This window comes from Ursus americanus, chromosome X (assembly GCF_024610735.1).
Source record: "Ursus americanus isolate L20-20 chromosome X, mUrsAme1.1.p, whole genome shotgun sequence".
Lineage (NCBI taxonomy): Eukaryota > Metazoa > Chordata > Mammalia > Carnivora > Ursidae > Ursus > Ursus americanus.
The window spans coordinates 15,021,037-15,164,543 of record NC_142164.1 but is presented as its reverse complement, the minus strand read 5'-3'; the positions used below and the strand labels follow the sequence as shown (position 1 = coordinate 15,164,543).

The window sequence follows — 143,507 nt, the reverse complement described above, 5'->3', positions numbered from 1 at the left end:
GAACTCCTCACTGAGTAATTTTTAGTTAGGGGGAACTTACTCAGACACTTAATCAGCAAATGCTTGTTGAACGCCGACCAAGTTCAAGGCATTGTGCTAAAAGGGTTCTTAGCTGCAATCAACAGAAACCCACTCTGGTTTAACCAAAGGAGAGAAGGAATTCACTGGCAGGGGATCAGGAAGCAAACAGAACTGACGGGAAAACCGGGGAACCAGGTCTGGAAACAGTCTGAGACTGAGGGAAGCTCAGGGGTCGGAGTCCCAGCCGAGCTGACACCACGCCAACAGACTGGTTCGGTGCCTCTGCCGTCCGCCCTGGACACCGAACGCTGCCACCGCCACCACCAGCCAGTGCCGGTGACCACTTTGATGCCACAGCTGATGCCATCAGAACAGATTCAAAACTGTCCCTTGCTCCTTTGCAACACTCGCCCCAGATTCAAAGTCCTGGACAGGAGTCCTAGGTCACATGTCCGTGACCTGGCAGCCAGGGGTCAGGGAAAGTGAGCGTCTGGCATTTTCTGTTTCCCCATGGGAAGGCCAGCTCTGCCTCCCATCACGACTCATGCAACGGGGATTCCCCAACTCGCTCGCTCCCCAAATGATCTCATCCTGCCCCTTGGCCTTAAATGCTACAACACACCGATGGCCCCAAATTTCTTTCTTTCTCTTTTTCTTTCTTTTTCTTTCTTTCTTTCTTTCTTTCTTTCTTTCTTTCTTTCTTTCTTTCTTTCTTTCTTTCTTTCTTTCTTTCTTTCTTTCTCTCTCTCTCTCTCTCTCTCTCTCTCTCTCTTTCTTTCTTTCTTTCTTTCTTTCTTTCTTTCTTTCTTTCTTTCTTTCTTTCTTCCTTTCTTAAATCTCCGGCCAACATCTGTACTGAGCTCCAGATTCGTTTGTCTGCATGCCTATGTGACATTTCCGTTCGAATGTCTAATCAACAATTCAAATTAATCGTGGCAAACAAGAAATTCTTGCTTCTCCCTACAAGCCTGCATCTGCTTCAGACAATCCTGCCCTCAGTAAAGAGCAACACCAATCACTCAAGCCCAAATCTTAGGACCGTCCCTCCATCCCTCTTTTTCTCAGCCTCCACATCCAACACGTAAGGACGCCCTGTGGTTTCCACCTCCAAAATACGTCTCAAATCAGCCTTCTTGTCCCCACCTCCAACACTACAAACTGCGGTCCGCGCCGGCGTCTTTCTTCTGCAATGCCCACTTGTGCCGTTCAGAGCACGGGCAGGAAAGAGATGGCACACGCAAAAGACATTACCATGGGACACCTGGGTGGCTCAGAGGGTTAAGTGTCTACCTTCGGCTCAGGTCATGATCTCCAGGTCCTGAGATCAAGCCCCATGTCGGGCTCTCTGCTTAGCAGGGAGTGTGCTTCTCCCTCTCCCTCTGCAGCTCCCCCTGCTTGTGCTCTCTCTGTCTCTCTCTCTCACATGAATACAAAAGTCTTTAAAAAAAAAGATATTACGGAAGTCTTTAATTAATTAACTATTAACTGTAAACCGTTATATATATGTATTATTATTACCATATATATTCTATATGCTTACTTAAGCGGTATATAGAAACCATTAACTATTGACCATTAACCAAGGTGTGGGCAGGTTTCAGAAAACAACCAAAAGGTCATGGGGGTGCCCGGGGGCGGGGCTCAGTTGGTTGAGCGTCTGACTCTGGATTTCGGCTCAGATCATGGTCTCAGGGACCTGGGATCGAGCCCCGCTTCCAGCTCTGCACTTCACGTGGAGTCTGCTTGGGGTTCTCTCTCTCCCTCTCCTTCTGCCCCTCTCCCCACTCGTGCTCTCTCACTATCTCTCTCTAAAATAAATAAATAAAAATCTTAAAAAAAGAAAAGAATCGAAAGGTCATGAAGCACCAGGAACAAGCACCAGGAGCTTCAGGAAGAACCACAGCCAGGACCTGGTTGAGAAAGAAAGGAAATGGGGCGGAGAGAGTGGGAGGGAGGACCCTGATCTCTCTTCTCCCTCTTTCTGACCTTCTGCTGGCACCTGCCATTGGCCAAACTCAACAAGAAACCAGCCAGCAGAGGAGCCCTAAAGATTCTCTCTACAGGGTTTAGCCTTCAGGGCAGGGTCAGGGGAGGCAGAGAATGTAATGGGGTGAGAGGTAAAGAGGTTAAAGAGAAGAGCCAACATGGCTTCTGACTTGTCACTTTGCTTCCACTCTTTCCAATCTTCCAAATCTATTCTCCACAGAGCAGCCAGACTGATCCTTTACCATGCAAGTCACACCATGGGCCTGTCTAAACCCCTCCAATGGCTTCTCATCCCACACAAAAGAAAATCCAAGCTCCCCACCATGGCCTATATGGCCCTACATGTTCAAGCCCTACCTCTTTGATGTCGCCCCCCACCACCACTTTTCCCTTGCTCAGGAAGTTCAGGCATGTGCCAAGCTCATTCCTGTCTTAGAGTCCTTGCATTTGCTTTCCCTCTGTCCGGAACATTCTTCCCTCAGCTCACTGCATGGCTTCCTAATTACCCAAACTAAAATAGTCACTTGTCCAGTCACTATCACATCACCTAATTTTATTTTCTTCATGGTGTCAAAGGATTTTGAGACTACCAATTAATATCCGAGTTCCATTTGAGATGTCTACGCAATCATTCAAGTAGCGATGTCAATTAAGTACTTGGATATATGAGGTCTTTTTGTGGCTGTTTCAGGCTTTGTCTTTAATTTTAATTGAATTTTAATTTAGACTTTTAAATTTTAATTATAAACTTGTAACAATTCATTCATCTGAAGTTCAGCACGTTTAGACAATTATATACCCCAATCAAGCCATAAAACCTCTCAAACATGAGCACTGAGTCATGTATAAAAGTGTTGAATCATGATATTGTACACCTGAAACTAATATAACACTATATGTTAACTCTACTGGAATTAAGATTTAAAACTTCATAAAGAAATAGATAAAATAGGGGGCGCCTGGGTAGCGCAGTCGTTAAAGCGTCTGCCTTCCGCTCAGGGCGTGATCCTGGCGTTCCGGGATCGAGTCCCACATCGGGCTCCTCTGCTGGGAGCCTGCTTCTTCCTCTCTCACTCGCCTGCTCTGTTCCCTCTCTCGCTGGCTGTCTCTCTGTCACATAAATAAATAAAATCTTAAAAAAAAAAAAAAAGAAATAGATAAAATAGGGGCGCCTGGGTGGCACAGCGGTTAAGCGTCTGCCTTCGGCTCAGGGCGTGATCCCGGCGTTATGGGATCGAGCCCCACATCAGGCTCCTCTGCTATGAGCCTCCTTCTTCCTCTCCCACTCCCCCTACTTGTGTTCCCTCTCTCACTGGCTGTCTCTATCTCTGTCGAATAAATAAATAAAATCTTTAAAAAAAAAAAAAAGAAATAGATAAAATAAAACCTGTCCATCACTCCAGAAAGCTCTTTCATGCTCCTCCTTCCCCTCCCCCACCATAGATTAGTTTTGTCTGTTCCTGAACGTCACAGAAATGAACTCACATGGTCTATACTCTCATGTCCGGTTTCTGTTGTTCAACATTGTATTTTTGAGATTCATCCATGCTCTTGCATGTATTATAGTTTGTTCCTTTTACCCAGACTAATATTCCAGTATATTCCACAGTTTGCCCTTTCTCCTGTTGCTGTATGTATGTTTTGGTCCTCTCCCCCTAGTTTTTGACTCTATGAATAAGGCTGCTATGAGTATTCTTATAGGAGTCTTTTTATGGACATAAGCTTACATTTGTTTTGGATAAATACTCAGGAGTGGAAGTGTTAGGTCATAGGCAAGATCTGTGTTTAACTTTATAAGGATCTGCTAAACCGGTTTCCAAATAATTTACCATTTTATGTTCCCAGCAGCAACGTGTAAGGTTTCCTCTTGCTCCGTATCTTTGCTGACATTTTATGCTGTCAGCCTTTCATTGTAGCCGTTCTCAAGAGTGGGAAGTGGTATTTCACTGCAGTTGTAGTGTGCATTGCCCTGATGACTAAGTGTTGAGAACCTTTTCGTGTGTCTGTTGTGTTTATTTTCATGTAATTCATCTGTCTTCTTTTGTAACATGTCTATTCAAGTCTTTTGCCCGTTTTTCTTTTGGGTTTTTTGCCTTTTGTCCTTTGTCAGTGATATGTATTGTGAATATTTTTTCCCACTCTGTGACTTGTTTGTTCATTTTCTTACTGGTGCCTTTTGATGAGGAGAAATTTTTAATTTTGATAACATTTTGTTTATCTTTGTTTTTCTTTCACGTCTATCCTTTCTTTTTTTTTGAACTTTTTTGGTAACTTTTTTCTTCTTGTTTCTTTTTTTCTTTTTAAAGTAATCTCTTTACTAACCTAACGTGGGGCTCGAACTCACAACCCTGAATTCAAGAGCTGCACACTCCACCAGCTGAGCCAGCCAGGTGCCCCATGTCAGTGCTTTCTTTATCTTGTCTATTGCCTTTCTCCAGTTCGTGAAAATATTCTCCTACATATTCTTCTAGAAGCTTTATAATTTTAACTATACCTAACTACACTTAGGTACATGATGCATCTCAGATTAATTTTTTAATAATTAATTTATTTTAGAGAAAGAGAGACAGCACGAGTGGAGAGAGGGCAGAGGGAGAGAGAGAGAAACTCAAGCAGACTCCCTGCTGAGTGCAGAGCCCAACACAGGGCTCGATCTCACAACCCTGAGATCATGACCTGTGTCGAAATCAAGAGTCAGACTTAACTGACTGAGCCACCCAAGCAGCCCTCAGATTAATTTTTAAGTAAGCAGTGAGGTAGGGGGGCAATGTTCATGTTTTTCCCCATAAGAATATCTAGCTGTTCCCAGTACCATTTGTTGAAAAGACTGTCCTTTCCCCATTTAATAGCTGTTACACCTGTGTTGAAAATCAATTGAATATATAGATATAGATACATATTAGGGTTAGGGTTAGGGTTCTCTACCTTGTTCCACTGACACATTGGTCTATTTTTATGCCAGTACCACACATTAGCTTTAGAATTAAGTATTAATGAAGACACTGCAACATCTGAAGTTTTTCTTTTTTAAGATTGTTTTGGCCAGATCTTTTATATATAAACTTTATAATTAGTGGAGGTGTCTGTGTGGCTCAGTTGGTTAAGTGTCCAACTTTTGGTTTCGGCTCAGGTCATGATCTCCAGGTTGGGAGATCAAACCCCAAGTCCGACTCCATGCTAAGCGAGGAGTCTGCTTCCCCTCTCCCTTTCCTTCTGCCCCTCCTCCCACTCGCTCATGCTCTCTCTCTCGCTTTCTGTCTCACTCACTTTCTCTGAAATAAATATTTAAAAAATAAAATAAAAATAAATTTTTATAATCAGCTTATTAATTGCTACAACAGAAATTTGCTGGGATTACAAATGGGACTGCATTAAATTCATAGATCCATCTGGGAAAAACTGACATCCCAACCATATTGATTCTTCCAACCCATCAGCATGATTTATCTCTCCATTTATTTAGGTCTTCTTTAATTTCTTTTGGCAATGTGTTTTATTTTTCTCTCCAGAGATCTTGAACGTCTTTTATTAGACTTTTTCTGGGTGTTTGAAAGGTTTTTTGATGCTAGCATAAATAATAATGTGTTTTAATTTTTTATTTCTGAATTTCTCATTGCTAGTATATAGAAATACAATGAATTTGTGTATTGCTCCTGTACCTGTGACCTTGCTTAATATGCTTATTACCTCTGGTAGTTTTTTTGTAGATTCCTTAATTTTTTTCTTTATCCAATTATAGTATCTGAATAAAAAGTTTAATTTTTCCTCCTCAATTTGTATGCCTTTTATTTCTTTTTCTTGACTTATTGCACTGGCTAGAACCTCCAGGATGATGCTGAATAAAAGTGACAAGAGTAGATATCCTTGGGGCGCCTGGCCGGCTCAGTAGAGCATTCAACTCTTGACCTCAGCGTCATGAGTTCAAGCCCCACATTGGACGTAGAGTTTATGTAAAAAAAAAAAAAGAGTAGCTCTCCTTGCCTTGTTACTGATCTTAGTACTCAATATATCACCAGTAAATATGATGATATATAAGTCTCAAAAAGAATACTCTCGCTGCTGTGTGAAAAAAGGGCTCAGTGGATAAGAAAGGCTTGAGTTGGAAGTTTGTGATTCATAACTAGATGGAGGGTATTTAAAGCATGAGTCCTAAGGAATAACAAAATTCAGAGGTTGGATAATAACTTAAAATAAGAATAAATCGATAACAGAACTGGAAAAATGAAGATGCCACAGGAACACTAGAAATAATATGTACCATTTATTGAGTGCTTACTATTTATCATGAGCTATTCTAAGCACTTTTCATGCATTACTTTATTCACTTTTTGCAAGAATAGAGGAAGAGGGGGGTCTAGCGAAAGGCACTGAAGGAGAAGCTTGAAGAAAGCCAAGATGTGGGATGGTACCAAAACCAAGAAAAGAGATTGTCCTATAAAAGAAGGACTGACTTCTGGTTATTGATGAGAGGCTAAATAATAGGATAGAAGAATGTTCCTTTGCTTTGCCAGCATGGAAGCCGGCTGCCTTGGCGAGAGTAGTTTCAGTCAAGTAGAAAGAGAGGAAGACAGATTGGAGTGGGTTGAGGAGTGGATGGAGGCTGAGGAGGAAAAGGCTGGGTAAGGAGGTGATTCTTTGGAGAACTTGCGCTGTGAGGGAGGCGGGAAAGAAGAGTATCAGACGGAGAGGGCTGTGGGGTCAACGGAGAAATTTTTTTGCTCCCTTTGTTCCTGCCACACTGTCCCTCCCATAGTTCTCCCAAACTTGGCTCTGTCCATACTGTTCTTTTCACATGCCAAATTCTGTCTGCACCTCTCTCCACCCAAGAAGCTCTTACCCTTTAAGATCCATCTCAAATGTCCCCTCCTCTCTGAGGACTTCAGTAAGTCAAGGTAAAGTGAGCCCCTTTCTCCCCCGCATCTCTAGGTACCATGGGCACACTTCTCTTGGAGCACTCAGCACATGGATGGTAATGGCACCATTTTTGCACATTTCTTATTAAAAATCCTCTATTGGAAATGGGTTAAGTGGTCACAGGTGTGATCAGCTTGTGAAAATTCACCAAGCTCTACACTCCTACTCAACAAAAAAGTTGGGTTTTAATGCACAAAAAGATATAAAATGAAAAAGAAACCCCCACCTCAGTGTCTTCAGGATAAAATCCAGTTATTGAGCACCTACTGTGTTCTCAGCACTGTGCTAGGTTCTTAGATGATCCCAGCAAGCACTTCTTGGCCTCTCTCTTCCTCTCCAGCTCTTAATTTATGCTGGCTAGAGTCTGGAGAGATTACAAACATGTCCCGTTCGAGAACTGTGGACTCCAGAATGGCCAAATCCTTGCTTGGCTCTGTAGAACACTTTATGAGGAGTTAAAAAATGCTAGATAAACAAAGAGGATGAATTTACAAATGTTTGGGACTGCATGTTATACTTCTGTGAATATATTCTGGAAAATAGCAAGGTCTTTTGCAATAATATGTTCATATTTCACATTGTGCTTGTGAGTGATTATCTATACGTTCCTGTTGGGCCACATGTCCTTAACCAAGAGCAAAGTTCCAAGAAACTAATTTCTGGACCCATGTGATGGAATTTTCTACCTACTTTTTTTAAAGTTCAAAATACAATTTTCATAAGTCTCTCCAAAAATAAAGAAGCAAACATCTTCTTTCTTCATTTACAGCATTGGACTGGATTACTCACAGTTAATCTGTGTTTAGCAATCTGAAATGGGGCCTTAAGGGGGTTTAAATTCCTGGATCCCTTTCACATTTCCGGACTTCAATTGAGTGAGATGTACACACTACAAGAGTAGCCATCTGTAAACAGGGAAAATCAACCCATATTAAGCAATTAGAATCGGAATATGGCTTGTGTAACAGTGCAGTTTTGAAATCTAGCCCTAACTGAATGTCTGACTTCAGCTAAATTGTTCAATTTCCTTGCTCCTTGGGCTCTCCATCTTATAAAACAGAATGAATACTGTAATTCTTAAGATTAGTAATTAGAAGGCATATGCTAACAATTATAGAGCTGTTTGCTAAGACAAAGTATGATGACTCACACGAATCACTTTATCTGAAGGAAAGATAATTCTGTGCCCCGATTTTAAAACCTCCTTCAGTGCCATATGTAGAAGGCTTTCGGAAGCTGTAGGGACACTGGGAATCGTACACTTAAAACAGGTGAATTTGGGGGGGCGCCTGGGTGGCACAGTTAAGTGTCCAACTCTTTGTTTCGGCTCAGGTCATGATCTCAGGGCCCTGAGATTGAGCCCTGCATGGGCTCCACGCTCAACAAAGAGTCTGCTTGAGATTCTTTCCCCTTCCTCTCCCTTCCCTTTTGTTCCTCCCCACCCCCCCAAATAAATAAATAAACAAATAAAACCTTAAAAAGGAAACAGGTGAATTTCAGGACACCTGGCTGGCTCAGTTGGTAGAGTGAGTTTAAGCTCCATGTTGGGTGCAGAGATTACTTTAAAAAAACAAAATATTTTAAAAAAACAGGTGACTTTCTACTGGGTGTTTACCCCAAAGATACAGACGTAGTAAAGAGAAGGCCCATATGCACCCCAATGTTCATAGCAGCAATGTCCACAATAGCTAAATCGTGGAAGGAGCCGAGATGCCCTTCAACAGATGACTGGATTAAGAAGTTGTGGTCCATATATACAATGGAATATTACTCAGCTATCAAAAAGAACGAGTTCTCAACATTTGCTGCAACATGGACGGCACTGGAGGAGATAATGCTAAGTGAAATAAGTCAAGCAGAGAAAGACAACTATCATATGATTTCTCTCATCTATGGAACATAAGAACTAGGAAGATCGGTAGGGGAAGAAAGGGATAAAGAAAGGGGGGGTAATCAGAAGGGGGAATGAAGCATGAGAGACTATGGACTATGAGAAACAAACTGAGGGCTACAGAGGGGAGGGGGGTGGGGGATGGGCTAGCCCGGTGATGGGTATGAAGGAGGGCACATATTGCATGGTGCACTGGGTGTTATACGCAACTAAGGAATCATGGAACATTACATCAAAAACTAAGGATATACTGTATGGTGACTAACATAATATAATAAAAAATCATTATTAAAAAAAAAAACAGGTGACTTTGTGGTATGTAAATGATACCGCCATAAAGCTGCTTATAAAAAAACAAAAAATACATAGGTCCACTGGAGCACAATGTCCCCAATCTAGAAGGACCCATGAGAGAAATTTCTCTCAAGCTTCCAAACCAGGAAAAGCTGCAGTTATCTTGAGCAAAACTAGGGTTTATCTTATAGACATTATGAATTTGGTCTTGCTTCCTTCTTTTCTTTGTCTACCAGACAGTCCGTATCTAGGTTTGTGAGCCACTTGCAGAATTTCAGCGTACTATTTTCGCTTTCCAGTGTCATGTTTTTTCCTACCCATTGGTTCCCTTGGTCATGAACTTTATCTGCTGATTATTATTGATTCTGCGATAGCACATGGATTTAAGCGACCCACTTCACATCCCCTTATGTTACTGACCAAAGTACTAACTTAGCTGCCTATTAACCGAGGAAAACAGTATGAACAGGACAAATATTACACCGTGTTGAAAACCCCATCCTTGCTAGTCATTTCAAAGAAAATGAAGGGGGAACGGACTCAAGCTCCACTTGGCTTACCAGGCTGCTTGGCCGTAATGATCTACAAGGACAGGTCTGTGTGTAACCACTGTCTTCAAATATTCAGTTGGATATCTATGAAATGTTGAAGGCCAAGGCTAACTTGTTTTCTCGCTGACAACCTGTACCCATGTGCCCCATGGAAGTTTCCAGAGAAAGAGCCAGTCTGGAACAGAAGGCCAAGGAACAGTAGCCTGTAAGCAGCAGTTACATTTTCTCAGTGCGCTTAGGTAGAAGAAGAACCCCACTCCTCACCACGGGCTGTAGCTGGTCCTTGTCTAACCCTTCAGCCTGTTTCCTTCCAATCTGCCTTTTGTTCACTAGGCCACGCTGGTCTCCTTTCTGGAAATGACCAGCTTCTCCCCGTCTTGGAAACTTTCAATTTTCTGTTCCCACTGCTTGGAATGTTCTTTGTCCAGAACTGGACTCATGGATTCTTCTCCCCCATGAGGCCTCTGCCGAATTAGCACCCCCCTCCCCCCCCCCAGAGAGAACTCTGACCACCCTTTGTTGCTTTGTTTGTTTCTTTTATCATAACCCACAATTAGGTTCATTTTTTTGTCTGCTTGTTTTTAGTCTGTCTCCCTCACTAGACTGAAAAGTTCTCAGGGCAAGGCTGTTACATTCAGATGAAAAATGTTGAACCTCCATAGTAGTTCGCCCCTCACCGCGTGACTCTTACCATGCCTCCCTGTTTCTGTCCGCCATAGCTCTGCTCACAACCTGAAATGCTCTTCCTTGTTTTCCTGTTTATGGTCTGGCTCTCCTGATTAGACGGTGAGCATCATGAGGGTCAAGAACGGGTCTATCTTGTTGGCTTCCATACACCCAGTACCCAGCACAGGCCCCAACACTGGACAAAGGACAGAGCCTTAGCATTTATGTGTAGGACAAAACACCATGCTCACCTCTTGCTGAGTTAACACTCTCTGGTTTGAACCGCCTAGTCTAGAATCACGATGGTGTTGGCTCCAGATTCCCAAGATGCTTTGGCCCATTTGGGCTGCTAGAACAAAAGACCACAGACTGGGTGGCTCTGTGGACAGTAGAAATGTATTACTCACAGTTCTGGAGGCTGGAAGTCCAAGATCAAGGTGCCAAAAGATTCGGTGTCCAGGGGGAGCCCACTTCCTGGTTCACAGCCAGCCATCTTCTCGCTGTGTCCTCCCATGGCGGAAGGGGTGAGGGAGCTCTCTGTGGTCTCTTTTATAAGGACATGAAACCCATCATGGGGGCTCCACCTCATGACCTCCTCACCTCCCAAAGACCTACCTCATAATACATCACATTGGGGGTTAGGCTTAAACATATGAACACAGGTGGTGGGAGGGGAGCCACAAATACTGTCTATAGGGCTCCTGGGGGCTCAGTTGGTTAAGTGTCTGCCTTCGGCTCAGGTCATGATCCCAGGGTCCTGGGATCAAGCCCCGCATCAGGCTCCCTGCTCATCAGGGTGTCTGCTTCTCCCTCTGCCTCTCCCCTGGCTTGTGTTCGCTCTCTCTCTCTCTCTCTCTCTGTCAAATAAATAAATAAATAAATAAAATATTTTAAAAATATTCAGTTTGAAGGGTATCGTAGGAATGCAGAAGTGCATAAGCAAATGTTTAGGAGACTGGAAAACTGTGTTACTTAGCAGCTGCAGTGTTGAGAAACATTTTATGCCTTGTCGCACTGTGGAAACACAAACAGTCTCTCATTCTTGAGCATTCTCCCAACTCTTAATTTAAAAAATATTTTTCATATTATAAAAGTAGCAGTGAAACCAAACCATATAATACAAGCTACATTGTCTAGCTTAGAAGTTCCAGAGGTTAACGGGAATTAGCAGGGTTAACTGCTACAAGTTGGAGCAAGCTGGGAGGATCCCAAGTTTCAAGGGAGGTATTCTTTGGGGTGGAGCAGCCACTCAGAGCTGTGTCAGAGAGGACCTGGCTGGGATATTGAGAAATCCATGAGGGCAAGTGGGGAGGGACGGATGGAAACCAAGCCCGGTCCCTCTCCCGCACCCCTTTGCCACTGCCATGTTTCTTGACTTTTTCCCCTGCAGCTGGCTGCTTGCTTTGGTAACTTGTCTTCTTGCAGTTAACAGGTATTTTTTAGTTTGTAGATACAATATCATGTCGCACTCAAATAACCGGACCCTAGGGATGCCTGGGTGGCTCAGTGGGTTAAGCGTCTGCCTTCAGCTCAGGTCATGATTCCAGGGTCCTGAGATCGAGACCCACATCGGGGCTCCTTGCTCAGCGGGGAGTCTGCTTCTCCCTCTGCCTGCCGCTCCCCTGCTTATGGGCTCGCTTGCACGTGTGCTCTCTCTCTCTGACGGATAAAAACATAAAATCTTTATTTAAAAAAATCAGACCCTAAACTTCACTGTCTAGGGATTTGCAGCCATTACACATGGATGAGTTCATGGAGCCTGTAGCCCGGCCGGCAGCCGTTCAGATGGTGTGGTTTATGCACAAGCTCGTGTGCTTGTGTTCTTTACCTCGGACGCCTCTGCTGACAAGTTAAATCCTCAGGGGCACCTGGGTGGCTCAGTAGGTCAAGCGTCCAGCCCTTGGTTTCAGCTCAGGTCGTGATCCCAGCACTGCGTGGGGCTCTGTGCCGGGTGTGGAGTCTGCTTGAGATTCTCTCTCTCCCTCTCCCTCTGCCCCTCCCCCTGCTCTCTCTCTTTCTAAAATAAACACATAATTTTTTTTAAAAAGAAGTTAAATCTTTGGAGTTCCAAGGGGATTCAGGAGGTGGGCTTGTGGACCAAATAGACACTCAGTTGTTTTCAACCCATTGGGTAACCAACATCTCTCTTCCTTATTTTACAATACTTTGACGCAGAACTCCTTTGGCACTGCTTATAGACAGCTGTATAACTTGACATCATACTTCTCAGGCACCCAGCCTCTTGAACTACCGCTTTCTCAAATTCCAGTTAAACCTGTGGGGATTCTCTACACGATTCTATGAAAACACCTTGTTTGGAAATATCTGGATCTTAGTTTTTCAACTCTGCATTTGATCAGGGTCTATTTGCTAAAGATAAAAAGAATGGGATCTTGGGAAGCCTCAAGCTCTTAGGGGCAAATAGAACAAGCCCCCCACGCTCCCTCCGCTCTACCCCCCTACCTGGGAATACACACGTCAGCGCCACAGATCCCGTCTGTGCTCCTGAAGCCAGCTAAGGTCCTGCTTTCCATCAGATTCAGTGGTTGCACACCAGGCCATCTTTTCTGGGGAGACGAGAGACAAGGGCAAGGCGCTATCGTTCTGTTGCCATCTAAGGAAGCATTTGTCTTATAAAATAAGCATCACCCGAGGAATCAGAAAGAATGCAATGTGGGCTTGCAAAAGCGTGTCGAGATTTATTCATTCCTTCACTCAACAAACATGTATCAAGCTTCTACAGGTGCCAGGCCCTGAGCTAGTTGCTGGGGAGACAGCAGAGAGCAAAATAGACAAGGTCGCTACTCTGAAGGAGTTAGCATTGTAATGAGACTCCTAACAGAGAAAGGGCTTCCCGAATATGGGTTTTACAGATCTGGCTGAACACCTGTTTGTGTAGCCAGCCTAGTTCAGACCCTTACCATCTCTTGTCAGGACTGTCACATAATCCTTCTAATGAGGTTGCGACCCTCTCCAGGTCCACTGTCACGGAACATCCAGAGTTCGATTTTTTTTATCATCGCATAATTTAAAAGATGTGTTAATATCTGACTATTATAAAAAAAACCAAATACTTCAGAATCAAATATCACATAGTGAAAAGCCGCAGTGCTCCCCTACTCACCGTTTATCACACCCTCGTTGTACCGCACAGAAGCAACTACTGAATACTTTTGGCTCTTTCTGCTAGTAATTACGATCACATTTCTTTACGGTATGATTTTATTGGTATTTCTGGATTCATCAGTTTCAGACATTATTTATCGACTTCTTGCTATGCTAGAAGAGCACTAAATAAATGAAATCTAACCATCTTACACTACATAGTCGTAAGCAATTATATTTTAAAATAAAACAGGTGTTTACACCATTACAACTATGTTAATATCATTTACTGTGGAGTCCAGTAATAAAGTATGATTTTTTTCTTTCTTGTAATATATTTTTTTTCCTGGAACTTCTACTTAATCTTTTGCTTTGTTTTCTTTGACCTTATGTATCATCCACATACCTGAAATGCTTTGTAACTTCTCCATATTACTAGATATTGCCTCAAGTTCTCCTCTTGCATACCCTCTGGTAGCTTCAGAGACGGATGCACGAGAGGCAGACATTGTCCTGACAGTTCAGCTTCCTCGGTGCCGTGCCTGCTGTTGGGTCACAAGCCTCTTCAGCTCACTGGCTCGGATCTCTCGCCAAAGGACAAGATGTGTATTTGGCACTGCGTGATTCAGGGTGAGGGTGAGGGTTGGGGTGGAGGTGGGGTGGGGGAGAGGGTATCTGTCTAAAGCACAGTTCTGATCATGTCACACCCCCCCGCTCAAAAGCCTTCGTGTTTCCCTCTTGCCCAGTAAGACAAGTCCAGACCCTTTAGCATGACATTCAGTGCTCCCCAAGATATGACTTAACCTGCCTGTCCTGCCTTAGGGGATCACTGCATCCCAGTTCCCACCTCCAGGTCAACTAGCGTACTTGACATTTCCTAAACACATGGTGCTTCTCCCTTCCACTGTTCCTGCTGAGCATGGCTACCCCCATTCCCCCTTACCTCCCCCCACCACACACACAGCTGGAATGCCTTTCTCACTGAACTACACCTGTTAAAATCCCACTAACCTTCATTACCCCAGGCTGTATCTTCTCCCTGAAAAATATATCTTACCCTCTTTGGGTTTGGTCTCCACTTTCTTCCATGCATTAGAGTCACTGATGCTCATGTCCCGCACTGAAAGTCCTTTGAGACAGTACCGATGTCAAATTTAGCCTTTTGGCTTGCCGGGCAGCCAGCACAATGCGTGGCCTATAGTAGGGACCCCATCAATGCTTAGGAAATCAATAAAATCTGTGATTTCTGTAAATGTGGAAGAATATTATCACAGTTTAATAGCTTTATGGAGATATCATTCACATACCAAGCAATTCAGCCACTGAAAGCACACAATTCAGTGGCTTGTAGTATATCTGGAGAATCGTGCGATCATCACCACGATCCGTATTAGAACATTTTCATCACTCCAAAAAGGGAACCCTGTAGCCATTGGTAGATGCTCCCTATTTCCCCCCCCAAAGCCCCCACCCTAGGCAAACAGTTATCTACTGTCTGTCTCTACAGATCAACCTACTCTGGACCTTTCATATGAACGGAACCATATATAGGCGTGGGGGAGGGGTTGCGAATAGTTTTCAAGACCCATCCATATTCGTAGCACGTATCAATACTTCGTTAGTTTTTATTGACAAATAACATGCCATTGCATGAAAATACCACATTTTATTTACCCATTCAGCAGCGGAATAACATTTAGTTGTTTCCGCTTCTATTATGAATAATGTTGTTCTGATCGTTTTTTGAGAAACATCTGTTTTCGTTTCTCTTGCCTAGGTACCTAGGGCTGAAATCGCTGGGACACATGATTACTCTACGTTTAATCTTTTGAGGAGCCACCAAACTGTTTTCCAAAGTGGCTGCACCCTTTTTCATTCCATCAGTAATATAGGAAGGTTCCCATTTCTCCACATCCTCGTGAACACTAGCTATTGTCTGTCTTTTTTGTTATAGCCACCGTGGTAGGTGTGATTTGGCATGTCGTTACGGTTTTCCTTTTCTAAGTAAGCGAGCCCTACGCCCGGTGTGGGGCCTGAACTCACAACTCCGAGATCAAGAGTCACGGGCTCTACCGACAGGTGCCTCCATGTCATTATGGCTTTGATCCCCATTTCCTTAGCGGCCAATGATGTTGAGCATCTTTTCACGTGCTTATTGGCCATTTGTAAATCTTCCTTGGGGAAATATCTATTCAGATCCTTTGCCAATTCTTTTTTAAATTATTTATTTATTTATTTATTTAAAAGAGAGGGATAGAGCGATCATGAGCAGAGGGGCGGGGTAGAGGGAGAAGCCGACTACCCACTGAGCAGGGAGTCCGATGCCAGACTTGATCCCAGGACCCTGAGATCATGACCTGAGCTGAAGGCAGACACTTAACCAACTGAGTCCCCCAGGCACCTCATCTGAGAATTTTTAAAATATTATTCCAAAAAAAAAATGATTTCTAATTGTGTAAAATACACGTAACAGAAAATTGACCACCTTAACCATTTGTCAGCGCAGAGCTCGGGGGCATTAAGCACTCACACTGTTGTGCAACCACCACCACCATCCACCTCCAGATCTTTTTCATTTTGCAAAACTAAACTCTGTCCCCATTAAACAACTCCCCATTCTCCCTTCCCCCCAGCCCCTGGAAGCCACCACTCTACCTTCTGTCTCTATGAATTCAACTACTCTTAGTACCTCATATAAGTGGAATCAAACTGGCTTGTATCACTTAGCATAATTCCTCAAGGTTCATCCGGGTTGTACATGCATCACAATTTTCTTTTTAAGGCTGAATAATATTCCATTGTATGTCTACACTGCATTTCGTTTACCCATTCATCCATCAACAGACCCTTGGCTATTGTGACTAGTGCTGCTATGAACAGACATGTACAAATATCTCTTCGACAACCTGCTTTAAATTCTTCTGGGTATATATCCAGAAGTGGAAATGCTGGATCATATGGTAATTTTATATTTAATTTTTTGAGAAACTGTCATACTGTTTTCCATACTGGTTACATCATTTCTACATTCCCACCAACAGTGTGCAAGGGTTCTAATGTCTCCACATCCTTTTTTGAAAATGCTTTTTCGCTCCATTTTTTCTAGTGATATTGAGATGTAATTGACATATAACATTATATTAGTTTAAGGTAAAGGACATAATGACTTGATATATGTACACATTGCAAGATGACTAGCATAATAAGTTTGGTTGACACCCATTACCTCACATAGTTACAATTTGTTTTTCCTTGTGAGAGGAATTTTTTAAAGTTCATTTGTTTAAGCAATGTCTGCACCCAATGTGGGGCTTGAATTCACGGCGCTGAGATCAAGAGTAGCATGCTCTACCGACTGAGTCAGCCAGGCGCCCCGGAGATGGAAATTTTTAAGGTCTACTCTCTCCTTGTGGTTTTGGTTTGCATTTCCCTAATAATTAGTGATTTTGAGCATCTTTTCATGTGCTTATTGGCCATTTGTAGGCCTTATTTGGAGAAATGTCTATTCCAGTTCTTTGTGCATTTTTTATTGGGGTTGTCTTTTTATTATTGAGTCGTAAGTGTTCTTTATATGTTCTGTATACAAGTACCTTCCAAGGTATACAATTTACAAATGAGTTCTCACATTTTGTTGGCTGTTTTTCACTTCTTCGATGGTGCCCTTTTGAAGCACAAAAGTTGTTAGTTTTAGTGAAGTCCAATTTATCTTTTTTTTTTTTTGGTCACTTGTGCCTTTGGTGTCACATTTAAGAAGGTATTGCCTAACCCAAAGTCACCAAGATTTACTCTTATATTTTCTTTCAAAAGTTTTATAGTTTAGCTCTTATGTTTAGGTCTTTAATCCATTCTGAGTTAATATTTGTATATGGTGTGAGGTAGGGGTCCAACTTCATCTTTTGCATGTGTATATTCAGTTGTCCCACCACCATTTGATGAAGAGACTACTCTTTCACCACTGAATAATCTTGGCACCCTTGTTGAAAATAAGTTGATCATAGGGGCACCTGGGTGGCTCAGTCGGTTAAGCATCTGACTCTTGATTTCGGCTCAGGTCATGACCTCAGGATCGTGAGATTGAGCCTCCAGTGTGGAACCTGTTTAAGATTCTCTCTCTCCAGGGGCGCCTGGGTGGCACAGTTGTTAAGCATCTGCCTTCGGCTCAGGGCGTGATCCCGGCATTCTGGGATCGAGCCCCACATCAGGCTTCTCCGCTAGGAGCCTGCTTCTTCCTCTCCCACTCCCCCTGCTTGTGTTCCCTCTCTTGCTGGCTGTCTCTCTCTGTCAAATAAATAAATAAAATCTTAAAAAAAAAAAAAGATTCTCTTTCTCCAGGGCACCTGGGTGGTGCAGTCAGTTAAGTGTCCAACTCTTGGTTTCAGTACAGGTCCTGATCTCAGGGTCAGGAGATTGAGCCGAGCGTCGGGCTCCATGCTGAGCACAGAGTCTACTAAAGTTTCTCTCTCCCTCTGCCTCTGCCCCTCCTCACCTTGCTCTCTCTTTCTCTAAGAAAAATGAAAATAAATTAAAAAAGAAAACAATTGATCATAGATGTATGGGTTAATTTCTTAACTCTTGATTTCATTCCATTGTTCTATACGTCTACCCTTATGCCAATACCACACTGTATCCATTGCTATAGCTTTGTAGTAGATTTTGATACTGGGAAGTGTTAGTATTCCAACTGTATTCTTTCTCAGTATTGTTTTGACTATTCAGGGCCCCTTGTGATTACATATGGATTTGAGAACGGGCTTTGCCATTTCTGCAAAAGAAAAAAAAAAGACTGTTGGAATTTTGATAAGGGTTGCATCGAATTTGTAGATCAGTTGGGCAGTATTGCCATCTCAACGATATGAAGTCTTTAGCTTCCATGAATGTGGAATGTCTTTCACTTATTTAGGTCTTCTTTAATTTGTACAGTGTTTTGTACTTTTCAGAGTTCAAGTTTTATACCTCTTTTGTTAAATTTATTCCTTAGTAGTTTATTCTCTTTGATGCTATCATAAATGGAATTTTTCTTAATTTTATTTTCAAATTGTTACTGTAACTTTTTTAAAGTTTCTTTTTAATTTTAATTCTGGTATAGTTAACATATGTGTAATATTAGTTTCAGGTGTACAATATCATGATTCAACACTTCCATACATCATTCAGTGCTCATCGCAGCGAGTGCCATTCTTAATCCCCAACCCCTATTTCACCCATCCACCCACCCCCCTCCCCTCGGGTAACCATCAGAGTGTTCTCTAGAGTTAAGAGTCTGTTTCTTGGTTTGTCTCTCTCTCTTTTTTTCCCTTTGCCCATTTGTTTTGTTTCTTAAATTCCACATAAGAGTGGGAAATCATATGGTATCGGTTTTTTCTCTGACTGACTTATTTCATTTAGCATTATACTCTTTACCTCAATCCATGTTGTTGCAAATGGCAATATGTCATTCTTTTTATGGCTGAGTAATATTCCATCAGATAGATAGATACACACATATACATACCACCTCTTCTTTATCCATTCAGCAATCGATGGACACTTCGGCTGCTTCCATGTCTTGGCCATTGTAAATAATGCTGCCATAAACATAGGGGTGCACATACCCCTTTGAATTAGTAGGGGTTTTGGGGGGGCTAAATACCCAGTAGTATGATTACTGGATCATAGGGTATTTCCATTTTTAACTTTTTGAGGAAACTCCATACTGTTTTCCACAGTGGCTGAACCAGTTTGCATTCCCACCAACAGTGCAAGAGGAATGGTTCCTTTATCTCCACACCCTCGCCAACACTTGTTTCTGTTACTGTAACATTTTGAGTAAGAGGTTTAAAAAAATCACCACAGTCAACCTCTAAGTTTGCAATCAAAGGTTGGTAATACTTTTAGGTTGCTGTCTTCAGGGGTCCCAATGTTTTGCAATGGTCTGCACAGTAATAAAATAGAAAAAATTGGGGCTCCTGGGTGGCACAGCGGTTGAGCGTCTGCCTTCGGCTCGGGGTGTGATCCCGGCGTTATGGGATCGAGCCCCACATCAGGCTCTTCCACTATGAGCCTGCTTCTTCCTCTCCCACTCCCCCTGCTTGTGTTCCCTCTCTCGCTGGCTGTCTCTATCTCTGTCAAATAAATAAATAAATAAAATCTTTTAAAAAAATAAATAAATAAAAAATAAAATAGAAAAAATTATCCTATTAGTATGTTTTGGTAATATGGAAACAATTGACTTCACTAATGGAGTTAATATTATCATAAAAATTCCGAGCCAACCCCATCCTATCAGAGAAAAGTTAATGTGAAACTGCTTACTTTGGTTCTTCCAGAAAGTTGTATGGTAATTGTAACAGTTAAAGTATTCAAGATGCTTCCTGGATGAGTGGGTATTTCTGTATTATTCTTCTAGAGGGCGCGGAAAATTCCTGGGTGCTGCTATCAATCTCCTCCTTTCTTTAATGAACTGACAGTCTGAGCACCTGTGTGGCTCAGTCGGTTAAGTGCCTGCCTTGGGGTCAGGTCATAATCCCGGAGTCCTAGGACTGAGTCCTGCATCGGACTCCATGCTCAGCGGGGAGCCTGCTTCTCCCTCACCCTCTGCCCCTCCCCCCACCTCGTGCTCTTTCTCTCTCTCTAATAAATAAATAAAATCTTTTTAAAAAATGAACCGAGAGTCTATTCCAATGTGATTAAAATTTTCTCAAAGACCAAGATGAGAACTCTCCTGTTAAAGTTTTGGATGAATTTTGTTTTTTTGCACAAAACACATTCACACCAACCCTTCACCTAGAGAGGCTGGTCTCTCCATTTCTTCCTCATCTTGGCTTGAAGACATCCCAACTAACATACTCTTTCTCTCTTTAGATTGCTGGCACCCCCTGCTCTACGCTTAATTAAATAGCAAACAACTTTATCAAAACATCTAGTATATTGGTCAGAACTCAAGTACACGGTGAATATTAATTTGTATGACTTGAAACAATGTCTTCTTTCGATCTTTAAAAAAAAGAAAGGTTTCTCTGCTACTCAGAGTTTTAAAATGTTTACCCAGATTATGTGTCAACTTTAAAAAAGAAATTTCATGGACTGGAGGCATTTGAGAAGTTGGAAGGGACTTTAGAAAGCTAGGGCAGGAGACTGTGAGCCAAGTTCAGCCTGCAGACATGTTTTATTTGGCCCCTGTGGTATTTTAAAAGTATTTAGATTAGTTGCCAACATCGAAAAATCAAGCAGTTTCACATAAAAATCTGGATTTCTGGCCTCTCTTGGAAAAAAAAGGGGTAAACCTGGCCATGTTAGGCCCACACGGCCACATGGCACATATGGGGGCATGCACGCCCTCCCTTCAGGAGCCCCCTGCCCCCCCCCAAGCCCCCACCAGGCCTCTGAGCCTGGGACTCCTGAGCACATTCAGTCCTCACCTGAGATTTGGAGAAATCATTACTGCTCAAAATTCGTCAACAACTGACTAGGTATCAATTTCTCAATTTGTTTTGACTCCAACGCTGAAAGTATTATTTATCAAACAGGGCTAATTATTCTAAAATTTCAGAAGCTTTTCTTGTTTGATGGCAACCTCACGATGCACTTAGGCTTTTTGAATACGATTCACTGACAGAACCTAGAGGGGCCACAGCGAAACAAAGAGCAGTCACATCTAAAAACTAGAAAATGTGCTCTGAATCATCATTTTCTATTTTTTAAAATTTTTTAAAGATTAATTTATTTATTTTTAGAGGGAGAGAGAACAAGCAGGGAGGGGCAGAGGGAGAGGGTGAGAGAGAATCTCAGGCAGGCTCCACACCCAGCACCGAGCCCAGTGCAGGGTTCCGTCTCAGGATCCTGAGCTGAAACTAAGAGTCAGACACTCAACAGACTGCACGACCCAGGCGCCCCCGAATCATCAGTTTTTAAAACCTATCTCCCAGTTGAAGGGGCCTCTGGGTGGCTCAGTCAGTTAAGCAGCCGACTCTTGGTTTCGACTCAGGTCATGATCTCAGGGTCCTGGGATCCAACCCTGCGTCAGGCTCCCCACTCAGCTGGGAGGCTCCTTGAGGATTCTCTCTCCCCCTCTCCTTCCACCCCTCCCCCAGCTTGCACATGCTCGGTCTCTCTCTCAAATAAATAAATAGACCTTTTAAAAAAAAACCTATCTCCCAGTTGAACTCTGGCCTCCTCTTCAAAATTTTCTTTCATTTCTCTCCTTTTCTTTGGAACGCCTGTGATTTACTCACATATCTGGATAACAAGTAAGTTAGCACTTATTCATTCATTCAATCAATATTTATTTGAGCACATGCTAGATGCTAGGTGCTGTTCTAGGCACTTGGGATAGAGCAGAGAACAAAAGAGACAAAAATCCCTTGTGCAGTTCACAGCCTTGTGGGAGAAAGAGACAATAAGCAAATGAACAAAATGAGGTCCAATAGTTACAGGCACTAGGAAGATATAAAAGGAAGATCTGTGACAGTGCCCTGAGGCTGGATACTATTGAGATAGGGTGCTTAGAGTAGACCTGATGGCAAGGAGCCAGCCATATGAGGTTGTAGAGGAAGATTGTTCTGGGCAGAGAGAAAGGCAAGTGCAAAGGCCCTGAGGTAGAACTAAGCTTAGTGTGTTTGGCGAAGGAAAGGCCAGTATAGCTGAAGCACAGGGAGAGGGGGAGGCTGGTAGGAGCTGTGATGGGGAAGGGAGGCAAGGGTCAGACATGCAAGGCCTTGTAGGTCATGGCAAGAGGTTCAGATTTTATTCGGCTTTAGGAGCCATTGGAGGGCTTTCCATTACACGGGTCAGGCCTTAAATTTTTTTGGAGTCTTCTGCAGCAGATTGTACAGTGCTAGGCATATAGTACTAGTAAGTGAATAAATACTTACTGATTGATTGACTAATTATAATAATATCATGATAACATTGTATGGCGACTACACTTATCGTGGTAAGCACTGAGTAATGCACAGAATTGTCATATCGCTCTGTTGTACTCCTGAAACCTTGTATGTCAACTATACTTCAGTACGAAATAAAATAAATAAATAAAATGTGAAATGAACAAAAAACAAAAAAACAAACTGAAGTGGTTCCATTGAGAACTCCTGGCTGCCCTCGCAGAGTTCTGAACTTCCCATTCACTGGTTTATTAAAAGTGACGGGGAGAAGGAAATCGTGCCAATTTTTGATCAAACATTCCCCCAAACGATGACGTAAATCAATGGTAAATCATGATCCACCAGCTCTAAAAAAACATTATATGAGGGGCGCCTGGGTGGCTCAGTTGGTGGAACATTCAACTTTCCGTTTCGGCTCAGGTCATGACCAAAGGGTGGTAAGATCGAGCCCCGAGTCAGTCTCTGCACTCAGTACTGAGTCTGCTTGTCCCTCTCCCTGCCCCTGCTTGTTCTCTCCCTCCCTCTCTCTATCTATCTCCCTCTCTATCTCAAATAAATAAATAAATAAATAACAAATAAATAAAATCTTTAAAAAAATATTCTATGCAATGATGAGGAACACATAAACGAAAAGAAGTCTATCTATGTCAGCTTAGTGGGGTCAGAGTGCCCGGGGCTTGAATACCCACAACCACTCTTAACAATTGTGTGACCTTTTTTTAAGATTTTATTTATTTGACAGAGAGAGAGAGACAGCCAGTGAGAGAGGGAACACGAGCAGGGGGAGTGGGAGAGGGAAGAAGCAGGCTTCCCAGTGGAGCAGGGAGCCCGATGCTGGGCTTGATCCCAGGACACTGGGATCATGACCTGAGCCGAAGGCAGACGCTTCACCAACTGAGCCACCCAGGCGCCCCGACAACTGTGTGACCTTTGGCAAGTTGCTTAACTTCTCTGAGCCTTCAGTTTCATCATCTACGAAACAGGATAATACAGCAGCTCCTTCATAAGGTTACTGTAAGGTTTCAATGAGACTATACACGTAAAGTTCTTAAAACAATGCCAGGCACAGAGTAGTCAACAAACATGAACTAGTTTTATTTCTTTATTCCTGCCTCACTTACCAAAAAAAACCCCATAGAATTAAGGCAACGTACATTTGTACTGAATTCACAGCCATTCATGCCATGCCATCTGAGCTGAGATATAGGGGACCCTGAAAAGAAAAAATGACTCAAACTAACATTACCTTCAGTCACTGCTCCCTCCCTTCGTGGCTGTCTGCATGGTGAGCTTTACAGAGAATCACTTCATACCCAGTTCCCAAATATAGGCCTGATATCCACCGACACTGGCTCTCACTCCTAAATTATTCCAGTCTACAAAACAAGTCAAGATTTTATGTGCCTCCATTTTTGTTCAATAACGCCAAACCCATTCATCGCCACACAACAGAAATTACCCAGCACTTCAGAGTTCAACTGACTCCACGCCTGGGGCGCCCAAGCCCAGAGGAGCTGTACCTATTTGTACCAAAAGCGTACATGGTAGAGTCTGGACTAGAAAACAATTACACCGACATGATCTAAGTCCAGACCGAGCAACCCTCCTGAGCTTAAGCTGGCTCTTCCTCGGTGGGTCTGGCTTCCCTTAGCCCTCAGAATTCTAAAACGGGAACATTAGCCTCTGATGGGTGGGAAAAATGTTTTGCAGTTATCAGAGGCTTCCGGTTCCAAAGTAGCCGAAAAATGGTTGAATTGCTTTTTCTACAACGTTATCGTTTGTGCTTCAACCGTGAACCACTGAAATATTAATGGCTGAAGGGTAATGTTTAATTAACTTGCTTTTATCAGACACCATACCCACTGCTATATTTAGCGACTGAACTAATACAGAAAGCTGCTGCAGAATTAGTCAGCACATCAGCCCGCTAAATACCCAAGAGCAGAGGAGGCCTTTTGTCTCAGCGTTGAACCAGAGACTGAAAAGGCATCCAATTTTAGCATTTCCAGAGAAGGATAAGAAGACATAAAACACAATAATCAGGAAAAATGTCACGCATGGCCTAAGTACACATCCGTCAGAGGAGAAATGTTGGGAGGGTGGCCACCTAAGTAAGATGTCTGCCCGGAAGCCAGAAGTCACCATCACGAGTGGATTCCTTAAGATAATTTACCATTAAAAAAAGCCAAGCCTCCATCTACATAAGAAGTCTCAGGCGGAAATACAGAGTACTGAGTAGGTGGCAGGGTTGTTATTTATTTTATTTTATTTATTTTTACCAGAAGCAGTCTCCTGTGGTCTACTTTAGCATTTAAGGGCTCCTGGGCATCCAATGGAAGGATGAAAGGAATAAAGGAAAAGCTTTTTTTCTCAGGGTGAGTTTTTATTTTCTATAGGAAAGCTTTTTTTAAAAAAAAATTTTGAGAGTGTATATTCAGGTAGAGGTGAGGGAGGAGGACATGGGTGAGGTGAGCACTCCCTCAAGAGAGCCTAGCAATCCCGATGTATTTGAAAGGTTTTATTGATTATGAAGGCAAAGTGCACATTTTTAAGAAGCAAAGCATAAAGCGAAAGAAACATGAGCTTTGACTACCTATGATCCTATGATCATTTCTTGAATTTATTTTGGTGTCCCAAGACCCTGGACCAGTGCTTGGCACATAGTCGGTCTCAATAAATATTCACTGAACAAATGAATGTATAGTTTCATGTCAAGATGATGAAACACACACACACATGCAAAATTCTCCCCCACGTTATTTCCAACACATAGGAATGATCCATAAGGTCTTTAAAGATATATTTAAAAGTACATTAACAATCCAATGTGAAAGGAAAATTGGCATGGACCAAAACAGAGAGGGGAACTATGGTGGGAAGCCATGAGCAGTTGGGACCCAGGCTTCAAGTCCATGCGGCAATGGAGCCAAACTCGCTCAGTACGTGGTACAGGATTGGAACCCGGATCCCAGTGTGAAGTCAAGGCCTAGAACCATGCTTTCTCCCTGAGAGCAATGGCAGAAAGAGCTCTGTCTACCCACCAGGATTGGGCCAGGATCTTCCCTCTGCTTTAGGCAACAGCTGAATCAGAAAACTCTAACCAACATGGCACCTATGTCTGGGTTTGTGCCATGTGGATATGGGGGTTAGAACTGTTAAATCTTATAGAAAGAATCCTTGAGCTGAGCTGCTGCTAACTCAAGGGGCCAGACCTGAGGCAACTGAGAAACCCCCCTCACAGGGATGGGCATGCAAGAAAATCCTCATAGACAATTAGCTCCAAAACCAAATCTGTGAAATTTGTGGGAAGTTGGGCACCATGACAAGCGGTCAACAGACCCAGTATCTGAAAAATGGAGACAACAGAACAGTCGAAAAAGGACTTTCAAGTAACCTTGTATGACATCTTCATAGACTGTATTGTTTGCAAGATGCGAAATACTATATACAGTATGCTACTTTTCGTGTAAAAAGGTACCTTTTTATGTATCTGCTAATATCTGCAGAATATATTTTGCAGGAAGGATAAACTAGAAATTAAGAAAATTGATTACCTAAAAGAAGGAGATACAAATAGAATGCAAGAAAGGGCAATGGGACTCTTCTGAGTATATTTTTGTATATTTTGTCCATTAATTATATTTATATTTTATATATTCAAAAAACTGAATTGAATTAATGTGATAAAAAACCCTAAAATTCAATGTAAACAAATAAATTAACCTAACTGCACAACACATTAAAGATAGAACTACACAGCAGAATAAAAAGATTTAGTCCAATAACTTTTGATACAGTACTCTCACTGTATGCCTTCAGTGGGATACATGATACAGATTTTTAAAATAGCTGTAAAGCTATCTTGAAGATTTTTAGTAGATTTATTATTGGTAATATAGTGCTGGAACAATTCTGAAGCTATTTTGTGTGTATCATTAGACTGAGCAAATAATTCAATACATTGCAAATGAGTATATACATTGGGAGTCAGGGTTCTCACCGTGGGTAAAGGGAAATACAAACTATATAATGGGGAAAGGAGAGGAAGAACCATGTGATGTTGGATCAAACACAGCTATTAGTGTGAACTCATGATTTAAAAATGTGTATCTGTCTACTGGAAGGGCCTAGAAGCAATGACATCCCAGTTGCAATGAGCACACAGCACCTAAATCTGGTATACCAAATACCACATGCCTCAAGTTGGGTTCTCTGGAAACAATGCTAGGATGGAGTGTGAAGTACAAGATATTTACTAGGGATCTACAGATGTATAAAGATGGAGGAGGGGGGGCACCTGGGTGGCACAGCGGTTAAGCGTCTGCCTTCGGCTCAGGGCGTGATCCTGGCGTTATGGGATCGAGCCCCACATCAGGCTCCTCTGCTGGGAGCCTGCTTCTTCCTCTCCCACTCCCCCTGCTTGTGTTCCCTCTCTCGCTGGCTGTTTCTCTCTCTGTCAAATAAATAAATAAAATCTTTAAAAAAAAAAAAGATGGAGGAGGAAGCAGGATTGAGAAGAGAAACAAGACTCAGGCCTGACAAAGCTTCATTCAACCCAGCAGGGAGCTCTGGGGCTGCCTTTTGCCCTAACACAGCATCCTGCATCAAGCTGAAAAGCTGGGCCTTTATACCGCTGGCTCACTCAGTCACTGGATGTGCGTTGCCCTGGGAGGGGCATGCGCTTAGGTGGAGTGGTTCTGCATCTGAGGCAGGCCCTGGAGGAGCGGACAGCTGGAGACACCCCACTGACCACACTCCCCACAGCTGGACAGCAAGTCCTTTCCTTTCCTTTTTTTTTTAAGTAGGCTCCATGCCCAGCGCGGAGCCTAACGTGGGGCTCGAACTCACGACCATGAGATCAACACCTGAGCCGAGATCAAGAGTTGGATGCTTAACCAACTGAGCCATCCAGGTGCCCCAACAAGTCCTTTCCTGAAGGGTGATCTGTACATCTCTGTGTCCACCACACTATGCCCCACTAAACGGTGCTAGATCTCCTTGGAGAACTGATTCATTCATGTCCAGGGCAAGGAAAGAATGAACTGAGCCTGGAATCTCTTATTATGTCGGAAAGCAAGGTAATGCTCAAAAATGGATAGAGGGATGTAAGAAGGACACAGCAGCCGGCTGGAAGGGGCCCCCACTAGACGCATTTAGGATAATTTGAGCATCAAAATGAATAAGGACATGCATGGATGTAACACACTGAATGATAATAAGCAGCCCATGAGTCCATACAGACACTGCAAAAAAAGTTCAAAAAAAGGTGGGAGGAGAAGAGAGAGCTCTTATCAATAGAAGAATTCCAGCTAAGAAATGTGGAAGAGATGGCTGAAATAGAAAATCATCATTTTGGAACCACCACAGTAATAATGGACTCAAAGGAAATTCATCAGTGGAGGTTAAAACTATCAAATGAAAGCAGGTCGAGGAATAGGGGTTCACACAGTCTCAAAATGTCACTTTGCGGATTCCTCACTAATTACGAGGGGGAAAGGAACCCTTACGACGGAGAAGTCTGCTGGAAACCACCCGAACCACGTGATCAAACCCCACATTATAATAATGGGACAAGCTGACATCATGTGCCTTCTGATACGATGCACTAAGAACACATATGTTGTATACTTGTCAATATGTAAACAAACAAATCTGAACTGAGGGACTTTCTAGAAGGTAACTGATCTGGACTCTTCAAAATGTCAATATCATGAAAGCAAAGAAAGGCTGGGAAATTATTCCAGATCAAAGCGGACTAAAGAGACACAACACGCAATGATTAATTCTCGACTGGATTCAGATTTAAAAACAGCTCTAGGGGCACCCAGCTGGCTCAGTAGAGCACGGACTCTTGATCTCAGGGTTGTAAATTCAAGCGCGATGTTGGGTATAGAGATTACTTAAAAATAAAATCTTTATTTTTTATTATTTTTTATTTTATTATTTTTTAAATGTTTTATTATGTTATGTTCGTCACCATACAGTACATCATTAGTTTTTGATGTAATGTTCCATGATTCATTGTTTGCGTATAACACCCAGTGCTCCATGCAATACGTGCCCTCCTTAAATAAAATCTTAAAAAAAAAGTCTTTAACAAAATAAATAAATATAAACAGCTCTAAAGGATATTATTGGGACAACTGGGGAAATTTGATTGTGGATGATATCAGTGACATTATATCAATATTAAATTTCCCAAGTGTGATCATTGTATTCTGGTTATGCGAGCATATGCCTTAGTTTTGAGGAAATGTTTGTTTGAAGTATTTAGGGGTGAAGCATCATATCATCTGCAATTATAACTATCAAATGGTTCAGATAGATAGAGAGATAGGGGGGCGCCTGGGTGGCACAGCGGTTAAGCGTCTGCCTTCGGCTCAGGGCGTGATCCCGGCGTTCTGGGATCGAGCCCCACGTCAGGCTCCTCTGCTATGATCCTGCTTCTTCCTCTCCCACTCCCCCTGCTTGTGTTCCCTCTCTCGCTGGCTGTCTCTATCTCTGTCAAATAAACAATAAAATAAATCTTTAAAAAAAAAAGATAGAGAGATAGGAAGGTATAGACATAGACATCCATACACAGGTAAAGCAAATGTGGAAAAATATTAACAACAGATGAATCTAGGTGAAGGGTATATGGATTTTCATGATATTGTTTTTGCAATTTTTCTAGAGGTTCGAAATATTTCAAAATAAAAAGTTGAGGAAAACAAAAATATTAACCAAAAACAAATACAATTTCCAAAGATAAAAAAGGAACATGAGCACATAAAATTTTAATAGATTATGAGGTAGGAACATACAATAAGAAATCAACTGAAAAAAAAAAAGAAGAATCCAATTGAATAAAGAACAGAGAAACAATACAACCAAGCAAAAAGTCGTTTCTTTGAAACAAAAATATCAATACAATTCACAAGACTTTTGTGAGACTGACCAAGGGAAAAAGAGAGAAGACTCAAGATTACTAAAATCAGAAATGAAAGAAGGTACATTACTACTGATTTTATAGAAATCACAAGGATTAAAAAAAAGAAATAACAAGGATCATAAATAGATTCCTATAAAGACACAAACTACTGAAACTGACTCAAGAAAAATAGGAAATCTGAGTAGAGCTATAATAAGTAAAGAGATTGATTTAGTAATTTTTAAATTCCACACAAAGAAAAGCCCGGGACCAGCTGGCTTCACTGGCGAATGTTATCAAACGTTTAAAGAGGAATTTGGGGCGCCTGGGTGGCTCAGTCATTAAGTGTTTGCCTTCGGCTCAGGGCGTGATCCTGGCGTTCTGGGATCGAGCCCCACATCGGGCTCCTCCGCTATGAGCCTGCTTCTTCCTCTCCCACTCCCCCTGCTTGTGTTCCCTCTCTCGTTGGCTGTCTCTCTCTCTGTCGAATAAATAAATAAAATCTTTTTTAAAAACAAATAAATAAAGAGGAATTAATATCAATTTTTCACAAGCTCTTCCAAAAAAAGAAGAGGAGGAAACTCTTCCTAACTCATTCAATCAAGCCAGTATACTGATACCGATACCAAAGCCAAAGACACCACAAGAAAACTATAATCAATATCTCCTATGAATGTAGCTGCAAAAATCCTCAACATAATACTAGCAAACTGAACCTGGCCACATATACACATATAAGAAGTATTATACATCTGATCAAGTGAGATTTATTCCAGGAATGCAAGGATAATTTAACGTCAAACAATATCCTAACATATCAATAGGATTGATGGAGAGTATCCATATCAATAGAATAAAGGACACGTGATCATCTCAATACACTCAGGAAAAGCATTTGACAAAACCCAACATCTCTGCATGAGAAAAACACTCAACAAACTCGTAACAGAGAGGACCTTCCTCTACAAAAATCTACAGCTAATTTTATACTTAATGGTGAAAACCTGGAAGCTTTCCCTCCAAGCTTAGATATAGGACAAAGATGTCCGTCCTTACCACTTTTTAAAAAAAATTTTATTTATTTATTTGACAGAGAGAGACAGCCAGCAAGAGAGGGAGCACAGGCAGAGGGAGTGGGAGAGGAAGAACCAGGCTCCCAGCGGAGGAGCCTGATGTGGGGCTCGATCCCAGAACACCGGGATCACGCCCTGAGCCGAAGGCAGACGCTTAACGACTGCGCCACCCAGGCGCCCCCGTCCTTACCACTTTGACTCAACATTGTTCTGGAGGTTCTAGCCAGTGTATCAGGGAAGAAAAAGAAATAAAAGGCACCCAGATTGGAAAGAAAGAAGTAAAACTATCTCTCCTTGCAGGTGACATGATTTTGTATATGAAAGATCCTACAGAACCCACAAATAGACCTATCGGAACTAATAAATGAGGGCAACGAAGCTGAGGGGTATAAGATCAATATGTAAGAATCAATTGTAATTCTACACACTAACAATGAACAATCCACTAGTGAAATTAAGAAAACAATTCCATTTATAACAGCATCAAAAAAAAAAAAACACATGAAATACTTGGGAATAAATTTAACCCCCCCAAAAATATAAAACCTATATACTCTGGAAACCATAAAACATTGTTTAAAGAAGGCCTAAAGAAATTGAAGACATCCCACGTTTATGCATTAGAAGACTTAATTTGTGAAGATGACAATACTCCCCAAATTGATCTACAAATGCAGCGCAATCCCTGTCAAAATCCCAGCTGGCTTTTTTGCAGAAATTGACAAACATTAGTCATCAGGGGGCAAATGCAAAATCTACAATGAAATACCACTTCACACACACCAGCATGGCTATACTAAAAGAGACAGACAAGTGTTGATGAGGGTATGGAGAAATCCGAATGCATTTCCAACGGAAGTGTAAAACAGCGCAGCCACTTTGGAAAACAGTTTGGCAGTTCCCCCAAAGCTTAAAGATATAGTTACCATTTGACCCAGCAACTCCACTCTTAGGTATGTATTTGTTAACCTTAAAAACAGAACTGCCAGTTATTTTCCAGCTAACATGGGTTTCTTCAGGAATAGCAGAGTTGCAATCTGGGACAGGCAAGTTAAGACAAAAACCATAGGCAAGTCCAGAGAACAAAGGAGAGGAAGGCTCTTTAAAAGAGGAAAGGGGGCAGTTGGGAGGGCTGTTATAAACAGGAAGCCCATTGGAGTAAACTGGGAGTTCTGAGTATAGTGGCTTCTCATTGGCTGAGCTGTAACAGCCTCTCATTGGCTGGGCTGTTGCCAGGGTGGGAAGGAAGCCTTCCTTCCTCCCCCTGGGATAGTGGAGTAGTACCCTTATGCAAGGTCTCTCTCTTCCTGTTGGGTCTACACCTGACAATGACAAATGACTCCATTCTAAAGGAGCTTTCCCTTATTAATTTTCACTTATCCAAGAGAGCTGAAACATACATCCATACAAAAACTTGTACACAAATATTCATAGCAGCATTATGCACAATAGCCAAAAGGAGGAAGCAACTCAAATGCCCTTCAACCAATGAATGGATAAACAAAATGGAATGGAAGAACAAAATACCCATAGAATGGCCTATTATTCAGCAATATAAAGGATGAAACTTGAAAAGATTAAGCTAAGTGAAAGAAGCCAGACACAAAAGACCACATATTGTATAGTCTCATTTGTATGAAACATCCAGAATAAGCAAATACATGGGGAAAGGAAGTAGATTGGTTGCTGGAGCAGGGGATGGGAAAATGATGGAGAGACTGACTGTTATCGGGGTTTTCTTTTGGACGATAAATGTCCTGGAATTAGATGGTGGTGATGGTTGCACAACTCGATAAATACATGCTGAAAACCAGTGAATTATACACTTAAGGGTGAATTTTATGGTGGGTGAATTATATCTCTATTCAAAAACAAACAGGTGTTAGCTAAGGCTACAATGGCAATCATGCTGCAATATGTAAATGTATCAAATCAACACGGTGTACAAAAAACAGAACAAAAAACTGGAACTACAGTCACAAACAACAAAAACACCAGAGTTGGGGGTGGAGTGGGAGAAACTGGGAGAAGGATAGAGCTACACATTACGTTGGACTGCATGATATAAATAGAATGTATAACTTCTAAAAATGATAAGGGCAGGGAAGAAGGAGAGGAATATATAAAGCCATGATATTGAGTCAAATAGATAAAAATAAGTTGCAGAGGGGCGCCTGGGTGGCTCAGTCGTTAAGCATCTGCCTTGGGTTAAGGGCGTGATCCCGGCGTTCTGGGATTGAGCCCCACATCAGGCTCCTATGCTGGAAGCCTGCTTCTTCCTCTCCCACTCCCCCCTGCTTGTGTTCCCTCTCTCACTGGCTCGCTCTCTCTCTGTCAAATAAATAAATAAAATAAAATAAAAAGTTGCAGAATGGTATGTACTAATGATACCACTAATGTACATTAAACATAAAATCATAAAGCAAAGCCAACTCATAATAGTGGTTGACGCAGGGGAGCGAAAGGGGGGAAGGACTGACGTCAGTGGCCCATGTTAAATATTTATCTATAATATTTAATTCCTTTGTTTTTTTCAAAAGAGAGACTGAAAGTAAATATAAACTGTTATCAGCTGTTAATTCTGAGTAATGGAAGCATGAGTGTGTGTTCTATTCTTCTTCTCCCTATTTTTCTTTTTAAAAATGTCTGAAAGTGAAAAATAACGCACAAGGAAATGTCCTGAATTGGATTTTCAGCCCACTTTTATTGATTTCATGTGTCATCTTGGCCACATAACAGTTTTTAAATATGTTTTTTAGGCTGTAAAAAAAATGATTATCAACGGTACTTGTGTAAAAATGGGCAAGTCAAGGTGGAAAGGTGGGGAAGGAAGCTAATATTTGCTGAGTATCTACAGCTGATACTGTGCTAAGGGCTTTACATGCGGTGTGTAATTTAATTCCATCCTCATATTAATCCTGTGAGTCAGGTAACGCCAGTCCCAAATTGCAGCTGTGGAAACGGGGACGAGGTAAATTAAGTCCGAGGAGGTCGCGAAAATCAATGGGCATACGTGACGGATCGCCAGGAGTCCCTGGGCACATTCAGTTGTAAAGAAATCAATTTCTGGACTAAAATTGATCTCCTGAGAAGACAGGGTGTCTGCCAGGTAGATTCTCTTTCTCACCTCCTCTAGCTCAACAGCCTTTCTCCCATTTTACAAAAGAAAGACAATCCTTCCCCCCACCCCCTCGCCCCTCCGTCACTAATCTGACTTTGGTGCACAGCCTGGGGGTGGGGGTGGGGGGCAGAAACCTTCAAAAATCAGGGCGTCGGTGTGGAAAAATGAATGACCCTAATCACCGCCTAACAAGCCCTTTTGCAAAACAGGTGGTTTCTAATTCTTTGCTTTCAACACAGCTGCTGAAGGCGCTAATGGAATTGTCAGCTAATAAATCATTAAAATTAATTTTTGATGATAGATCGCGATGGGATTTTTGGTACATAACTCAGAAGAAATACAAATAACTGTGTGACCATGCTGTGAGAAAAAAAATTTCATTTCATCCTATTTCTGTGAACAAAGCTTCTTAGCATTTACATTTTTAAAAAGTGGAAAGAAGATCAAAGTAAAATCAACCCTGAATTCTCTCATTCTAGCAGTAAGTAGTATTTATTCACAAACGCACGAACTAATTGAAAAACACCTCATCCATCCTTAGAGATACATTTTCAAAACATTCTTTACATTGTATATTTAAATTATTTTTCAAATTTGATAAAATATTTGTTCTTTTGATCAGTTGTATACTAAGGCTAACTCTACTCAGAAAACTTTCTTTTTTTTTAACACAGAGCTTTATGGTGATAAGACATTTTAAAAATGAATTTTAACTACCCTGGCTTTATTGGTGGGAATGTAAATCAGTGCAGCCATTATAGAAAACAGTATGGAGGCTCCTCAAAAAAATTAATAGTAGAACTACCATATGATTCAGTAATTCCACCTCTGGGTATTTAATTGAAAACACTAACTTGAAAAGGTGTCTTCACCCCCATGTTCATTGCAACATTATTTATACTAGTCAAGATACGGAAACAACTTAAATGTCCATCAGCAGAGGAATGGATAAAGAAATCGTGGTATCGAATGGAATAAAATGAAGTATTACTCGGCCATTAAAAAAAAGGATGAAATCTTGCCATTTGTAACAATCTAGATGGACCTTGAGGGCGTTATGCTAAGTGAAATAAGACAGAGAAAGGCATAATCTAAACCAACAAAAAACACCCCAAGCCCATAGATACAGAGAACTGATTGGTTGTTGCCAGAGGCGGGGGGGGGGGGGTAAGTGGTGGAGATTTTATTTTATGTTCATATTTTTGTTGCAGAGAAGTACAGAGTGATCAAAAATAGATTTATAAGCATAAAATACATTACATTAGGACAACATTCTGTGGGAGAGGTGGAAAGGGGAAAAGGGGAACGATGTAAACTTTCTAACTGTTAAAGATCTTAATCATGTATTTTTAAAATAGCGAATGGTGGGTATGAAATGGCCATTGTATTCAGATTCAGTTGGACAGACTGAAAAAAGTGACGTAACCATTTTATTTTAGAATGTCGATATTTACTATATACTAAAAATAACTTCCTTTGTAACTAAACATGGATGAAAACCTTTTAGATATCTTAGGGAGCATGAGAGCAAAAAACGGTTTTTGGGTTTTGGGTTTGGGGTTAAGTTGTTTTTTTTTCCTTCTTGATATAGTCACCAGCCAAAAACTTTGAAGACACCTGACGTTATAACGTGCCCCAGGCCACAACAACCATCAGGTGGCCAAGCTCGAACTTGAACCCATGTCTGCAAGATTCCAGACCGTGTGGTCCTTTCACAGTACCTGAGGGAAACCAAGGAGTCTATGAATGTTGGTCTTAATTAAGCTCCATTCAGTTTAGAAATAACTTATTTGGTTGTTTAATATGAGCAAGGCTCTGTGCTTGTTAACCTAGATACACAACAGTGATGAAAGTATATTACTTACTTCATGGAGCTGAAAACCTGACAGGAGAGAGAAGCTGTCTTCACAAAATCGTTGATAAGAGCAACAGATATTTTGAAAAATGTTACAAGGCAAGGGAGAGATTGCTTTCAGCTGGGGTCTCAGAGGGGACCTTGAACATATTCTGGGATCAGATAGCTGGGTCTTTGTCAAAAGGGTAGAATTTGAACTAGTGAAGATGTGTTAGTGAGAGACGGTAGGGAGCATTCATTCATCCATTCATTCATTCATTTATCCATGCATCCATTCATCCAAGAACCATTAACTATAGATATCAACCAAATATAACAAATGAGGCTTTAACAATGTCCTGGTTGGAATAAATAAACTGTAAAAAAACATTTGGGAGACATTTGGGGAATTCTGAGCCTTGACTGGGTGTTTGTTGATATTACGGAATTTGAGTTGATTGCTTTGAGGTGGGATAATTATGTTGCACTTCTGTTAAAACAAAAGAAGAAAGTTGGAGAGGCCTGGCTGGCTCAGTCAGTGGAGCATGTGACTCTTGATCTCGGGGTTGTAGGTTCAAGCCCCACTTTGGATGTAGAGAATACTTAAAAATAAAATCTTAAAAAAAAAAGAAAAGGCTCTATCTTTTAGCAACGTATACTCAATTATTTCTGGATGGAATATGGTGTGTTGCATTTGCTTTGAAATAGTTCAGTGTGAGTGTGCGTTGGAGGGAATGGGTGGGGAATATAAATGAAACAAAATCGGTCATGTGTTGATAATTGTTAAAGCTTGTCAGGTACATGTAAGTTCATTAGACTATTTTCTCTATTTTGTATGTCTATATTTTATCACCATGAAATAATTTTTAAGATTAATATTAATTTAATGCCTGCTGTGTTCCAAGAAACTGGAAGCATAAACAGGAAAGACACATTGCCTGCCCTCAAGAAGCCTATGATCTGTTGGGGGAAACAGACCTCTGAAATCGTCAGGATTGTTAATGATTCCCTCACAGTGTTAACGGTATAAACCGACTGCCATGGAAGCAACGAATTCTGCCAGAGTTTGTCAGGGTTGACTCGGAAAGGAGGGGAGGTTTGACTATTTCACAAGCAGAATTTATTTATTTTTTCAAGTAGTTTCCATGCCCATCGTGGGGCTCAAACTCATGACCTGAGATCAAGAGTCACGTGCTCTCCTGACTGAGCCAGCCAGGTGCCCCCACAAGCAGATTTTACAGGATTTGGCAACTTCATGATGTGAAGAAGGAGTGAAAGGTAGTGTGAAGGGGCACCTGGGTGACTCAGTCAGTTGAGCGGTTGAGCGTCTGCCTTCAGCTCGGGTCATGATCTCGGGGTCCTGGGATCAAGTCCCGCATTGGGTTCCCTGCTCAGTGGAAGTCTGCTTCTCCCTCTCCCTTTACCCCCTCCCTGCTCGTCACTCTCTCTCTCTCTCTCTCAAATAAATAAATAAAATCTTTAAGGGAAAAAAAGCTCATGGAAGCTTTTACTCTGGCTTCCCCAGGTGGGTGGCATGCCATTAATGAGGACGGGGAATGCGAGGAGAAACACAGGTCAGGGTTCATGCAGGCAGTGGGGGGAGATGTCCAGGAAGTTTCTGAACCGGTCTTGTCACCAAAGGAACTACAGGAACAAAATTTTCCAGAGGGGAGTGTATAGGATGTATTTCAAGATCCTCCTAGACCCCGGGCTGCTGACCGACTGAGTCTGAGAAGGAAGAAGTAGGAGGTAAGGCTGACCAGAGAGGCAGATGTGCTCACTGGGACATGCACCAGGTTCCACCGTGTGAGATGATCACGAAATGGAGTGATCGTCTGTAGGCTTAAGGCCCTTGTGGAAGAAGACGCTTGAACCCCATGGGTTTCATTGATTGGGCAAAGTCATTGAGATGAAGGACTTGGCATCACTTTGGAAAAAAGAATCACCGACCGGAAAGAATCAGCCACTTTGGATGACCAATAGTAAAAGGGATGAACTCTCCTCTTTCATGGTTTTGGAAACACATTATACTGTTTTGGATTATGGGCTCTGGAGCCATGCTGCTTGGTTTTAAGTCCTGGCTCTAAAGTTGCTGAACCTTTTTGAGCGTCAGTCTTCTCATCTGTACAATGGGGATAAGTATGTAATGTGAAGAGTAAATAAAATGAGGAGGAAATAAAAGGATGCATATAAACTGGTATAATAATACACTGGTATAGCAATACGCTCGCAAGAACTTAGACTCTTTAGTCGTGATGGTACTTTTTGAAGGCAAAGGACGTGATTATTTCATGTGCCGATAAATGCTTCCTAGTTCCTTCCAAAGGGGTTTTAAGTTCTGTTGAAATCTAAGACCACCCCCCCTCCTGCCTATTTCTTTCCTAAAACAGAAATGAAAAAGATCAGATCTGAGATCACACCATCTGATTTTAGTCTGTGTAATTTATTTTTGCTGCTTAATGCTGAAAACATTACCAGAATGTAGCACATGGGTTCACTGGTTGGGCAGCCTTTTTCCTTTTATTCATTTCCCTTATTCTGCAACACAGTCCCCTACATATTTTAAGTGGAACAATGTGTTTCCATGACCCACAAAAGTTGAGTTCAAATCCAAGGAGATGAAGTGTTAAGAGGCAGACAGGACTGGCCTCAGCGGGGGGCAATGTGGGAGATCCATGCCTTGTACCTACAAGTCACACACCATAAATATCTGTGGAAGGGAGGAAGGGGGAGGGAAGTGGGGGGAGGCAGGAAGGAAAATGGAGGGCAGGAAGGAAGGGGAAGGAAAGAAGAAAAGATGGAGAAAGAAAAGGGGTGGAGAAAGGAGTCTGGTGAGAAATGAACCACAAATAACACTGATGGAGTGCCCGAGGATGGCCGGGAGGTTCCCAGGAGAGGGCCCCCCATCCAGAGCCCTCCATCTTTGGGTGCCTTTTGGCTACTTTTGGGCTGGACGCTGGGCTGGTATTCCATTCGGGGAGTTGCCTGCTTATTCAGAGCCTTTTGGGAATCAGAATGGGGCAGATCAGCTTCTTTTCCTAGCAAGTGTGAAGCTGGAGCCTCTTTTGCCATCCAGAAAGACCAAACTTCAGTGCTTCTGAGGCCTTGGAATGGAAAAAGGAAAGGCTCAGGCCATTGGCGCCAGGGAGAGAGAAGGGAGCTTTGCAAGGGCTTATGGTCTCCCCTAAGGGAGGTCAGCACCCAGCCTGTGCACCACAGGAGAAACCAGAAGTCATCAGCCTGGATTTGCGTGATCTATACGTACAGCCAGCGCCTCCCCCCCCCCCCCCCGCCCGCATCAGCATATACTTCCATGGTCTTACAGTGGGGAAGGCATTTGAGCAGGGGGAGGGCCCATCCTCCGCAAAGAATCCAGCTCTTATTTCATCTTGCCTGGGCAGGGACTTTAGGGAGCCCTCTCTCATCAGCAATGCCTCCCTTCTGCTCATTCCTAAACATGCTCTCATCTCACAAAATTCAAAAGAGGAAAGGGAAACTTCTCTGCTCCCTACTTGTCCCTCTTGTTCCCCTCGACTTCTGTTTCCCTTTACAGTGAAAGGTCTCAAAACAATTGTCCACACTATGCTGTCTCTACTTGAATTCCAATTTCTTCTTCAAATCTGTTCCACCAAGTCCAAAACCAAGGCGATCTTTTGAAATTATAAGTCAGACTGGGAGTACTAGTCAGCAGTAAAAAAGAAAGAACTATGGGTACCCACAATTTGGATGAAGCTCAAGAGACTTAAGCTGAGGGGGACAAAAGCCAATCCCCAAAGGTGACCTACTGTATGATTTACATTTTACATTTACATTTACATAACATTCTAGAAATAACAAAATTATAGAAATGGAAGGCAGATTAATGGTGGCCAGCAGCGAAGGCCTTGGGGGCCTAGGGCAGTGGGTGTGGCTATAAAAGAGCAACTGGATGGATCCTTGTAATTAACGATGGAACTATTTTGCATTTTGATGGTGGTGGTGGATACATGCGTTTACTTGAGTGATAAAATTGTATAGAATTAAACGCACACACCCACGAGTACAAGAAAAGCCAGGGAAATCTGAGTAAGATTAGATTGTACTAATGTCAATATTGTGGCTGTGATCTTGTAGGATAGTTCGGCAGCGGGGTAAGCTGTACATAGCATCTCTCCGTGTAAGTGCTTACAAATGTTTGTGAATTTACAATTATTCCAAAAGAAAAAGAAATGTAAAAGAAATACAAAGAAGATCATGTCATGCCCTGGGATAAAGCCATTCATTCAATGGCCTCCCATTGTTTTTAGAATAAAAGGGGTCTGCCTAGGACGCAGTACGAGATTTGGTCCCTGCCAACCTGTCCTGTCCAGCTTTATATTGTTCTCTCCCGGGCCCTGCTGGTGCCAGTCACAATCACCACCTCTTAACTCCCAGGCATCAAGATTTGCTCCCTCCTTCTGGCCTTCATACATCTGCTCCCTCTTTCTGGAAGGCTTTTCCTTGGTTCTTTCTATGGTTGCTTCTGTCATAACTTTCAGGGCTCGGCTTAAATGTCACCTCCTCCTTTCCTAACCACACCATTTGCAACCTCTTCCTTTTCCTGCACAGGCCTTAGCCCAAATTTGATTATTTTCTCCCTTCTTTATCATCTGTCTCCCCCACTAGACTGCAAGCTCCCAGGGCAGGGTGGATGGTGCTTCGCATGACTCTGCGCTGTACCCCCAGCACCTGGCACAGTGCTTGGCACGTGGTGGAGGGCTCAGAAAACCAAATGTCGAGTGAATGAATGAGTAGCCACGTGCTGCTTTGCCATCAGTGCTTTTCTGAGTGATGTAAAGCCCTCTGGATGGTGGCATTAGGCTTATGGATGGAACTCCCTTCGCTCCCACCCGCTTGTTACTAAGCGGAAGGGTGCCGGGTGGGTCCTTCGGCGGCGTTGCGGCCCACGGGGTCCCGCAGTCGGGGGCCGAAACCGGGCGCCCCCCGACCCAGGCCGCTTTGCAGGGAGTGAGCAGGTTACCGGAGGCCCCTGGTGAAGCCACCTTCGCTCGACTCTCTTTGTTGCTCCCACCTTCCCTGCCCTGGCCGCGGCTGCCTGCAGTGACTCGTGACTCCCCGCCAGCCTCGAGGGCTGCAGCGCGAGGGAGGGGGGGCCCCGAGCGCCCCCGGCCCCCCCCTCGGTCTCCAGACCAGAGCCGCCCCTCGGAGGAGGTGGGGGAGGGAGCGCTCGCCCCCGCCTCCCCGCAGCCACCTTCCCCGCGCGCCCGCGCCGCGCCAGCAGCCCGGCTGCTCCCGAGGCGGGGGCACGTGGCCGCGCGGGGTGCGTGGCGCCCCCGCCCCCCGCCGGGCCGGCTCCCGCGCGCGCGCCGCGCCCCGCAGCCCCCGCGGGCAGAGCCCGGCCGGCGCGCGCCGCGCCCCGCCCCCGCGCGCGCGCCCGCCCCCTCCCCGCCTCCCCCGCGCGCCCCTCCCCTCGCGCCCCTCCCGCGCCCTACATCCAGCGCCCAGCCCAGGGGGCTCAGTCCGCAGCCGCCGCCGACGCCGCCGCCGCCGCGCCTCGGCCTCGGTGCAGGCAGCGGCCGCTGCCGAGACAGCTGCGCCGGCGAGCATCGCCAGGCAGTAAGCTCGCTTTCTCTCCGCGTGTGCGTGCGTGTGCGCCTCCCGCCCGCCGGCCCCGCGGCCCGGGGGAGCGGCCGCCCTCCTGCCCCGCCGCCGCCCCGGCCGCCCGGCCTGCCGTGGCGGGTACCTGCGGTCTCGGGCCTCGGCCGCCCGGCCGGGGTGGGGGCCGTGGGGTCCCCTCGGGTGTGTGCCTCGGCTACCCCGGGCTTGCGCCACCGGGGTAGCGGGCGTGGGGATGGGGAGCGACCAAGGAGGGAGTGGCGTGGGGGCGGGGGGAGCGGGCGTACCAGGGGGGCTCCCGGTGCTTTCTCCGCGGAACGGTGGGGAGCGGGGCGAGGGGAAGGAGCCCCTTGGTTTCCTCCGGAGACTGGAGGGCGGTGGGGGCGGTGGGGGCGGTGTGAGGTGTGGGCACCCCTTGGTGTTCTCAGCCGGGATGGCTGCGGGGCGGGGGCGAGGCGGCCCCCCCCCCAGGCGTGCTCCTCCGGGGTGGCGGGGATGGGGAGGGAGGGGGGGGACCTGCCCGGCTTCGCACAACGAAGAGGGCGGGGGGTGGGGACGAGCGGGCGTGGAGGTGAGCGGGCTCGCCGGGGGGTTTTCTCGACGGGGATGCTAGGGGGGCGGTTGGAGGAGTTGGGGGTGGGGTGCAGAGAGAGTGAGGGGGGCGGGGAGCGTCCGCAGCGGTTCTTCCTACTGAGGGGATGGCGGGGAGGTGGGCGAATGGGGGTGGGGAGAGTGGGGGATTTCAGCTCCAGTGTGGAACCTAGAGAAGCCAGAGGAAGGTTCTGTCACGTGGGTTGAGCCTTAGAAGGTGGATTTTCAAAACTGCAGGGTGTGACCTTTCCGTCTCGCAAAGCGTGAAATCCCTACAAGGTGCTGTCTGTTCTAGGTTTTGGGAGAGAGGTTTGTGCTTTCGAAGTTTCTCGTTCTCTTCCATTCCTAGTGGCCTCTTCTCAGCAGTCCAGGACTAGGTAGAGGTTTGCAAATGAGCAAGGGAAGACTGTGTGTGTGGTTCGTGTTCAGTGCTATATTATTTTCTGCACTGGGGACTGTGCGAGTTTCTCAGGTTTGTTTGGATTGCCCTTTAAAATAAAAACCCTATGCCAGGGAGACCCCTTGGGAAAAGAAGAGAGAACAAGGTTTATAAAGGGGACTCCAGGTTTGGTTTTTTAATTTCCTGAAGGGCAAGAGATACGTCGTGTTAGCATTTTGCTTGGCTTTTAGAAGAGGTAGAAATAGAATAAACGTATGCCTTTGCTGGAAGTCCCCTATATTCGTTTAAATTATTCCATTGGGATTATCTGAGCCCCCTTTGATTTGAATTTGGAGTAGATCCAGTTTTCCTAATTGGAGCCATCATTTTGTAATTGCCTGTAATTCTTCCCTGGGTTATCAAATCTATGGCAAGCTTATAGAGCAGTAGGAATAATTTTTTTTTCGTTATCTTGATTAAGACAGTTTTAATGTAAATTTGATGTTGTTCCTTGGAAATGTGAACATTTGCAGAATAGCATACATTTAAATTATGAGTCCCTTGGAATTTTGCACAGCCTTTGCCTCCCCAGCTCATCTTCTCCAGGAACAGAACCCTCCCCATTCTTTACACTGAAGAAGCAAGGGCTTCTGGGATGGTAGCTTTGCCTTTGGAAACTCATGCTCATATTTGCTTAAGAAGAGTACCTACTGAAAAGGCATACGCCTTTAATGTGGTGAGGCTATATGTGCTTTCCCATTGTGGTTACATAAGGTTCCAATCTAGTCTTTACCTTCAGTCTTTAAAAATGGTTATTTAACATTTTTAAGAGCAAATATAATCTTTATGCGACAGGAAATTGGTCAGATAGGCCATGATTTGTGCAAACCGCCTTGCAATAAGTATGTAGTCGAAGACTACCATATAGGATCTGTAACCATATATGGTTTCTGAAATTCTACGCTTCCATTCCCATATTGAATTTTTGGAGAAGGAAAGCGTTTTTGTTTTTTTTTTTCCCAACCAAGTCTAGATGTTTGAGTGAAACTTACAAAAAAATTTGTGTAAGATTCCTCTTGTGTGATACCAGTGCATTGGAGCTCATTTAATACCTACCAAACGAGTGGACCACTTAAATAATTATGTGTTTACTGGAAATACTAAACTGGAAATGTTTTAAGTGGAGATAGAGATTCTGGTCTCAGAGATTGATGGAAATGCATGTAAATAAGCACTATTATATGCACCACGTCTAACGTTATTGCCATACACGTTCTACAGACCGCTGACAATCTAAAACCTGTGCATTTAAAAATACAATGTAAGTCTGATTTTTTTCTCTCTTAGGAAGAGAATGCTGAGAGTGGTGAAATCTTTTACAGAGGGAAGCATGTTGATGGGTGGTGGGGACTTCAGTTTCTCCAGACAAAAGGAGTAAATGGATGATGTCTTTACCCAGCTTTTTGAGAACCTGTTGTTTGCCCTCCAGGACTGGAGGGGGATAAAAGAGGAAGAAATCTCAGAAATTAACAAAAGTATGATCAAATATCTTTCTAAATAGTCTTAAAGGTTTTACTTATAGCCATTTGAAGAATAATTGGCAAATCAAGCCTTTGCATAAGAAATTTGACCCTCACCCCTAAAGTTTTGACATTAAAAAAAAATAAGTTTATTGAAGGAATGGAAGCCAACCTTCAGAGGCTGATCCCTGTTTTCCTGCTCTCCACCTCCTGGTTCCCTTCTGCCCCACACCCCTCCCTTTTTCCCCCTCTGGTGCCAGCAACATTGGGAGTTGAACAAATGTTTGTGCTTGCTTGAACTTTAGGCCTTATCTATTTGGCTGCTTTCCCTAACTTTTGCCTACAAAATTTTTTTGGTTAATTGAACTTCCCAGTTGTTTGGACTTGGGGTAAAAGGGAGTAGACTGTAATTATTTTCTCTTAAAAAGATCTTTTCTTTCAGTTCCTGTTGGACGAGAGCAAAGAAAGGTCCTTTTTTTTGTCAACAGAGTACTTAATTAAGCAGAATACATGACCATTCATTTATTCAACAAACATTTCCTGAGTTACTGCCTGTGTTGGAGGCTCTGAGCTAAGTGCAGGGGTACACGGTGCATAAGAAACGGCTCCCGCCTTCTGGGGCAGGTATTAAAACAAAAAACAGACCATGAATTTGTTGCAAATAATCGAGGGGTGTCCAGAGTCATTTGGGCATTAACGTGGCACTTTATATACATTAAACATGCTTCAACCACGCACACAGAGGAGTCGTTTCTTGCCAGGGAAATAGTCATTGTGTAAATAGTACCGCACCTTCCCGACTAAGACATACTTTTTCATTTTGGGGTAATAATATGGTTTATAAGTCATCTTTTTTTAAAAGATTTTATTTATTTATTTGAGAGAGAAAGAGAGAGAATGAGAGAAAGAGCACAGTAGGGAAGGGGCAGAGGGAGAGAGACGCAGACTCCCTGCTGGGCAGGGAGCCTGACGCGGGGCTCAATTCCAGGACCCCAAGATCATGACCTGAGCCAAAGGCAGACGCTTAACCGACTGAGCCACCCAGGCACATGGTTTATAAGTCATCTTAAGGGTCTTAAGGTCTATGGCCTTTAAAAAAAAAAAAGATACGTTTTATGTGAAGTACATAGGACATAGGAGACTTCTTGATATTTAAGTTCGGCATTTTATAGCACTTCGTGGTGTAGTGAGGAGACAGCGGCCAGGCCAGCTTTCCTTCCTGTGACTTAAAATCATCTTCTGATGGCAAATGGGGCCAAACAAAATTCTTCTTCTGTGGTCAACTTTGGGTTATGGATAATGGATGATAGAACCCAAAAGAGTGAATGATACTCAACAGTAGCTCTTTAGTAAGCCTTCGCCCTCCTGCAGGGGTACCTCCCGAGATCCTTGTGCACTGCCCTGTTTGTGGGTGGTGCTAGGCCAGTGGTTTTTCACTGGGGCAGTATTGCCCCCCACGGGACATCGAACAATGGAGACATTTTTGGCTGTCATGAATTGGGGTGCGGCGTGCCGCTGGTGTCTGGCAGGTGGAGGCCAAGGAGTCTACATCACCTGGGGCAGCCCCCACAACGAATTACGTGACCTGAAATGTCAGTCGTGCTGAGGTTGGTGGCATTCCCTCTACAAGACGCAGTAAAACGGTAACTTCGGGCAGAGTAGAAAGCAGTAACAGCGTCTTGACCTGTGACATTTAATGTTTGCTGAGCTCACCCTACTAGTCTTAAAGTGACGGGTCCCAGTACATCGACCTGACTAATTAAAAGACCGGTGAGAGCCACCGTGTACGGGACTTGCGCTGTGCCAGGCACTCGTATACATTCTTATAAATGAGGAACCAGGCTGAGAGAGGCAAAGTGACCTGCTTCGGGTCTTACGGCTGGTCAGGGTTGGAAGCAGACATCAAAACGAAGATCATCTTACTCCTCAGAAGTTCATGGTTTTTGAGCACGACGTCAACGTACCGTCTCCCTTGTGGCGTGCTCCATTCAAAATCTTACTTAACAAAATTAAAATTACTACATGCCCTATATACCATTGAGCTTGCTTGAGAGTAATTAAAACCATGAATGTTAAGTTTGATCGTACTTGGAAGTAAGTGGCCAGGAGTAGGGGGAGAAGGGGACCTGACATTACTTGAAGGCCCGCTGTAGTTCTAGAAAATACACTTGATGAATTTACACCCATTGTGTAATTTGATCCTCCCAGCAGCTCTGCAAAGTAACAATGCGCATTTCCCAGATGAGGTTAAGCAAAGTGACTTGGGGAAGATTGCACAACTGAGTGGGAGAGTTGGGATTTGAACGTAAGACCCATGACTAAGCCCCTGTGCCTTGCTGCTTTCTAAATCTTGCGGAGGGTGAAGGGGGCTGAGTTGAGCAAGCTGCAGAAAGGTGAGTAAACGGGGCCTGGACAAAAAGAGATCTCAGAGGTACCGTGTCGTAGATGATGGGTTATATTCAGGTAGAGAATGGGGAGGTGAATCACTGTGCTTTCCTCCAGTGATGAGAATCGAGTTCAGCAGGGAATTCGTTCTAGGGATCTACCCGAACTAAGCCTGTAATTGTCATTTTGGAGAACTCCGTTTGCTCTCTAACTTGAATTTTTCGAACACTGTTGGGATAACCATAAGACTGGAAGTTAGCCAATGGTGTTTATATTCTTTCTGCGGCTCGCCTTCTACCTTCCTTGGGACTGTCGTGTAGAACTTCGTAATGACAGCATTTGGTTTTGTCATCTTTTTAAACAATTTGAACATTTGTTTTTGCTATGGAAGTTGTTCTTATAATAAACGTCATCAAGCTTATACTTGTGTTTTCCATATGGGGAGTGTGTTTTGTTTTGACAGCTAAATATTTATTTTAACTTTTGATGTGTTGTGTTTTTGAGCATAACAAGAGGAAAAATAAAAAACAGCCCAATAGCAATCATATTTTGTCTGGCAAGCAGTTTTTTTTGTTTTGTTTTGTTTTTTGTTTTTTGGGTTTTTTTGTGGGTAGAAGGAGGGCTTCATGTTTCATTTCATTTACTTTAAATTGGAAAGGAATTTTAACCATGATTCTCAAGGGCCAGGATGCTGGGGGGAAAAAAAGAAATGTTATTTAGATAAAATGCATGTTTTGATTTCCACATAGGTCTGGGAGCCATAGATTCTGATTATAATAATAATGTGACTTGGACTGCAGCAGTCAGCCACTGGGGTGATCAACCGCCTGGGTATGGGCACACACCGTGCTACAGATTTGGTCCCCCCCCCTTGATTTTAGAGTAGACTTAAGAGATCTGATAAAACTTGCAAGAATGCACTAATCCTTTCAAAAATCCAACTTTAATGACAGTGGTGGTACTTTTTCATTGTAGGAAAGTTCAGAAAATATAGAAAAGCCTAAAGAAGAATAGAAAAATCAGTTCTAACCCACCGCCCAGAAATTAGTGACAGTGTTTTGTATTTCTTTTTAAAATGCCATGGTTTTTTTAATGGTGGACTCGAGTGAGTTCACTGCAAAGTCGCCAACATAAAAAGGTAGCCTAAGTTATTTTTTAAAATTTTACCAAAAGATTTTCTGAGTTACTATTGTATCTCTAGAGAGAAGTCGTGGACATGAGGAGTGAGATGGGAACAGTGCTGGGGAGTTGGAGAACGATCACGGAAGCTCCTTAAAATTTCTCCTCCTCCAACTTGAGCAATAGAATTCCCACACTAGAAAGGGCTGTCAGGACCCACTCCCCCTCACTTTATGGGTAAGTAAACTGAGGCTCACAGAGGTTGAGCATCTGCTTCCAAGTCATATAACATGTGAATGTTGGAGTTCGAGTTTGAAGTTTTAGGTCCCCTGTACGTAGGTAAGTTTTTATTTCCTAAATAAAAACCCTTCACAACCACAAACTTTTTGCTGGCCTGTCCCTCAAAAGGGCAGACTTTTATGGTGGAAGTCTATTAGCTGTACTAAGGGATACCAAAAAGGCCAAGTATTCCCCAATTTCAGAAAATGATCAAAACAGTTGGGAGTAGGAGCGCCTGGCCACCGGCTCGGTCGGTAGAGCCTGCGACTCTTGATCTCGGGGCCGTGAGTTCGAGCCCCACACTGGGCGTAGAGAGGACTTAAAAACACTCTTTACCAAAAACATGAACTGGGGGGCGCCTGGGTAGCGCAGTCGTTAAGCGTCTGCCTTCGGCTCAGCGCGTGATCCCGGCGTTCCAGGATCGAGCCCCACATCGGGCTCCTCCGCTGTGAGCCTGCTTCTTCCTCTCCCACTCCCCTGCTGTGTTCCCTCTCTCGCTGGCTGTCTCTCTGTCACATAAATAAATAAAATCTTTAAAAAAAAGGGAGCTTTACAGGAATTTGTCCTCTTGTTTGCTTTATTGCAATTGAGCGTTAGTGGTGGGGAACCTCTTTCGTGAATCTAGCCCTCAGTTTAATTTCCCCTGGCCTAGGGGGCAAGTAGCAAGTACCGAGGCACGTCAACTCTGCCTGTAGTCGTGGAAGTGAAAAATGACTTCATGAGAGTCTTTCCACGTGGTAGTCTGGAAGACCACAGGGCTGTTGTTGCATGAACGTATTTTTTTTCCTTTATAAAATGGGGCGTCTGTTAAAATTGTGGGAAGTTAATCTTAAAGATCGCATCTGCTTCCAGACTTAGGGAGGACGTTCACAAAACCGGAGCAAATGCTGGTGGCATGGCGTCATTAACACAGGCCCCCAGAGTGGTGGTTGTAACGGCACTGCGAAATCCGTCCGAAAGCTTCCCTCTCTCCCCCCCCTTCTTCCTTTCTTCTGCATCTCCCTCTCTCTGCATCTCCTTTGTCTGTGTGTCTCTCTCGCTCTCGGGGTCACTCTCTTTTCAGGCCAGCCGACTCTCCCCACTTCCTTTTTCGGGGCTCTGCGTGTAGCCACATCGTCCCGTTCATCCGCCGCCATATCTTCACCCCACTTGCCAGTATTAGGGTTACCCCAGCCCGGGCCGGGGAGGTCTTTTCTGCCTGGCACAGGCAGCAAAGCCTCCCTCCAGAACAGGCCTGGGGTAAGGACAGCTGCTGCCGCTCGGTAGAGAAACGTCACCAGGGGCCCAGAATTAAGCACACGCTACGTGTAGTGATCACGCGGGCTGCATAGACACGGAAACCTGCAAACACGACATCCTCCCTCGTCTACAGCCCGGGCCCCAGCAAAGCTACAGCTACGTGAGATAATGAATATGGATTGGATACTCATTGCCAAGGGCTTACCATTTGAACAAATGAGAAAATTGTACCCTTGCCTCAGGGTGTGTTCTTGAGTAGTTTCTGCTCCCGTTCCTCATCATTGCCTGCTAATGAGCGTGTGCGTTGGCAGGAAGCAGCAGCTCTTCCTAGCGTCCTGGAGTGCACTGTATCTCTCTTCTGGAAATGGGTTTTCCTCTGTATTTACACCAACGAGATCTGCCCGTGCTTCGTTTTCGAACTGCCGTAGGTATAAAATGCACAGAAGATCCACGTGTACTGGTTTTTAAATGCGGCGAAACCTAGAAAAAGAGCAATCAAAATAAATCTTTGTTGTCAGCCCTTCAGCGCTGGTAGGATTCATATTTTATTTACCCACATGAAAACTCTCTGGGTCTCCTATATATTCCAAGTCAGGAAACGTTCCATACGCGCTGTAATCACAAGAATTTATCATAGCCGCAAGGGTCTACATTTACTTTTCAGTGCGAAGAAAATGATAGCTGGGCATACACAGGTTTCATTGTCAAGGTGATTTTGACGAGGACGGGACAAAACTAAATTTCTTTATTGGATTGACGAAGACTTGTTACTCACTTTCAGTTCTAGAGTGTGGCTAGGACGGCTTGACTCGTGTCACATTGGAAATGCGTGATTTGTTAGGAAGACATCGAGGGTTGGTTTTACCCATCGTTGTTTGGGAAGCTGATTGCTAGCGTCTGTCCAGGCATCATCTATCATCTGCACTATACGTGGCCAGGTGAAGGGAAGTAACAGGTGTCCCCCCCCCCAGGTTTCTTAGAGACCAAAGAGTACACACAGGCACACACACGGGAGTCATAAAGTCCAAACATTTCTGCATCACCAAGCCATGGTAGTGGATTTAGAGATTTGAATTAACACGATTTTATGTTTTTCAACAGCTTCTAAGAAACAGCCTGTAAATAACTGTAGTTTCAAATACCTAAAATGATCAGTTCCTCAGCCAGGTAGCTTCTGGAAGCTAAGGGGACAGTAAGTTCCTTGTCAACGATTCTGCATCTCCAGATGCCAGGGTCAGTTCAAATTTTCAAATCCTAGGCCCTTCCCTTCTAAGCTACAAACAAGCTCTGCCTCTTTTAAGGAGGGACCTGGGAAGGAATTTTGCAGTGTAGTCAGCACACCTAACCACACGAAGGAAAGAAACCAAGCAGCCAAATATCTAATAGGAGGTCGATGTCTATACTTGCATTGACAGATAAAACTGTCTGCCTTTGTTAGAGCCCCCATTTTTTCCAGCTGGAGCCCCTTTTCTAATATCAATTTTTTCCCTACTTTATTAAGGAACCATCAACAAATTGCATTTGTTGAAAGGGTACCACATGATGGTGTCATGTACCCGTACATCGTGGAATGATCGAGATAATTTAAAATCAACTTCACTGATTATCATTTATGAACGATAAAGTGCATCCACTTAGGGCCTACAATTTGACGAGTTTGGGCCGATGTACGCACCCATGAAACCAGTGCCACCATCGGGAGGTAGGATATCTTTGTCACTCCCCCAAAACTTTCCTTGTGCTCCTTTGGCCACACATGCTTCCCTCTGCCCCCGTCCTCAGTCAACCACTGACCTGCTTTTGTGTGAGAGCCACTTTGTAAACTTAGATTCCAGCCCAGAGAAAAATGATTCTGATTAAAAAAAAAAAAAAACAGAAAAGTGGTCTCTGTTCTTCTGAAGTAGTTTCTGTGAGCTGTCCTAACCCCCAAGAAGAGCACAAATAAAATAATTGGAATTTTGCTTCACACTTACGAAGTAAAAATTTTAAAAAATGAGAGTAAATATTCTGCATCTCTATATATTTATACCCCTAGGTAGTGTATGTACATAATCCGTATACAGGAATAAACAAACCCTGTCGCTCGAGCCTTCCAGAAGGTTTCAGAGGGCACTGTCTGTGGGTGGAAGGCATACCATCCTTCCACGCTTATGTGCAAAGCAGGCTTTCAGTATGTTAAATGTTGCTTTCCCATTGACATATGGAGATGGAAGAATAATTAGGCAATTTCGGGGCCAGAGTACTGAGACGCAGTTTGTGCCTTCCTCCCTTACCCCCTCGAAAACAGTCCACATCGCTGTTCTTCTGCGTCCGGCTGGCTGTCTGTGTCATTGCCATCACGCTGTCTAGCTAACGTCCATCTGTCACTCGTGCGTGCCACTGCGTCCGCCCTGCCCGTCTTCCTCTCCCCATTTTCTCGTTCCTCGTCTTCTCCGTCTCCTGATGCTATTTGCTCTTACACTGCTGTGCTTTCTCATGACAGAGCTGTGTTTGTAAACCTCTCCAGACTGAGTTGTCCACAGACTGACTAATTCCAGCGTGTCAGCTATCATTTTGGAGGCTGTTTTTCTTACTTCTTGTTTTGTGGTCCAATCATTTCTCCAGACTCCTTTCAAGTGTGGGCCCCTGCTGGAGGTTTGAGAGTCGGATAATCAGACTTGAGTGTGTTTGTGGGATATGGGACGCACAGGCTTTGAAACCAGGAGAAGGAAATGCTTTTACATTACGCTCCTGTGAAACTTCCTTTTACAAAGCTAAAGCAATTACAGTTGTTTCGAGGTCAGGTAGGTAATTCCTTGCTCCTCGGCACGTACTGTAAAGGGGAGAAAACCTTCAGCCTTTGTCAAAATCCGTAGAATGCGCAACACCAGTGTAAACTGTGGACTTGAAGGAATAACGTGTGAATATTGGCTCATCAGTTTGGACAAACGTTCTACGTACGGTAACACAGGATATGAACCGAGGAAATCGCGAGGAAGGTATTGAGGTAAAATGGAAACTGTACTTTCTGCTCAATTTCTCTGCAAACCTAAAGCTGCCCCCCAAATCTATTTAAAAACCCTTTAGGATTCAGAAATACAAAGAATATATCAGGCACTTTTTTACTGGTAACTTGCAGGTAGAAGCGCCGCGTGTGTTCGTCGGCTAGTAACGGAAGAGAAGGGCTCCTGCTGGAGTGATGTAACTGGTACCCGGCCCCCCCCGCCCCCGCAAAGCGGAAGGGGGAGCTTCCAAGGGAGCGGCCCAGTTCTGCTAACCACCGCGAGCCTTGTCCGCCACCACTGGGACATCGTGCCATCTTTGTGGTGGAGTAGGGCCCCAGACTCAACAAATCCCCTACCTTACAGCCCCATGATCCCTTTTTTGACCCTTGTATTTACGGTGTCATGAGCAGCAGTGACAATTGGTGAGCTCACGCCAACTCTGAGCCAATATCCAGGTCAGAGTTTGATTGCTTTGGGCCAAAGGCTATCACATGGCTTGTAGTAGCGTAAGACCCAACACCAGAACCTCCGTGCAGTCAGCTACTCCTTGTGGCCAGCTCTGCAGGAAACCCGGGTGAAAAGATGGGGGTCTTTAAAGACTTATTGTAATTGGTTTCTGTATACTGAAACCGGGTGATTCTGACGAGCAGCTGCAAGTATGTGTTGCTTTCTTGAGTTGACTGTAAAATTACAGAACATTCCGGGGGCGCCTGGCCAGCTCAGTTGGTGGAGTGTGCGACTCTTGCTTTCGGGGTCATGAGTTCGAGCCCCATGTTGGGGATAGCATTTACTTAAAAACAGAAACAAAACCACAGAACATTCTGTGGTCGGTGGTAGTAAGCAGAGGTCAGGGAATGAGTTCTGAGAGGGGCATTGAGACTAAGGAGACTAGAAGAGAAACAATTGATGAGACATCTGGGATTAGAACCGAAATGAAGGTGATCACCCAAGGAATGGATGCGTTGGGGATGTGGTTGATCATAGAATGTGTCCCATTGGGTCTAGGATTAGACCCAGAGTGAAAAACTCCAGAGTTGCCTGGAAAAATACGAATAAAGGGGAGAGTTAGGTTATAGAGCTCACCTAATTAAAACTTACATATCAGGGGCACCTGGGTGGCTCAGTCGTTAAGCATCTGTTTGTCAGGGCGTGATCCCGGCATTCTGGGATCGAGCCCCACATCAGGCTCCTCCACTGGGAGCCTGCTTCTTCCTCTCCCACTCCCCCTGCTTGTGTTTCCTCTCTCGCTGTCAAATAAATAAAAATCTTAAAAGTAAAAAGAAAATTAAAAAAATAAAACTTACATATCAGAAGTGATTTTTTATGTATGGATCTGTTACGTATACTTATTATTACACCTGCTATTAGATCAAATTCTCTGTATTTTTTCTTGATGCCGCGGCATGGTTGCACTAACTGACTATACCTGTGCCCCTGCCTCTGTTAGGCAAGAAATAAGCTCTCCCCTGAGTCACAATCCGTGCAGAGGCGGGGGGGGGGGGTTCCAGGTCAGCTGCCAGGATCACAGGTTCTTCTCTGCCAGTGGTGACCAAACGGAGGCACAGCTGACGCATCCCTTGTGGTCACCCTCACCATGGATACCGCGTTCTGCAGCTGACTTGATGGTACAGAAATTCTTGGCCGTCATAGATGTGGCTAAAGTAACCATACGACGTCAGTGTGATGTATTTACATCGTAGGTATAGACAGGCTTGGCGAGTCCCGAGGCCTCCCGTAGTCTTGCTCCTCCCATTCAAGCTGCGGGGAAATAGCTGGAAGGTCCGGGGAGGTGTAGTGGCCGTGGCATGCAGGGCACACATGTGACAACATCCTCTTGCCCTTGCTGCTTGCCCGAGTGCTTCTCCCAGCCCTTTGGCCCCTCATCTCCTCCTTCCCCTCTGTCTCCTCTTTTTTTTTTAAGATTTTATTTATTTATTTGACAGAGAGAGAGGCAGCGAGAGAGGAAACACAAGCAGGGGGAGTGGGAGAGGGAGAAGCAGGCTCCCAATGGAGCAGGGAGCCCAATGTGGGACTCGATCCCACAATGCTGGGCTCATGACCTGAGCTGAAGGCAGACGCTTAACGACCCAGCCACCCAGGTGCCCCACCTCTGTCTCCTTTTTACCCATAATTCAGTCACTTGTGGATTTCCTGTTTAGGAACAAGGAGGACCTCAGCACAAAAAAGTTGGGGGACTGTTGGCCTAAGTATTCAAACTACCAGAGCAATGCCCTTCCCTCCCTGCGCGGTTTTTACTGCCGCACTGGGTCTCGAGGTGGACGATGGAAACGGGGTACTTTGGGAACATTTTCTGACGCGCAGCTTGAAAGTTGAATTGCATCCCCTTATAAAGTTCTCATCCCTTCCACTTTGGAAGCCGCCGTCGTTTTTCTTTGTGTGCTTGCTCTTGTCCCTGTGGCAGATGAAGCGGAGTGCACGCTGATGTGGCGGATTGATGGGCGCAGGGCTGCCCGGGTGCCCACGTGCGAGGAAACTGTTCACGGAGTGCCGGACCCAGCTTGTAAAGCAAGCTTGCTGGATGCTGTGGGGAGCTGTAAATAACAGAAGTGATCTCTTCAAGCAAGAAACTTCCATTCCAATTGGAGGAGTCGTTAGAGACACGGGAAGGGTGTGGTGGAGAGTATGGAACTGAGGGGGAGGAGGAGAGAGTCGGAAGTCTTGACTCCTAGCCCAAGTTTGCCAATCATGGAGGAGATTCCAGAAGATGGTACGTTCTCTTTTGCCAAATGAAGTGTATATACGGCAGTTACTGTTGTATGTATACCGTACCTATCTATACTATATCATTACACTAATTTTAACTACTGACCACTGTTCTCCCAAGTGGGGTCCTTGGACCGGCAGTGTCAGCATCAGTATCACCTGGGAGCTTGTTAGAAATGCAGATTCATGGGCCCACCCCAGACCTACTGAATCAGAAACACTCGGGATGGGGCCCAACACTTTGTGTTTTAACAACCCCCACTCCCCGTGGAGACTCTGATACCCACCAAAGTTTCATAGCTACGGGCTATAGAGTTTGGGGTAGTGGTTCTCAACATTTGGTGGCATGCTGGATTTCTCTGAGGCAATTTGGTTGGGGGCGGGGCGCCCAGACATCAGCAGGTGGTGCTGGCCCTGCAGGTGCACCCAGAATTTGAGACTCTCCGATTTGAGGGGAGGGTGGCATGAGCCAAAGCACCTGTTCTCCAGTGGTCCAACTGCAGAGGCTGGGAGTCCACCAAAGCCAGAGTTGAGAATGGGGGAAGGTGAAAAGTGGGTTTGCTGGAAAGACCTTGAATTTCATGCTAGAAATTTGGTCTCCAGATTACGATGGAGGAAGCTTTAGGGGAAAAGGAGTGATGCATTCAAGGTGGTACATTCGAAAAATTATTCTGGCAGCCCCCTGAGGAAGGGGGCATGTCTGATGAAGTAGTCTAGGTGTGAAGTGATGATAGACCAAATTAGGGTCACGGAATTGAGATTATAAGGAAGAGAAGGTCTCGACGCTCTTTTGCAGGACGAATAGGCATGACTGGGTGATGACTTGCGGGAGTGAGGGCAGTATTGGAATGTCTTTGGCCCAGTACTTCGTCTCAGACTTCTGAGACAGCTGGAACGGTCACATTCTACGGATCTGTGCTCATCCTTTGTCCCTCGTTGCTTCGATTTAGGGAGCTGGTATTCCCCAGTGAGTTATGTAAAAATACAAAGCTGTAGTCACCCAGAAAGCTACCCACAGTCATCATGGCAGGGGAAACAACCCTGTTTCTTAACGAAAGAATGCTTGGAGTTGTGGGAAAGTCGTAAACTTGGCAGTGACTAATTCGAGCCTATCAGTCAATTAAGTGAATTTTTATTTTATCATTTGTTTTATTTGGGAGCTGTTGTAATAGTCATTGAAGGCACATCAATCTTCATATTTTTATAACAAAACAAAAATACCATTGAACATGAGGGCAAAAGGACAAGAATTTTAAAGTTTTACCTTTTGACTTTAGCAAATATTTGCCACTCCATATTTCTTTTTTTTTCTTTTTTTTTTTTTTAATAATGATTTTTTATTATATTATGTTAGTCACCATACAGTACATCCCCGGTTTTCGATGTAAGGCTCGATGATTCATTAGTTGTGTATAACACCCAGTGCACCATGCAATATGTGCCCTCCTTACTACCCATCACCGGTCTATCCCATTCCCCCACCCCCCTCCCCTCTGTAGCCCTCAGTGCCACTCCATATTTCTTGCTGGATTTGTTTTGTTTTATTTTGTTTGCATTGCTCACATTTGTTCCTGATGCCTGATAATTTTAGTGTCCCCTCTTCTGTTATAGATGGCTTTTTTATTCTTAAGTGTTCTTTTTTTTAAGATTTCATTTGAGAGAGAGAGCACACAAGCAGAGGGAGAGGGAGAAGCAGGCTCCCTGCTGAGCCGGGAGCCCGATGCGGGGCGCGATCCCAGGACCCCGGGATTATGACCTGAGCAGAAGGCAGATAAGCCACCCAGGCAGCTCTATTCTTAAGTATTCTTGAAGTCTTATTACATTTTTTCATTTTCTACTTTATTGTCATCAAGCTCATTTACCGGCAATTATGTGATGATACACAAGGAAAAATAGCTCCAGTCTTTGTTGTTTTATTTTTTAACCTTTCAACCCCCTTTATCCATTTCTCCCACCCTTAACCCCCTGCCTCTGGCAACTACTGGTCTGTTGTCTATATCTATGAGCTTTTCTTTTAAGATCCCACATACAATATGTGACCTCATTTGGCAAGTGTCTTTCTCTGACATACTGCACTCAGCACAATGCCCTCGAGCGTCATCCCTGTTGTTGCAAGGGACAGGATTCCGTTCTTTGTAATAGCTGAGTCATAGTCCATGGTGCGTCTACACCACGTTTTCTTCTCTTCTTTTTTTTTTTTTAAGATTTATTTATTTATTTATTTATTTATTTATTTATTCGACAGAGATAGAGACAGCCAGCGAGAGAGGGAACACAAGCAGGGGGAGTGGGAGAGGAAGAAGCAGGCTCATAGTGGAGGAACCTGATGTGGGGCTCGATCCCATAACGCCGGGATCACGCCCTGAGCCGAAGGCAGACGCTTAACCACTGTGCCACCCAGGCGCCCCTACACCACGTTTTCTTTACCCCATGTCTTGGTTGTTGTAGATGCTGCCGCAATGAATGTGGGGGTGCAGATACCTTGTCAAGTTCGTGTTTCATTTTCTTTGAATAAATACCCGGAAGTGGAATTGCTGGATCAGATGATAGCTCCATTTTTCATTTTTTGAGGACCCTCCATACTGTTTTCCACAGCAGCTGTACCAATTTCCATTCCCACCCACAGCGCACAAGGGGGCCCTTTTCTCCACATCCCCGCCAAATGCCTGTTTCTTGTCTTTTTCCTAGTGGCCATTCTGCCGGCTGTGAGGTGTGTGGATTTGCATGTCCCTGATGATGAATGGCGTTGAGCATCTTTTCATGTACCTATTGGCCATTCGGATGTCTTCTTTGGGAGAATGTCTGTTGAGATCTTCTGCCCATCTTTTTTTTTTTTAAAGATTTTATTTATTTATTCGACAGATATAGAAACAGCCAGCGAGAGAGGGAACACAAGCAGGGGGAGTGGGAGAGGAAGAAGCAGGCCCACAGCGGAGGAGCCTGATGTGGGGCTCGATCCCATAACGCCGGGATCACGCCCTGAGCCGAAGGCAGATGCTTAACCGCTGTGCCACCCAGGCGCCCCAGAGATCTTCTGCCCATCTTTTAATTGGGTTGTTTGGTTTGGGCCCTGAAGCTGTGGAAGTGCTTTCTGTAATGAATATGAGCCCCCACTGGATATATGATTTGCACAGACTTGTTCCCATTCAGTAGGTTGCCTTTTCGTTTTGTTGACGGCTTCCTTTGCCGTGCTCGAGGATTTTAGTATGATGTAGTCCCGCTTGTTTGTTTATTTATGTTTTGTTTTGTTTTATTTTTCGGGTTTTATTTATTTATTTGAGAGAGTGAGAGAGCACAAGGAGGGGGAGAGGCAGGGGGAGAGGGAGGCGCAGACTCCCCGCTGAGCAGGGAGCCGGATGTGGGACTCGATCCCAGGACCCTGGGATCATGACCTGAGCCAAAGGCAGACGCTTCAACAACTGAGGCACCCAGGCGCCCCTATTTTTGTTTTTGTTGCAAAAGTATACTTAATGTTTTTACAACCCAAGTTAAAAAATAAGTATATTTTTATTGAATATCCCCTCCTTTATGACCAAAAACTTATTTAAATTTGCATCTGGGAATGGCCCATGGAAAGAGCTTCTTAGTGTTTATTTGGGTCATGGTGGGGGCACTGCTCACCTTTCCACCTTTTGTTAGTTTATAGGTCATGCTATATCTGGAAGGAAAGGCACCTTTCCTTACCTAGTTTGGCAATCTATAAAAGCAAATTCAGTATTTTTAAGTGTTACGTGTATTTCAATGCAAGGTTTAAAAATGGCTCATCACTCTAACTTTGGTAAAGCTGTACACTTTCTAGTTTTCTGAAGGAACTATAAAAATCTAGGGAAAAATCTAGAGTGATCACAACTTTAAACGTGTAGTATGTCTAGTGGATATCTTTAAAAATATAATCTGTCTTTTCTGAAACTGAATAAGGATCAAACCTTTCTCTTTCCAAATGGTGGACAATAATGGTGAGCCCAGCCTAACATAGAGACTTGTCGAATCACTGAGTTGTACACCTGAAACTAATGTAACATTGTGTGTCAACTAGACTCAAAAAATAAAAATAAATTAATAAAAATGAAAATAAAGTGGGGCACCTGGGTGTCTCAGTTAAGCATGTGACTCTTGATTTCAGCTCAGGTCATGATCTCAGGGTTGTGAGGTTGAGCCCCGAGGCATGGAGCCTGCTTAGGATTCTCTCTCTCCCTCTCCCTCTGCCCCCCCCCCCGCCACCATTCGCTCACTCTCCCTCTCTCTTTCTCTCTTAAAAAAAAAAAAGCTAGACATAGTTAAGAAAATAAAAAATTTTAAAAACTAAAGTTACATTAGTACTCCTGTACAATGGACTACCAGACAGCCATTTAAAAATGTATATACCAATATGGAATGATCTTCAAAATCAGTTGATAAGTAAAACAAAAAGTTGTGAAGAATATTATGATTATATCATATTAAATGAAGATTAGAAACTTGTATGGAATAAAATGATCTTCCAGAGTATGTTTTGTGATATACTCTATACTAAATTCTAATATAAAGACACAAAATTCGATATTATTGCATTTCTGTAATGTAATATGCTTTCGGGTTTTGTTCATTAAGTTAATATATTGTTAAAGATTCGATGGTGTTACAGATCTTGATTATGTTGAAATTAACTACCAATGAGGCATCTTTCTTCTGTATTTTTACCAGTAAATTATTTTGCGGAATGAGAGCCAGTTTATCAGTTCTGCTAAAGGAAACGAGCCCATGCCCAGCTCATTTGTATTTACTGCATTTGTGGTAACATTTAAAATGTGTTTTGAGCAGTGCATATGGCAGTATTTCTGACTGCCATAGTAGTGTGGGCATCTGAATAAAAGCAGGAAAAATGAGACGTGTGAGCCACCCGTTGCCATGCTAAGTGTACCTGGGGAAGATGTTTGGGGTTCACTGCTCTTTGGTTTCTTAGGTAAGACAGAATAGTCTGAAGAGCATGATTAAGGAGCAGTTACCATGACAATCACATTGCAGAGAATTTAGAGGAGACAATGAATCTGTGGGGCTCATCCATTTTGATTGATTCAACTGGTCTTTTAGGTTCATTCAAACAGCTGCCGGCTCTGGATTTTATTTTTCCACGTAATTCACCCAATTGATTGGTGATTGGGGGATCATTTAAGCTTGGCTGTCAGTAGTGACAGGGTCACCACTGCCTGTGACCACGATACTATCGTTAAACGTGAAGGAGAATGATTACGTATGTTAAATGTCACTAGAACATAGCTACTGGCTTCTTCTGGAATCCTATAAATGCTTTGCCTAATTCCACTTATTAATTTTGTCAGGGTGGGATGAGATTAACATGATTTATTTTAAAGTATGACTAACCCTAGAGTGTTTGGGTTTGACTTTGCTGTCATCACATTTTCCCCAGTGTGTTTGGCTGCCGTGCGGTTTTTATTCTTTGACCTGTGCACCCTCGTCAACACAGTTGGTATGATGTCTGTTCAGAGGCGCGTTCCCACACCGTGGACTGGGAAGGGTACATGGCTCCCACCTGCCACGAGTGTCTGCGTCCTCCCCAGCCTGACTCCATGTTCAGGGGGCCACACTAGCGCAGGGGAGTGAAGGGGAGCTACAGATGCTGGCGAAATCTCACTGCACGTTGTTGTTGTCCTTGGTGGTCTAGTGCTTGAAGAAGAAAGCATGACTATGGCACTGCCGACTCTGGGGGAGGGTGGCCCAAGGTGGAACCCAGTGTGAGAGCTCTGCCTGCTCCGCCTTTGGGCTTTTCTCTCTTCTGCCCTCTGGAGGGTGTGTGGGAACATGACATGCAAGGATTCCCTCTGAAAAGGAGACCGCGGTCTTGGTGTGGTTGCCGGAAGACCCGTCTTTTGCCCCTTCCCCCCAGTCTCTCAAAGCCTGAACTTGTAGAGGTGGAGAGCAGGCCAAGAAGGCAGGAAAGGCACTGGCAGGGTGGGGCTGTTAGGGAAGAAGCTCTTCCGGTTCTTTAAGCCCAGAACCGATTCCCTCCGGTAGAGCCCAGTGTGTATGAACCCCATCTCCAGGAAAACTCCATTCCGGAAGGGGGAGTAAAACGAAATAGTGTATTAAGGCTAGTGTGTGATGGATCCGGGGTTGAAGTTTACGTTGGGTTGAATCTGAACAGGGGCGTATTTGGTGCCAAGTGTTCGTGGCGGCGCATGAGATGGTTACCCGATTTGGATAACGTTTTGACTGTGCACCTGCTCTCCTGGGAGTGATAATGGCCCGTCTCCTATCCGGCCAGTGCCTCGCCCGCTTGAGGCTCTGGCAGGTGCTTCACACGCGCTGCCCCCCCCCCCCCCGCCAAACAGCCGCTCTGTGAGGTAGCTTCCCATTATGAGCTCAGAGAGGTTGTACAGCGGGTATGAGGCAGGGCCGGTGTTTGGGCCCAGGCAGTCTGGCTCCGGTACCCTCGTATGAACAGCTGTGCCATGCTGCATTCGCACCCCAGTTGCAAGAAAGGGTGCAGCACCTTCTAGAAACAGTGAGTTCCCTGTGAGTGGGTTGCGGGTAGTGGGAAAGGAGACTGGGCCAAGCGTTTTCGGTGTGTGTCGACGTGCCCTGCTCGGTGCCACCAGGAGAGAAAGGGGGGGATTCTGGCGCTGCCCCCAAGACAGAGACACTTCACGTTCCGTAGGACAGACGAGACGCAACGTGAAACAAGTAATACATACTCAAATGGCAGAATGGGAAAGTGCTAGCTGTGGGCAAATAGAGGTGGGAAGGGGACGAGACGGTGTTTCTTAGAAGTCCGTCACTTCCCGACGTTTGCTTTTGAGAGTTAGCTCTTGGCCCCTGGCACACGTGGCCTTCCTCTGGGCTTTTGATCTGGCAGACGAGAACCTATCCCTGCAGTCCGCACCCTTGTCCATCTTGACTTTGGAAGAGCTGTCTTCGACAGGACAGTTGTCATTAAGATCGCTACACAGATGAACCCGTCGGCCTGTTGAACTAACTGGACCCGCTACTTCTGTATGCGGACACTTCTAAAACCCTCTAACCCCTGCTCGTTTGGTGAGCAGCCCAGAAGTAGGTGGTTGGGGGCAGGAGGTGGGCATTCATAATCCTTGGTTTATGTTTTCCCCGCCTCGTTCCATAGATACTTCTTTAAAAAAAAAACAACTTATTTATTTTAGAGAGAGAGTGTAGGAGGAGGAGCAGACGGAGAAAGAGAGAGCCCCGAGTCAGGCTCCCCCGACCCCCTGGTCTCGATCGCACGACCAGAGCCAAACCCAGGAGTCAGAGGCTTAGCCAACGGCACCACCCAGACACGGCTCCATAGATTCTTTCTGAGAGTCCCCTGTGTCTCCATCAGACCCTGTTCCGGGCCTGGAGATAGAACAGGAGAGATGGGGGCCCTCCTCTCAGGGAGCCTTCTTTTCCGCAGATCTCACTTGCTCATGTCCACATCACAGTTGACGTAAAGGTGCTGTTGGTCTGGCTTTCAGGATTTCACACATCTCCTTTTGCCTTCGCCCCAGCCAGCCCTTCTGAATGGGGGGCGGGGTGGGTAAGGCAGTGAGGTGCCTCTGGGGAGGCCTCAAGGGCGTGGGGAGAGCAGCGTGTCTGGGGACTGTCTTTGCTCGGGTAACGGGGTGATGGGAAAAGCACAGGGCACACCTGTTTCCTAGCGATGGGAGCCGTCTGCCCTGGGCGGGGATGAGCCCGCCCGCATCCTAATGCCGCTGTTGATGGGAGATAACTTTGGTGGTCACGCGGCACCTTGTCTCCATGGCAACACCTCTAAATATTCCTCTGGTGACTTGTGCTCTACATTCTGCCTGGATCCAGGCCCTCCTGTGGCAAAATATTCTAAAGATGTTAAAAGAGGGGGAAAAAAAAGGCTCAACTAATAAATCTATTCTAAACGACTGAGTCATTTGTTTTGATTACCCGGGTGATTGCCAAATGTTAATTTAAAACTGAAATAGGCCATGAGCTCACTGTGCTAACAATGCTGAGTGTTTGAGCTAATACAGCCTGATAATGAGGGGGCCGGATCCGCCGCTGGTGCGAAGGTTACATGATAAACAGACAGTGGGGAACTATGCGGAACATCTTGGCAGTTTAACTTTGAGGGTTGTAAACACGAAGTAGATGGTGTTGCTGTGAGCCATTTCAGAGGAAGTAGACTTTGGGGTATCTTTTGGGTTTGGTTTTTTTTTGTTGTTTTTTTTGTTTTGTTTTGTTTTTAGAATTTCTTAACTTTTCTGAAAAGGTAACTTTGCGTCTTGCTTCTTATTTTTTCCTGCCTTAGGCACATTGGAAGTTGCTGTCCCCTGCGTCCAGCCCCTGCTGACTACACCCCAGTCTCCACACATCCAGTGTGAGGTAAGTTTTACTGATTGCCACAGGTTCCAACACGGATCTTCAGCCTTCCAATGGGTGATGTTGGGGTGGACACTGTTAGGAGAAAAAAAAAAAGCTTTATTTGGATAGTAGATTGAAGAGGATTCATTTTAACTGACCCCACCAATATGCCTGCTTATCCTAAATATTAGCTCTCTGGGGAACGTCTTTTCGAGGGGGAAAAAAAATCTCATTTGCTTTTAATGTGGGGGCACGAAAAGTGCACATGCCCAGCACAACAGAACTGTTCAAAGGTCTCCCTGACACTCAAGAGGTGCTCGTGCCCCGGCGTGGACAGTAGGGAGCAGGCAAGCTCCGCCGAGCAGTAGCGGCATCGTGGGAGGAGACTGCTGCCCAGGCGAGCGCGTGAGAGGGTCAGGCCGACCCAGGCAGCTGTCCGCCGTGTAAGGAGCCAAGGTGTGCGCCGCCCCTGCCGCATCTGGGGCGGGATTGCCTGGGTGGGCTTCCGTGGGGTCACGGCAGCGGGGTCGGCACGTTGTTTGTAGACGGACCGAAGCTCAGAGCGTGGCGGCGCTGGCGTGAGCAGCCAGATTGAGCAAGCCTTCCACTTAGCCTACGTCCTCGGTCGTCTTGCTTAGCCACAGGGCTGGCGGAGAACTGCGTGCCGATTTGGGGTCGTGCCGGCTCTCCCGGAGCGGTGGGCATTCCCCTTGGCGCATCTCCGAGGTGCTTCATCCAGGCCCAGCGTCAGGGGCCCCGGGCTTCCTGCTTTCTGGAAGGCCACACGTTTGCGGGCGAGGAGGTGACATGTGCCAGCTCCAGACCACTCAGGATTCGCACTTTCATCCATCCATCCAACACTTGCTGTGCGTTTGTTTTTGCACCCCCCCCCCCCCCCGCTCAGTCTCCCATTCGATGTGGGTCGTTGGCTTCAGGGAGGGTAGAGGCTCACGAGCTGGCCACCGTTGTTTCCCTGACACCGACTTGCTGTAGAATTCCTCACACGTTTTGAAATATGTATGTTCATACCTTAAAGAATAAAAAGTGTAGGACAGAGTTTCAGAACAGCTTAATCCGGGTTTTGTCAGTTTCCTCCGTGACATGGAAGCTGGAAGATCTGCCCACGGCCTGGGGCTTCCCACTGGCCCAGAGACAAAAGCTTCAGCTGCTTGTCAGCCGCGAGCGCTCCACTCTGCCCTCCGAGGGCCTCAGCCCTGCCCTGGCAGTCATGCGTAGCCTTTACCTAACAGGGTGGTTTTCAGACTTCTGTTTTTATAATGATAGACACCTGTCGTCAGATAAAATCTTAGGCCGTCCCCCAGTAGAGAGCACCAGAGCAGAGCCGTGCCTTGCCCCATCCTCTGAGGACCCCGAGGGCAGCTGGAGGCACGCCGGCCCCTCGACGGGCCCTGCCTCTATTTTCCCGCAGCAACAGAGACGGGATTGTTCAAGGAGGGCCACAGAAGGGCATATCCCGTCGACTTCGTGGGCGATCTCCAACTCTGACACACTTCATCAGTAGAAAGCTTCCATAGAAACCGTGTGTATTCTCAGAAGGAAACATTTTCATTGGAGGCTGTTGAGTCCATACTTGAAGTGCTTTGGTGATATTAAACCACCCCAGTGGCATCTTTAATTTGACCAGAACTTAGCATCTGTGGGTTTCCTTTGAGAGCAGTCAGTTTCTCAGGTGACCCGACGGGATCTGTTGAGTGTGGTTTCCCTGTGGCGGGAATCCGTAGGCTTGACGGGAAGAAGCGCGGCGCCCATGGCGCCGCTGTATCTTGTGACCTTCCTTCATTTCTCGTCCTGAGTCATTCCTTCAGCCCTGCTGTGTCTTAGGCCAGGAGTGCAGGCGTGGGCCAAAGAAAAAGACAGCTACATTTTGGTCTAGATACTCTTCAGGTGTGGGACACCCCTTGATGCTTTTCCTATTTGCGGATGGGGAAGCCGAAAGTTGATTTTCCTTTTGAATTAAATTGCCCAGTATTGAGTAGGCCCGGGTGGGTTCAGGGGTGCAGTTCAGAGTCCCTGTCGCCAGTCTGCTCTCTGAGCCTGTGATTTATGCCACCTCCGGCGAGGCATGTGCAGACAATGAAGTATGCGAGCATAGTGCTGGGTGTGCAGCTGGCCTGGAACCCAGATGCCCCCAAATGAAAGCAAATGTCAATTGCGTATTTCATACTCTATTGTTTAAGTTTGCTCAGAACAATCAAACAGTTTAGGAAAATGGACTTTGCAGTTTTCGCACGAGGATATTTTGTTTTTTAAATAATAATGAGTCCCAACTTACGTTTAATACAGCATTTGTCACAGGTAAACTTTATCATTCAAGAATTTGAAGTTATTTTATTTGGCCACCTTTTAATTATGGAATGATTTGGAACGAAAATTTAAACCCAACATAATTCTTTTTTTTCTTTTTTTCAAGTTTTTATTTATTTACTTATTTGTCCGTTCATTGATTCATTCATTCACTCATTTGTTCAAGTCATCTCTACACCCAGCGTGGGGCTTGAACTCACAACCCCGAAATCAAGAGTCGCATATTCCTCTGACTGAGCCAGCTAGGCGCCCTGAGCCCAACGAACTCTTAACACACCCATGAGCTGGGTCTTCTATGTATTTGTTTCTGTAGTAGTGACAATGTTGTTAATGAATTAAACATGTATTTCACATCTAGGAAATGTTTGTATCACTGACATATGGTCACTTCCATTATTGATTTGGCAGTTTGTAATATTCACAAAACAAAAATTTAAACTATAGTAGTCATAGTGATTTGGTTTGTACCATTTATATCGATGTGACCTCTCTTCCTGGTGCCCCCAACAAGTAATCATGAAAACCAGCACAGATGGGTTACACAAGCTTAAAGAATTTGGAAATCATCAGTCTAGAGCCAAGGTCTCAAACTGGTGGGCTGAATCTGGCACACAGAGGTGTTCTTTTAAAATTTTAAGTGAATTGCCAGCATTTAAAAATTGAGAGATTTCACATGTTTTAAAAAACCCAGACTTTAAGCTTCTTTTGAAACATCAGAAGATCTGGCAACATTGAGCCTGCATTCTTGTCGGGCAACACTCGGCTGGAAGGCGAACTCTGAAATTTGCCATAGCCCCCTCTCTTACCTCCTCGAAGCCAAGGACAGGGGTCACTTGCTGTTACCCAAATGTTTTACTCATTTTTAAGACCTGCTTGGCTCTTAAAGGCATGTGAGTTTTCAACCTCCGGTCTGATGAGATTGAGGCTACAGACGGGGAGCCATCCTTTCTCTCAAAGTATTAGCTTTTAATTTTCAAGTACATGATGTTGGGTGACACTCATTTTCACTTAAGGGCATGCATTAGAAGGGTTGAGGATAGGGGCGCCCGGCTGGTTCAGTCAGTAGAGCGTGTGACTCTTAATCTTGGGGTCGTGAGTCTGAGCCCCACGTTGGGTGTGGGGATTATTTCCCCAAAAAGGGTTGAGGTTAAACATTTGAGGAGAGAGCTACCTTCTGATGGTGTCTGATTAAGAGAAGGAGCCTGAACAGAGTTTGAGGGATTCCTGTGCTCTTTCCCCCTGCTTTTCTCAAAACTTTCACGTGTGGATTCCAGTACAGGTGGTCTGGGGAAGGCCTGAGATTGCCCAGTTCCAATAAGCACTGGATTATACCACTGCTAGCCCGAGGACCCATGTCCCTTTGAGTAGCAAGGGGATTCAACCCTAAAGAAATCCGAAGAAAAAGCAGTCATGCCATGATGTTCCTACATATATTTTTCTTTGGCCCAAGAAAGAGAAGGAGATCTTGGGCAGGCTATTTGTGGTTGAATCTTCATAGGTAAACCTGAGTTCACTTCTAGTTACTGCTACAAGTTTAGAAGTTTCTAGTTTAGAAAGTCAGGTTTTTTTTAAGATTTATTTATTTATTTGAGGTTGGGGGGAGAGGTTAGGAGGGGCAGAAGGAGAGGGAGAGAGGGGATCTCAAGCAAACTCCCCGCTGAGTGTGGAGCCTGACGCGGGGCTCGATCTCACAACACTGAGATCACAGCCCGAGCTGAAATTAAGAGCTGGATGCTCAGCGAACTGAGCCACCCAGGCGCCCTGAAAGCCAATTATTTGTAATACAACATAGCCATGTAAAAGATAAATTTTTATTTTAAAACGTGTTTTAAATTAAGTACTTACAGTGAAACAGCCACACATGTTCAAGCTCGAGAATCATGAAGTAGGAATTAGAGCTGTGAATTTTGTAACTGTAGGAGAATATGTTTATGAGACACTTAGAAGACTTATAAATAAGACCGCAGAAAATAGGACATTTATCAAGTCCCTGGATAAATGAAAGCCTTGTAAGCTATAAAATGGTAGAAGTAATCAGAAAGGAAGAGTATCAACAGACTCAAATAAATAAAAATTTTCTGAGAGATTAGATCGTCACTCTTCCTAACCATCCACACAAGACACAGGAGCTCTGAGGTGGCGGAAATGTGTGAACTAACTCGATTGTGGTAATCAGCTCACGGTGTATCATGTTGTTTACCTTCAGTGTACAATTTTTGTTAATTAAACCTCAGGAAAGCCGAGGGGAAATAATGAAAGGAAAACACACCAGGAAAAGTTTGTGGTGCATCTGATACGACAGTTATTTCCATATCATGCACGGAGCTCACAGAGATCGTAAGGCCTGGCACTTTGCCTGGCCTAGGGTAGGTGCTCCTAACTGTTGATTGAATGACTTCTCCAGTAGGTAGAAGGGCAAAAGACATGCACGTCATATCACAGAGTAAATTAACGCATGGAAAAACGTTCAGCCTCATTGGTGTGCAAAGGTAAAGGATATTCAAATGTCACGAAGGTATATTTTTCACCTATTAAGCCAACAAAAACAGAAGGAAAACCTAGAGCTCATTCGGTTGGTTGCCTCGAAACTGAGAAACACTGCTGGTAGCACTGTAAAGTGGTAATAAGCCTTTTGGAACATTATTTGGCAGTTTCTGGCCAGAGTCACAAAGATTTGGTACCCCTTGGTCCAGTAATCCTATTTTGGGAAATGTGTTCTAAGAAGCAAATTGTTCTAAGAGAAGAGGATGAGAGCTATATGTTATAGGTATTCATCACAGGGGTATTTGTATGGACAAACAGAAAGAATTTGCATGTCCAACATTAGAGAAATGGTGTAGGTACTCTAGAAGGATTCTTGGTTAAGCCATTAAGATATATCTGTGCAGTGGAATTGCAAGAGTCTGCTCAAAACGATCATCCCGAGGCATGCAGACCGATACGGAAGAATGGTATAACACGGCCTTGCCAAAAAATGCACGATGCAAACTTGTTTATGTGCTGTGATGACAGTCTTGGGAAGAGCCGTGTGCATGCAGACAAAGCGAGGGGTAACGCTTCGTTTGAGGTTTTCTCCATGTTCCCATCCCGTGGTTTGTACGTTGCCGCGGAAGTCTACGGCTTGCTTCGAGGTGGAGCTTGCTCAGCTCTCACCTCCTTCGCTCCGTGTCACGAGCCGTGGGTGTTGAGGAAATACCTATGAGCCTATGAAATGAAACATGATGAGGCCTCCTGCCTAGAGCCTAGACCTGGGGTTCTGATGGTAGAGTTCCTCCTCGCTGCGTTGTCCCGTCATCCTCCGCTCCCGGGTGTCTTCCCTTTTTTCTTCTCTTTTCCCATTTTTCTTCTGTCTTTGTGGTTGGTAGAGGCGCATCTTGGCGTTCTGCGTGGTCGAGAGTAAGTCTCTGTCTCCGAGCTTTTCCCTGCTGCGTAGCAGTGCCAGGGAGTGAATCTCGATGTCCGAAGGCTCCGGGCACCCTTAAGTAGAGCCTAGTTCATCTCCTGGTGGCATTGAGCGCAGTGACAGAGCTCCCCTCTGGTGTCCCGAGCCTCCGTACAGCGGCCCCTCCCCTCTAGCTGGGTTCCCTGTGTCAGACTTGTTGCCCTGCTGTAAGTGTACTTTTCTCCTTTAATTAGGTCAGTTACTTCATGTCTGTTTTTCTTTTCTGACATGGTTTCCTCTGGCTTGAGCACCGCATATTTTCCCCATATGTCATGTTGCAATCATCATTCAAGGGGAACAGAGAGCACATTACTAAGGGGGGGGGCGGGTAGCTCTTGACTCTTTGCCTGCCCTTTGCCTGCATGAGCATTCCTATTGCTTTTGGGCCCGGTTCTGTTTGGTTTTGTAGTCTTCCTCGTCAGTTATGTTTGGACTGAGAGATACTTCAGTAAAAATAATGGTAAGTCAGAGAGATGGCTGGCAAACGTGCAGCCCATTTGTTAAGGTTGCTGGTTTATTTATCTCCCCTGTCTCTATGGTGACTAAGTCCGGCGCTGGGATTTAATGGACTTAATTTTGACCTCTTGTACATGGCCTAGCTTTCCCAGCCTCTGATATAGAAGGAATTCGTTTTCACTGGAGGAGAGAGACAGCCTCACTTAGAGGAAGGGTCCTCCCAGGACTCTTGAAAAGTGGGCCCTCCAGAGTCTTGGATTCTTTGGCCGTCTTCAATCAGAGTTCTTAGAGCACTTGTAAAGAAAGCTGAGAAGTCTTCTAGAGAAACATGCATACGCACACAACATTACTGATGGTCCCAGGAGATCCTTTTCTTTTCAGTAAAATAAAGTATTAAGTAGTTAATGTGAATAAACGGTGTGTAAGAGCTTTTTGTAAGAGAACCATTTGTAAGGATAGTAAATCAATGGGAAGGAACATTGATTGGCTGTTATACATTTTTTATTTTTAAAACATATCTTCTTTATCCATTACAGGATTGTAAACTCTCATGCCTGTATATGTTTAAACCATATTTCAGAGTTTAAGCATATTAAACTGGGCCACAAAAGTCCATAGTAAAGGTTGGGTTGGACAAGGATTGCCATGGAAGAATCCAGATTTGGACACTGAAATTCAAGTCTAGTGTCCACCTGTATCCGCTTGATGTGAAACAAAGGCATGGGATATCTGCCCTCCAAGGTACCTGGTGTCAAGCCGTCTTGGACTAAAGTTGGTTCAAACTTTGGTCTGACCTGTTAAAATTTTGAATCCTCTTCTCATATGATGCTTTGAGACTTAGAAAGACACTCTGGTTTTAGGAAGTTTAATGATTTACCCATAATCATGTCAGAGTGCTTTACTCTACTTTACTTAAGGCTTGTGTATACTGTGTTAGTTTTTTCATGGAGAATTTACCTGTTTGCAGGTTCTTTCATCTTCTCTAGAGCAAACTCATATATGTGAATTCTCTTTAAAAACCAAAGCAAAGGAGCCCATCAGTGACTAACAAGCATTGTGTGAAGGCCAAGGTGGGAGGTGACGTGTGTTGCATCCTTGTTCCCCAGTGCAATATTAGGGTTCAGATTGGTCATCAAATTTGGTTCAAGTCGAATAGGAACTTGTGAATACCTAATGTTTTTATTTTAATGTCATAAAACTCCATGGATGTGGAAGTTGTTTTAAGACTTTCTCCATCATCAACTCTTCTATTAATAGGACAAAGACTTGAGGAGCCAACAACAGATGGCTCGCCTGTGAAGAGATCCATACTTGGGAGATGAATGTTGGATAGTCACTTAAGTCCTGGGTTTGAAACTTCTTAGATTAAGGTCACGGTACATTTTAAATCATGGTACATTTTATCATGGTCAGTACAATAAGCCCAGCTGAGGTCAAAGCTTTTGCAGACCTCAAACCCTGAAGGCCAAAGCCCTTGACAGTGCTTTTGAGAAAGAGTAGCACTTTTATCCTCCTTATTATCATTGTCGCCATCATTCTTATCCTATCAGCCTTATGTGCTGAAAGCCCGGCATGGAGAACTGCGCTAATACTAACCATAATTTATTTTATTATTACTATAATTGTGAATATTTCCATTTTGTTTAAACAGCTCTAGCCGTCAGATCAATTTAACCAAAAAAGGATGAAATATACAAATATGTATTTAGAATAGCTGCCTCACTCTCCCGTCCTGTCAGCCAGATAAGCTTCCCACTTCGTGTCGTGTCTCTCCTGGTGGGATGTCCAGGTAGCGGATGAACGGTCAGTTTCTGCCACGCTTGTTCGCCTAAGAAGTCAAGCAGCGCTCCTGAGGGAGTTTGGTGGAAATCTGTGGTCTTTGTGAGTCTTTGGCCATCCCTTAAACCATGTGATGTGTGTATATGATACGACACTTGGTATATCTTATGTAAATTACTAATTCATAGCCCCGAAGAATGTATAAAAATGGTCGTATCCAGTGGAGCTTTTCCTGTGGGTTCTGGTGATGGGTTTGTGTACACAGTTGTCAGTGTACGTGTGGTATGTCTTCTGCTTACTAAAGTGGTTCAAATGCTCATGAATGGAGAAGGTGAGTTCCACTCTTGGCCTTGGGCTCACGTGACAGGTTTGAACCCAGAGACAATATGGCATGTTCCATTATTTTAGCCCTTCCTTTGTGTTCCCAGCTGTGTCCTCCATATCCTCAGTCCTTACGGACTCCATACAGGACCTTGCCTGACTCCTTTGGTCCTCTCCTGGGTGTTTTCCCTTTTTGTCCCTGGGACAATCAAAGGCCCAAAGAGAGTCAAGGATTTGGTTGGGGCTGCCATCTTGTACGGTAGCTCCCCCTTCACTTTCTGGGGTTTCTGTCACCTGTGCTCAGCCATGGTCTAGAAGCAGGTGAGCCTCCTCCCGACGTAGCATCAGAAGATCAGAAGTAGCCCGATGCTACGTCACGGTGCCTCTGTCCTTCACCTCGCTTCATCTTATCACGGAGCCATTTTCCTTCACATCAGCACCACGCAGAGGAAGAGTGCACTATGATAAGATATTGCGAGAGGGACCACGTTCGCATGACCTTTATGACGGTATATCCTTCTAATCAGTCTATTTTATTATTAGTTATTGTTATTCATCTCTTACTGTGCCTAATTTACCAATGAAACTTTATCATCGGTATGTATGTACAGAGAAAAGCATAGTCTCTGTGGGGATCGGTACTGTCCACGGCTTCAGGCGTCCACAGGGGGTCTTGGAACGGCTCCCCTGTGGGGAGGGGGCGCTGCTGTCCTCTGCTTTCCCCAGGAAACTGGAAGCTCTTTGGGACTGGAAATACTGTGTTTTTTCTGATGCCCTCCATATCAGCTGTGATTCAGCCTAGAGGCTTTGCAAACAGTCACTAGAGAAACTGTTAATCGAATGAAGGGCATTTTATGAATTAGAAACCAGAGAGAGCATTACCATGTTATCACTCAGGACTACCTCAGGATCGTTGTTTGACTCCCTGTTCCTCTAATACCAGACATCATTGGAGCATATTCTCAAATAGAACAGACCCTCCTGCCTCGTAGCATGGCATCGTCGGTTTCCAACCTTTTATTACACAGTTTTTCAAATAGGCAGAAAAGTTGAAGCTATACAGGAAATGTTCACATGCCCACCGCCCACATTCTACGATTAAGCAACTCACTGTGTTTGCTCTTTCACATATCCATCCATGCATTAGTCTATCTTCATTTTTGGATGCATTTCAGCACAAACCGCCAGCATCCATATACTTCACCCCTAAACACTTCAGCGCGCATGTCATTACGTGGTTTCGATTTTGACCTTCTTAGAGCTGCTTTCAGATTTTTAAGGTTCTGGCGTTTGCGTCGGCAGTGGCTAAGGAGAGACGGTAAGTTGAATATGAAATAGGCTCCCTTTTCAGATGCGGGTGCCTTTGTTTGTTGTCTAACTACAAAAGCACACCAGCCTGTACACATCACTGCCCCCTCTGCCCCCATGTGACACGGTCACATTATTTGTATTGTTGAGACTTGGAACGCCAGCAGAGGACAGAGTTGAGGGTCTCATTTATATGAGGAAAACTGGAGAATTGGGGTTGAGGATAGTGGGGCAGAAGGTTAGAGCTAGGTCCAACAAGGGATGGGGAAGGAGGTTCAGAACGAGGAAGTGAGCAGTGTGCTACCCCTTACAGTCTAGGGAAAGCTCAGTGGCTGTGTGTATTACCTAGGGGGCCGTGGGTCCCATGAACACGAACGGTACAAGTACAGAGGCCTTCTGTTCTTTTTTTTCCCCCCCAAGATTTTATTTTTAAGTAATCTCTATGCCCAACGTAGGGATCAGACTCACAACTCCGAAATCAAGAGTCGCAGGCTCTGCCGATTGAGCCAGCCAGGCACCCCACGGGTCCCTCCATTCCAGTGGTTTTCACGTTATATTCTGTGGAACCCTAGAATTCGTAGAAATGTTTTGGAGGTTTCACCAACATTAGAATTAAACTTTTCAAAGTGTATTGAACTACAAAAAAAACTGACAAAAAGCAACAGACCTATTCAACGGTGTTCTGTAGCAAATTTTAACATACTGGATGGAGAATACTTAACCAATTGACTTGAAAATAAGTAAAGGTTATTCATGTCAACTTAAAATAAAATTTTGGACAACACCTATCTATCATCCATCAAAGCCAGTGTAATATTTCTGTTACGGGAATAAAGACAAAAGCTCTTCAGCAAGACCATTCCACTAAAGCCATGGTGTTAAGGCATTGGCCCGAGAAAGCTGAAGTTACAGTTTGGTTTCCAGTTACCATGAGCACTTAGCCATCTGTTATATTTAGATTTTTTTTTTCTAGTACCTTTAGGAATCTGGAAACCGATGAGTATATGCTTTCAACTTGAAATGGCCATAAAAGGGGGAAGGGTAGTTCAGAGGCTGGAGGCTGGCTCCCGTGTCATCCCTCAGTTGGGGCTGTGTGAATGGATTAGGGAACCTTCTAAAAGGTCTCTCTCTTGGCCCATAGCTCAAACTGCTCAACCTAAGTCTGAAGGTTTATGTGTGTAGTTCACGATAAGATTTTCAGGGCTTCTTGGATTATGCCCGAAATGTTTTACAGTGGCTTTGGCAGATTTCTTGCAGATGGAGGCCGTGGTACTCCCTGTAGCTTCATTCTGGATTGTACCACGTTCTGTGCTTATCATCTAAAATGCCTTTTGAAAGCCAGCACCTGCTTGTATGTGGCCGCAGTTGTGTTTTGAAATGTTTGCTTATCTATATTTTATTCTCCCCCAACATCTTATGATGAAGATTTTCAAAGTTGAAGTGATTTTTATGGTGCACGCCTGTCTACCCATCGTCTAGAGTCTACCATTAGCATTTGACTGTATTTGTTTGATCACCATATCTACCCATCCCTCTGTCTAGCCATAAATTCATGTTCTTTTTGGACGCGTTTCAGAGTAAATGCAGTAGATTTCACCAGTTAAGTAGCTTTATATATTTTACACACTTGGAGTCTGGTTCTTTGAACGCGACACAAATGTGCATACATTGGCATAGAGCGCTATGAAAGATGTAAAATAAATGCTCAGTTATACCGGGGAAAATTTTAGAAGCCTTATTTTAAAAGTAACAGATTTTCTGGAATTCTGGCATGGTGTTGGAAAAGAATACTGGTGTATTTTTAAATCTGAACTCTCTCGTGACTCAGACGTTACTGACCCCTCATAAAGAAGGGGGGTGTCCTTGTAAATTTTGTTTTCATTGTTGAGACGGGAGCCAAATAACTTCCACCTCTTACAGAGAGGCAGGATCATCTTTAAAAATGTTATAAACAGCAAGTGTTGGTCACTGCCACAAAATGTATTTTATTTGGAAAGCAGAGGGGAGCAGTTAACTGAGGACTAAATTGGTCTACACTGGATCCGATCCCAAACCCTGGTGTCAAGGTGTTAAGTGCAAATTATTTAAAAAAAAAAAAAACCCTCTTGTTACAATTGGAGCAGTGAGACCGGGATGGAGGTGAAAGATTTGAGTGTATGGCTTCTGCCCCTATTTGTACGGAAAGCTGTGTTGTTGTTCCCTTTATTCTCAATCCCCAGAATCGTGTCCAAATGCTCTCCCTTGGCCTAGGAGGTTGGCTCGGTGTATTTCCTTCTGGAAGTCTTCACTTTTGCTCTTGAGTTAGCTGGCAGATCCCTTAAAAGCATTTCCAAGCAGCTTTTCCCACTCCCCACAGGGGCTAATGGTGTAGATGCCATCCTGGTCCCAGTTGCTGTGTTCCCCATCTCTGACCTTGCAAGAAAAGTGAGTGTAGATGAACGGAAGGTTAGGATGGAAGATCTTTGGGGCCGGGAGTAGGTGGGGGATCTGGGTGGAGCACTGGGTGATTAGATACCTTTTAAATGTGTCAACAGAATGTGAATAGGACCAAATTATACATAGGGAGTTGTAGAAACTTTACCAAACTCCTCAGACAGCCACGCTACCCTTTCAAGCTCCTAAAAACTCCTTGGCACTGTAGAGCAATGTACTTTGGTCTCAGGAGAGACCGTTAGGTCTCAGAGGTTTTGATTCCTCTCTACCACTAACTTGCTCTTTGGTTTTTTTGTTTGTTTGTTTTTTAAGATTTTATTTATTTGACAGAAAGAGCACAAGCAGGGGAAGCAGCAGGCAGAGGGAGAAGGAGCAGCAGGCTTCCCGCTGAGCAGGGAGCCTGACATAGGGCTCGATCCCAGGACCCTGAGATGATGACCCGAGCCAAAGGCAGATGCTTCACTGACTGAGCCACCCAGGCGTCCCTGTTTTTTTGTTTGTTTCTTTTTCTTTTTTTTTTTTTAAAGATTTTATTTATTTATTTGACAGAGATAGAGACAGTCAGTGAGAGGGGGAACACAAGCAGGGGGAGTGGGAGAGGAAGAAGCAGGTTCATAGCCGAGGAGCCTGATGTGGGGCTCGATCCCATAACGCCAGGATCACGCCCTGAGCCGAAGGCAGACGCTTAACCGCTGTGCCACCCAGGCGCCCCTGTTTGTTTGTTTCTAAAGATTTTATTTATTTGTCTGAGGGGGCGAGAGAGAGACAGAGCGCACAAGCAGGGGGAGCAGCAGGCAGAGGGAGAAGCAGGCTCCCCGTCGAGCAAGGAGCACAAGGTGGGACTCGATCCCAGGACCCCAGGATCCCAGGATCATGACCCCAGCCAAAGGCCGACGCTCACCTGACTGAGCCACCCAGGAGTCCCTGTTTGCTTGTTTTTTTTTAAGAGTTTACCTATTTATTTGAGAGAGAGAGGGAGAGGGAGGGAGAGTACAGAGGGAGAAGCAGACTCTGCACTGAGCAGGGAGCCCGATGCAGGGCTCCATCCCAGGACCCTGGGATCATGACCTGAGCAGAAGGCAGACGCTTCACCAGCTGAGCCACCCAGGCGTTCCTGGCCTGCTCTTTGATCCCAGAATGTGACAGGCTTGTTTGGTGCCGGTGGCATAAGCACCGATAACGCAGCTGATGAACTGTGATATAATAGAGCAGGTTACAGTTCTATCTAGTTTTTGTTACAGCTTAAGCGCTTGAATTATTTCATTAACATTTAGATACTGTCATGAATCAGGTTTAATTTTTGAAAAGGGTCGTTCCGGGTACAAACACTTTATGTTCTATAGTCCACATGTATAGTACCATCTTAATTTAATATTTCCACAGATCCGTTTAGAAGATGCCTTTTCTCCCTGCAAAATGTGTGTTTAAAACACATCGAAATTGATTAGGCTGTGTACTTATTGCTAGGAGGAAGATGGACAGTCGTCTAGATTTATGATTAGGACAGGTGACAGGACTTGTGCTTCTATTCTTGGTTCGACCTCGCCCCCCTCACTTAAGGCAAGACACTTAATCTTTTTAATGTCTCAGTTTACCCATCTATAACACCTGTAGCCTTCTTTCGTGAAAACAGTACCTGGTTTACGTATATGGCATTTGAGGATGTGGTACAGAACGTGGCGTGGAGGTTCAAATGACTATGTAGAAATTATTTGTATGTCGAATGATGATCTTGACAAATTACTGCTTACTACATTTAGAAAGTTACAGCTCTGGAGGGAATTGATATTTGATCTTGTTGTCCTGTGTGTTCTAAGTTACCATCATAACAGTAGGAAAATAAACCCTGTCTTGGCTGTGTTACAAAGGGATTAACTCACTTCTTCAAGTTGTTACTAAATCTCCAGCCCTTTCCACAACAGAAGTAAAAAGTGCTCCTTGTTTTCTTTACTTTTTCCAGGATGGCAGTCTTCAGACCAACCTTGGGGTAATTTTTTCTGTTGTTGAGTGTTTTCCAAATTATTCTCTTTGTGGAGACAGAAGGGTAAACCACGTCAGAGACTCAAAGAACTGAAGTTGCCCCTTCACAAGTGTGCAGAGGGGGAGGGTATGCCTTTGATTTGTAGATGAAAGCAAAGAGCCAAGATTATGCGGAGCTCGCCTATTACACATTTGTTCCCAGCTCCTTGTGTCTTCGCAGAGAGTGAAACTGTAACGAAATACAAGAGGATTAAAGAACTAGACCCTAAGTAAAAGTGAAATGCCCACGCGACTACTTTCTAAATTCTCTGTCCTGGGAAGTGTGGGCTAATGAGAGAGAGAGAGTCCCTGTCACAGAGGTTGTCAGTCTCTTCCCAACAACCTCCTATATTTTATGGTGCGTGATAAATAGGTGTATGTTTTTTGTGAAACTTGTGGGGTATGAATCATGTGAAAACTTGGATCCACTTGAAAAGTGAGGAGACACTACCTGCTCGGGTATAAAGCCTGATGTATGTATGTATTTTTCTTTTCTTCGACAAAGCTGCCCTTTCCGCATCCCTTTTCTGTTTGGACAGTGCCAGGGCACAGGTGATTTAATACGGTTCCTAAAAACAATCCGATAGGGATAGCAGGACAGGTATTAATGTCCCCCTCGTATCCACGAAGAAGGAAAACGAACCAACAGAGCCGAGGATTCTCTCTGGGATTTCTGATTCCACGTGTATTGCTCGCTCCTTGAGTCAAATCAACAGAACACTCCCTGTTCTTTCCATTAAATGAAAGCTTGAAGTTAATTTCACTTTTATACTCTTGTCTCTGGTTTTACCAAGTTAACTTGTAATTGGCTTCACAGTGGCTGAGCTCCTGAATTAAGCTCTTCTCTGCCCTTCCTTATGTAATATGATCATTTATACAGGCTTCAGCATTTATTTGTGACATTAGACGAGTAGACAGTTTGAAGTGAATTAAAATTAATTCAGTTTTTTGATTTTTATAATACTCCTGGTTTACCGCACTGAATTGCCACAACCCTGTGACTGAGGATCCGTTTTAACATCTAACAGAAATAGCTGGGAGGCATGCTTCGAAATTGATTTGCATATATAACGCTGATTTATAAACGTCTGCCCTTTTTCCTGAACTCCAAAGAGTTAACTTGTGAAGTGTCTGCTGTGAGATTGGAGTGCGCGCTGGGGACATTTCTTTCTTTCTGCTGGGGACATTTCTTTCTCTCTAGTTGGTCTCAGCTGGTAAGTCAGGGACGAAGAGAACACGAGTCACCTGGCCTGGGGTTAGTGATGTGACCTTAGAAAAACAAGCGCCCGTTTCAGGAAAGAGTGACTTTTGAGGCCACAGACATTGAGCCGCTCTCCTGCTTTCAAGAAGGAACACTCACAGGGTTCATTTAAAACCCTGCTACAGATAGAGTCCAAAAAATCCCTACCCGGTTTCTGTAACGAACGAGGATGGTGTTTGGTTTTCCCGGCATGCAGTTTGAAGGTCAGGCCTGTGAGTCAGAGTCGGTCTTTGGTGGTGGTATGCACCAGGGACGCGTTCCCGGTCTGATCACCCGCCAGGCCTTGTGCCCAGCTCAGGTCGCTGCATTATAACCCCCAGCTGAGCCAGCCACCTTTCGTTTTCAAAAATAGATAAAGAGGAGAACACAAACATCTGAAAATCAGATACCGTATGTACTTTATAGCTTTTCGGCCCAAAGACTTGCTGAACACGAAGTGCCTCGTCAGTGTTGGGACGCCCCCCCCCCATGGCCAGAGATGTGTGGCGCCGTGTGAGCGTACATGTACGTTGTCGGATAAATGTTTTACTCCCTTTCTTGTTTTGTAATGTACTGGCGAGGCCTGTGGTTTGGTGCAAAGAGCACTAAACTTGGAATCAAAAGCCACTTCCTGTCTGGGTGGCTTACTAACTCAGGGTAACCTTAGCATAGTTGGCATGGGATTTCCAGATGGCACCCTCTCTGTGCGGACAAAAATAATCTGCCATTTCAGTAAGCTTTGGTGGGTGCCGCCCGATCCACTTGCGAGCCTTTCATCCTTTTGCTTTTTCTCTCTCGCTTCCTTGCATCCCTCGTAAATCACAACTCTTTCGTGCATCCGACCCCTGCTGGGTGTGAGAGGAAGGCAGTCTGATTAAATGAACTTTTATTAGTTGGTTCGTTGTTTGTAATAACAGACGGGGAACAAGTTAAGTGTCTGTCAGTAAGGGACTGATTAAGACAGTTGTGGTATATCTACCCAGTTGAATACTATGTACGTTATAAAAGTAGGAAGCTCTTTATGCACTCATATGCAGAATTCTCGAAAATACATTAAATCCAAAAGGCAAGGTGTAGAAGACTATGTATAGTACATCACCGTTAATGTTTTTAAAAAGGGAAAAAGACAAAACATATACAGCCCCTCTTTTCCTAGGCCCAGTGTCTCTGGAACCATAAGAAGACACTGGTATCATTGGTGACTGATGAAGAGAGGGAAGTGGGTGTCTGGGGATGGGCAGGAAAGGAAGATTTTTCAATATATACTCTTCAGTATCTTTTAAAAAAACATTTTAATATTTAAAAAATAAAGTAAATCCATACACAAAACAGAATGTTCAGCAGCAGCGTTATTCATACTAGCGAAAAAAGAGAAATAGCTCCTGTCCGTCAGCGGACGAGTAACTAAACAGGGTGCGGTGTATCCACACAATGGAATATTATTCGGCAGTGAGATACAACGAAGGGCCATACCTGCTACGACATGGCTGAACCATGAAAAGAGCAGGCTTCATGCAAGGCAGGCAGGCACAAAAGATCACACATGTTGTATGATCGCATTTATATGAAGCGTCCAGACAGGAGGTGGGTGAGTGGGGGGGGGGCCTGGAGGCAAGGGGCGGCAGGGAGTGACTGCTGATGGCCACAGGGTGTCTTTCTTGGTGATGAAAACGTTGTGGAATCAGACGAGGGCAGTGTTTGCACAACTTTACAAAGATACTAAAAACCACCAAAGTGTACTCTTTGCAAGGGTAAACTTGACGGTGCGTGAATTGGACCTTAATACAGAAACTGAAGAGCAACTTGGTGGAGTCCGGAACACGGAAACTTAAAGAATCATTGTGAACATATGAAACCGTGAACAACTTCCTTACGTTTCCACCTAAGAAACATTTCCATTGTAAAATATTTCACATAGTGTCACTGATGACACAGGGGTCTTCCTATCCTTTACTTCCCCTGACGCTCGCCAGTGATCTCGTTTCATCGGGGAATATTGGTGCCCCAGATGAACGAAGCCCTGATCCATACAGAGGACTTGCGCTATGTGGCATTGAGGTGTTTGGGCTAGACGCCTTCCCCGGTCCACGCCACTGGGACAGAAGGCCATGGCAGCTTTGAAAGGAGCCTCAGAGCATCGTTTGGACCAGTCTGCCCTTTCTCTCCCGATAACTGGTCCCAGAGGGGCCCCCGTTCCTGTCCTGCCTCCCTGCTGCCAGGAACTGCCCCCATTCCCTTTCTTGTATATTTTCCTGGGTTGAGCTGAGTCACGGGGTTTAAGGAGCCCTTCCTAACAGGAGGGGAGACCAGTGGGCCTGACAAACATAGCTCCTCTTCCCCCTAGTCACTCACCCTTCACAAGTGCTGCGACCCTGCGGACACTTCCAGCAGGACAGTTCCCGTCGTGACAGCTGGCCCATCCATGGGTTGGGCAGGTAACAGTGTTGTGTCAGTGTTCCCAGCTCTGAGTGCTTCAACCCAAATTTGTCTTGGGGTGGGCTGGGAGGTTGACCACAACACGTCTTTGGTCAGGAGCAGGGTAGACGATGCGTCTTTCAGTTCCGCCACCCGAGACCTCAGGCCTTACTGTGCTCACTCAAGCCAAGTCTCCCCACACACTGGCTTACCTCAGGTCGGCTGCTGAGCCCTTCCTCCGAGTGGCCTAGTAAGATAGGGGTTTTTTTCCCCAAGATTTTATTTATTTATTTTAGAGAGAGAGAACACAAGTGGGGAGAGGGTCCAGAGGGGGAGGGAAAGGGAGAGAACGCGAAGTGGACTCCCTGCTGAGTGTGTAGCCTGATGCGGGGCTCGATCCCACGGCCCTGAGATCATGACCTGAACCAAAACCAAGAGTCAGATGCTTAACCGACTGAGCCACCCAGGCACCCCTAAGACAGGTCTTTGAGACCCATGCCCTTGGCATTCGTTCAGAATCAATTCACATAGTACGTACAGAACTAACCTACATTATGGCCAGAGCTACGGTTTCTGATGGTATAGGTAGCTCTTCTCGTTGTTGATCTCCACGGGCCAACTTTGGATCAGAGATGCGATCCACGGGGCTGGCCTGCCTCATTAAGTAGTCCCATCAAAACAAGCCTTTATTCGTTGTGTTGCAAGGTCTAATCATTCATTGGGCTCACTGGGCCCTCACTTGGTCAGAGGGAAAATCCCTCCCCACCCCAAGTTCAAGCAAGTGACCTAGACGTAGGGGGTCTTCATTTTCATGAGAGGATCAAGAGAGCAGAGTTGTTCTTCCTAGGTGTCAGCCGTCTGTTCCCAAACCCTCCGTGTCCATGCAGGGTATACCTCTCCGGCGTCTGGGCTGTCGTGCTGCCGGAGGCTGATTGCTCTGAGCCCCTAGGACATTTGGAATTGTCCTTGTGGAGACGTCTCATGCCCATAACCCTTACAGCTGGGCTCTTACCTCTTTTCCACATGTCCTCTGTGAAGTGATAAGCTCAAAAAGAGATTTTTCTTTTGCAGGAATCTGCTGTTCGGGAATCCTCACTTGTAGAGTGTAATTGAATAAACAGCAATGTATCATGCTTACAACAACCCTAATAACATAGGTGATCCTGTTATCCCCATTGTACAGAGGAGCCAACTGAGTCACAGAGAAGTTAGGTAGAACTTCTGGGCTGGCACACAACCAGTAAGTGGTGGAGACAGGATTCGATTCTCGATGTTCTGGCTCCACTGTCCGTGCCCTTAGCCACTACACTGTTCTGCTGAAACCTAAGAAAATAGACACAGCCATATTAAACTCGGGGCAAATCCCGTGTTGTCTGTCTTAGAACAATGCTAGTTGTTCAGACAATCTCGTATAAAAATTAAGACTTGAATTTCTTTCACGGAAGCCCTCAAAAATCATTACGGCCCAGTCTACACCATTTGATCTATATTCCATCGAATGCAGTGGAGTCCTTGCCCTGGCCCCTGGTTTCTTTCTCCACACCTGAGTCCGGCTGGGCTCCTCTGCACTTGGTCCATATTCACATAGTTGCTCTCTTCGACGTTCGCACTGCTTGAAAATGAACGAGAAAGGTTGGGATTTGAGGTAAATGTAATCTTTCCAAGTGTGTGACCTTTGGTGGCTTCTGCCACTCTAGCTGCAGACTCCTTCTCGTGTTCTATTTGCTGGACTTTGTGTTCCTGTCATTCTATTCACGTACCCGCTGCCTGGCATGGCGAGTGCATTGCTTGACTTCAAGAGCTTCGGAACCACTCACTCGGGCTCCTTGTGTGTCAGCTGTTGTAGGTGGACCCTTTGCTCCTCCATCAACCTGGACCTTTCCTCTCTTGGCTCTCCCTCAGCTGCTCTTTCCAGGTCGCCTCAGCTGAAGTGTCTGGTCTCTGACTAGACACTTGCAGTGACATGAGACAATCTGTAGTGTTTGACCTGCAAATCGTACAGCCGTCCCTGAGTTCCAGGGCCTGTGACCCAGACACCTAGCCTCTGCGGATGACTCTCTGAAGTCAGGGGACCTTACTGGCGTGACTGGGCAGCCTCAGGTGGTGCAGGGGACGGGGCATCGGGGGTCTGGACGCTCAGGTTCTAGATCTGGAGCTGCCGATAAGGCAGTGAGGCAGGCCATGTCCCATCTCTGGGCTTTAGTTTTTCTGTCTGTCAAATGGGGTGTCTGAGCCAGGTCATTTCCAACTCTGTCATTACACCATCTTTGTGAAGGTGGCATCACGCACAGACCCCGCCCGCTAGACTCTGTCCTCACTGTGCACAGACCGACAGAGAAAACAAGCTACCCTTTGGGGCAGTAAGGTCATGGCAGGCCACTCACAAGATCACACTGGCCCTTACTCTGGTCTTGCTGTGGCGCTTTCACGGTACAAGGCCTGTCCTTGCACACAGAGTAGCTCTTTCCACAGAAAGCCGTTCATGTTTGCTCTCTCAGACGTGAATCACTGGGGGCCACCACCTTCCCGGGTCTGCCTGTGAGTGTGTGCTACGAATCTGGGTTGCAACACTGCTCAGGCAGCCAGATCATGGCCCTTGGGAAACCTGGCAGGTGGGGACCAAGCGAGGCTTTCACCTTGAAGTCCTTCAAATCCTCCAGAAACCTGGATTGCCCTCTCTCTGTCAACGCTGTTGCCTAGCAAAATGTAGACTTCCCGAGTGACCCCCAGATCTGTGCTTCATCTCCTTCCTCCTGTGCTCCCACTGCCGTTCTGTGCCCCATGACCAAACCCCACAGAGCCACTCACAGGGGTTTCTGACCCTTGCCCTGAATTCCAGGGCCGCACCAATGCATGATAATGTAGCATAGTAATTACAGTCTTTTGGTAAATGAAGACAGGATATACGTTACTAGGTGAGATCTCCCATCAGGAAGCAGGGCCCATGAGGTACTTTGAGGACACATCTGGTCAAGGTAGTCGATCCCAGTGAGCAGCATTAAGAATGAAGAGATGGGAGCTTATTCGAGGTCCTGTCCTTTCCTGTTGTGGATATTAATCAGCTGGGTAAATTATAGACTAGGGTCACGGAATGTTTAGCCCTCGAGCATCTATCAGAGGCTTGAAATGTCCCTAACAGGTGGGCTCAGTGAATGCCAGGACTTAGCATGATTGAAAGGGTGTTTTGAGTCATGGCACATGGCAACATGGAAATAAAACAGATATATCACAAGTGGGTGGTAGAAATAGACTGGAAGAGAATTTTAACACCTAAAATATGACAAAGATTTATCCCTGCTAGCTTCTCAGTTTCATGAAACATTTATTTTCATCTGATCTGAGATTCAGCATTCGTGTTACACATTTCCTTCTAAAACTCTTTCTGGTTTCTGTTTTCTTTGCTTCTATCATTTTCCTCTATTTTCTCTTGTAAGTGTCACTTCATTTTTTTTTTTTTTTAACCGGAGGTCGTCATAGTGGCTTACTTTGCAGATCATTTGTTCAGCATTGTCCCGATGGTGATGTCTGGTCAGAGGCCCATAAAAATATCTACAGGCTGTGGTAGGGATCATTCCTACATGTTGGTGAGAGTCCAGGAGGGGCAGACTCTGGGGGAAGGAGACATGTAAAACTCTTCGTAATCCTGAAATGACATTTTCAGAAATCAAATGGTGCAGGCCGTGGCGCGTGTTTTGGTGTCCATCTGCGAAGGAGGTTTACAAGGAAACCGTGCAGGCCCTGGTTCATTGTGAGGCAGACAGGTCTTCTCTACCCGTGATGAACATTTTCCCGGTGCTTGTCTCCGTACAGGGACTCCCACTGCCTGTGGCAGGCCTTCTGCTTTCCTGGGCCCCCCTTTCCTTTGCTGTGCAATTCAGGGAGCCTTTGGGGAGGCACAGTCCTGGGGGTTTGCTTTCCTTTGGATCTTGCATGATGAAGTTGCCCCTGATGTGGTTCTAGGGGCGGGGCAGAGGGCTCCCTCCTTTTACTCCTTGACACGTTTGCCCCAAACTGTGACATTTAAGCGCCGTGACTTTGCAAAACTTGCTTTGTCAATAAGAAAAAGTACTCTTCCCACCCTAAAGATTGACGGGAACATGAGACGGCTGGAGCTGTCCTGGGCCTCTCCTGGCAAGAGCACACAGGACAAGAGATACTCCGGAGAGCCGGACGTGGAATCCCATCATATCATGGTGCATGACTGAATCTTGCCATTGGAGTCACTCAGTAAAATTCTTGGTGGAGGGCCTAGTGGCCGGACAGAGTTCTCTGGAGGAAAAACCCCCTATTACAGTGTATTCCTTGGTGGTGGGCCTGCAGGGGGAGGTGGAAGTGAGAAACGGCTGAAGCCGCCGCTGTGTGCACAGACTCCAACCACGTGCTTATCAGGCTCTGGCGGCCATCGTCCGAATCCGTTTTCCACCCTTTGGAAATTTCTCTGGTGAAAGGAAACGATACGGAAGCGAGGAGGGCGCCCACCAGCCAGGCTGTGCCAGGCGAAGAAGCTCCCGCGGCGTGGGCCACCCGGGTCCCCGAATTGGCGGTGTTTGACCCATAGGTCACCCCACTTGGAACTCTGGAAGCCCGCTCCTCCCAGGGCTGTCCCTGAGGTAGAGAGAGCGGGGTCGGGGTGCACCGCACGGTCAGGCCCACGGGTCTCTGTCTCTGTCTCTGTCTCTCTCGACGCCGAAACTCGGGCCAGCCCCTTAAGGGCGGCGAGCCATGGACCACTCAGAAAAACCTCCTCAGGGGCGCCTGGGTGGTGCAGTCGTTAAGCATCTGCCTTCGGCTCAGGGCGTGATCTCAGCGATCTGGGATCGAGCCCCGCATCAGGCTCCTCCGCTATGAGCCTGCTTCTTCCTCTCCCACTCCCCCTGCTGTGTTCCCTCTCTCGCTGGCTGTCTCTCTCTCTCTCTCAAATGAATAAATAAAATCTTAAAAAAAAAAAAAGAAAAAGAAAAACCTCCTCAGAACATTCCAGACACAGCGCCACTGCTCCTCGCGCCGGCCCCTGCCCGCCAGCCCCCCTCCCAGCTATCTCCCTGCTCCAGGCTCCCCTCCTCGGAGGCTCCCTTCCTCCCTCCCTTCCCGCCCTTCTTCTGGCCCTTCTCACCCTGCTGCTGCCCTTCTGGGGGGGGCTCTTCTGGGGGGGGGCCCTGATGCCTCCGGAGCCGGCCCCACGCTCTCCCGCTTTGCTCACTCCCTACCTGTTCTGGGAATGCCCCTCTCGCCCGTCCCGGACACCGGCTTCCAGGTCCTCCCGCCCGTCACGTCTTAGGTCAAGTGTTGGCGAGGCGCACGCAGAGCTGTGCCTGTGCGGAGTCGGCGGATGGCCGCCCGCCCTGCCTTGTGCTCCCCGGGACCGGAAGGAGGTCTGAGCAGGACGGCGCCGCAGCGTTTCCCTTCCGGAGCGAATGGGGGGTGGTCTGTGCGGGCCTCGGCTTCACTGCGCAGCCGCCGCAAGACAGAAGCCTGCAGACAGATAGCCTCTGAAGTGCGTGCTCCGCAGGGGCCCGCGTGCAAGAGGAAGCTGGGGTTCTGAGGCCCAACACTCACGGAAGAGTCATGCCAACGCCCGCCAGAGCGTGAGAGAAGACAAGGCCTGGAACGTGGACTTCAGACGGAAAGAGATTTGCTCATCAAACAGCAGCCAGCCCCGCCAACTGCAAATGACGGCGCTTTGTAAACACCGCACTGATGATGAAGGGGGTTATTAAACATCACACTGTTAATGTGTAACGAACTTGGCTCTGACGCTAATGAGAGCGGTGACTATTCTGGAGCCTGCTAGATAACCGCCAAGGTTTGGGGACCCCTGGGCCCAGGCAGGGCAGAGTTACCAGCCCCCCTTAGGAGCAATGCTCCGTCCCCTCACCGAGGGCCTTTTCTGTTCTGCTTTCGTGAAAGCTGTAGCTCCGACTTGAGGCCCCGGGCAGTGGGGATGCCTGTCCACACAGGCAGTGCTGTCGGTCTGTCCGTGCTCTCTTGGGACTTTCCAGAACGCTAACGGAGCTCCTGCACTTGCCCTGATGCGGAACGCACCTCACGAAAATCCAGTTTCCGGTTCGTCAAGGTTAATCATCTACTACAACACGCGCGTTTCCTCCAGGCGACACATGGACCTTTATTCCAGGGGCGCTGCGCTGTTCCCAGCGGCCAGTCTCCCTGCAGCCGTTAGTTGGGCAGCTGAGAAAGGGGCCGCGGCGGGTTGGGGAGCACAGGACCATGCCCCTTCTCCCAGGCTGATTCCTGGACCCAACACGTGATAAATTTGCCTGTGACATCCCAGCTAATTAGGACTTAACAGTTTCAGCCGTCTTTTAGAATAACTTTTACAGGGGCACCTGGGTGGCACAGCGGTTCAGCATCTGCCTTCGGCTCAGGGCGTGATCCCGACATTACGGGATCGAGCCCCACATCGGGCTCCTCTGCTATGAGCCTGGTTCTTCCTCTCCCACTCCCTCTGCTTGTGTTCCCTCTCTCACTGGCTGTCTCTATCTCTGTCAAGTAAATAAATAAAATCTTAAAAAAAATAACTTTTACAGGGGTGCCAGGCTCAGTGGGTTAAGCAGCCAACTCTTGGTTTCGGCTCAGATGCTGATCTCAGGATCGTGAGATCGGGCCCTGCGGGGGGGGGGGGGCCTCTGGACTCAGCAGGGAGGCTGCTTGTGACACTCTCTCTCCCTCTCTTCCTGTCTTTCCTCCTGCTCATGTGCGCGCTCTCTCTCTTAAAGATTTATTTATTGGGGCGCCTGGGTGGCTTAGTCGTTAAGTGTCTGCCTTCAGCTCAGGGCATGATCCCGGAGTCCTGGGATCGAGCCCCACATCAGGCTCCTCTGCTGGGAGCCTGCTTCTTCCTCTCCCACTCCCCCTGCTTGTGTTCCCTCTCTCGCTGGCTGTCTCTCTCTGTCAAATAAATAAATAAAATCTTTTAAAAAATATTTATTTGAGAGAAAGAGCATGAGTGAGGGGAGGGGCAGAGGGAGAGACAGAAAGAGAGAGAGAGAGACAGAAAGAGAGCGAGCAGACTCCCCGCTGAGCGCAGAGCCTGCTGTGGGGCCTGATCTCATGACCCTGAGATCACGATCTGAGCCAAAACCAAGAGTCAGTTGCTTAACTGTGCCACCCAGACGCCCCAAGAATACCTTTTTTCATTAAACATTTGAAGAGCATAAGAATTGTAAAACTCATTCATTCACGTATCCATGAAGCATTTCTGGCTCAGCTGCTGTAGGCTGGGAAGAGGAAGACAAGCAAAGCCTGGCCCGGCCCCCAGCCTGCTAGGGGAGGCACAGAACTGGGCTGAAACTGGTGAATGTGCTAGATAAGGGAGTGTCTATAAGGTACTGAGCCCAGGGCCTGTCCGTGAGTGAAGGTCGAATGCCTTCCTTGATGTTCAGTGGCCAAAGACACTTTCTGGGTTCCAGGTGGGACCGTGTTTTGGTTTTATATGAGGCTTGATGAACACTTCTTGCTTCTTTTAATTCATTTTTCAACAGACAGCTATTGTGGGGAATGCATTGGGGAAGCAGGTGGAGAGTGGGGACGGGGAGCACGGTTGCAGTTTTAAATAGGGTGGTCCTGCGAGACATCCCTGAAAGTGACTTGGAGCAAAGCATGGAAGGAATAGAGGAGCAACCGGGGGAGGCTCTATGGTGGGGGAACGGGTGTTGAGGCCCGAGGTGGGGCATGTCTGGAGGGTGCAGAGGCCAGCAAGGAGGCCAGGATGAGGCTGGAGTGACAGGCGCGATGGGGGCAGGGAAAGGGCAGAGAAGGACCGGGCACGGGGTCATGGAGGGACTTACAGGCCATCCTCCAGCTGTTACAACATGTTAGGTTACCCTCTTCATTTTCACCTGCATTTTTACTTTTGTTGTCCCTGACCCTGAAAAGCAGGAGGTTTCATTTGTGGGACAAAGTATCTTCCTTGTGTACGTGGCGGGTATACACGGGTCTACCTCTCGTCTGACACAGCGGGGATATGTGGCTAGAGTCGCTCTTTCCCTGTTGGGCTAGGGTCTGATACATACCAGGGAGGACGTGGGTAATGCCCCTGATCTCTGTATTCCTAGCATCTGATACCTTTTAATTACGCTAGTTAACATAAGCCTGTCTCCTAGTTCTCTCTATCGTTAGCAGCACAAAAACGAGTTCTTCCTAGGGCCCGGTGCAAGCTGTGTAGGCATATAAAGTGGATTAATAAGGATGGCTCAGCGTTAAGCTATGCCAGAGCCGAGTCCAAATTTTATTCCGGTACAGGGATGACTTTCTACGTGGCCTCTCTGGCTCTGGAGCTAATTTGGATGCTGAGTAGCCCCACAGGTATTTATATGTAGTGTTTGGTATTTTTACTGGGTCCTATTCTTCTCCCTTGGATCACCTAAAATGGTTAAGAATTTTCTAGTGGGATTAAGGTTGTGATCTCTGGGGAGGGGTGGGCCATCTGCTCTCGGTTATTTTTGTGTTAGCCGCTTCCCCTTAAATGTATGTTCACAAATGAGCCACAGCCTTATCAGCTGGGGTCGAGGGAAGACGGGTCTAGGTGCTGCTCCGGAACTTGGTCTCTGAGCCATGGCTTCCCATAGGCACTCAGGTAAAACTTCCTATTCTTTATCTTCTGTCGAGCACAATTGTGTTAGGGCAGTGAATCCATCACTCCACTAAGAGATACTTTTTGATGAAGTGATTTTAGGCTTGTCTAGAGAATAAATAAGTCCTAGCTCATCTCTGCTCTGTCTTGCTTTCTGGTGCTGTTTCAGAGACAAAAGGCAGTGTGAGTGGCTTGCTTTTTTAAAAAAATCTAAACTTACGACTACAGTTTACATTTTTCAGGACGTCCTGTGAAATTGCAAGAGATTGTGCGAGGAAAGATTTTGCGGGGGGTGGGGGGGAGCAATTCTTTGTTATTTGTAAGATATGATTGTCTTGACTGCTTTAAATTGAATTTAAGTGTGTACGGAAGGGCTGCTGAATGTGGAGCCGGAGGGAGAAAGTCCGTAATGACTCCCCACATCTTCCCCCTCCTGAGCGATGTGGTCAGTCCTGCCGCAGAGAAGCGGCTATGATCCTTTCGATGTGACAGATAGGTTAGGAATTGTTCTCATCAGAAAAGGGGGCCACATTTCAGAATCTCTGGACCGTCATGACCATGAGAGTCTTCTTGTTTTGTGACCTGGCATGAAGGAAGCCCTTTGGCCGTGGACAGGCACCGGCGGAACAGGAGCGAAAGGACTGAAGGACAGGCCCTCTTCCCCGGAAAGCCTGGCTCTCTGAAGTCACCCTGCTGCCTGTCTCTCCTCCAAAGCCAGGAATGTCGCTGTGGCTCGTTTGCCCTCTGCCTAAGTAACGGTCCGCTCTTCTAGAAACAGGCACTTTGTCCTGTCTTCCGGCTTTCAGAGTACGGGACAAAGTAATTTTGGGTGGCAGTCTTTTGGAAAAGTGATTTTCGAAAACTTGTAATTGCCCATCGAAATTTATTTTTTTTTAAGATTTTATTTATTTACTTGAGAGAGAGAGCACAGAGGGAGAGAGAGCACAGAGGGAGAGGGAGAAGCAGGCTTCCTGCTGAGCAGAGAGCCCGAGGACCCCAGGATCCTGACCTGAGCCAAAGACAGACACTCAGCCAACTGAACCAGCCAGGCGCCCCACCCGTCAAAATTGAAATAATGAAAATACTTTGGGAAATTTCTCCTCAGGTGTTTTAAAACAAATGCACTGCAGTGCATTCCGTGCTTTAATGAATTAATATGCAATGTCTTTCTTGTTCCCAAATGTCGAAGAGCCGCCTGTTTTTCCCCTACCCCCCCCCAGGAGCCATTTTACAAACACGGTACCACAGGCCCGAGATTGTGATAATCAGCCAACATACACATTCTCTGGCTGCAAACTATTCAGCTGTACCAGTTGTTCCAGTGGACCTTGAACACGTGTTAACTGGTAGAGTAACTTCCCATGTTGTTTACTAGTTAAGTGACAGATTAGGGAAATATATTTAAAAGGTGACCTGTTTACAGCATACCCAACCTCCAGTTTTACTTTGCACCAAATCCAGGCATGATTCTTGCTGATACAAATCTGGAGACGATAACCATGACTAAATTAGATTATCGACATTTCAGATGATTTCTAAAACCAGGGGCTATCATTTTATATTTCATTAAGTTTATAGGTCTGAGAAAGCCGACGAGAGAGAAGTCCTCACAAAAAGAAAATGCACGTTGCCCTAAAATGGGTTTTGTAGGGACAAATTAGAGGCTCAAATCATTGGATCAGGGTCCATTTTTAGTGGCCATCCATACACCGAGAGGACATTTCAAGGACAAGAATTTATACTTTTGTTATTGAATACTTTCAGCCTGCAGATTTACGTAGATTCATTTCCTTTACCCTTGGCCTTGCAAGTTGCAGGCCAGGCTGGGGGTGGGAATGGGGAGAGAAGTAAGACCATTGGCCCTATTATATGACCATTAGTTCCCTTTGCCAGCCACTGCCCAGTGGGTCACACACACCCAGCAGTCTTTTTTGGGGGGGGCAGGGGTAGAAAATGACACGGTGGGGTGAGCGACCTATCAAACTGGGTTGGGTTCTTAAAATAACTGAAAACTGGCAGTCAGAAAGATTTGGTCAAGGGTGAAACTTGAGCGTTGTGTATTTCTGATGACCACCCAACAGCCACCAACAACTTCACCACAACCAGAAACACTAAGAACCCATGTTCTCTTGCTGCCAGGGCGGAAGCACTTGATGGCCCATGAGAAAGACGGACGGTGCCCACCTAATACGTGCAAACTTAAGAAAAGCTTCGTATCTGCACAGAGTAGGACTGGGATAGAACCTGGCCCGGTGGAAGTTCAGCGGCACATACCTGTTTGTTTAAGAATCTGTATCCCACTCTCCTGTTACCAGATAGAATCTAAACCTGCATATCCGTGACCCAAAAGAGATTTACGAGTTTTTCTCTAAATGCAGCATACAAGCAAAGTTGCAAGTAGCATTGAATCATTTCATACATGGTCTGTTTTTAAGGGGAAAAAGCCACTTTCTGATTTTCTATGAAATTCTATGAAAGACTACTTTTCAGCCATGACTCATGAACTCCGTCTCATTGCAGCAAGTTAGGTATTTGTTCCCAAATGTCTGACGACACGTCCAGGTGCCTTGGCATGTCTGCCACACAGGCGTCCTATTCATCGGCTAAGGCTTCGCTCCACTTGTTGAATGTTCTCAGGAAAGCAATATACTCTTTCTCTGGAAGCCAATATTTATCCATGGGGTGACTAACGGACTGGTATGTTGGACTTAGCAATTAACAGACCAGAAATAACCCAAATTTTTTTTCCCCTCCTCTGGGTCACACTGCATCGTTTACGCTGTACGTTATGCCACTCAGGGAAAGCATGTCGAAGAATGTTCCTAGGCCCTGATAGTCACTGTTCCCTTACAACTTCCAATTTTGAGCTACTCGGGCATGAGGGGGGAAGTGGACATTAGCGAGAAATACGTGAGAAAATGCTTCTAAAACCACAAGCAAGGTTAGTGCATACAAATTGAATCTTCTCTAACGAGACATTTCTCCGATGTGTACGTGATGACATCAAAGCCAAAACTTCTTACTGAGTTGCTGAGGTTTATGTAGGCACCTCTTAGCGTGTTGGATGTAGTTCAGGAATTTTCTGAAAGAGAAAGCTTGCTTATTCCATGGAGAATGATGTGTCTTTTGAAGCAGGCACGGCAAGAAAGTCAGTCTCCCATCTTGAACTCAATCTCCCAAATGCGATGAGCCGGCCCCATTTCCAACCCGCTACGTCTCTAAAGGACTGAGGGTCGGACATCAGCACCTTAGGGTGGCAGGAGCTGGGCCCCGATTTTTAAAAACAAATATTTGTTATAAAATGCTTTAAATGAAGGAGGTTTTAGGAGCTTAGTGGCGGTGACTTATTCCCTCCCCCCACCAGTCTGTCCATCCACCGGCACCCAGTGTGTGACTTGTGCACGCGAGGCAGGGCCCCCAGGACTCACTCCTGCCTGCGGATGCAGGTCACACCTCGGAGGCCAAGATTCGTGGGAGAGCTGCCGGCGGGCAGCCGCTGCGGGCGAGACAGGCCGGGCAGGAAGGGAAGCAGCTTTGTAAGCAGCGCTCGGGGTGATGATTGATGAGGCGCCCTTTCCCAGATAACAGCAGCAGGTCGGGGAAACCGATCTGGAAGTTTGGGAAGGTTAGAAGGCTTCGTCTTTCACGTCCTTAGAACTGGGTAAGGAGATAAGGAGGGGAAAAAAAAAGTATCCCCCAGGAGAGAAACGCCTTAAGTACATGTTAATTCAGTAAGATGAAAGAGAGCCCCAAAGCCGAGGTAAAAATGCTATCCTCCTTTTTCTCCGTTCGCTGATTTCTCACAAAGGGGAAACAAAGGGAGGCACAAAGCGTTTCTCTCCCCGTGAAGTCAGAATTTCCCTGCGGCTCGTTCTTGTGCAGCCCACACACCAGAGCGCTGGCTCTGTCTTTGAGGAACCTCTGTGTGTCCCAGCACTGTCGTCCGTCAGCTGTTTTCTCAGAGTTGTTAGCTACCCGAAGATGAGCCCTCGTGCCCGGTCAGGCTTCGTGCAGAGTTTTGACACGGGAACGATCTCGGCGGCAGGAATGTCCCACTCCAGCTTCTTCCTACCACGCACGCTGCCTTGAAGGCTTGAGATCGTGTGGGACCAAATAATCCTACATTTAGCAAAACACGAGGTAAGCTCATTCAGGTGACCCAGAGTTCGACTTCGTTGCAGTCGTTGCAAAGAAAGTACTAAAGTTCATGAATTTGACATCAGCATTGTTAACATGCTTTAAGTGTTTCCAGCCTGTTTACTTATTAGGCAATAAAAGCCAACGTTCCTAGAAGTGCCTATTTTATCTTGACAAATAAGTGTTTCCACACACACACGAGAAAGGCTTGAGTCAACTGTGGAAGTCAGCTCTAAGAAGATATGCCCTTTGAAATCTGTCCATCTTGGGGGCAGACTGTTGGTCTACGCGTGCAGGGCGGGGGGAGACAAGATGACCCTGGGTTTTCACACTCAGAAAGAAAAACTAGTGATGCCTTAAAAGCCAGGACTCAAAAACTCTTAAGAAGTGGGACTGTCCACAGTGGCACCATTCATGTGGGGTGACTTGTTTAATTTTCCTTTTGCTCGGTTCAGGACCCTACGCTTGCTAAACGGACCTTAGCGTGGGGAGCAGCTGCAGTGACAGGACTCCGTTTGCAACACGCTCTGGAACTTGCACGTCCGGCTGGTGAGCCGTGGATTATTTCACCAGCTGGACGTGCAGAAACCCTGAGCCAGTCGTGTTCTAGAACCATGAAAGTAACCGGTGAAGAACTGGGTCGGCCTTGGCAAAGCATGTGGTTTTAAAGTGAGAGAGGCTTGGCCGGTAAGGTCTCTGGTACCGGGAACCACAGTGGTTTTCCTTGTCCCCGAAGCTCCGAGTATCTAAGTGGCCCTCCTTGGGCCTGCTGTGCGACCCTGACACCTGCATTTCTGCCATTAAGCCGGCACGGGACGGAGCTCTGCATGGTCCTTGCGCATAGAGCGGCGGTGGAGGCCGGTTCCTCTTCGGAGGACGGCAGCACAGTGACATGGAAAGGAGCATGGCTCCAAGTTCTGTTCTAAATGCAGAGCCCGGTGAGGGAGGAGGAGGGATGTTCCAGTGCGTGGCGCAGGAAGATAGTCCCCGAAGGGCTCGGGCGGCCATGGTCACCCGCCACGCAGGAAGCCGGTGCCGTCTAATCTTACAGGCTCTGATTTCCTGCCAAATGGCATTTAGCAGCCACTGATCATTGAATTTCCTGGCATTTACTGTTACTGGAGATCTAGTTGGTTTCTCTTCTCGGCTCTTCACAAGAAAGTAAGTCGTTGTTGAGGGCATCATGTCAGTATGGACGAGCTCATAGGACGTGTGGAAGCCCAGCCAGTGCGCGCGAAGGGGGGCGGTTTTCGGCGCGCCGGCCCAGTGCCGGGCGCCTTTCCCTGTCTGCGCAGAGGCTGGTGGCACTTGAAAAGCTGCCTTAGGTAAACAGTTCCAGGAGATAGACCTCGGTCTCCCTGTGTCTCTGCTTTTCCTCTCTAACCCGATGACGTAAGGGAACCTCCCGATTTTCTTTTTGGGGAGAAAGTGCCACTGAGGACCATTCTCCGGTCTCGATGGACCTCTGACTGTGGTACAACCGTCTCAGGCAACTGTCTTTGCCCAAGAATGCCACCCCCTCGCTTTCAGTCGTTCAGTCCCTGGAGATGAGGGGGCTCTGTGCGAGGGCTGGCCTGAGCCGGGGCTGCAGCTGGCCCAGAACATTCTGCCCATCCGTGGTGCGGTGCGCTTTGTTCGGAGGCCAGCTTCGGAAATGCACCCAGCTCTGAGTGAGAGTTCACCAGCCTTGGCTGAGGCAGGCTCGGAGACGCAGGGTGTGGTTTCCTTAGCTCACTCTCTGCTATTTGGTTGTCTGTGGCAACGGGATCCAAACAACTTGGACATGTGTTTGTATAAAAAAAACTGGGAATGGGACCCAAAGTGGGAGTCTGGGGCCGGTCAGCTAGTGGAAGAGCCGCGGTGAGTACCGGGCAGCTGCTCGCCTGTCTCCCCTCGTTCTAGATTCCTCTGGGATATCTGCTAGCACAATAACCGTGTTTGCGGGTAGTTGGAGAAAATTCTCTCCGTTCTCGCGTTTCCTGTGCAAATTAAATAATTGCTAGCTACTTACCCACGTACGGTTCTTTTTCAGGGGGAGCGGGGAAGATGAGCGGGTGTTTCAACAAGTTGGGAGCTAAAAGAAACTCGCATTTGGTACCTTTTTGGTGGCAGGGTGAACGGAGTGCTTTAGTGCTTGTGATTGCAGACGTGTGGTCTGGGGCGGGGGCTTGGGGATAAGGGGAGTGAGTTGGTCCACAGGAAGGCAGTGGAAGGGGTTCTCAGAATGATCGGCTTAATGCTTTTTAAAAGCGCTTCTCCCCCCTCCCCATCATACTTTCACGTTTCAATTTTTAAAACCGCAAATGTCCTAAGTAATAACACTTTGTTGGCTCTTGAGCCGCCCTTCCTGCAGCAAAGGGGGGACTTGATTTTGGCGTGTCACAGCACGGCACATCGCCGTGCCAAGTGCTCACGGTTGTATACCTTGCTGGTAGTGCCTCGTGGTGGTCGTGAGAAGTCCTCTCTGGGGCGGTGAGCTGTGTTGGATCCATTTGGGATTTAAAAGTGTTCTGCCAGATCTGAAGGATCAGAAGCAGGCATTTTGAACAGATCCATAAGGACGGCTCACGTAGCCGGTGTCCTCTCCCCTCCCTGCGGCTGTGAGCCTCGATCAGGGGAGCCTAGTCCTGCGGGTAGGAGGGAGTGGGGTCTGGGGTCTGGGAGGAAGAGCCCGACACCGGCAGGAGCGGCGGGGGTGGGGGGGGGGGGGAGCGGAGCCTCGGCTACAGGCACCCCTGCGGCCACCGGCTTCCGAGCAGCTTGCCTTCGGGAGCTGCTGCTGGTGCTGCGCCCAAGCCGTGCGTCCCTTCCCGTGAAAGCCCCTCTCTTGAAGCCACCACACCTTTCCAGAAGCCCTGTCTGGCTAACACGAGCCCTGACCCTCTAGTCTTCCCCCTCCCCCCAGCAGCACTTCTCTCGTGTCCTCAGGGACCCACCGGCCACGGACTCTGGCCCCTGGGGTGGCGGGGAGAGGCTGTTTCTTCCCAGGGTCCCAGCGAAGTACGCATGGCCAGCCGGGCTCAGGCAGCCGCTGCGACCCAGCTTCCAGGCCCCGGTGGCCCGGCACAGCTGTCCCCGGGAGCCTGGGCGGCAGCGCGCTCCCCTCCTCCTGGGGCTCATTTGCTCTGTCCGCTTGCCCCGCAGGTCCCTCCAGCTACAAGGTGGGCACCATGACTGAGAAGTTCGACTGCCACTACTGCAGGGACTCCCTGCAGGGGAAGAAGTACGTGCAGAAGGATGGCCACCACTGCTGCCTGAAGTGCTTCGACAAGTTCTGCGCCAACACCTGTGTGGAGTGCCGGAAGCCCATTGGGGCCGACTCCAAGGTAACGGGGGCTGGCCCGGTGTGCGGGGGGGGGGGGGGGGCTGGCAGGTGGGGGACCCCGTGCAGGGCAGGGCCGGCAGGGATGGAGTGGCGGCCCTGGCTCCTGGCGCTAGTCCCCAGCTCCCCGCCCCCCCCCCCCCGCCCCCGGAGGCCCTGGCTCTGGCTCTTCCTTGCCTCTGCCCTCCTGTGACTCACAAGGACACTCACCGCAGGGCGTCCCAGGTGTAAGGGACCATGTTGTCACTGTCGCAGTAGTTCGCCCCCAGGGATCTGGGGCTCGATGGAAGGGCCCCTGCCCCCCCCCCCCCGGCACCCCCAGCGTCTCTCCCAGCAGCCCACCGCCTTCTGCTTGGGTTCCAGGAGGTGACCTACAAGAACCGCTACTGGCATGACACCTGCTTCCGCTGTGCCAAGTGCCTTCACCCCTTGGCCAACGAGACCTTTGTGTCCAAGGACAACAAGATTCTGTGCAACAAGTGCACCACCCGGGAGGACTCCCCCAAGTGCAAGGGCTGCTTCAAGCCGATCGTGGCAGGTAGCGTCCCCTCTCCCCGCCGGGGGCAGGCAGGGAGGAGGCCCCAAGGGCGGAGACGATGCCGGGGCTCGATGCCGGGGCTCGCGGTGGTGGGGTGATGCTGCTGTGAGCCGCGCTTAGGTTTTAGCGTATATGTGCACGCATATATATACACGTATATCTGCGTACACATATATGCTCGCACACACGCACACACTCGGCAACTAAGGAACACTGGAGAGAGCGGTCTGTGGCAAGAGAAAGAAGTGAAAAGTATGTAGCGCTTTCTCATTTGGGTAGAGTGAGTGAGCAAAGCATGCGACCTCCTCAGGGTGGAATTCTGGGCCAGGTCAGGTCCGCCAAGGCCGTGGGGGCGGGGTGGGGCTTCAGGCACCACTACCGCCAGGGTCCCCTCCCCTGACCGAAGCCGGCGGGCACCACCCCAGTAGGACGGTGGCGAGAGGCCCCCACGGGGAGGGTGTTTGGAAGCGTGAGGCCAACGACTGCAGGGCCTGCATTTGCCCCTCTGAGGCGCCCGGGAGGGCCGAGTGGATGCAGCCCCCTGCAGGGCACCGTCAGCGGGCTACCGGCGGCTTCCCCCCTGCAGGAGACCAGAACGTGGAGTACAAGAAGACCGTCTGGCACAAAGACTGCTTCACCTGCAGCCACTGCAAGCAAGTCATCGGGACTGGAAGCTTCTTCCCGAAAGGGGAGGACTTCTACTGCGTGACTTGCCATGAGACCAAATTTGCCAAACATTGCGTGAAGTGCAACAAGGTACGTTGTCAAGGGAGTTGTGCGTTGACTGTTGTGTCTAGAAGCGTTTGACAGTTGGCAGAGCACTTGCACACACGCTATCCCATTCCATCCTCACGACAGCCCTGCGACGTAGGAATTATTCTTCTCGGGTTGCAGATGAGGACGCTGTGGTAGGAGAGAGCGGCGCCCGAGCCGCGTCCGGCCGTCCAGGGGTGCACTCACTCCGGAGGCTCGGGCGGCCCCGGCTCTAGAGGCCTGCCTCGCCCCCCTGGTTGCTGCGTGGAACCCCACGCAGGGGCTCGCCTTCTCTGAGCCTCGGTGTCTTCATCTGTAACTCGGGGATAATAATCGCACCTGCCTCCCATGGCCGTCGTGGCGATTAAATGAGATACTGTATACCGAAGCGCCCAGCACAGTGCCTGGCACACAGTAGGCATTCAACAAAATGGTTGTTGAGTCTGAACCCGGTGCTACACTCCCTGGTCTAGGCCATCACCTCTGGAGGAATCACTTACCAGGATCAGCCCTGGCATGCCGAGTGCTTTGTGTGTGTTACCTGCTCTAAGAAGCTGGCTGGGCAGCGTTTCACCGCTGTGGAGGACCAGTATTACTGCGTGGATTGCTACAAGAACTTTGTGGCCAAGAAGTGTGCTGGATGCAAGAACCCCATCACGGGTAGGCTCAAGAGTCCTTGCTAAGTCCGCCAGGCTAGGTCTTGCGCATGGTAACCATCTCTCATTTTCCTACGTCGTCGGTTTCATCCACAAAGGCCCCAGAGAATGTCCTCTCCCCCTGCCACTGTGGTCCCGAAGGCCCCCCCCCCCATAGTCTGGATTCTCTCTCAGGCCAGCTTAGCCTTTGCAATACAGAACACCTCCCGACTACTGCTGACTCACTAACGACGCTGCTGGAGTTCACGGGCCTGAGACCCACGGCCACGGCCACGGGCAGGCAGGCACCGCGTGCGCGCGCGGAGGGAAGGGGGGAGGGGGGGTCCGGCGGGCAGGGAGAGGACCGCGGGGGGGGGGGGGGAGGGTGGCGTGGGGGGAGGGTTGTTGGGGAGGAGGGGGTAGGGGAGGCTGGCGAGCGGCAAGCTGGGATTAGAGTGCCCCTAGCGGCAGGCTAGCTCAGAGGTAGCTGCGGGCAGCTTTTTTGCGATCAGAAGCAGAGCTAATCACTTCATTCCTCATCTCGCGGCCGCGATCCACGTGCCCTGGGCCCTTTCCCCGCCTCCAATGTTCCCATCTCCCCGGGGAGCCTTGAAATGTACATTTGAGAAGACTTTTGCCATCCTCAGGGAAAAGGACTGTGTCAAGAGTGAGCCACCCAGTCTCTAAAGCTAGGAAGCCCCCAGTGTGCCACGGGAAACGCTTGCCTCTCACCCTGTTTCCCAGCGCCAACCTCCGGGGCAGGCATCCGGGTGGAGAGAGGACTTGTCCCTCGTGGGTGGTGGTTCTTTATAGAAAAAATCGAAGCTTAGCAGCTCCTCGAGGCCCGGTAAGTGCACACCCCACGAACAGCCCAAGTTTGCCTCCTGGTGGCCACTTTGATGCCATGGCCCTGACCTAAATCAAAGAAACTGGTTATGCTGGGAGGTCGGTGCGCGTCACAGGGGCAATAGCGGTGGCAGGGGAGTGTGGGTTCGTGGCCAAGCTCTGGCATCTTCTCAGGTCCTGGAGAGCCGTAGCAGGGTGGCGGCGGCGCGGGGGCCGGTGCGCGGTGGGGGGGGTGGGGTGCCGGGGCGGGGGGCGGCCGGGGGCCAGGCCCGGGCGGCCCCCCGCGCACCTGTCGGCTCCGTGACCGGGCAAGGCGGCGGCCTGCCTCTCGCCCATGCACACTCAGCCGGCTCCTCTGTTTGCTTTTGTTGTCTCCGCAGGGTTTGGTAAAGGCTCCAGTGTGGTGGCCTATGAAGGACAATCCTGGCACGACTACTGCTTCCACTGCAAAAAATGCTCCGTGAATCTGGCCAACAAGCGCTTTGTTTTCCATGAGGAGCAAGTGTATTGCCCCGACTGTGCCAAAAAGCTGTAAAGTGACAGGGGCTCCTGTCCTGTAAAACGGAATTGAGTCTTTTTCTGTGTCCTCGCCCTCTGGCCCGCACCCCCCCCCCAGGGCCAGAGCGGCCTCCCACCTCTGAAGTTCTCCTCCTGCCTTTGCCCCCATTTTACAGTAGCACTCCCGCAAGGGCACACCGTGATCGTGCTAGGATGTAGCGGCCAAGTTCACCCCTCCGTAGCTGCCGTGAGCACACACACACTTAGTTAGCTCGACTCCTCTGCATGTTTATCATAGAGCAGAAAAGCGCTGACCGTGTAGCTGCTTAGTGATGTCAGCGAGAAGCGTAACACACACGAAGCCCCGCTGAGCCGCGTCTCGTGGCTCAGCCAGGACCCGCCGTGTCCGCGGGACACGCAAGAGTTGCAGCGGCTGCTCCAACTCGGCTGCTCACGTGCTCCGTGAGCAGAAAGCGAACTTACCCGAAATGCATGGTTGACCTTCCTCATCAGAATCTCCCTTCTGTTCTTTTGTGCTTTCAAACGACTAACATGGATTTCCAGAAAGTTAACATTTGAACTTAGCTGTAACTTTCTAAACTGACCTTTCCCCCCGTACTAACCTTCCATTTCCCTGTGTGGCGTGTTTTCTGAATGTTCCTGCTTTCAAGCAGGGAACGTGCAGGTGATTTGCGAAGTGTAGGCGGACCCGAGAAAACGAGCCTGTTTCACAGGAACATCGTCACAGCGAATACTTCTGGAAGCTTAACAAAACTAACCCAGCTGCCCTTTCTCTCTCTTTTTTTTTAATATTTTTGTTTTAACGACTAGTAACATAGTTCATGGGTTTGGAGACTTGCATGTCAGTATTTTCGCCCCCTCCGACGTTCCTGCAGTCTTGCAATTCATCCTACAGAAGTAACCGTCACACTGTAGAGGGGTAGCTGAGCGGGCGCCAGGGCGGTCATTGACACGATAGGACATTTCCAGACAGTGACGAGCTGAACCCCTTGTAACATAGTACTTGTCTGCTCTTGGTCCCTGTGCTAAAGAGGCCCGCCCAGTCCCTTCGCTTGCGATTCTTAGGACTGTCCCTCAGAGCTTACTGGATCTCTGGGGGAGTGGTGGCCACCCTCACGGGCGGACCCGGATCTCCATGTAGCGCTTACCCGAGCTGCAGGCTCACCTACTTACTGTACTCTCATCGACGTTGTTCTAGGACATAGTATAACGAGACAGTATCAAAAGTAAACATGTAATGCCAGTGCGTAGTAACATGCTCGTAGGAGTGGTTAGCAAAGCCGATGCCTCCTTTCTACATTTTGTCATTAGCTATTATCCTCTAACGTTTCAGTGTATCCTTACAGAAATAAAGCAGCATATAAATAACTTGCCTGGTCTTTTGATTCTGCCGCTGGGGTGGCTGTGAGGGGACACTCCTGATCCCAGAACCCCAATGACTGTTTGCCTTCCTTCAAGCATGGACTCCGTTCAGTGCACTTGCACAGAACAGAGGAATTCTAAGCAAGATAAAACCCGTATGAGCACTTGGACCCAGTTAAAAACAACAAAAACCCACTCTGACCCCAAATAAGTATGTTGCAGATGTGCACATCCCTTAAAAAGGGCACGGGTTTCTTTGGCCTGGGGGTGTGGGGGGGGGAAAGGCACCTGAAGGGTGTCAGAGGCTCACAGTCCCCATCTGCTTGGCTGCCCTTTCCCAGTGCCCTCCGGATCCACGCGGGCTGCCCCTGTCAACTGCCGCACCCTCCACCCTTGGGCCGGCGGGAGAAACTCGCTCCCCCTTGTGGCCGCACGGGGAGAGGCCGACGGTCTGATGAGCATCCGGGCCATAGGGATAAAAGCGAAGGGCAGTTTGAGGGCTTCAGAGGGGAGGGGGTGGGGTAACGGGATAGACTGGTGATGGGTAGTAAGGAGGGCACGTATTGCATGGTGCACTGGGTGTTATACGCAAGTAATGAATCATCGAACTTTACATCAAAAACCAGGGATGTACTGTATGGTGACTAACAGAATAAAAAAAAATTATAATTAAAAAAGCGAAGGGCAGGACCCCTTCAGTGCGGACATGGACCTGATCGTGTTAGCAGGGAATCAAAACCTGTCAGCAAGAAACCATGGGCATTTTTATGAACAGGTGACATCCCCTTGTGTCTGTCTTCCTAGAGAAACGAGCAGTTAAAACCATGAGAAGTGTCTGGTCATCTGGGGGCCCCAAGGGAGTGGGGGGGGGTGGTTCCCAAGGGAGCTTGCTGGGTTATAGCAAGGGAGAGCCCAGGGGAGACAATACTGGGATGGAGTGGGGACTTCCTTCAGGACTACTTCTCAGGGTGAGACCACGACACACCTCCACTGCCCTCCACCCCCCGGGGTGGAGGGGCTCCTCCTCATTCTCACTGAGCTGGTGCTCGGCCCCTTCCCTCCCTAGCTTCCCTCATCTGCCCTGACTCTACGCTGGTCCCCAATCCTGTGCCACCCTCTGGCCTTCCTATCCCACCTGGCCTGCAAAACTCTAGCCCACACCAGGGCCAAGGTTGGGGCCGGCCTGGCCAGCTGGGCCTTGGCTTCCCTGACGGCGCGCCCCTTTCCCTGGCCTCCCGGTAAGCTGCCTCCTCCCCACTCCTCACGGGGAACACATCCGGCTCTGAGAGCTAACCCGCACAGCCACCGCTGATGGCACTGTCGCCCCCACTGTCCGGATGAGAGTGCGGAAGTTCAGAGAGGTCACCATGAGCCGCATCGCCACAGCAAGGGTGAGCCCCGGGTGGCAGGGCCAGTGTCTGACGGCCCCAATGAGGAAACCGTCAGATCTCCGCTCAGTACTCAATTTGCAGAGTGATGCTTGCGACTCGGGAGGAAGGAGGGGAGATTTCTAGTTAGCAACTTCTCGTCAGAGAGCCCTTTTCTCCCTGGTAATTACGGGGATCAGAATTACCAAGAACATACCTACCTGTGGGTCACAGGGTGGGTTCTGGAGCAGACTGTCCTGCCACTCACTATGCCACTGAGACCACAGACAAGTTCCCCTGACCTCTCTACGCTGCTTTCCTCACCTGCAGAATGAGACAGAACTCCTACCTCCCGCAACCACGTGCAGATCACATAACATGCGCTTAGCAGGGCGACGGACACCTAGTAAACGGACACCTAGTACACGAGCTCCATAAATGTAAGCAATCTGCTTGGACCCCCGGCACCCGCCATGCAAGCCACGGGACGCTTCCCACTTGCAAAGCAAGACGGGGTGTTGGCTTTACGATCAGACTTGAATTTGAGCATCCGTTCTGCCTCCTCCTAGTTGTCAATGTTGACCAAGCGCCAATCTCCACCAATCTGCATCCTCCTAGGTAAAAATGAATACCCACCCTCACGGGGTTTAAAAAGATGCCTGGGGCGCCTGGGGGGCGCAGTCGTTGGGCGTCTGCCTTTGGCTCAAGGCATGATCCTGGCATTCTGGGATGGAGCCCCACATCAGGCTCCTCTGCTAGGAGCCTTCTTCTTCCTCTCCCACTCCCCCTCCTTGTGTTCCCTCTCTCGCTGGCTGTCTGTCAAATAAATAAAATCTTTTAAAAAATTAAATAAATAAAATAAAATAAATAAAAAGATGCCTAATTCTGCAGTCCCTGGCATGTGGCACGTGTAAACCTAACTACAGTTATTACAAGACTTGGGGAACCCCTGGACATACCCATCCAGAAACACTGCAACTGGATTGGTGGGAAGGGCGAGCGACAGCAGGGCGGCCTCTCCAGGGCCTGCTTCCACAAACGAGGCCTGCGTGGCCCGGGGGCGGCGGGGGGGGGGGGACCCAACGGGCCACCGGGAACGGACCCCTGATAGAATGCAGCAGCCGGCCCACCTCCAGGCTCTTGCTTCTTGGCACTAGCTCCTGCTGCTCCCTCTGCCTCGCCTCCCGATCCTCCGGTCTGGCCACAAGGAGGATTCCTCAGGACTGAGAGGGGACTCCGAGATTACAGCACATCGCATGAAAACACAAGCCAGGCCACACAGCAGGCTAAGACTCAGGACTTTAAGTCCCTGTCTGGCATCCTTTCCAGGAGCCCCTGCTGCACGGCTGTGGCAGCCAGCGTACGGAGCTGTTCAAAGGCTTCGTACCTGTGCGAGATGACACAGGTGCAGGAAACGGGCCCATATGCAGAACCCACTGGCAGAACCTAGGGACCCATCCCTTGGGGGCAGGGACACCAAGAGACTACCCAGACAGGAAGGAACCCTTGAGGCAACCAAGGTGTCATATACCCCCCACCAGGTTCAAGGGCACTGGGCCAGGGCAAGGGCGGGGGCTCAGCCAGCATCCACCACCTCAGAGCTGTGAGCCCGTGGCCGGTGGTGTGCGCGCCCCAGAACATTCCGGGTCAACAGCTGCAGCCGCCGGCCCAGCAATGCGGAATGCCAAGTGGGGCTGGCTGCCGCCGTTCTGCTCGGCACCAGACCCCACGACAGGATAAATGAGGACCTCGCCTGATGGAAAACAAAACCTAGCAGAACAGAACACGTCTCCGGGTGGGAAACTAAACATTTACAGGCAGGTCGGAACATCGGTTTTAGCCACGCACAGGAATGGGGAGGGCAGGAAGAGAAGCGCATGCAGCAGCCCCATCACCGCCGAGCTCACACTCGGGCTCCAGAAAGCAGTGTTCTCCTCCGCGGCAGGCACCTAGCGTGAGGCCCCCAAAGGGGCTGGGGAGAGGTGTGGGCAGTCACGGCTTACAGGGGACTGGTGTTTTGAGGGTGATGGAACTGTCTGGAACCAGATACAGGTGGTGGTTGCACAACACGGGGAGTGTGGATTTCACCACAGTAAACAGAAAGGTACTTAAAAAAAAGTTTTTTAAAAAAAGATTTTGAGAGCGGCGCCTGGGTGGCTCAGTCGTTGGGCGTCTGCCTTCGGCTCAGGGCACGATCCCGGTGTTCTGGGATCCAGCCCCACATCGGGCTCCTCCGCTGGGAGCCTGCTTCTTCCTCTCCCACTCCCCCTGCTGTGTTCCCTCTCTTGCTGGCTGTCTGTCAAATAAATAAAATCTTTAAAAAAATTATTTTGAGAGAGAGCACATGAGCTGGGGGGGGGGGCAGAGGGAGCAGCAGACTCCCCACTGAGCAGGGAGTCTGATGTGGGGCTCGATCCCAGGACCCCGAGATCATGACCCGAACCGAAGGCAGACGCTTCACTGAGCCACCCCAGTGCCCGACAGGAAAATACTTTACCGTCACTGGCCTCAGGGAGAAGTCAAGAGCCACCACTGGCAAGAGGCAGAGAATCTGAGGGTTGGCACCGCCATGTCCCACGAGCGGGGCTCTGCCGCATGACCGGCAGCTGAAGGTGGGGGGAGCAGAGGACCTGCTCACCTTTTACCGGACCTGCCACCTGCCTCCGTTCAACGCTTGGTTAACAGTTAGGGTCCCCCTTATACCACCAGCAGACAGCAGCTCGGCTTTTGTGATCAGAATGAAAAAGAAAACTTGCTTTATCTGCCAAGTTTATTTTACAGAGCACACATATAGATGTGGGTGTAACAGAGTGTTCCAACATGTGACATTTGTGCAGAAAAATAGCAGAAACTCATTTGTCAGGATGATTGTCCTTGCCTTCTATACAAAAGAGCTAGTGTATAAAAAGAGTTTTCAAATCGAAGGCACCAAGATCTAAACCGTAACAACGGTACAGCACTCTGAACGGCCAAGAACTAAGGAACCAGAAAGGATTCCTTCCTTTTACTAATCCAGGGCTGGTGGCTAGAAAGGGACATGGGCCTGCTTGAAACTCGTTGTGATTCACCAGAAACCTCATTAACAGTAGGACTATTGTGCGTTTAAGTTTTAGTCGATGGCGTGCATAAGCAGAATCTGACAGATTTTAGGAAAGCTATTCCGTGTGCGTGTGTGCATGCGAACGTGTGTGTGCAAATGTGTATACACGTGTGTACGTGTGTAGACGTGTGTGTGCGCGCCTATCTATCACGGGGACCAAAGAATGGCACTGCTCCTGTGTTCACCTGCAGCCAGGGGCGAGGGAAAGGCAAGCAGCTCTGGCCCCACCGCCCAAGGCTGTGTACCCAAGGGCAGGCCTGGCGGGCACAAGGACCAAAGGAAGACACGCTGCCAACAACTAGGGGAATGACGCGTGCCCTGCCAGACAACAGCCAGATACTGCTTTAGGTACAATAAAAACACTGCATGTTTTTGGAAATAAACCCCCAAGGTGCACTTCAAAAAAGGTAACACTGATGAGCACGAAAGGTGCTACTGAGAGCACTTTCTAGAACCCGGAGCATTTGCGGGTGCCAGGGCCTGTGCACTCGGGTGATGGCAGAGCTAAAAACATACATACGTAATGGTAACGTGACTTAACTAGATTTTGCAACCTCCTGTTTATTTATTAGAAACCACCCAGCAAAGTTCTTGTGAGCAATCCTGAGCCCCTCACACACCCACTACGGCCCCTACGAGAGTGAACGTCCACTCTGAACTGCTAAAGTAACGTAACCATGAAACAGAATAAGCAGTGTTTTAAGACGGAAAATTCTCCTCAGTTTAGACGCTCCAGAGTGACCACTTTCGAGGGCACCCTTGCTGTGCACTCCTGCACCCTGGCTGGAAAACAAGAACGAGACAATGGCGGTTTTTACAGGAAAACAAAAATGACTCTTTACTCAGAACCCTTGCTGTTGGCAAGAGTCAAGATGATAACATGTATCTTCTGAGATATACATTAAGGTGTCTGTCTGTTCTCCCTGTTTTTGATGGTCATTTTGGTGGTGAGGTTCAAGTCAGAGGCAGAAAAATTAGGGGGTCTGGAAGTTGAGATCCACAGTAGAGGATGAATTCTCTTCTGGGCTGCGCCAAGTTTACATATCTGACCGGAGGGAAAAAAAAAAGAACAGTAGAGAAGATGCTGGTCTTACTGCCACTGGGCCCCAGCCTCTCTTCGCGGTGGGTCCGGGACCTTCGGCAACCCCTTCCCCAACCCAACGTTGCTGACACACTGGTGTCCCCAGGACCCAAGCTGCCTCTCAATTTCGAAGAAAGCCTCTTAAAGGAAAGAAAAGCAATGGCCTTTTGGTTTTGGAAAGTCAGGCTGAGACACAAAGTCAAAGGGCCGACTAACCCCGTGCCCTACACGACTGTCTGCACGCCGTGAAGCAGCTGGTGGATCAGGGGCGCTGATGAGAGCCTACTCTGTGTATCTGGTAGGAAACGCAGGGCATCGAAACTAGAATCAAGTCATTTACTCTCTCAAAACCAACTTAATGGAAGACCCTTTGATACCAACCTAGCCTTCAGACCCACCACCGTCTCCCTACTTGCCTCAAAGTTACAGGGTGCCAAGGCAGCCCTGGAAGAGCCAGAAGCAGGAGGGTTCATGGCCAACTGCCTTTCAAGCAAGGTAAAGATAGGAGGAGGCCTTACCCGATGGAGCAGGAACAGATTTGTTTTTCTTGTCGTCTAAAGGCACCGGGGGACTCTGGTGGAATGTCATGGAACCTTTCAGATGGTATTTTCGGCTATCAGGAGGGATACTGGACATAAGGGACTCTGCCTCATTTCTGATGGCAATAATTTTGTCACAGATCCACTCCTGTGCCTCTGGATATAAACTCTTGGAAGGTCCCACGGTGTTACATGTTTCACTTGCCTTTCTGGTTTTTGCTGCTCGGCTGGTCATTCTTTTGGTGGACGATCTGAAAAGAGATGCTTGGGTTAGAATCCTGACAATCCCAAAACCAAGGTTTTGTCCTGAAAGACGCTTTAGCCTTGAATGAAGTATAAGTAACTTATCCTTCCGAATCCTAGCATGGGAAGGTGGGAGGGGAACCTGGAGATCACAGAACACGCTGGTTTCCAAATTGTGTCCTGCCAAGTCCCAGGGTTCAGCAAACACTAAGCAAGGCCAGGACCAGCTGAGCACGCAGGGCTCCAGAAGTCCCGCTCCCCACTTCACGCGGATCCGGGATGCGGCCAGAACCGTGGAGTGAGGACGAACATGGCTCTCCCCGGTCCAGGGCTCCGTCCAGCCCGTCACTGCGCCTCTCGGCCCCTCATGTTCCTGTGGGCCTTGGAGGTTCACGTCTTTTTAGGCAATCCCCGGGGAGCCTTCCTAAGAATCTATTCCCACGCTTCCACCCTAACTTCTGATCCTCAGTTTCCCCACATGTAAAATGACATCCATACTGAAGTCAGAGTTGCAATGAGCATCAGAACAGGCAACATCAAACACCTGGTATACAGCAGTCACTCAACGCTCCCCCTCCCAGATTTTATGAGCAAACGCTAACTAGTGTGCACAAAAGCACAGCTTAGAGCCGGATGTATCTGGTTTGAATGTGGGCTCTGCCCTATCACAATGGGATGTTGGGCAAATAAGGCCCGTCATCTCTCCGTGCCTCAGTTTCCTCGTCTGTAAAAGTGAAGATGATAGCCCTTACCTAGCAAGGCTGCTGTGGGGATCAGTTTATTTCTGGAAGTACTGGACACAGTGCTTGGTACGAACTAAGGGCTCAGTCAATAATCTCATGTATGACTCCCACCAAGTTTATTCTGATAAGCTCGCTGAGTGACTCACCTGGTACCCCTCGCCTGAGCCAAGGGGTCTTTCGCACTTTTTTGTCTGAAGTTTTTCATGTCGCCATTAAAAAATGTTTTTGTCTCTCTACAGACTTGGCCAGAAGTGGCGTCTAAAAACACCAGCTTGGGAGTGTTCTTCTTCATGTTTTTAAAATGTGTTTTGAGTTTTGTGGATGAATCCATGCCATTTATAAAGGCTTGGAAAACAAAAGGAAGAAGATTAAAACTGGAGTTTCGATAACGAAGGCAACAGAAGGCGAGGGCTGTGATGGTGGTGGGCCAGGGCACAGCGGCCGCCTACAGGCAGGGAGGGCCATGCAGCAGGGTTGTGGGGTGCAGGGTGCCGCCCGGCGCACAGGCCTGCTCGGGCCTCAAAGCACAAAGGGGCCGCCTCTGAGGAACCTGCCCTCCTACCTCTGCCAGGCGAGAGTGTAGGCTGGGGGGCAGCAGCAGCAGGCTTCTTACCCCTCGTCCTGACTAGCCACCTGGCCGATCCCGCCTCTTCTTTTAGCCTCGATGCTAGTGCTACCTCCTACCTTCACCTTTCCTCAGCGCCCAAAGCCGACCCTGCGCCTGGCCTAGCTCCTACTGCTCTGTTCTCACTGCACCTGGGCCAACCAGATGGTGGCGGTAACACGGTGAGCTCCTCTGTTTCGCCACAGGCTCCCTGGACGCTGCTCTCTGACTCGCATGTTCGTTTCTGCTCGTGGGCTAGAGAGTGCCTAGTACTGCTGCCATAAAGTGGTCCCTACCCGCGAGGGACTCGGCCACTCATTTCAGAGGGCTCTCAGATCGCGGCAGGTGTCACACTTCTCTCAGGGAGGTGGGACGCGGAATTCCACCTGTGCTCAGTCATGGAGGCCGCACAAGGCCGGGAGCTAGGAAATGCTCACATTCGGGTAAGAGCTACCACCTACTGCCTAACAGAACACGCTATACAAGGATAACGACCACCACCATAGTGGGCTTTCCCCAGAGCAGTCTGGGCGTCAGGCCCTATCCTTAGCACGACATGGATCAGCTCATTGCAATCTTGTGCTACCGTAGGAGGACCACATTAGCTTCCCCTTTTTCAGGTAGGAAAACTGAGTACAGAGAGGTTCAGTAAGTTGCCCAAAGCCACACAGCTCAGCAGCAGAGGAGCCCCTAGATGAACCCAGACAGTCCAACTCCTACACAGTGACTAGCAGAACTCAGAAGGCGAGCAAACCTGATGGGTGCAGGTCATCGAAGGAACCGTCGTCACTGTCCGACTCGTCCTCGTCGTCCGCCTCGTCCTCCTCATATGTGGTATCCACAAATGGTTCTGCAGCCTAGGATGAGAAAAGTCATGAATACATCTAATATTCCGTCAGCCTGACTTGGCTGTTTCAAAGAAAACAGGTTTCATGCTGGACTGATTGATGGCTATTTTTCATCATTTCAATTAAAAGGTAAAAAATCTAACCTCTTTGGCCCCAAGACTACAGGGGACAGAACAGGTGGCCCTAGTTGTGTCTTCCAGTTAGGGAAAGACATTCAACAATGAAAGACTTCCCCAAGTGGGAGCCAGGGGGGCCACGGCTTTGGGTTGGCATGGGGCCTCTGCCTGCTCAGAGTCCAAACCAAGCCAAGGTAGGGCCAACTGATGAACAGCTAAAAAAAAATTCTTGGCTACCTCTTGAGAGGAAACTTCTCAGGCCAGTGAGCTAAATGATCTTTCAGATGGTGACTTGCTGCACTTTCCAAAAACGACATTTGTATTCTAAATTTTCATGATATGAATGACCACACTGGGGAACTGGAAAGAGCTAAAATACCAGTCTGGTAGCACAAAGGGTAAAGGGCATAGAATTTGGAGGGAAAAGGCCTTAGAGGCATGGGATACCTCAAACGACAGGATGCTGGGGTAAACGAATACTTGTGAGATTGACCCCAAAAAGCACTTACCGTAGAGGAAAATGAACTTCTGTTCGTCAAAAGGCATTACAAGAGTATGAAGCCAACTACAGCAATACCTACGCATGTGCAGGGCCCATAAGCAGAGGAGGTAAAAACCACACATCAGCAAGAAGGAGGCCAGCCACCAAACAGAAACACGGACGACGGATTTGACAAGGCACTTCACCAAAGCAGATCTCCAAATGGCCAAAAAGCAGATGAAAAGGCACTCGAGTTCATTAATCATCAAAAACTACTGATCAACTCGGTAGTGTGCAAATCAAGAACTTCTATGCAGCAGCAGACCGCGCACTAAGACAGGCCGCGCAAGGGCAGAAGATATATGCAGCACAAAGGAGCAAGCAAGTGGTAGCATCCAGAGCAGCTGAAGAACCGCACGTGAGTGAGAAAAAGACAAGTATCAACCCAAAGGCTTTGGGCACAGATCCTAACAAGCGTCTCACACAAGAAAAAACAGGACAGCTAATTAAAGATAGAATGTGCTCCACCTCTTTCATCATCAGGGACATGCGAGCGTGATGCTTGAGTTACCACCAGACTGGCAAAAATGGAAAAGTCGGCAAGAAGGTGAAGCGACAGGAATTCTTACGCACTGCTGGTAGGGACACATAGACTACCTTTGAGGCATTCGAATCTGTCTTTCTTGTCCGCTTCATAATTTCCTCAATTCTCTATTTAAAGGAAAATAAAAATTCAAACATGAAAACAGATTAAAAACAAACCAGCGGTCCTGAAGAAGTTGATTACTTCCATTTTCCACAAGCAGATGCATCAGGACTGCTCCCAAGCCACAGATTTCACCACCTTGAGACCTTGGGGCAGCCGCCGGGGTCCTCCCAGTCCCAGTGGCAGTCACCCAGAAAACATCTGGAGTGCTAGCAGCTATACTTGCCATCTTAACACAGAATCCCAATTACCTTTCACCCCTAATTTTGTAGACTTAGAAATTCATTACTTAAAAGCACATACTATTGCAAACCCGTTAGGACTTTTTATCGTTTTAGTCTGAACAGACCATGACTGAAGTGGGTATTAACAAAAAGAATGCACCCCAATGATGTGACACTGTCAGAAGTCTGTGACTGCAAAGAGCACACACAAAGGAGAGAGAGAATTTTCTCCCCAGTGCACACCTGGCCTCCTCAGGCTGACCTATCTCCCAACAGAGAGGCCTTGCAGTCTGGACTGGGGCCTCCTCTCATCCCAAATGAGCCCAATGAGTTGCACAAAGTGAGGTCCCACCTTACAAACAGCCTGCACCTCGGCCTTTGAGAGAAGCCTGCACCTGCTGCTCCCTCCCACTGAGTTCCTGGTTTCCAGCCCAGGCCAGAAGAAACTAACTTCCACCAACCCCTCCCATGACCAGAGTGACTCCGTTCAAAGGAGCTTTGTTCCCAGAGGTTTGTGATATTGAGGTGTCACTGTACTGGTCACCAGCGGTCTGTGATGGAGAGGTAAGGTCAATAAGAGGAGACCCTTCTACGTATGAAGGGTGAGATCCCTGGGTAAGGAAGAAGAGAGTTGCAGTGGGAAGCACCAGAGGCAAGCACACCACTTACTTGTGATTTTGAAGAACACGTTTTGATATCATGTACCCAACGTTATTTTCGAAACGAACCAAACTCCCAAAACAGAAAGAGTACCTTTTTTCTCTCTAATCTCTCCTGCAAATTCTGTAACATAATTCTCTCCTGTTCCTTCTTGCGTTTGTCAGCCTCCTCCTGAGCTTTTATTTTGGCGTCCCCTTTCTAGAAAATTTGCATAAAAATACCACTCTCAATATATGAGTGATAACTGAGAACAAAAGCTGAAAAAGTTAAATAGTTAAAGGTTATCCAGCATGAAAGAACGTAACCTGATTGACAGTACCTATACACACGACATCCACAAATTCTGTTTCCAAAGCATTAGCTAAAAATGCACAAAACCAGGCTATCGCCTTGAGGATTTAGAAGCCATGTCGGTCCCCTCCAGGACCCTCAGGGTTACCGCTGCAGCACAATGGTCATCAGGCCACTACAGCTGCAAAGGGAGTGATTATGTAGCTATCCATTAACACAGCAACAGGAGCCACAAGTCTTACGCCTTTCAACAGCACTGAGAGGATCCTTAAAGGAAGCTTCCCGAGGAATGCAAATGCACACAACCACTTATGCAACATACAACTAATCTTATTAAGGGATATACTAAAACTGGAATATTAAATAGGCTGTGTTAGTAATTCAAACTGAGTATAGTCCAAGCTCAGTTTATGGATTTATTTACCAGATGATTTGAATTTGCATGGGTGAGACATTCTTACTGGGGAATTGGAGGACTTTAAACTTTTAGAGGCATTCATAATTTTTATCGTCTCTGTTGGGGGGTATGTGGAGTGCAGCTGTGTGTGTCGCCACAGAGCGCAGGATTGGGAAAACACATGGGACATTTAATCTGTGTGAGCAATGGCACTTCCTGAAACCAAGCTGCAATGTTGTTTATGTAGACAAAGTAAAAAACTACTAATTTATAATTCTCAGCTTTCTACTTCTGTTTCACTTGGAAAATATTCTAGGATTTTGCCACGGGTAGCTGGGAATGACTTGTAGCAGCGCTGGGTAGCAGCTAGGCTACAGTGGCAAAATGCGGCCAGAGAAGGCAACATTTGTTCACCATCTTTCTTGGAGAAACGGATTTTTGCCTTGGGTTTCCAATGAATTTTAGAATCTGGTTCTCAACCCCTGATAAAGTGGAGAGCCAGCAAACCTGCAGTAGCACTTTCTGGTCTTCTGGATCTGGACAGTCTTTCTTCTTTATTTCCTTCTGTTGTTGCTCATCTTCCACTTTCAAGAATTCTTCTCGTTGGCCTTCTACTGCTTTCTCTGCTACGTCCTTCACTTTGCTAATGACACAGCACATTTAAACAACTCTTAGTATTTGTCTCAGTCTCTACCATATATAGCTTGCAGTAGTACGTACATTTTTTAAGTCATCTCTATCTCTAACATGGGGCTCGAACTCACAACCCCGAGATCAAGAGTCGCATGCTCCACTGAGACAGCCAGGTGCCCCCTGTACATGCATTCTTAAAAGATTTATTTACTTATTTCAGAGAGAGAGAAAGAGACAGTGAGCCACACAGGTGTGCACATGAGTCGGGGGAGGGACAGAGGGAGAGGGAGACAGAAAATCCCAACCAGGCTCCATGCTCAGCACAGAGCCCGACTCAGGGCTGAGATCTGACCTGAGCTGAACCCAAGAGTCAGATGCTCAACTGAGCCACCCAGGTGCCCCTGTACATTTATTTTATAGTGAAACTACTTATGTGTCTGCTTTTCCCTCTGACCCTCTCCCCTCTTGTGCTAACTCCCTCTCTCTCAAATAAATACATATAATCTTCGAGAGTGAGCACACACCCATGCAAGTGGGGCGCCGAGGAAGAGGGAAAGAAGCAGACTCCCCACTGAGCCTGAAGCAGGGCTCAAGGCTGGGCTTGACGCAGGGCCTGATGCCACGACCCCGAAATCATGACCCGAGTCAAAACCAGGAGCCAGACGCTCAACAGATGGAGCCACCCAGGTGCCCCAATTATACCCTTTTTAAATGGGGGAAACTAGCTCTTGGTAGTAGAAAAAGATTTTTATCAATTAGTGGGCTACCCTGCATTTTAAAAGTTGAGAGAAAGAATGGCACTCCTTAACTGTGTTAAACACATGGAACCCTCCAAAAGGCTTCACTGTAGTCATGTTCACACCCAATCTCACACATGATAATTTAAAGGAGGGTCTGGTGGTGCCCAGAGGGAAGCCCATCCACACTGACCAGTGTGCAGGGCTTTGAAAATGTTAAATGAGCTGTTAAAGCAATGAATGATGTTCTTCAAGTTAACATGTTGTGTCTGCTATTCACAACATCCCCTTCTTTCTTCCAAACCCATATAAAGTGTACTGGAAGCATGTGACTGCATTCTGAACACTTACTACTTAAAAACAAACTCAGGACTGTAGTTACTCTGTGCAGGCAGTGAACAGAGCTTCACAGTCCAGGGCCCTAAATCAAGCAAGCCTCCAGACTGAGGGTCAAGAAACCCTGAAATGGAGTTAGAATGAACCCAAGTGTACATGAGGTTTGCTGCCCACAGGAAAGCCTTCCGGCAAGGACTGATGAATTGAGGTGTCACAAATGTCACTGGAAAGCACCCCTAGCAAAACACGAGGAAGGACGCTTTCCAGGTTTACAAATTCAGAAGTTACAAAAGACTTCTGAAACAAAGAAAGGGGCTGACCACAGTGAATGCCCACAGAAACGGTCTGGCGTGATCGCTCGGGTGTTCCTGCTGAGCTATGGGACCCTGACCCAAGTGCTGGTCTCCTTACGCATCTGTATGCACGATGCATGGCTACCCCAGAGGACTACACCATCCTCTACAGACCAGCATCCTCTCTGCTGGAGATGCTTCCCACATTCGTTTCAAAGCCAACAAGTCATTTCTGATTCACGCTAAAGAAAAAGTCAGTTACTCTTTGATTATTGATAATACATCTAATCTGAAGGTACATTTTGACTTTCGAAATCTGGGCCCCGGTCAAGACAGAAAGTATAGAAAGAGTAGGTTTGTGCTGACCTTTGCTCCCTCTCCTTTTGTATTCTTTCTTCTTTTTCTCTTTGTTCACGAGCAAGCCTTCGTTTTTCTGCCAAAATTTTTGTTGCCTCCTCGGCATTCATAGTCCCTGGTGTGCTTTTATTACCAGACTCTAGTTGAAATCAACACGTAAAACAGTTAGCTTAGGGAACTTAACCTCCTTAAGTCCAAGGCGCAAGACAACCAACAACATTAAAAACCCAAACAATATGCACACGGTCTAAAATTTCTAAGTAACTAGCAACCTGTAAGTAAGTGGTTAAAGAACAGATGTGGTTCAAAACCCCAAACCCACTCCCAATAACAGAAGTAGCCGTTTGTCTCTTTTTAATAACTACTTGCTCCAAAATGAAATAATGTCCTCCCACTTTGGTTTAGCCATTTTGAGATATCTGACTGAACTGACCTGATGGGGAGAAAGATTAAGATACACTGAATATAGAGGAAGACAAACTTATGCTTGGTCTAGGAGCATATACTTGACTAAACAAAAATATATACAGCATGCATTTTGAAATTTGTGCATAATTTTTACTAAATAATTACTGTTTAGATGAACATTGGTAATAGTATATTATATCTGATTGATCACATGGAAGCATACTGTAATATTTCAGTCCACATGACTACTTTAAATAAATCACATATGACGAGGATCTTAAGACATCAGGAATGAATAATTTGTAATAAACATTATTTCTGTGATAAAATAAATCACTGTGGAGATCTTTCAAAAAGAAAAATTTACTAGTGTATTTAAAATGTTATGGTCCATGTATGGAAATGCCCATCAACTCTCGATGGACACCTGCTCAGCCACAAATGGCCAGATGTGCTCTCTCCAAGGACGGACGCCTTAAGGCCATTCACTATCAAAGCGGGAAGGGACCCCAGGGATCACCTAGAGCAATGAGCTCATCCAACCAGTGCTTTTTTGTGTTTTTAAGGTTTATTTGAGGGGAGGGGGGCAGGGGAAAGAGAGAGAGAGAATCCCAAGCAAACTCCATGCTGGGTGCAGAGCCTCACACAGGGCTCAATCTCACAACCCAGAGATCAAGACCAGAGCCCAAACCAAGAGGCAGGTGCTTAACTGCCTGTGCCACCCAGGTGCCCCCCAACCAGTACTTTTAACATCAGTTCCAAAAATGGATTTTCCAAAACAACAAGGGGGTGGGTTTGAGTGAGAAGCTCTGGCAAGGAAAAGTAAACAGTGTGCCAATGATTGGTTAAACTCTTTATCAAAAGAAGGCTCACTCCCTAAAGTTCTCAGAATTGGGGAATAAAACAAAGGTGACCATTCCCAAACTACCTTAAGATTTTCCGTGTTGCCAAAATAAAGTTCGTAGTAAAGGAACTTACCCTCACAGATCATCTGTTTTTGGCTCACAGCCTCAGAGCTGTTAGCAGTTTTAGGCACTCCTTCTCTTTTCTTTCCAAGAGCACCTAATGCATTTTGTGTCAACAGGCTACGCTGAACAGGGATTATTTTATAGGAAAGAGAAGACTGTGACTGTTTTGACATGATGGGTGATGGTGATGGGGGGCGATTCTTCTGCATTTGCCTGCCAGGAAAAAGTAACCGTGAATGGGGGAAATCTGATATGGTTTTGTAATAGACAGGTGCTAATTAGTTTATAATTTGCCACTTCATAAAATATAACGTCTTGATATTATGAGATAATATTTTATGATAGGGATAAATCCATTTTTAAAGGTTTTTTCTCTTTATATTTACTTTATGACGCATATGACATTATTTCATTTATGAAACACTGATGTGAAATTAATCCTGGTAAAATACCTATCAGGAACAGTTGCAAATAAGCTACTTACTTAACACTGATGGGAGAAGGCGGACGCCACCCACTTGCAGGAGACGATGGCCATTTATAACACGGTATGTGCGATGATGGGCGTTTCTTGGTAGCAGGGTTTGAGGCCTGTTTGTCCATTTCTGATTTCTGTGCAGAGCAACATAATCAGATTAAGAAATTAGCATTTACCTTACTGCGGCTGGCTTTTTTAAGATAAAAATACCCTGAATATAATACAATTATAGCTCCTTAAAGTCCCCATTTTCTTTTCAAGCATGAGAATTAGGTACAGATATATTCTTCTAGACTAGTAATTCAGATTACAAAATTCAAGGTCACAGGAATAATTATCTTAAAACATCTTTCACTTTAAAATCTAATTCTATTTCTAAATCCTGATTAAAAGGTTTGCAGCATTTCTCAAAAAAACCTTTTCTTCAGTTTAGAAACAGTTCATGTAACAGTTACTCCCTGCTACTAAAACTGAACTAATATTCCAGCTTTGAGGGGAAACTGTACAACAGATATCAGAGAATTTTCAATCATTAAAGAAAGTCACCCTATTTTACTAATTTCATTACAGAATGCTATAAATATTAAGTTGCTTATGTTGTGAAACCTGACCTATCATAACCTACACAACTAAATATACAGATTTTAACAGAAAATCTGTCAATAAAAGACACCTGACAAACCTGTGGAGAGTCTCTCACTTTCACCTTGGAAGATGTTCCCGTGCCCACCTCGGGGGATGCCTTGGGGGACGCTTCCACACTTTCTTTGGGGAGTGCCTTCACACTAGCCTCAGGCGACGCTTCCACACTGGCCTCAGATGACGCTTCCATGCTCACATCAGGGGACGCTTCCATGCTCACCTCAGGAGACGAGTCCAGGCTCACCTCCGGGGACGGGTCCACGCTCACCTCGGGGGACGACGGGTCCACGCTCGCCTCGAGGGACGATGGGTCCACGCTCACCTCGAGGGACACGTCCACGCTCATTTCAGGTGACGTTTCCATGCTCTCAGGGAGTGCTTCCGTACCTGCTTCACGTGATGCTTCCACACTCCCTTCAGGAGACCCTTTGACGCTCGCCTCGGGGGCCGCTTCCACACTGGCCTCGGGGGCCGCTTCCACGCTCGCCTCGGAGGTTGCTTCCACAGTCACGTGGGGGGCCGCTTCCATGTTCGCCTTGGGGAGTGCTTCCACCTTCTCCCGGGGAAGCCCCGCCACTGCTGACTTGCGGAGCACGGTGGTACTCTTCAATTCGTCACTGCTATGGCTACGCAAGGGCATGTTCATATGCTGTATTAAAGTATTGTGGGTGCCTGTGGGTGAGAGGACAGAATGAAACTGCATACACTCAGAAACCGGACAAGACAGAAACGTACCACGTAACAGTATAAGAGAAAAAAGAGAGACCATGTGTTCATTAGTAAACTACAGGGATTACCCACAACACAGAAGTGTTTAGTGAAATGGAACCCAGACATGCGACAGAAGCATCGCGAAGTTGCTACCTCAGAAGTGCCACCATTAAGAAGTATTGTGAAAGCAACAGTCCACTACAGGTGAAAAGAAGATGCTTCTCCAAAGTTGATGTTTGCAATAAGCCATTTCTCTTTTAATCATACTATAGTTTCAAATGATTTTCATAACACATTACAAAATACTCAACACTTTTAAAAAAGTAATATAAAGCAATTTCACCAGGGCCAGAGATCTTACCATTACAAGTGCTTATGTAAGAAACTCCATATATGACTATTTTAATGTAAAAAAAGAGCACTTTCTCTCACCCATAATAAAAACTATAATAAGACATTAATCAGAATGAGCTAGATTTTCAAGGTCTCTTCCAGCTTTAACAATCTAAATATTTTTTGCCTAATAAATGGATAAAATTGGTAATACTCAGTACCAGCAAACGAGGAAGAAAGTGAAAATACCTATGTTGAGAACCAGGCAGCCCCACACTGCTGGTGGATCTGTATATGCTCCTGCTAGGGGGGATTGGGGCAATAAGGTATCAAAAGCCATTACAAAGGACATACTCTTTGTTCCCACAATTTTACTTCAAGATCTATTCTTAGGAAAAAAATCAGACATGAAAAGATATGTAATAATAAGGTTACTTATAGGATTACTGATAATATTGAACCAGTTAAAACTATAATCCAAATATTCAACAGGAAATTTAGAAAATACTAAAGCAGTCATTCACAGTAATAATATATAATTTCTGGACATAGAAAATGATATATATATACTTTTTTAAAAAGATTTTATTTATTTGAGAGCACCTGCACAGACAGGGTGGCAGGGCAGAGTAAGAGGGACAAGGAGACTCCCCATTGAGTGGGGAGCCCAAGGCAGGGCTGGATCCCAGGACCCAGAGATCATGACCTGAGCCGAAGTCAGATGCTTAACCAACTGAGCCACCCAGGTGACCCCAGAAAATGGTATATGTTGAGTTTAGACAAAAGCAGATCAAAAACACAAAAATAGGTTATAATCCCATTTTGTGAAGAAAACATAAAATATTCAGTTACCAGTGAGTTACTGGGATAATAATAAATCATATTTAATATTTTTTCTACACTAAATATTTATTGCTTGTATAATAAAGAGAAGTGAATATTTTTTTAGAAAGTATTTGGTGGTAGCTTTTGTAAGACTTGGTAAATTTGTCACCTCTTCTTTAAATCTGGGTGGTAAACTTTTACAGGATCTCATCAAATAATCAAAATAGAACAGATTACCAAAGACTGACTACTCATGAATAAACAATGTGACTGACTTAAATGTTATTTTTTAGTCCCCCACTTTTGGTGGATAAAGTACTTTATTTACATATCTGTATGTGCCTAAACAGTCACATTATTTAACACTGACAATTTGTGCTACAAAAATATATTAACTATAGCTACAGAAATTTAAGATAAAATATTACATTTTTATGGAAATAACAGATTATTAAACAAGAGTGAAAGTTAATACAAGAAATATCTTACAGGAGACTGGGGGAAGACTGGTAGAAAATAATCTGACATACATATAATGGGGCAAAAACAAAGTCAGGAAGGAATCTGAACCAAAAGTAGCTGCACTACCAGAAAGTCTATGATAGCTATGATAGCACTGTAATTTATTTTACTAATCATATGAACATTAACAGAAAAAAAATTAAAAGAATTAAAAGGATAAATTCTGGAAAGAAAAAAGTGGAGGAAAAAAGAAAGAATGATGGGAATAGTGCATTTGAGGTCTCCACTACTGAGGACTTCTTACCACCCACAGGCATATCTAACACTCTATGTGACCTATAAGTGAGAAAATCCACATAAGCCTGAGGATGGATTTTATTTTACTGTTAATAAAAAGCTGAAGAGCAGCTCAACGTTATTCTTCCACAGTTTAGGGGAAAAAGGAGGGTGGAGTAGGAAACTTTCTCCCTTGATACTATAAACATTTTTGATACTCTTAACTTCAGTGGCACACTGAAGCACAGGTCAAGAAACCCATAGATCTTTAAACATTTAGGGCTGGGGCGCCTGGGTGGGCCAGTGGGTTGCGCGTCCAACTCTTAGTTTCAGCTCAGGTGATCATCTCAGGGTTCTGGGATTGAGTCCCATGACAGGCTGCAGGGAGCCTGCTTCTCCCTCTCCCTCTGCCACTCCCCATTTGTGCTCTCTCTCAAATAAATAAATAAATAAAATCTTTAAAAATTTTTTCAAAAAAATCATTAAAAAATTTAACAACTACCACAATTACCTTATCCCATCCTATCAATAAACTATTACCCAGATAACTAATCTACCATGCCAGAAGGCATAAATATACAACATAAAATTTGGGGTAAAATCAGTCATCTGGAAACTACTGATTCAAATTATTTTTATATCTTACTGCAACAAATTAAATGATACAACCTGCTTTTTAAGTGCAAATACTAACACCTTCAGGCTTTCTGCACTATGCCTGTTACCTGGAGTATCTTTCCCAGGAACTGACAAGGAAGCAGCACTTTTGCTCCTGGCTATTGATGCTTTTGTAGGGACAAGCAGGCGAGTGATTAAATTATTCTCCCGAAGACTGGTATATGGGTGACGAGCTAAATGAGGAGAACAAACAAAAATGATTCAAGTTGAGGTCTCACAAACAGGTGTAAAGCAAGAAAGAGCAATGTGAACTGCTGCAAATGAGAATTTTCCCAGCCTAAAAGTAGAAGCAACGAGAGCAATGGGACTAAACACCGCCACTGGATCAGACCGCCTTGCTAGGGAAGAGAGCACCTGAATTAAGGGTCAAAGGCGCTGGCATACACAGTAACCCCAATGAAGAAATCTAGGTACCATATTTAACAAGGCCCTATCCAATGTATAGTCTCTACAGAGGAATTCACATACAGAGAAAGTTGTATGTGACAAAACAACTTTGACATGGATTTCTACAGATATATGTAACTGACAGAGTGGTCAAGTTCATTACCAAAAGCTCCAAGGGACTAACTGAATTCTTTTGTTAAAGTGCATCTTGTAAATACCTTGCTCTAAAAGTCTGTAGGTTCCTAGAGATCCCTGTTAACAATGGCATTTGTTATAACAGGCTCTGACCTGAATCAATAAACTGGAGAGAGTATTCTGTGAGTGAATGGTTCGGTATAAAACAAAAAGCAACAGTTGTGTTTGACAGAGAAAAGTTGTGCAGGGGAAGGTGTTGGAAAGAAACTACTTTAAATAAGGAAGTACTTCAGGGGCGCCTGGGTGGCTCAGTCGGTTAAGCATCTACCTTCAGCTCAGATCAGGGTCCTGGGATCGAGCCCTGCATCAGGCTCCCTGATCAGCAGGGAGTCTGCTTCTCCCTCTCCCTCTGCCCTTCTACCCCTGCTTGAGCTCTTAAATAAATAAATAAATAAATAAATATCTTTTTTTTTAAAAAGTACCTCAGATGTGGGTAATGCTATGAAGCAATACAGCAAAGCTTTGAGGTTCAAATTATGGCCAATAACTTAAGAACTTCTGAACACTAAGGAATGTTTGAAGAGAATCAAGTCCTCCAGCACAAATCTTTATCTATACCAACACTCTGATCTAGTCCCTCAGCTTCATTACAGACTTCTTGCTCAGATGACAGCAGAATTACATATTTCATTTAAAGACAGAGTCTTGGCTTCAGCCAAGTAAGTATGGCATCAAAGGACATTTTTTAGTTAAAGAAGGGATATTCTGGCTTCAAATTTTAGGAATGACTTCTCAAGCAACCAAATATTAACACAGATCCCTTTTTTTGAGAGAGAGGAGAACAGAAAGCACAGGGGTAGGGAGGTGCAGGGAGAGACAATCTTAAGCAGGCTCCAAGCTCAGCATGACCTGAGCCAAAATCAGGAGTCAGAGTTCAACTGACTGAGCCACACAGGAACCGCAACAGATCTCTTTTAAACCACTATTTAAGACTGGTACTTAGAAATAACTAACCAGTTGGTTTTTCTTCTATTTGTACAGTTTCCACAGGGGCCTGCAGTTTGTTAGATCTTCTATTCAAGGACGAGCTTCTCTTCTTTTCTATTTTTTCTGGAGATCAAAGGCAAAGGAATATTATTTTTTACAAATTATTTAAATATATTATTTCAGGAGTGTGTCACTCTTCTTTTCAAATGTTTTTTATCTTCTCTACTCTTGCTTGTAAAAATTTAAATAGCAAATCTTATGTGGAGATTCTACATCCCCAAACCAAACTTAGTTTACTCTTTAAGTTATCTGGAAAATAAAATTAATTAGAAAAAAACGTTAAAAATTAAGAGGACAGTGTCTAATACCACCTGACAAGATCAACATTCCCAAACTGGGAACATACAACCTTTAATTTTGGACACAATCCATGACATCTATTACTAAAGTAATGTATACTTTAGTTATAATGGTTATTTTTTTAAACAAAAATGATCATTAACTTTTGGCACGTATGTCACAATTTTAGCAACCTAATGAAAAACGTGGTTTGTGTAAACACTTTTCTTGAAAATTCTAAAATATTCTGGCTCAGGATACTGAAGAGTGTCTGTTTAAAGAGTAACTTCTCTTTTGGGAACCTGTAAATTAAACTGGGGACTTGTACATATTGACAATGTAGCATCATTTGAAAATTCCTGAATTGATAATGTAATTGAACAGCATGAACCAGAGGTATAATCAATGCAATCATGTGATTAAATCACACATCCTTTATTTTCATACTGTAAGAAATGACAAGATAGTGTGAACAGTTATTATGAGTCAGCAAATGAGCAGAAGAAAAATAGACAATTTGAATTAGCCAAGCTTTAAAACAGGGCTACTTAAAATGTTACAGGTTATTAGATTATGAACTTCATTTGAGTGTGAAATGTTCATCTCTCTGGATCAAACAGGTTTCATTTCAATTTCAAGAGATTTTACAAAGGTAAGCCACCACCGATATGGATTTTATTTTCCCTGACATCATTAATTACAACATTCATTGTTTCAGAGTGTGCAACAGACTGTACCTGTAAGTTATTTCACCAAGTATCTTCCACACATACCTTCTCGAATTAAAAACTAGTAAAAAAAATCATTTAAAAAGTTACTTGGAATTGCTCTTTCAGTGCAATTTAGTTATTATCCTAAAAGTCATCACCTGTTTCTCCTCTTTACAAGTCTCATTAATATAGGATGAGGCCTATTAATGAAAGCATACTAATATTTGCTCATTATACTAAAAATGTCATACACGTCTGTGGAAGAAGTATTTGCTAACTCCTCAAAGCAATTAGATAGTGAAAGAGTAAATGCCTGTGAAACAAGATATATCAAAATAAATGTATATATACATATATAATGAAAATATACAAATACAACATTGCAATGAATGCTATCTAATTTTTCTAAAGGATTGAACTGGTGAATAATAAATTAATTTTATTACATGACAAGGAAGGTGCTAAAGAAAACCTTCCTACATGAATCTACAAATGAACCCAGACTACACATAAGTGCTCTGGGAAAACCTATCGAGGGTTAGGGTGGTAAGTGGATCAACTTTTGTTAGACCATTAGAAGAAAAAATGTGATAACCCCAGATTGGAGGGGGCCCCCCCCGCTCAGCGGGGAGTCTGCTTCTCCCTCCCCCTCTGCCCCTCCCCTGCTTGTGCTCTTTTACTCTCACTTGCTCTCAAGTAAAATCTAAAAAAAAAAAGGTTTTTAAATTCAAACCATAATTATGCCCTTTTTTTCAATTCATAAGGCACTGAAGTGGAATATGTTTGCCGTGTCTTCTTCCTGCCAAGATCACTTCTGTTTTTGCATCTGGAAAGGACTTTTTTTAAAACTGATTGATGGGTATGGTTACCTAATCCATTTCAATTATCAGTGGGAAGCACCATGCACAATAAGCCAGATATGGTCACTGACAGGGGAAGAATTTTTTTTAAAAGGAACGCTAATTAAAAGGGCAAACACCAGAAGCAAAAGGTATATGAGGTAGTCATAGCAGATCATTTCTTTTTCTTTTAAAGAACACCACATTAGCACTATGAAGAGTTGTAAAGCGGAGGTTAGCAATGCTTTGCTCATTAACATGGGTACCACTTTATTTGCTTTGGAAGAAAACACAGGCTTATTACTGAAATGTACAATTTCAACATCATGATCCATCTACCAAATGACCAAAATATAAGCCATAAACAACCATGACAGAGTAAAGAGCACTGAATTTCTTGGGGTCTTAATTAAAAAGCCAGGAAGGTAATTACACTTGCCTATCTTTACAAGGTTGTCATGAATAACAAGTATGACGTATGTGAAGCAGGTCAACCTGTCCACTGCTGTATATATGCTAACGTTTTCCTTAAATGAGGTGATGTTCGTGAAACTTAATGGAAACTGGATGACCAGTCTAGCTACTCTCTAGGAAAAAGGATTTCATTTCCTGGTTAGGTAGAATATGAATCACTTTTATAACATGTTATCGTGCCACGTAATGGCAATGTCTTTTGGTCAAAATATGTTTCAGTTTGGGCTACCCGAACTCAACAAACGCCTCCGATGATTCATATACAAATAATGAAACAAGGATTAATACTGATGAAAATATAAAATAGTAATGACCATCTCTATCTACTACAAAACAAGGTGGTGCTCTTCTGAAATAAATCTAAATGTTCCACAATCTAAAGGATAAGTGGTACTGTGAAAAGATATAAAAGGAATCTATTTCATTGGTTTAAAATTCAGCAGAACACATGAAATAACTACTTACTCTTGGCAATAGAATTTTGAGGACCTCCAGATGACATAGACATTTGTTTGTGTAAACCAGAAGTCTCTTGTTCAAGTTTTTCAGTAGATATAGAACGTTTATTGGCTGAGAAAAGATATAATATTTACTGTACTCATACTTAAAGAAAGCATCATTAGCTGAAACAAAGTAAGTTCATGATGTAGCTCTATGGAGTACGTGCATTAATTAGATGCGGTGTTCACTGTCATTCCTTACAAATGATATAAATTTAGGTTTCATGAAACTGTAGAATTCTGTCCATTTATAGGAAAATTTATAGTACCCTCAATTTAGTAAATGGGGCAGACTTAATTTGTTTTTAAAATATGCATTGGATAAAGCTGTATAAAGCTTTATTATTAATCATTTTTACAGAGATTACAAATTTAAATGGTAAGATTTTGGATATACTGGATAAAATAATACAATTTCTTTCACAATCTTACAATGACACAAATTTAAACATAAATTTACGTGCACACCTAAGAGTACATGGCAGCATTTTCACTTAAGATACATAGCTCAAAACCTTGTTGTAAATGCAACCTTGCAGCAATAGCCAATATCTAAACAGGAACATGAATGTGAACTTCAAGTTTAACAGTTGTATTAATTACCAGTTTTGGTTTCTGGGTTCATGGCTGTAGAGCCTTCCCATGACCATCTTTTTTGACGATGATCAACACGGTTGCTCCGTTCCAATGTCCGATAAAGAACAGCTTTGAATCTCTCCTATTTAAAATAAATGCCAACAGATTTTTACATATTCATTATATCAGTTAGTATAATTTACATCTGTGAGTTAGAAAACCAACCCATTACCAAATTTTTGTATCAGGCAAAATCTGGGGGGGGGGGAGACATCAGGTAATAGTTAAAAATGTAGACCAAAAAAATAAATGAATAATTGAAGACCATGTTTCTGGTATCAATCAATGTCAATGCTTCTCTTGAATAACAGGCTTTGATCTTATGGATATGAACTGAGGAACAGACTGTGCTTCCCTCTGCTTATATCATTAGGAAATTAATTAATCTGACAGAGAGAGTGCACACAAGCAAGGAAAGCGGCAGGCAGAGGGAGAAGGAGAAGCAGGGAGCCTAGATGGCGCAGTCAGTTAAGCATCTAACTCTTGATTTTGGCTCAGGTCATGACCTCAGGATCATGGGATAGAGACCCACATTGGGCTGCGCGCTCCACATGGAGTCTGTTTGGGATTCTCTCTCCCTCTCTCTCTCTGCCCCTACCCCCGCTCACTCTCTAAATAAATAAATAAAATCTTTAAAAAATAAAATACACCTTAAATTATTTGTAGAATCAGGCAGGGAAAAAAACAACTAACACACATATAAGTGAAATCTATGCCACAACCATCTATAATACCCATGTTTGTAACATCTTAAATTCTCATAATAAAGTTTAAAAGAAAAAGATAATTGATGTGTTTGTCTTGACCTCAACTTTTTTTAAGTTTTCTTTGTTTAAGTCATCTCTGCACCCAACGTGGAGCTCCAACTCAGAAGATCAAGAGTGTACACTCTTCCGACTGAGCCAGCCAGGCGCCCCTTGACCTCAACTTTAATTGCAAGGGCTCGGGATAATAGCTACTCAACTGTAAACACCACACTATGGCAAAACAACCCCACCGCCAGAAATGAGGGGCATGCATGGTTTTCCTTTCTGATATTTCAAGTCCTTGTGCTGTAACAGTGAACTCTACTCAGGTAAGCAAATCAACTGCAGGGCCAGGAGGCTTTCTACTCTTCCCTGACAACGACTGTTTCATAGCAACATCATCCTTACAATGCCCCCACCATTTCTCTGAGGGAAAAGATAAACATGTTATAGGAAAATGGAGTCTCATCCATATCCTCTGAGGAGAAAAGCAACAGCAATTCTTAAAATGTATCAAATGGTAATATTTTAAAATTGTATTTTTTAACAGAAAGTAAGTTGCTCGAATTACTAAAAACCCAGAAAGTATAACAAAGACAAAACAGTGAATTGTCTTGTGTTATTGAAACAAAATTCTGATTCGTAAGAACCCTATTCCCCTGCTTCCAAATGCACTGGCCCTCTGTGCTCTCAGGTTCCTGTAGCATCCATGGCTCCTACAGGTCTCCTGTCTACACTCCCCTCCGAAGCACCATCCCTGCTCTAAGGAATCATTCTCTCTATGTGCAGGCTGCTCACAGTGCCCCATGGTCCCTTCCTGCTCTGCCAGGGTCCACCCCCCCCACCACACTAGTTTTGTGAGGCTGATTCTCCCTTGCTCCTTTTCTCCTTGTCCTTCTGCCTCTTTTCTCCCACCACACCTCTGGCTCCCTCCCTCTCTGCAGTGCCATTTTGTTACATTTTCTCTGGGCTCTCTCTTTCAGGTTCCTCTTTCTCTAAGACTGTCTTTTTTTCTCTCGGTCCCTGGGAGTCTCTCTCCTCCAGGGACCCTCCCCCACTCTTCAGTATTCTGTTTTACTTTCTTTCAGTCTCTTAGTTCAGATAGCTCTATCTCTGGCCTTCATTCTCTTCACCACAGAAGTAAATTAAGGAGCTCTTTCACAGAAGAACACGGCGAGTAACAGAAATTCTGAGTGAGAGTTCATCAAATACTGGAATATGAAAAAACAGCATAAGCAACCACAGAAAGGTACAGAGAGAGTGGTAGTGGACCATGGGCATGGAAGAAATGGCATGGGAACAGTGCTAGAATAAGGAAGATCCATAGTCGGGGCAGGCGCTGGGGGTGAGGTGTGTGAGAGCAATCGTGTGCACAAGGAGGAAGAGTGAGCCCCACAGAGAAGAAGCCTCATGGGGACAAATGAAACCAAAAAGGACGGACAGAAAAAGAAAATGTAAAATTAGAGCAACAGGGGTGCCTGGGTGGCTCTTGGTTTCTGCTCAGATCATGATCTCATGGATCCTGAGATCCAGCCCTGTGTTGGGCTCCACGCTTGGCAGGGAATCTGCCTGGGAACTCTCCCTCTGCCCCCTCCCCCAACTCGTGCTGCTTGCTCTCTTGTGCACGCTCTCTCTCAAATAAATAAGTGAATCTTAAAAAAAAATAAGAGCAACAGAAGAAAAGAGGGAGATATAAAAACACACTGAGAGAATAGGCAGAAAGTCCAAAGATGGGGAGAGAGAGAGAGAGAAGTCAAGACAAAGAGGAAGGAAAAGTGAGGCGCCTCGGGAAGTAAAAGGTCTCAGTCAGCCGGAGAACCAGAAGACAGACTCAGAGTTAGTTAGGGACACTTGAGAACCACCGGAATAAAGCAAAAGAGAAAACGCCAGCAAGAAAGGGAACGGTGTCCCAGAGAACATGGCAGATTCACAAGGAGTGAAGGATCCCGAGTAAAGTAGTGGCATGACCTACAGGAGACAAATCTAGTGTCAGAGAGCATCAGACAGAATGAGACAGGTAGCCAGATGCCCAAGTATGGACCCTAAAAGACAAACTGACTGAAGAGGGACAGAGGGGAAAGACAGGGCATCGCGAAGGCAATGACTCATACCAACACAGTGCCAGACACCAGAAGAGTCCAGGAAGGTAAAGAGAGCAGCAGGGCCCTGGCACAGCAGGGAGGAAGAGCGCACAGGGCAGAAAGGCAGGGGAAGCCAGATGGGAGCGCAAGCGCTGTCATCTCACTGGCCTGTGCTCAAGCAAGCAGAGTGGCGGCCCTGAGAAATAAGATGGGGGCCTATCAGTGGGACTGTGAACACGAGGCCTCGGTATAGAGCTCAGAGCAAACCCTGGGCCGAGACACCAGTGGGCCACATCCCGGAGGGGAAGGGCTCTCTTCCCAGGCCTGTGAGGCTCCTCTTTATCTCAGCTAGCAGGCTGAAACTCAGGGATCTGAGAGGGCAGGGACAAGAGGCTGTACCGCTGAAGGGAAGAAGGGAGAACTGGGACTGGGTCCGGGGGGGGGGGCAGGAAAGGCAGTGAACAGCTAAGAAAAAAGTATTCCAGTGGCAGACGACACGGCGTGGCATCTGATTTAACAGGCTAACAAACATGTACTGTACTGTACCCTTTCTTCCTGTAATTTTTGTTTCCTTTTTTCTTCTGCGGATATTCTCCGCTGCTCATCCTTTTCTTTTTGTTCTTTCAGTTTTCGTTGCTTCTCTTCCATCTGTTTTTCATACTGGATCCTGGACTTTCTTTCTTTTTCAAGCAGTTGTGTTTCCTTATTAGCTGAAATATTCCAAATACATTTTCGAGGTGTAAGAGCCAAAAAAATATTTAAGTTTTCCACAACACTCACGAAGAAGGAGAAAGTTAATATATCTCCCTCTTTCTTAAAAATAACATGACCTATGCTTGTAACAAAAGATTATATAAGTGCACGAGAATGGCCACTGAAGAATCGTTTGCACCGGCTGTTCATTTAACTCCAGAGAACGGAGATGGCTTAGATGACCCTCATATCCTGTCCAAACTAAAATTCCAAATTAAAAACAAATATTTTCTTTCACGTGATATTTCCGCTGATTTGCGCTGAAGTTAAACCCCACCAGATTAACATGCTATATACATTAAAATAAGAATTAAAAAGAAAACACATGGCCAGCATGGTTTTTTTTTTCCTTCTACTAGGAAACTTCTTTCAAAGGCCTCATCTATGCAGACCGTATTTAAGCATGCCAGTTTTACATTCATGGAGTTAGTCAGACACCACACTATGAAACAGCATGGTATTTTCCTATTTCAAATTTCCCCTCACTAAAGCCTGGAGATCATCTATGCAGTTCTAAAATACTCTCCTGAAGAGCTCCAGGAAGAAGTAACTCCTCACCGAAACAAAGACAAATGATATCCATTTGAATGAAGCTGAGCACAAGTTTTGTCAAGGGATTTCAAAGACCAGAGAAATTCTCTTGAGGGGTAAAAAGACTATTCTTTTGGATCCTAATTTACACTTGAGAAGCCTATGTTAGGATTACTAGCAACTTCATTTTCCTTTTTAGAGTCATTTTTATTGAAACCCCATTCTGCTTGTTTCTACAAATGTTTCAAGTTTTCATACCTTAGTTTTCAGAAAATTAGAGCTAACAGAAACTACTACTTCAAAAATTAAACAATTTAATCAAGTATTTTTCACGGGCCTTCTTTATCTGCCTTAGTATAATTACTGAAAACAATGTAATACATCCTAGAAAAAATATAATCTATGATGTAAACAGATCAGGAAAAGTAGGTAAAATCACTCTGAAAATACACAACCTTGACAGAAAATTCATTCATTCCCATTTTTTTTAAAAAAGTCTAAAATAAACCTTCTTGTTGTCTTTTCTTCTCTTCTCTGCGCTCCTTCGCCAACCTCTGCTTCACATCATTTTTAAGCACGGACCCATCTATTACTAAAAACAAAATAGGAAAATATAGTAAGGCATTAATAGATCCAATTTTAGTGACATGATACTCTGACATCTATCAAAAAGCATTCTAGATATTACACCTGGTTTAAAAGTTGATCTTATATTTGAAGATTGAGATGGAACAGTGCTAAAACCACTCTGACTCCTCCTTTCCTCGGCAATGGCGTGAGCAGCAGCAACTGGAATACAAGGAGATAAAGGGAAGGGATTAGATACTATGAATACAAACTTATTCGAACAGTTAAAGGGGGAGGCAAAGCCCAGGCAATCGTCCTTGATGATACAGAATACCATCTTTCATCTAGAAGGCAAAATCACGACAGATTAATCCACATCAACAACAAAGACATACTGAGTACCTATGATGTTCAACAACAGTTTAAGAAAGAATTAAAGCTGTTTACTGTGCATGTGCCAGCCTATCTGTGGACTTAGAGTTGTCAGCGGGAGTGGCAGCACGGGCTTGTGCATGAGTAGGAGCTAATGATTAATAGCTTTCAAAAATGTCTCAGATAAGACATTACACCAAGTACTGGAAAAACTGAGCTGGCACAGAATTGGAAGAACTGTTTCACCATAAACTGAGAATTTAGAGAAGACTTGGTGTTTACGGATCTGAATTTGGAAGCAGAAGTGTCAACAGTGAGATCCTCAGAGACTGGGCCCAATATTAAAAAGTTCATTTACAAATTACCTAGATGTGGGGTTTTCTTTACCTACATTGCTTTAAAGATATTAGCAATGCCTGCCTTTCCCCACCCCCAGTGTCTGGGGTGGGGGCCCAGGCATTTCCAGTTGCTAAAAGCTCTATTCTAATGCAGTGAAGGTGGAGAAGCACTCAAGGAATTTCCATTGAGATAGTATTATTCTAGGTAGAAAAATGTCAGGCAAACAGAGATAAATTTACACATGCCTTGTAAAACAGGCCAAAAAGTGGTAAATAAACTTCAATAACGGTGAAATACAAGATTAGGGGATCACAATTTGAGGGAGAGTAAGAAAAACAAATGCCAGGATGATACACACACCAATTATTATAGGGGATTCCCGAGCCCTTTAATTCCATTTATAGCTGTATCTAAAATGCCCCACAATGCTGGGCATCTTCCGGAAGGCTCTGGAGATTAAGTCTGAACATTCTCCTCCACCTTTGTGAAAGCACAGGAAAAATGCCCCGTGATACCACATACAGTTCTGTTTTCTATATATTAGGAAAAAATACAACAGTTGAAGAGGGGCAGTTAAAATAATGAAAGGAACAGAGTAGGGGTCATTGTCCTTAAGGAATGAAGACTCTGAGGTGTTCCTTGCCACTGAGGAAAGGTATCTGGGAGTCATTTTACAGAGTAACCTTGATAGTGACATCATAATTGCTGCCATAGGGACCACTATTTCAAAAGGGGAAAGGGATGCTTTTTTTTTTCACCCCAGAGACCTAACAGCTCAGATAATCCATGATTTAGCTAAATTTGAAGATTAGACTGTTCTCAGCTTCCTTCATAGTTCAATTACCAGCAATTCTATGGACCACAGATTATCCTCTGAATTTGAGTACTAGTGTATTAGGAAGAATTCTTAAATATAGTCTATAAATTAATTAAACCCTCCTACACACTCTCTCCCGCTTTTAACATCTCTACGTGAGCACAGAAAAAACAACAGTTGGTTTTGCACATTCTGTTTTCCTGCTTAGAGTCCCAAAGAAAGTTCATATTTTGGCACAAATTACCTGACCATAAGGACAATTTCTCTCGAAATGTACAATTTTACCATATTTAAAGATCTTATTAAACAGTAGTAACCTCAGAATTAGCTGTGGTGGGAATAATGAACTAAATAATTTAAAGGTTAATGTGGTAATAATATCAAGTCTGATTTTTAGAACTTCGTATTCAAATTCCCACTGGCAAGAAATACATTCACCAAAAGGACAAGCTCTAGAAGTTATTTAAAATGTCCAGGCAATGGGAGAAAGTCTTTATGTCTGAACTTAACAGAGTATTTTATTAAACTCCGTTGAATGAGGGAATTCCCTTACTGTTCATTTTAAAGCTACAGTAAGGTACGGTTTAAGTATACCACAGTATTTCTGTACTTCCTATACTAATTCTGAATCCCAAATTACACTTAAAAGTTACCTTTTGCGGGGCGCCTGGGTGGCTCAGTCGGTTAAGCGTCTGCCTTCAGTGTGGGTCATGATCTGAGGGTCCTGGGATGGAGCCCTGTGTCTGGCTCCCTGCTAAGGGGGGGCAGTCTGCTTCTCCCTCTCCCTCTGCCCACCCCACTCATGTTCTCTCTCTCAAATAAATAAAATCTTAAAGAAAAAAGTTACCTTTTGCCTGGAGGTTAAGAAAATGCATAGAATTTATTACTAAAACTGAAATATGAACCTTAATCTTTATTTATGGTACTTTCTTAAAAATTGCTATAACATATAATGTATATCACCTCACCATTTAAGAAATTCTTTTCATTTGTATGACTTCATTAAATTCTAACAATCCTATAAAGTGGATATTATTTTCCCTATTTTTCACAAATAAGAAAAATTGCAGTTAAACATTACTTTCCCAGATCACACAGGTAGTAACCGGTGAAGCCAGAACTTGATTCAGTTGTAGATTAAGAAGCAACTTCACTTCTTATCAAGGACCAAACTGTACAAAACCCACATTAACCTTTATACGACATAGTTCTTTATTCCCACCTCTGCTACTTCTAAGGTTACTTCTATTTAAAATATCACAAAGAGGGGCGCCTGGGTGGCACAGCAGTTAAGCGTCTGCTTTCGGTTCAGGGCGTGATCCCGGTGTTCTGGGATCGAGCCCCACATCAGGCTCCTCTGCTATGAGCCTGCTTCTTCCTCTCCCACTCCCCCTGCTTGTGTTCCCTCTCTCGCTGGCTGTCTCTGTCTCTGTCAAATAAATAAATAAAATCTTTAAAAAAAATAAAATAAAATATCACAAAGAAGGAATTAAGATCTAAATGTTGACTCAACAATAAGTAAATGAAATATAGGTGTTTGGGTTTATACTTTGAAAATACAGCAATGGAAATATTGTAAAATAAAGCACTATATGCTGTGACTAAGAAAGGCCTAAACTTAGAAAAAAAACATGTGAGAGACAATGCAAGAAAATCATTCTCCTCCTACAAGGGGAAACTTAATTAAAAACTCAATCATCCTGTATATCCAGCCCAATAAAAGCCTCAGAACGAAATGAACCAAAAATAGGCACCACCAAGGATCCCAAAGTTAAAGAATGTTTTACATTTAATAAATTTTTTTAAAAGATGTCATTCAAATTTTGAGGCTTCTTTTGGACATAAAGCATTTTAGCTCATTACCAACTTCAATATAGTGGAAATTTCTGCTTCTGTCACCGCCCCCACCCAATACACACTGGATCTGTGTCACCAGAACACTTTTCCATAACAACTAGTTCAAGAATGGTAATGCTCTTCCTAAAGCTGCACAATCACTTCAAAATGCTTAATCCCATGAGATGCCAATGATAAATACTCATCCCAATACTTACTCAGCAGTTCTATGTTGTCGGCCACAGCTGTTGCTCTTGCTATCCACTCAGAATTCAATGTAACATCTGTAGCCCCACCTCACCATGACCTTTCTTCCCCAAGATCCTTTCTTCTGTACTCATCAGAAATATTAGATTACATAAACTAGTATTTTTATTAGGTAGCAAAGGGCATAGATTGCAAAAAAATGACTGAAAGGTTTGCTTTTTTTTTTTAATAAAATGGCTATGACTATGGCAGAGAATCACCATACTATGAAACTAATTGTTACAGATTAACAGATTTAGTGCAGCTCACTGTTATTTGGAAAACAGAAAAAGCAGCAGCAATTGCCATAAACTCCTAGCATGAGCTCCTGTGGGATACAGTGCACTGGGAGGGTCTAGCGGTAGATTGTTCCAGCAGCTCAACACCTGACCTCTCTTCCCACAGCTGCTGGCTCTGTCCTCCATCCACTCTCATTCAAAGTTGAGCAGTTGAAAGTGGTGTGGTCCCTGGCAGATCCATTCCACCCATACCAAGGATCTCTCCTCATGGCGTTAGGACAGTCATTAGGCAAGGAAAAGGGTGGTTAATTATTTTTTTAAAAAAGGAAACTGAAGAAATCTGTAATTAGGGAACCCCAAAATAAGACAGATTCACATAGTTTTGCCTAAAACAGCAACAAAGTCATAGGGCTGAGATTTCAAGATCCCTAGATCAAATCCAAAGATAGCACATCTTGGGGCACCTGGCTGGCTTAGTCAGAAGAGCATGCGACTCTTAATCTCTGGGTCCTGTGTTTGCACCCCATAGTGGGTACAGAGATTACTAAAAAATAAACTTAAGACAAAACAAAAAAATTCCTCAAAGATAGCATGTCTTAAAGTAAATTACAGACCGTTTCCTACCATTCAGAGCTGTCTACAGTGCAATGGCTACTTGGAAAAATATTAAGCTAATCAGAATATATATTCAAGTTGTAGAAGCTATCCAGGATTTTACAGCTGGGATTCTGGGTGCTGGACTTGAGAACCTTAAGGTTTCTCCAGCTCTAAAATTCTATAATGATCTGACTCAATCTTAGTAGCTTTTCCTGCATTTGCTTAAAGTATTCTGAGTAACTTATCCTAAACTTAGAAATTACTCGTGAATTTAGAAAAACAAGAACCGTGACAAGTCAGTGGCAAAGTTTCCTATGCTCATCAGGTTTAAACAGTCACATAAATTATCTTAAAACAATCACGTACAAAAATATAAAACACATGTTTTGTTAAAAGAAGTGTTATTTCGGGGCGCCTGGGTGGCTCAGTCGGTTAAGCATCTGCCTTCTGCTTGGGTCATGATCCCAGCGTCCTGGGATGGAGTCCCGCTTGGGGCTCCCTGCTCAGCGAGGAGTCTGCTTCTCCCTCTCCCTCTGCTCTTTCCCCATCCCCCTTCCCTGCTCAGGCTTTCGCCCTCTCTCTCTTTCAAGTAAATAAAAATTTTTAAACTCTTTCAAGTAAATAAAAATTTTTTAAAAGTGTACTTCTTCAGTATGCTACAATCTTAGCACGGTGCTATGCACAGAAAACATAATTCAATGAATGTACATAATTCACGCACCCGAAGAAGTTATTTGTTCAGGGACAATGTTTTAACTCTTGAAGCCAGGCTCCCACCAGGAAGTGAAATTGACCAGATTAATAGATTCAGGGCTACTCACGGTTACTTGGGTAAAAGAATAAAAAGAAGCAACTGTCACAGTGGCATTTCACTTGCCACAAAGTGGCAAAACACTTCAATGACTCCTTGTCCCCTTCAGGAAAACGCTGAGACCATGAGGGCAAATCTAGTTAGGCTGATACTCTGCGAAAAGTCTAACATATGACATGTGATGTTTTCAATTCCTAATAGGAAATGGGCAGCAAGGAGGTCAATTAGGGTTCTGGGTTAAGCCCTTTTTGCATGACTAAGTTTCTGGCTTGAAATACTGTGAATCCAAGCAACTGTCTCATACAAGACTTTAAAATACTTCAAAACATTCAATATCCAAAAATGCTTGGGAGGGGGGTTATCCATAATGCTGGTTACTTTAAACACTGAAAGAAACCAATGGCAGAGAGCCTTAGGTGTTAACAAGCAATAAAACAATCCGAATTTACTGTAAACTCTAGGTAAAGATGAAAGCGTATTTGTTTCTGATACATTTGGGGAGTTGATTCGAAGTATTCTGAAGTAACATAAAGCCTCCCAATCGCAGCCAACTTTTCAACTGCAAATGAAAAAAATCCCTAAGGATTTCAGTAAAAATCAATCAAGTTCGTTTTATTCAAGTTCATAATAGGAAACTAGCCTGAGAACACCAAGTAACCTCCCACAAACGAGAAATACCACCTCGCTCAGCTAGCGGAGCAGACTCGTGGGCTAAGCAATGCGCTGCCAAATTTTATAAAATTAACGAGGGGGGGGCATTTTGGCGTTGGGATCAGTTTAGGAGAAAGCACACTGAAGTGCTGCTTCCCGTTCATTGCAGCCTAGGGTCTGCAAGATGTCCCACGGAAGGTGACATCTTGGCGAAGTCATGTGCTACAACAGGCAAATCAGGAGGAGCGAAGAAAAGTTTCTTCCAACTTTCAAAGCAACAGGCCCCCCCCCCCGCCCCCGCCAAGGCTCCGTCCTCACCGGACATTGACCTGGAGGGTGCGGCAGATTAAGCCCTTGGGAGAGGCAAGGACTGCGACTGTGGGAGAGGATGAGAGCGCGAGCGCCCGGCGCAGAGGGAAAACTCCCGACTCTCCGCGCCTGGAAGAGCTGCCCCGGCGCGCGGGGTCTGGGCGGGCGCCCGCACATCCCCGGCTGTGGCGCGTCCGCTCGGCGGCTGCGCCAGCGTCCACCGCCCCCCAACGGCAGGCGGAGCTCGGGACCGTCCGCGGGGTCCGGGGTCCCAGACTCCTCCACCAATCCCCCCCCCGCTCCCACAGCGCCCGTTAGTTCCCTCGCGCCCCGCCCGCGGGGTTCGGCCGGTGGCGGCGACCGTTGGGCCGTTGGCCGTGGGACTTCGGCCGTCGGTGGTGCCGGCCGGCCGTTCCCCCACTCACCCCCGTCCCACAACGGTTCCCTGTCCCGTCCAGGGGAACTCCGGGGCGGGTGAGGGGAGGACAGGACGGCGCGAGGCCACCCCGGAGTAAAGTTTTCTGGCGCCCTCCGCGCCGCCCCAACAGTGCCCGGGGCCGCGAGAAGCCCGCCTCCCGCGCGGGCCCGAGCTCCCCCGGGAGCCGCCAAGCCTCTCACCCATCCGTTCGCGCATCCCCCTCAGGGATGTGCCGCCACCGGCGCCCGCGCGCTCCGCCATCTTCCGAGCCGCCGCGTCTGGAACCGCTGGTGGCGCTGGGGGCCTAGTGCGCAGGCTCCGGCGCGGCCGTCTGGCCGGCCTTGGCCGCGGCGCCGGGGGGCGGGGCGGGGCGGGGCCCGCGAACCCCCGGCGCCCGCCTGGGACCCGTAAACTCTGCAGCGCTGCTCCCTAGGCACCACTTCGTGACCTGCTGGGCAGGGACCTCCCGGTCTAAAGAAACCCTCTCGTACGTTCCAGGCTCTCCTCACATCCCTGTGCGGGGAGCCAGCCAATCATCAGCCGGCTTGGCCATCCAACATTCCTTTTTTCCTTTCATCCCGTCTACATAGCAACGCAGTAACATTCCTTCCTTTCTTCGTTTGTTCCTTCGTTCCTTTAGGGAGCATTATACTGAGTGCCTCCTGGGTGCGCTTGTATGCCGAGTTTGCTAGTCTTTGAAACACTACAGAAAGGCCCAAGTTAGGGGGTAGAAGCCCAGAGACAGGTTGGGGGGGGGGGGAGAAATTCCTGTGAGGTGTTAGGGGCCCAATCAAGAGTAGAGCCTTTCTTTAAATTGTTGCAAAATAAATCATGACACTCAAAGTTGCATGAATTATCTCTAGGGTGTTTGTGGGTCTTTACAGTGAAGGAGAGGGCTTACTGACATCAATCTCTCTAGGTTTTGGAGGAGGCCCTTCAAGATTGCAAAACGTTTTCCCCTTCACAAGGAAAAAATTCGCCTGATGCACCTTTGAGGGGCTGACATCACTTCCTGGGTGCTCGCCTGTACAAGGTCGAGTCACCCCTGTTATTAATGTGGTGTGGCACATGGTTGTAGGGAAGCAGTTTATGATGAGGCTGTAGGTATGGGGCAAGAGGCCACTTGTGGGACACACACTTTGATGAGCCCTCTGTATCTCAAAATTACATGGGAGCCGTAAAATGAAAGAAGCTAATAACAGCAAACATTTATTGACTCCTACTATGTGCCAGGCACTGTTCTGTGTTACCCATATTCCTTCATTTAATCCCCCTGCTACCTGACAAAGTAGGTACCATTATCACTCCCATCTCATAGATAAGGAAACTAAAGCAGAGAGAAGTTAAATTATTCACAGTCACACAGTTACTATCAGAACTGGAATTTGAACCCAAAATGTCTAACCAGTAGTCTCCACGTGTTTAGCCTTAAGCAATACTGTTTCATGAAAGTTGGAGATTCATACAGATATAGTTCATAAATGATTAGCATCCAGAATGCACAAAGATCTAAACATACATAAGGAAAAGACAACCTCCAAGAAATGAGCTAAAGGCATAAACGGGTCTCCCACAGGAGAAAAATCACAAATGATCAATAAAGGTTAAGAAAAGATGCTCAAACTCTTTAGTAGTTGAGATAATACAAACAAAACCCACAAGATATCATATTACACCTACAGATTTAGCAAATTTAAAGAGTGGACAGTAAGTCTTGGTGAAGTTGTAGGTTAATACTGAGGATGGAGGAAAAAAATACTGGGGGTGGAGGCAGGAGTGTGGGGGTGTGGTGCGAGTTGGGGGTAGGGTGGGAGTGGGATAGGAGTGGAGAAGAGGGAGTTTGGCATTATAAAGTACCCAGAGCCCTGCTCCTATGTGTACACAGAGACCAAAGTTTTGCATGATGCATGTGATGGTCGCCATGACTGTTACTATGACACACATGTGATTAAGGCACCAGCAAAGCAGATACACATAAATTCAGCTTTGATGAATTTATCTGGAACTTCACAAACGGACAATCTAGAAAAATGCAACATCACCTTTATGGATTTTTTTTTTTTTTAGATTTTATTTATTTACTTGAGAGAGAGAGAGGGAGAGCACACAAGCAGGGGGAGCAGCAGAGAGAGAGGCAGAAGCAGGCTCCCCACTGAGCAGGGAGCCCCACGGGGGGGGGGGGGCGGGGGGGGGAGTTTGATCCCAGGACCCTGGGATCATGACCTGAGCCCAAGGCAGATGCTTAACCGACGGAACTACCCAGGTGGCCCACCTTTATGGTTTTTTGCAAAAATGTCAAAATGCTGAACCCATTGTGAGATGCTGAACTTATCTAATAATGAGGAAAATTCAGACAAATCCAGACTGTGGTATATTCTATGAAACAACTGGCCTGGATGCTTCAAAATGTTAACATCATGAAAGATTAAATACAAACACCAGAGAGTGTTCTGGATCAGAGGAGACTAAAGAGACCAAGTGTGAGGCATGGTCCTTGATTAGAAACTAGATTAAGGGGCGCCTGGGTGGCACAGCGGTTAAGCGTCTGCCTTCGGCTCAGGGCGTGATCCCGGCGTTCTGGGATCGAGCCCCACATCAGGCTCCTCTGCTATGAGCCTGCTTCTTCCTCTCCCACTCCCCCTGCTTGTGTTCCCTCTCTTGCTGGCTGTCTCTATCTCTGTCGAATAAATAAATAAAATCTTAAAAAAAAAAAAGAAACTAGATTAAAGTGTGCCTGGGTGGCTCAGTGGGTTAAGCATCTGCCTTTGGCTCAGGTCATGATCCCAGGGTCCTGGGATCAAGCCCTAGTCGGGCTCCCTGCTCAGTGGGGAGCCTGCTTCTCCCTCTACCTCTGCTGCTCCCCCTGCTTGTGTGCGCTCTCTCTCTGTCAAATAAGTAAAATCTTTTTTTTAAAAAAGAAACTAGATTTAAAAAATAGCTTAAAAGAGCATTGATTATTGGGGCAATGGGGAAAATTTGAATATGAACCATGTATTAGATGATATTGTATCAAGGTCAAATTTCTTGAGCATCAGAATGATACTGTGGAAAATGTCCCTTTTCTTAAGAAATAAATGCTGAAGAGTTTAGGGGCAAAGCATTTTAATGTCTGAAACTTACTGTCAAGCAGTTCAGAGGGAAAAAAGAGCAAATATCACAAAATGTTAAAAATCGGTGAATCTAGATGGTTACATACATGTTTTACTATTCTTTCAACTCTTCTGTGGGTTTGAAATTTTTCAAAATCAGAAGTTGGAGAGTATTTTTAATCTAGAAAGTGTGGCTTCAGCTGACCTGTAAATACCACCACTTTGAATAAAATAAAATTTGATTTGAAAGTACACACAGGGAGACACCCTCCATGATCTTTTCAGCATTTAGAGCCTTTAAAGGCCTTAATTCCGCCCAGGTGTAGGGGGTGGGGAGGAGGGGCACTAAGAGGTTTACAAAAAAACAAATACGGGCAGTGTTTGCTGGGAGCTGGGTGAGTAATGAAAATGTGTTCCAAGAGCTCAGAGGGATGAAAAATCACTTGGTTGGGGTGTTCAGAGAAGCCTTCGTGAAGAATTGGCTCTTATTTCTGGACCTGAAGACCGAAAGAGAGCAATCATGCCTTCACCCCAGCCCGTGGGAGCTGAGTGAGAAGATGGGCCTATCTGTGGCCAGATCTTCCCATTTTTTTCAAAATAAGCCGGAAATCTGGATTTTAATGTAAAATCTCTTATCGTAAAAACGATGACGATGTTAAAAGTTTCGGAAAACACGGCGCAAGGCAAATAAAATGGTCAGATAGCTCATCAGTGGTCAACTTTCCCAACTGACTCCTCTTCTATGTTTGAATAAAAATCCAAACAACGTCCACACATGGCATCGATATGCCTTTTAAGTCTCTTTTAATCTACAGATGACCCTTTTTTTCTCACTGCGAAGTTTAGCATTCATTTGGTCATTCTATAGGCGGAGTCACTCAAACTTCCTGAGGACCCACTCTGTGTCTGGCAGGTAAGGGAGACTCAGGGAAGGAGCCCTGCCCTCCATTGATTCTAAGCTGATTATTAAGGGCCCCCTCCTTAGAGGTTTCCCTGGGACTAGAGCAGCTCCCTAAGGAGCCCCCACAAGACTGTATATTTCTCAGAAAAATAGTGGAACTAAAGGCGGCCAACTTGGGTAGAGTAAGTCTATTCTTCTGGAACCAACCCAGACTCAGCTGGGAAAGAACCCAGGCAGCTCCTCTCCTCCTGTATTTGGAAAGCGTACGTTCCCCAGTGAGCAAAAAAGAACTGGAATCCTGCTCACTTTTTTCCCCACTTGGTTATTTTTTTCCCTTAAACCTGACACCAGCAGGCAGAACATTCAGGAACCGCAGTCACAATAGGTCTAGGGTTTGTCACATTTTTTTCTATCAAATGATGAAGCTTTTAAAAATTGAATTTGCATGTAATAAACACTCGGTGGACTGAGCATGTCTAACAAATTTGCATGGAAACCGCCACCACCACAGCCCTGTACGGTGAGTTTCAAGCTCCACAGCCATGAGGTGGCTCTCCTCTCCATCCCTGAACTACCTGTCAGATTCATCCTTCAGGCATACAGTGGAGGCAGGGATCTGGTGTTGAGTTCCTCCGCCTCTCTTTTCTGACTCTTACCTCCCATCTGTTGCAGCTTGGCTGTGACGCCTGGGATGGGGGAGAAGAGTGAGGTTTCATTTTGGACTCATCTCTTGCCAAATCTCCTCACATTTTCCTTTCTTTCCCCAAATCTGCACTTTTCTTCCCTCCTAAGTTACAGGCTTACTTCAGGCTCTGGTCATTTCTCAAAGTTTTCCCAGCTCTGGAAGTCCCACCCCAGCAGCACCCTCCCCTCACCCGTGCCATGACCCTTCATAGCCATCCCCCCCACCCTTATCCCCCTTTCTTTTCGCCTGGAGAACCGGGGTGGCCTTGCTCTCTGTACCCTCTCCTTTTTAGGGAATCTCTGGCCCTTCCTGGGGGGGTCTGGGGGGCTGATGATCATGGCCTGAGCTCACCAGGGTGGGGGCAGTGAGCTTCTGAGGAGAGGAAGAAGAGGCCATCACCGCTGGTTTGGAGGGAAATACCCTCCAAACTGGAAATTCAGACAAACCTCAGAGGGGAAGGGTATGGTGGCAGTGGTGACCCTCTGCTTGGAGCAGAACGTGAGTCTCGGGTACTTAAGGTAGATAGTCAGAACGGTCATTTGTCCAGGGCCTACCCAATGGCAGGCACAGTGCTAAAGGCTTTGCATGGATCCCTTCACATAATCCTCACCATAATTTTATGAGATCACTTCTATTCTCATCCTCATTTTACAGATGAAGAAATAGGCACCGGGAGGTTGACTAACCTGCCCAACCATGGTTAGCACAGCTAGCAAGGGGCAGAGCCAGGACTCAAGCCCACGTATGTCTAGTGATCCTTCCACTGTGTCTCCCAGTTTACTAGGTGATGATCTCCAGTCCACTTGTAACTCCTAACCCCTGCTCTCTGCTTTTTCATTGATCCAGTCCCCTCATTCAGGCTACTGAGCCTTTTCAAAGCTGCACTTTCTACAGTCGGTAGTCTTCCTACATCTCCCAACCCAAGTGTCTGTAAGCTGTCTCTTCTTTTTTTTTAAGATTTTATTTATTTATTTGACAGAGAGACAGCCAGGGAGGGAGGGAACACAAGCAGGGGGAGTGGGAGAGGAAGAAGCAGGTTCTCAGTGGAGGAGACTGACGTGGGGCTCGATCCCAGAACGCCGGGATCACGCCCTGAGCCAAATGCAGACGCCCAACCACTGCGCCACCCAGACGCCCCTGTAAGCTGTCTCTTAAGGCTTTAATAGAATTGACTCAGGGCGCCTGGGCGGGAGAGTCAGTTAAGTGTCTGACTCTTGGTTTCAGCTCAAGTGGTGATCTTGGGGTCCTGAGATCGAGCCCTGCCCCTGTCGGGGGTCGGCCTCCGTGCCCCAACACACAGAGCCTGCTTAAGTTTCTCTCTCCCTCTCCCTCTGCCCCTCCCTCCCACAGGCTCTCTCTCTAAAATAAATAAATCATTTAAAAAATTGGACTCAAACTCTTGAATAAGAATCCATTGTAAATAGGTGTTTAATATAGGTCTTGCAGTGGAGATCAATAGGAATCCTCTTAAGTAGCTTTCTTCTAGAAAGGCTCAGCAGAGTTCATAAATGCTGAGTACTCAGGACTGGATTCAAAATGCATGTGTTAAAAAAAAATGCACATGTGAAGGGAAAGGTCCCCCGTCTATTGTAGTTTATCCTGAGATGAATGTTGGTTGAATGAATGAGAGTGAGTACTAAAAGCCACTACGGTACTGGAGGAAGAAATGAAAATATTTTGGATGGCCACTGGGGGGTTGAAAAGGTCTAGACTTAAAATTATTAAAGGGCAAGAAAATGTCCTCATTTTTTTCCCCCTTAACTTCAAATAAAGTAGAGCAAACATGGGCTGGGCCTTCTCATTCTAAATACAGGCCTGTAATATAAAGGAAGCTTCAGAGGACGCCAAAAAGCATAAAATATCAAGGAATGCCCTTTACAGACACTTTGGAATTTCTAATAGAGCTAAAAATCGGTGAAATCCAGATGGGAGAAAAGGAGAAGAGGAGTCAGGATAGTTACTTCAAACGCGGATTGCTGGGCCTCATGCCCAGAATTTCTGATTCTTTAAGTGTTATTAGTTGTCTAACATATACCTCTAAGGAAATATACCAAATCACGTCTAGTGTGATGTCAAGTACACCTAAGTACTTAATGTTATTTCGCTTTGATGACGATAAACATGAAAAATTCTAATACAGACCTCGAGTCTCCTAGTACCTGATA

General features: G+C 45.8%; 2 protein-coding genes and 1 long non-coding RNA gene across 11 annotated transcripts; 1 reads left to right on the top strand and 2 right to left on the bottom strand.

Annotated features, from left to right (window-relative positions):
* The first annotated feature begins 40,807 nt into the window (after positions 1-40,807).
* On the top strand, positions 40,808-100,816 carry FHL1 (four and a half LIM domains 1). 5 transcript variants are annotated; one of them, XM_087860013.1, is made up of 8 exons: positions 40,808-40,822; positions 62,318-62,391; positions 95,980-96,161; positions 96,521-96,695; positions 97,282-97,451; positions 97,922-98,108; positions 98,731-98,930; positions 99,310-100,816. In XM_087860013.1, exons 3-8 carry the CDS (start codon positions 96,006-96,008, stop codon positions 99,391-99,393), a joined length of 972 nt encoding a protein of 323 aa, XP_087716139.1. In that variant the 5' UTR covers positions 40,808-40,822; positions 62,318-62,391; positions 95,980-96,005; the 3' UTR covers positions 99,394-100,816. The 5 variants fall into 5 exon arrangements, with proteins under 5 accessions (XP_087716139.1, XP_045660771.1, XP_045660767.1 ...); XM_045804815.2 differs by lacking the exons at positions 40,808-40,822; positions 62,318-62,391 and adding an exon at positions 88,540-88,701; XM_087860014.1 differs by lacking the exons at positions 40,808-40,822; positions 62,318-62,391 and adding an exon at positions 94,560-94,695.
* LOC148106826 (uncharacterized) lies at positions 72,337-86,623 on the bottom strand. Its single transcript, XR_015723498.1, has 3 exons — positions 85,316-86,623; positions 81,652-85,042; positions 72,337-81,431 (listed from the first exon to the last, which is right to left on the bottom strand). It is a non-coding gene; the product is annotated as an uncharacterized LOC148106826 (long non-coding RNA).
* A 5,272-nt stretch (positions 100,817-106,088) lies between the features above and the next one.
* On the bottom strand, positions 106,089-137,025 carry MAP7D3 (MAP7 domain containing 3). Of its 5 annotated transcripts, XM_045804818.2 has the most exons (19): positions 136,868-137,025; positions 130,156-130,254; positions 129,974-130,057; positions 128,728-128,891; positions 125,322-125,436; positions 124,684-124,788; positions 121,884-121,979; positions 120,395-120,520; positions 117,103-117,734; positions 116,427-116,554; positions 115,953-116,155; positions 114,576-114,705; positions 112,718-112,853; positions 111,616-111,720; positions 110,590-110,643; positions 109,242-109,344; positions 108,030-108,228; positions 107,103-107,148; positions 106,089-106,322 (listed from the first exon to the last, which is right to left on the bottom strand). In XM_045804818.2, exons 1-19 carry the CDS (start codon positions 136,926-136,928, stop codon positions 106,179-106,181), a joined length of 2,730 nt encoding a protein of 909 aa, XP_045660774.2. In that variant the 5' UTR covers positions 136,929-137,025; the 3' UTR covers positions 106,089-106,178. The 5 variants fall into 5 exon arrangements, with proteins under 5 accessions (XP_045660774.2, XP_045660777.2, XP_087716269.1 ...); XM_045804821.2 differs by lacking the exon at positions 108,030-108,228; XM_087860143.1 differs by lacking the exon at positions 111,616-111,720.
* Positions 137,026-143,507: the final 6,482 nt, after the last annotated feature.

Coding starts and splice junctions, on each gene's coding strand:
- FHL1 (XM_045804815.2), top strand. CDS start 88,680: ATGGCTTCCCATAGGCACTCAG. Junction 88,702..95,979: donor GGCTTCCCATAGGCACTCAG/GTAAAACTTCCT, acceptor CTTGCCCCGCAG/GTCCCTCCAGCTACAAGGTG. Junction 96,696..97,281: donor CTTCAAGCCGATCGTGGCAG/GTAGCGTCCCCT, acceptor TCCCCCCTGCAG/GAGACCAGAACGTGGAGTAC.
- MAP7D3 (XM_045804818.2), bottom strand. CDS start 136,928: ATGGCGGAGCGCGCGGGCGCCGGTGGCGGCACATCCCTGAGGGGGATG. Junction 110,644..111,615: donor AGAGATTAGAGAGAAAAAAG/GTACTCTTTCTG, acceptor TCCTTTAAATAG/AGAATTGAGGAAATTATGAA. Junction 108,229..109,241: donor CGATGACCTGCACCCATCAG/GTTTGCTCGCCT, acceptor TTGTTTTCCAAG/CCTTTATAAATGGCATGGAT.